This window comes from Nycticebus coucang, chromosome 1, assembly GCF_027406575.1.
Source record: "Nycticebus coucang isolate mNycCou1 chromosome 1, mNycCou1.pri, whole genome shotgun sequence".
NCBI classification, from domain to species: domain Eukaryota; kingdom Metazoa; phylum Chordata; class Mammalia; order Primates; family Lorisidae; genus Nycticebus; species Nycticebus coucang.
Genome location: NC_069780.1, coordinates 136,590,444 through 136,734,622, shown reverse-complemented (window position 1 = coordinate 136,734,622; position 144,179 = coordinate 136,590,444). Strand labels below are relative to the sequence as shown.

The window sequence follows — 144,179 nt, the reverse complement described above, 5'->3', positions numbered from 1 at the left end:
TGTGAGGGCTGTCCAGAAAGTATCTAGCCATATACTATGAAAAATAGTATTAGGGCGGCGCCTGTGGCTCAGTGAGTAGGGCGCCGGCCCCATATGCCGAGGGTGGCGGGTTCAAGCCCAGCCCCAGCCAAACTGCAACAACAAAAAAAATAGCCGGGCGTTGTGGCGGGCGCCTGTAGTCCCAGCTGCTGGGGAGGCTGAGGCAAGAGAATCACGTAAGCCCAAGAGTAGAGGTTGCTGTGAGCTGTGTGACGCCACGGCACTCTACCTGAGGGCGGTACAGTGAGACTCTGTCTCTACAAAAAAAAAAGAAAAATAGTATTAACAATGGCTGAATACTTTCCAGACAGCCCTTGTGTGTATATATGCACATTTCTTTTAGGGGGTTGTAATACTCTATACATGCTACTTAGTAGCTTCATTTTTTGATCTTAACAATGGATTGAGAAAATAATAAAAAAAACTTAAATATTAAACTATTTGCCTGCTGCTTCTCATTCTGTTCTATGGGTATAAAATAAAATTTTAACCTGTCTCCTGTTACCGAACTTTCAGGTTGTTTAAAATTATGAAAATGCAGATCATTTCAGACAGTAAGAAATGCTGCAAAAATCAAATATGGTACTTGGGGAAAAAGGGTGACTACTATAGAATGAGTGTTCAGGAGGGCCCGAGAATGGTGATGTTTGAAGCTTTACATGCATTAGCTCATTGGAGCCGCTCAACAGTTATTAGATCTGTTGTACAGATGAAGAAACTGAGGCACAGATACTGTTGTTACTTGTCTAAAGGCAGGTGGTTTGAGTGGTGAAGCCAAGATTTGAAGGCAGGCCACCCGGCTCCAGAGTGGCACTCTTTACCGCACTCTGTCCCCATTCCTGGCAGCTGTGTGTGCCCCAGCCAGCCCGGCTGCAGGACACCTGGGTGGGGGTGCTTCACCCAGTTCATCACGGCAGCCCCTGAGCTGTGCAGGCCTTACACCCACTGTTTTGTGTCAGGGCTGTTCAAAACTGCAGTGTCAACATCTATTTGAAACACCTATTTTATGCAAGGTTTTGAAGAAAATATTATTTCATATTACTACAGACTCTGATACATTACTGGGCAGAAACAAAAGTTAACATGAATATTTACGACAAAACCCAGCAGACAGAAGTGTCCTGATTGCAGCAGGCATTACCCACTAAGACTATCAGTCCCTAAATCTGTAGGACTCCCAGTCATTCCCCAGTCACGCCCCTGTGCCTGTAGAGCACATCCCTGGGGAAGTTTGAGCCATGGGACAGCACTGCCAATGCATCACCCATATCAGCGAGTACTCACTAAATATTCTAGAGTCTGAAGGGAGTTGTGTGTTAATTGCCCTATTACATGCAAAGTGAGAGTTGCCGTTCACAAGCTGTCCCTTTTATTTGTGAATGTCAGCATTCCTCTTCAACTTGGTGTTTGCTCTCCCAAACTCTTGAACATGCATCATTAATATATCTAGTGTGATGCAGCTCCAAAATCCAGCAGCAACTCCCACAGGCTCTGCCTGTGGATCTCCCAACTTAGCGAGTCTGCCTGCTGGATGGCAAAGGACACTTTGCTTTATATTCCCAAGTCTAGCTCCTACCTCATAGTAGGTGTTCCACATGTATATGTGTGTTTTAATGATGGGGCAATGAATACATGATGTATTCATGAAATCAATTATATCAATGTAAGCCTTTCTCTGGCTCTGATGGGGCTGGACATTGATTAAGCAAAGAATAGAACTCTCTTTACTTTTCTGGTTCTGTTAAGACATTCCTTCCAGGTTACAGAAGATTTCCAGCATATAACACTTCCACCTTTCCAGGGACCCCTCACCCTAACTCGGTGCCGTGGCTATTTTTCATGTTCGATGGCAGCCTATCTGCTAGCATTATGCTACGTTAATTATCTTAATAAATCTCTGCTGTTATCTCTACGTGGCCTGGTTCTTGGAGGCACCTTTCCACCCTTCAACCTCTAACAGTAACACTCAACACTAAGATCAGAATAATTTTCTCACAGGATAATATAATGAAATCACTATCCTTGGTAATGTTCACAGAAATGAAGGAGACTTGTCTCTAGCTCTGAAAGTCTCCACAAGTGCTAGAGTTTACACTTCCTAGGGTGAGGCTGCTCCCCTAGGTCTGTGTCTAAACAGATTTCAAAGAAAGCAATCCATTCGCACATCCAGTATTCAGACCGGCAGACAACATCACAGAAAGGGAATACAAACCTCCAGGAGCCTGCGGAGAGGAAGCAGAAGAAGCAGCTTGCTTGCATCCATCTGCTGCCCAGTCAGCTGCTTGCCCCCAGCCCGCCTAAGGACTTACTCAGGTGCAGTATCAGAGGCGCAGGCAAATCAAAGGCTCAGACTGCCTGTATGTTCCTGTCGTGGTACTCCTGGTTTGTATTTTACTTCCCCACATTATTAAAGTGGTGGCAGAAAGGGTCCATGGTCCCTATACGGGGTATGAGGCATTTTGTAACTTTGTTGAGTTTTTGAAATACTTACCAGACGCTTGTTTTCTGAAAGAGACAGGCATAGTCCCCATGATGCTGGCTGTCAGGGTCAGGTGAGGCTGTGAATTATGAAGGAAGGTGGGAGTGGGATGGTTTCTACTATTAGGTCTAAAGCAGATATTTCACAGGGGATCTAGGGGCACACAGCTGGGTGAAGGTGCTAGAATCATGACGCAGTGGCTGCAGATGTGTGGCTGCCCCTAAGTAGACGTGGAGGAGAAAGAGCCATTCCTACCTCAACCGTGGCTCTTCTTGGTTCTTGGGTAGATGGGATTGGAGACATCTTCCTTAAGTGGTCTGGGGCCAGCTGTTCAAGAGGGTTTTTTCCCTCCTTCTATTTTTGAGCTGACCATTCAATCAGAAACCTCAGGCTTGGAGGCCCCCAGCCCAGAGGCAGGAGGAGCTGGGACTTGTCCCTGCTGGCATCCACTGTGCCCTGCTGCTCCCGTCACTCTGATATCTCTGCAGTTGACTGAGCCTTCCAGAAGGAGGGCACACGGCACCTTTCCTCACTCTGCCCCACTTGGACATCACTATTAACCCCATCCCACCACCCCAAGATTTTAAGAATTCAGAAAGTATAAGTAAAAAAAAAGAATGTTAGCTAATGCAAAGTATAAGTAAAGAAAAAAGAATGTTAGCTAAAGCAAACCATGTGATCCACAGGTATTTACTGAGCGCTTATCCTGTCCCAGGTTTTATTCTAAGTGCTGATGGTGCCGCAGCAAAAAAAAAGAGAGAGAGAAAAATTCTCGGTACCCACGGGGCTTATATTTTAGTGGGGGAGAAATAGGCAATAAGCAAATACGTGTCTATAATTTTAGGTGGCAGTGAGTGCTGTGGATAAACTAAGGTAGGGTAAGGCAAGACAAGGGCTGGAGGTGGGGTGGACTACAATATTTTAAATAGTACAGGAAATATATGAAATATATCAGTAAAGACGGCCTCTCTGCTAAATGACATTTGAGCAGACACCAAAAGAAAGAGAACAAGTCATGGACTAGCTGGAGAAAGAATATTCTAGGCCGAGGAAATAGAAGCACAAAGGCCTGCATCTAGAGAGATGGTGGCCTGTTCAAGGAGCAGCAAGGAGGCCACGGTGGCTGGACACCAGGAACCTGGGGCTTTCTCACAGTTCTCCCTGGGATGGCTGGTGCTGGCTTGGACCCAGGTAGCAGTGGTAGAGGTGGCTGAGACATTGCCAGACTGATGATATGTTTTGAGGGTAGAGCTTCCAGTATATTCTAAAGGATATGAAAGGAGTAGGTTGGAGAAGATGGAAGAAAATCAAGAGTTTTGGTTGGGGAGATATATTAGTTTGGGATATTTTTTACATATTCGATTGGAAACGTCAAGAAGGCAGTTGGCCACTGAGATTTGGAATTCAGAGGAGGTGACTAATTTGAGTGTGGTTGGTTGGTGTATGTGCTGATGGCACTGAGGTCAGGGAGCTGGGAAGGGGACGACAGAGGAGGCTGAGAAGGTGTTGTCAGTGATGGAGGGAGAAAGAGGAGACAGAGGTGTCCCAAAGCAGGGCCAGGAAGTGTTTCAGGAAGGCTGTGGTCCACTCTGTCCAGTGCTGAGGAGCGAGTAGGAAGAGGCCAGAGGGTGAGCAACGTGGAAGCGAATGGTACCATCACCAGCAGTAGCTTTGATGCATGCTGAAAGGTGGCTGGCAGAAAGGGGGCAGAGGACGGAAGCAGAGGGTGGGATTTGCTTCAAGCAGCAGAGAAAATGGGGCAGAAGCTAGAAGACGTGGGGTCAAGGAAGTGTTTCTTCTCCATGGGCAGTAAAAGTGAAATTTGTTTCTCTTATGTAGTATTCATTCATGTATTTATCACATATGGAAGACAGGTATGTTGTAGCTACGTTAGAAAATACACATAAGAAAACAAGAAGGTACTAATTGAAGAAACCTTTGCAATTACCATGAAGGCATACAACCTCTGAACATTTTGGTGGGTAACCCTCTGGACTTTTTTCCATGCAGTGCAAAGTGCTTAGTTACCTCCCTTTAAACTTGAACAGTATAATATTAACATCTTTTCATGTCAATATACACTTCAGTCATCTTTCTTAAATGGTTGCATAATACTCCATTTATTTGAATATATCTAGATTTGCTTAGCCAATCTCTTATCATTAAATATTTAAATTGTTTTCTTCTTTTAACTATTAAAAAATACTTCCTTGTACTGATATTTTTGTGTACTTGTCCAATGATTTCCTTAGGGCAAATTTAAGTAGAATTGTTGCATCTATGTACATTTTAAAATGATGTTTACCATCTGATGGATAAATCTAATGTCCTGTATCTGATTTTCTAAGGACATAAACAGCAGTGTGATATGTTCTCCATGGCCACTGTAGAACTGAAAATTAAAAGTCTCCAAGTTATTAGTAAGTCAGAAATTAATGTGAAACCAAAGGTCTTTAAATATCAGAAACTCTGAGGAAGGGAGAAACTTTGTTGGCAAAAGGTCTTGAGAATAGATCTTTTGAACAAATAAAGGTAAAAGACTATATTTAAGTTAGATATTATGAAGTCAGAGAAAATAAAATTTAGATTGAGTAAAGTTTTCTTTTAAATATATAAATATAAATATATTTAAAAGAAAATATATATAAAATATTTATATATATAAATATACAAAAGTATATACAAAGATATATACTTTGTATCTTACCATAAAATTCAGTCTGGGCTGCCTTGTTTGCAAGAAGCTTTTCTAGGACATGCTAACTGCCATTGCTTATTGTCCAAACTTGTCTTGAGAAGATCTTTATTTGTTTTTAAGAAATTGTGTTGACTTGTTGCATTTCTGTTAAAGGAAATTGAATTTCAATTTATTCACTGACTTTTGTAACTTTTAAACCATTGACTGTATCTTCACATAATTGATCCTGTTTTTTTTTTTTTTTTTTTTTTTTTGTTTGTTTGTTTGAGACAGAATCTCACTGTGTTACTCTTGGTAGAGTGTCATGGTGGCACAGCTCACAGCAACCTCAAACTCTTGGGCTTGAGAGATTCTCTTCCTTTAGCCTCCCAAGTAGCTGAGACTACAGATGCCCACCACAACACCCAGCTATTTTTTGGTTGCAGTTGTCATTGTTGTTTAGCAGGCCCGGGCCAGGGTGGAACCTGCCAGCCTGGGCCTATGTGGTCGGCGCCCTACACATTGAGCTACAGGTGCCGTCCTAATTGATCCTATTTTATTAAAACCATCCAGGTAAGACTTATTCCAATTATCCCAGAAATAAAAATTTCCCTCTTTATATCAATTACGGTAGACTCTTGGCTTTTTCCTCCTATCATAAAGGCTGACTTTTTAAAAATGACCTGACACTGACCAATGAAACATGGTATGGTAGAAATACTTCATGTCCTGGTTCAGCTAATTTGATTGTGAAATCTACAAAACGGAGATGATGCCTACCTCTGTTGTGCTCATCTTCCTTAACTTAAAAAGGTGCAGAAAGTGGGCTCCTGTGTCATCATTTCATAGGCACTCCATAAAGATCTACTGATTTATGGCTGGATATTATGTGCCTCACACCTATAATCACAGCACTTTGAGAGGGAGGCATTGGGAAGATTGCATGAGGCCAGAGGAGGCTTGAGACCAGGAGTTTGAGACTAGCCTGGGCAACATAGTGAGACACCATCTCTATAAAAAATAGAAGAATCACCCAGGCATGGTGGTGCACTTGTAGTACCAGCTTCATGGAAGGCTGAGGTGGGAGGATTGCCTCATTTCAGAAGTTCGAGGTTATAGTGAGCTATTATCGTTCCAGAGCACTCCAGCCTGGCCAACACAGCAAGACTCTCTCACAGGCACTCCAGTAAAGATGTATAGACTTATAACATGTATCAGTTGTGTCAGGCCACTCCAGCTTCAAGAAGTGACAGATGTCTTTGTTTTTCTAAAGCAAATTCTGGCTCCAAGATGCTGCTCAGGAAGGTAGGTGTCAATCCAATATCTGTCATTTCTCATCTTCTCTCTTTCTTTTGGTTTGGCCTGGACAGTGGTTCCTTATCGGTGTTTCTCCAAACGTGTGTGTGTGTGCATGCATGTGTGTTTGGAGGGGGTGAGAAAGGCATCTGGCTACTGGATCACACTGGTCACCCTCGACATCACAGCTCCTTTTGCTGCATGCTGCTGTGGTAAAGGGCTGCCCCTGTTCCTTGGCAAAACAACTCTAGATAGGTTTCAGGAAAGCTCTGCCTTTCCTACAGGCCTGCAAGTGAGGCCCCAGCTCTGTTTCAAAGGCCAGCAGTGTCATTCGGCATCTGGCCTCTGTACAGGGCAGAGCTTGCCCGTGACAAGCTCTCGAGCCCTACGTCCTTCATAGTACTGTGAAAGCCAGGGACCCCCTAAGAAACATTTCCCTCTTTTATCATCAAAACACAAAAATGTTCTCCACACAGAGGTGGAAGCTTTTCAAAATAAGGCCTCTTGGGGGCTGCCATTCTCTGTGTGTGTGTGTGTGCGCACACGTGGCATCACTAAAGCACATAAAAGCACTGTTAAGCACTTCTCTCTTGAAGCTAAGAATAAACACTGAACTATCTAGCCTTTATGTGTGGGAAAAGGCAGTAAAATCCTTTTTGTTTCCATAGAAAAGTCTAGACTGAGGAGGAACAAAACAAAAAGCCAACAGTTAATATTACAATAACTCATCTTGCTACATGTGAGTTCATTCTAGACTCAAAACCAGGTCACATCTGGATTGCAAAGTGGAAATAGATTTGAACCAAAAGAAAACAGCTGTGGTGGGAGGGGGACTGTGCCAATGGAGATGGCATTTCTGCAGGGGGGAGATGGGGCCTGCTGTTGTCCTAGATTTCAAAAAGGAAAGTGTCATGGGGACTCTAATGTCCCTTCCCACTCACTGGTCTGTTTCTGACATATCTGGCAAATGATCACCTTCCCTCAGACTCCATAAGTATGGTAAGAAGGAGCCAACTTCTTTTTTTTTTTTTTTTTTAGAGACAGAGTCTCACTTTATCACCCTTGGTAGAGTGCCATGGTATCACAGCTCATAGCAACCTCTGACATAGGCAATTCTTCTGCCTCGGTCTCCCGAGGAGCGGGGACTACAGGCGCCTGCCACCACGCCTGGCTATTTTTTGTTGCAGTTTGGCTGGGGCTGGGTTCGCACCCACCACCCTCGGTATATGGGGCCGGCACCCTACCCACTGAGCCACAGGTGCCTCCCAGGGAGTTGCTCATTCCCTTGCTGAACTGAACAGTTTTTAAAGTTCTTATCTTAGATCAAAAAACATTCTAAAGTCTATCTTTTAGCATTAGTTCTGCTTTTTAGGAGTTAGGACATCTAAGTGTTCAAACATTTAGAACCAGTTATTACTCCACCTCCTGGCTCTCTGGAGCTCCCCTGTTTCTACCAACAGGACTTATGTACCTTTCTTGGCAGGACAGTGAGGGACCCAGATAGAACGACCTTGAATTCTGTGCTCTCACCCTAAGCAGTTTCATGGGCAGTTCTCCTGCTCCCGGGCACCCCAGTTCTGATGACTACAGATCAGAGCAATCTTAGCTAATAATTACATGTGCCAGAATCACCATTCTAAGCCCCTTTGTGTATATACACATGTGTGAGCCATTTAATCTTTGCAACTACCAGTGAGGTAGGTTCCATTTTTATTCCCTGTTTTACAGATGAGGAAACTGAGTTCTCAGCTAGTTATTGGCAGGGCTGGGGTTTACACCCCGTCATTCTGGCTGTAGAGCCCATATACCTAATCACTAGGCCAGTGGTTCTTGAACTTGAACATGCATTGAAATCTCAGAGGTCGGTTCAAAACGAGACTGCCTGGTGTTTCTGATTCAGAAAGTCTTGGGGGAGGCAGAGTGAGAATTTGCAGTTCTAAATAGTTCCTAGGTGATGCTGATGCTGCTAGTCCAAATATGACATTTTTGAGAATCTTTCTCTCGAGTCCCATGTTAGATTGCTTTTTTAAAAAATTTATTTATTTATTTATTTATTGTTGGGGATTCATTGAGGGTACAATAAGCCAAGTTACACTGATTGCATTTGTTTGGCAAAGTCCCTCTTGCAATCATGTCTTGTCCCCAAAAGGTGTGGCACACACCAAGTACCCACCCCCCTCCCTCCTTTCCTCTCTGTGCTCTTCCTTTTCCCACCCCTTCCTCCTTATTTCTCTCTCTCCATTAGATTGCTTTTTGGTGCAGCTCAGCACCCTACTCCTCAGGGAACAGCTCTTTTTTCCCTCTAAGTATACCAGAATATTTCTGGGTCCCAAGAACAATCCAAGATGGCGTCCAGTAACAGCTTCTGTGCTACAGGGCAGGGTGAGTCTGGGGAGATAAGACTCCAGGCATCTCTGGCTGGTGGGATCTGCCTATAATCATCCCTTTGAGGATACAGGGAGTCAGCAAGGGACTTCTGGACCCCAAGAGGAGGACAAAAACAGTGGAAAACTGGCAAGTGGTTGCGTGTGCTCGATTGACCTAATCCCACCAGCAGCCATAAGTACAAGCAGCAGTGAGACTGCAAACCAGAAAGGCCTTACCTGTGAACTGTTTTGGTGTTTTTGGACTTGGAACTCAGTTGAACTGCCTTGGGGATAGCTTGAGCAAGAGTGCAGAGAACTTTGGGCATTGTCTAGGGCCCCAGACTGAACCACTGAGCTGCACAGAGCTAATAGTGTTTGGCTGTGGGCTGCAGAAAGCCATTGTGAGAGAACTGCCCTGGCAAGCTCCACCCTCAGGGTCGCAGATCAAGGATCATGTGGGAGATAGTAACCCAGTGACTGAGCAGTCTAAAGGCGGGGACTGATCTGCCTTACAGCCTTAACCCTCAGGGGCAAAGTGAGACGGTTTTGGCACACTGGAGCCTCGGGCTGTTGCCCTGGGTAGGGTGCCATGGCTTCACAGCTCATAGCAACCTTAAACTCTTAGGCTTGGCACCACCTCGACCTCCATAAGAGCTGCACCACGACCCGCGCCCTGTGCCCACTGGGCCTGCTCAGGCCCTGACCAGGAACTGCGGGAGCTGCGCAACCCTGCATCCTTCCTCCTGTACCCACCATGCCTCCACACCGGCCCACTCATCTGGCCAGGGACTCTGGTAGCCGCGTGCCCTCCGGAGCCCTCCCTGCCCCTGCGCAGAGCTCTTCTCCTGGCCCGAAACTGCTGGAGCCTTGGGCTCTTTGTGCCAAAGTCACTGGGTGCCAGGCACTCCCAGAACTGTGCAAACCACCTCATACGCTGTTCCTGGATCTGGGTGTGTTACCCTCCAGAGCTCATTCCACAACCAGAACTCCCTGGCTGGGGCAGCCCCAGAGGAACTACACAGGGTCATTCCCTACAAAGATCCAGCAACAATAGAGTGATCCCACTGGGGTCTAATCTTGGGGAGACACCTCCCCAACTCTGAGGATGGCCAGAGACAATGGTGAAAAACAATCATGAGGCAAAAGCAACAGAAAAACTCTGGCAATATTAGTAATCAGAGTAGATCAACTTCCTCAAAGATCAATGGGGCAGACACAGCACAAGATCCCATGCACAAACAAATAGTTGAGATGTCAGAAATTGAATTCAGAATCTGGATAGCAAATAAGATCGAATTAGAATTCCAAGCAGTAACCCAAAAGATATCTCAAGAATTCAACGGATTCAAAGACCAAATGACCGAAGATTTAACACATTGAGACAAGAAGTTGCATCCCTCAAAGATCTGAGAAACAGTAGAATCCCTCAGTAACAGAATGGAGCAAGAGGAAGAAAGGATTTCTGACGTTGAAGACAAAGCTTTTGAACACTCCCAAACTCTCAAAGAGGAAGAGAAATGGAGGGCAAAAACAGATCACTCTCTCAGAGAACTCTGGCATAATTAGAAGAAAACAATATTCATATTATAGGGATCCCCGAAAGTGATGAAGTGGCTTCAAAAGGCACAGAGTCTCTTCTCCATGAGATTATGAAGGAGAACTTTCCAGACATGCCAAGAGATTCTGAAATTCAGATAGCAGATAGTTTCAGAACTCCAGCATGACTCAACCTAAATAAGACATCCCCCAGACACATCATACTCAATTTCACTAAAGTTAATATGAAGGAGAAAATTCTGAAAGCAGCCAGACGAAAGAAAACCATCACCTACAAGGGCAAGAATATTAGAATAACTGAAGATCTCTCTGCTGAAATCTTTCAAGCTGGAAGAGGATGGTCATCGACCTTTAATCTCCTAAAACAAAATAACTTTTAACCCAGGATCCTGTACCCAGCTAAACTGAGTTTCATTTATGATGGAGGAATTAAATACTTCAATGACATTCACATGTTGAAGAAATTTGCCATAACTAAACCAGCTCTCCAGGATATTCTCAGACCTATCCTCCATAAAGACCAGTGTAATCCTCTACAACAAAAGTAAACCCACCCAGAAAATTTTGATCAAATTCCGAATTCCGCAGTCACAAAAGGATTAAAAATGTCCACTAGACTCTCAAAAGGCTTATCAATATTCTCAATTAATGTGAATGGTTAAAATTGTCCTCTAAAGAGGCACAGGTTTGCTGACTGGATACAAAAACTCAAGCCAGATATCTGCTGCATACAAGAATCGCATCTTACATTAAAAGACAAATACAGACTCAAGGTGAAGGGATGGTTATCTATACTCCAGGCAAATGGAAAGCAGAAAAAAGCAGGCGTTGCAATCTTATTCGCAGATGCAATAGGCTTTAAACCAACCAAAATAAGGAAGGATAAGGATGGACACTTCATATTTGTTAAAGGTAATATTCAATATGATGAGATTTCAATTATTAATATTTATGCACCCAACAAGAATGCACCTCAATTTATAAGAGAAACTCTAACAGACATGATCAACTCGATTTCCTCCACTTCCATAGTAGTTGGAGATTTTAACACCCTTTTAGCAGTGCTGGATAGATCCTCCAAAAAGAAGCTAAGCAAAGAAATCTTAGATTTAAACTTAAGCATTCAACATCAGGACTTAATAGACATCTACAGAAAATTTCAACCTAACAAAATTGAATACACATTCTTCTCATCAGCCCACGGAACATACTCCAAAATCGACCACATCCTAGCCATATATATAACCTCAGCAAATTTTTAAAAATAGAAATTATTCCTTGCATCTTCTCAGACCATCCTGAAATAAAAGTTGAACTCAATAACAACAGGAACCTTCATACCCATACAAAAACATGGAAGCTAAACAACCAAAGGATAGATGGGTTATAGACGAGATTAAGAAGGAAATCACCAAATTTTTGGAACAAAACAACAATCAAGACATGAATTATCAGAACCTCTGGGATACTGCAAAGGCAGTCCTAAGAGGGAAATTTATAGCACTGCAAGCCTTCCTCAAGAAAATGAAAAGACAGGAAGTTAATAACTTAATGGGACATCTCAAGCAACTGGAGAAGGAAGAACACTCCAACCCCAAACCCAGCAGAAGAAAAGAAATAACCATAATCAGAGTGGAATTAAATGAAATTGAAAACAAAAGAATTATACAATAGATCAATAAATCCAAAAATTGGTTTTTTGAAAAGACCAATAAAATAGATAAACCTTTGGCCAACCTAACCAGGAAAAAAAGAGTAAAATCTCTAATTTTATCAATCAGAAATTGTAACAATGAAATAACAACAGACTCCTCAGAAATTCAAAAAATCCTTAATGAATACTACAAGAAACTCTACTCTCAGAAATATGAAAATTCTGAAAGAAATCGATCAATACCTGGAAGTACACCACCTACCAAGACTTAGCCAGAATGAAGTGGAAATGTTGAACAGGCCTATATCAAGTTCTGAATTAGCATCAACTATACAAAATCTCCCTAAAAAGAAAAGCCCAGGACCAGATGGCTTTATGTCAGAATTCTACCAAACTTTTAAAGAAGAACTAGTACCTGTATTACTAACCCTCTTCCAAAATATAGAAAAAGAAGGAATATTACCCAACACATTCTATGAAGCAAACATCACCTTGATCCCCAAACCAGGGAAAGACCCAACAAGAAAAGAAAATTATAGACCAATATCACTAATGAATATTGATGCTAAAATACTTAATAAGATCCTAACAAACAGAATCCAACAACACATCAAAAAAAATTATACACCACGACCAAGTGGGATTTATCCCATGGTCTCAAGACTGGTTCAATATATGTAAATCTATAAATGTAATTCAGCACATAAACAAACTAAAAAATAAGGACCATATGATTCTTTCAATTGATGCAGAAAAAGCTTTTGATAATATCCAGCATCCCTTCATGATCAGAACACTTAAGAAAATTGGTATAGAAGGGACATTTCTTAAACTAATAGAGGCCATCTACAGCAAACCCACAGCCAATATCATATTGAACGGAGTTAAATTGAAATCATTTCCACTTAGATCAGGAACCAGGCAAGGTTGCCCATTGTCTCCATTGCTCTTTAACATTGTCATGGAAGTTTTAGCCATTGTAGTTAGGGAAGAAAAGGTGATCAAGGGTATCCACATAGGGGCAGAAGAGATCAAACTTTCACTCTTCGCAGATAATATGATTGTATATCTGGAAAACACTAGGGATTCTACTGCAAAACTTTTAGAAGTGATCAAGGAATACAGCAATGTCTCAGGCTACAAAATCAACACCCATAAATCTGTAGCCTTTATATATACCAACAATAACCAAGTGGAAGAAATAGTCAAGGACTCTATTCCTTTCACAGTAGTGCCAAAGAAGATGAAATATTTGGGAGTATACCTAACAAAGGACATGAAAGATCTCTACAAAGAGAACTATGAAATAAAAGAAATAGCTGAAGATGTTAACAAATAGAAAAACATACCATGCTCACGGCTGGGAAGAATCAACATTGTTAAAATGTCTATACTACCCAAAGCAATATATAATTTCAATGCAATTCCTATTAAAGCTCCATTGTCATATTTTAAAGATCTTGAAAAAATAATACTTAGTTTTATATGGAATCAGAAAAAACCTCGAATAGCCAAAACATTACTTAGCAATAAAAACACAGCAGGAGGAATCATGCTACCAGACCTAAGATTGTACTATAAATCGATAGTGATCAAAACAGCATGGTATTGGCACAAAAACAGAGAAGTAGATGTCTGGAACAGAATAGAGAGCCAAGAGATGAATCCAGCTACTTACTGTTATTTGATCTTTGACAAGCCAATTAAAAACATTCAGTGGGGAAAAGATTCCCTATTTAATAAATGGTGCTGGGTGAACTGGCTGGCAACCTGTAGAAAATTGAAATGACCCACACCTTTCACCATTAACTAAGATAGACTCTCACTGGATAAAAGATTTAAACTTAAGACATGAAACTATAAAAATACTTGAAGAAAGTGCAGGGAAAACTCTTGATGGAATCGGCTTGGGTGAATATTTCATGAGGAGGACTCCCCAGGCAATTGAAGCTGTATCAAATGTACACTACTGGGACCTGATCAAACTAAAAAGCTTCTGCACAGCCAAGAACACAGTAAGTAAAGCAAGCATACAGACCTTAGAATGGGAGAAAATATTTGCAGGTTATACCTCCGATAAAGGTCTAATAACCAGAATCCACAGAGAACTCAAACGTATTAGCAAGAAAAGAACACGTGATCCCATCTCAGGGTGGGCAAGGGACTTGAAGAGAAACTTCTCTAAAGAAGACAGACGCATGACCTACAAACACATGAAAAAAAGCTCATCATCCTTAATCATCAGAGAAATGCAAATCAAAACTACTTTGAGATATCACCTAACCCCAGTAAGAGTAGCCCACATAAAAAAAATCCCCAAACCAGAGATGTTGGCGTGGATGTGGGGAAAAGGGCATACTTCCACACTGCTGGTGGGAATGCACACTAATATGTTCCTTCTGGAAGGAGGTTTGGAGAATACTTAGAGACCTAAAAATAGACCTGCCATTCGATCCTATAATTCCTTTACTAGGTTTATACGCAGAAGACCAAAAGTCACAATATAACAAAGACATCTGTACCAGAATGTTTACTGCAGCCCAATTCATAATTGCTAAGTCATGGAAGAAGCCCAAGTGCCCATCGACCCGTGAATGGACCAGCAAATTGTGGTACATGTATACCATGGAATATTATGCAGCCTTAAAGAAAGATGGAGACTTTACCTCTTTCATGTTTACATGGATGGAGCAAAGTATCTCAGGAATGGAAGAAAAAGTATCCAACGTACTTGGCCCTACTGTGAAGCTAAATTATAGCTTTCACATGAAGGCTATAACCCAACTATAGCACAAGACTATGATGAAAGGGCCAAGGAAGGGTAGGGGAGAGGGGAGGTTAGGGTGGAGGTAGGGTGATGGGTGGGGCCACACCTAGGGTGCATCTTAGAATGGGTACAGGCGAAACTTACTGAAGGCAGAATACAAATGTCTCCATACAATAACTAAGAAAATGCCATGAAGGCTACGTTGAACAGTTTGATGAGAATATTTCAGATTGTATATGAAACCAGCACATTGTACCCCTTGATTGCACTAATGTACACAGCTATGATTTAACAATAAAAAAAATAAAAATAACATTCTCTAAAAAAAAAAAAAAAAGGAAAGAATATTGCTGGGTCCCCAGCGTGTGCTCTAGGATGTCTCTGATACTACTTGCTTCCCCGGACCTCTATCTACTGCTATCTACAAGATGTTCCTGTTCTGCCTTCCTGGGCTTCAAGATCCTAGAAACTTCCCTAATCATAGCCACACCATCTGGGCTGCGGATTCTATTCTGTCCCTCCACTGACTGTGCTTTGGCTATGACAGTTGTCACATGTACCTTAAGTCTTCTCTGACCTAAAATAATGTACCTAGGTCACATGTTCCAAGGTGACATAGTTTTCAACCTTTCTCTGTTCAGAAGATCCTCCTCTCACCTTTCCCCAGGCTGCTAAGAACTGGACACTCCGTTCTATATAAGATCTGCCCAGTTCATAGGACCATCACGTCTCTTCACTCAGACTTCGATACTCTACTAATACTGCCTGGAATTCATTTGTTTACCCTTTTAGAAGGTATTGACTTTGTGTCCAAGACTTGCAAACATTTTTCAAATAAACTGTTCTTGGACCCATCTTTCCTCCATTATACATTGATGTCAGTACTTTCATTTTTGACCTTGACACAGTGCTTCATAGTTATCCATGCTAACTTTCATCTGGTTTGTTTTCATATTGTTTCAGCCACTGGAATTTTTTTCTTTTTGAAATAAATATCTTTTATTATTTCTGTTCATTACAAAAATATTATGAAGTATAGCTAAATTAAAAAAAAAAGAGCATTAAAAATTTTATTATGCTACTCACCCAGAGTTGATCATTATACTTTGGTGTCTATCTTTCCAGAATTTTAATAAATATCTTTCCAAATTGTTCATAAATAAATAAATTTCTGTACATAAATGACCCACAGAGGAAATGTTTAGATCATTCTTATATTCATTGTATTTGCTGTTTCTTCTCTTTGTGGCTTAGCCACAGAGTGGCTTCTGTGTTTGGGTGGCTGTTGGTAAATATCATATAGTACAAGCAACAGCTGAATCCTACGACGTAGCCCTCCAGAGCTGTCGACTGATCAGTCAGCATTTATTGGGGAGTATTTTTCAACCAGTTAGAAATTCATTCTTTGTCCAGTTTTCTGGGTTATTCTGAGGGATAGCGTGACGGTCCTTACCCATTCAAGTGGTGACAGTGTGTATTATGGAGCCTGCAGATACGGTGATCAGAAGTCTTGTGATTCCCCATTAATCAAGATTCACCTTAAATTGACTCTTTCTAGAGTCTAACCCCCAATATTGTATGACCTTACTTTCTTTCAGAAATAAAGCCATTTGTCCATTTCCAATAGTCAGGCACTTTTTCCTTTCTTTTTGGATTTTTCAAAAATTAATGGTAGCAGTTCTGCAATTATTTTGGTCAGCTCCCTCAGCACCTTGCATTAGAATTCATCTGGCTCTGAAGAACTGACTTTTACAGAGTCTTCTATGGAGGCTTCCTGTTTTCTTACTATCTTGGCCCCTATCTTAGACTTCAGTTACCTCGTAACCACGTTTGTTCTGCACTTTCAGGTCTGAAGATCTTTCGCTTTCATAGAGAAGACAGAAGCAAATTGAGAGTTGTGAAGAAGTTCCACTTCCCCCTGCCTCTGTGAGCTTTAGAACCTGAGCCTCAGAGCACAGTTCTGGTCTCTTTTACTCTGTGGCATCCAACAAAAGACCGTTTTGATGCCTCTAGATTTTTTCACAAGCTTTGATTCTTTTTTTTTTTTTTCCTTGGTTTTAGCCTTTCTGCTAGATTCTGACTCTTCTACACCAATCTTCCTTTCCCCCTTGCTCGGGCTCTGTTGTGTGTGTGTGTGTGTGTGTGTGTGTGTGAGAGAGAGAGAGAGAGAGAGAGAGAGAGATTTTGCCCTATCAGCCACCCATTTGCTTCCTTCCATTCCTTTACACCAAGATCATTTTTTAAAAAAGAATATATTCGGATTTTTTGCAGGGGGTAGAGTCTTAAACCACTTCTCCTTTTGTACAAAGGCTCTAGAGCTATATTAACACACATCTCTCTTCCTCAAGTATTTGGAATCTCGGCTAGATGCCTCATTATACCTGCTGTTTTCCTCTGGGCTATCACAAAGTGGAGAATGTACAGATGGCACAGTCAATAAGGTTATCAGCTTAGAAGCAGCAGAAACAGACTATGGCTAAGTTAAACACAATAGGATTTGGCGGGAGGGTTTTCAGGAAGCTCACAGACTGCTGAGAAGTCAGAACCAGGCTCTGCAACAGACAGAACCAGGGTGGCTCCCCAAGTCTGCTCAGCAGGAATTAACCTGTACTGTGCCCAAATTCTTCAGATTAGATCTTAAGACAGACATCGAGTCTGACTGGTGCAGCTCAGGTCAGATGCCTATCCCTCGGCTAGGGGAGGGCAAGGAGCCCTGACTTATATGCCCAATAAGCCTACATGCCATGGGGAATAGGTGATGCTCGCAGAGGGGCTTAGGGTGCAGCTCCCTGCAGTGCGGGAGGAATGACACGTGTCCACCATGGCTACCATTTCCCAAGGCTTATCTTATTTTAATAATAAGATCAGAAATTAGAATTGGTCATATTGCTTTTATTGACTCATCAGCTTCTGAGAAAAGATGTTATTAGCAAGGGACATTAGGAATTTATGAGATGTTCTGCTCTTAGCAGACCCTTTTAGCAGCATGAGACTGCCTGCAGGTATCTGGATAGTGGAAGTCCCAGGAATACCAGTAACCTCTGTGAAGGGTTTTTTTGTTTGTTTGTTTGTTTGTTTTTTGAGACAGAGTTTCACTTTATCACCCTCAGTAGAGTGTCACGGCATCATAGCTCACAGCAACCTCAAATTCTTGGACTCAAGCAATTCTCTTGCCTCAGCCTCCCAGAATAGCTGAGACAATAGGTACCCGCCATAATGCCCAGCTATTTTTAGAGATGGGGTCTCACTCTTGCTTAGGCTGGTCTCGAGCTCCTGAACTCAAGCAATTCACCTGCTTCAGCCTCCCAGAGTGCTGGAATTACAGGTGTGAGCCACCGCGCCTGTACCAGTTTTAATAAAACCTCTTGAAATTCTATTACTTGTTCCAAATCTTTTAAAAAGGAGTATCAATAAATGCATTTATCTCCTATTAAAATATTGAATTACTTTAACAATCATATTTTGGCTTATATATGGCCATTAAGAATCATGAATATTATTCCCGAAACTTTGCCATTATTTCTTCCTGAAAAGTACTATTTCTTCCCTCAACAACATTAATAACCCCTCTCATGTGGGTGGTGACTATGTACCACCTCATACTCTGTTTGATCTTCCTTCCGTATCTGGCATCCTTCATAATATTTGATTTTATAATTTTTCTAAGACTTTTTCTTCTTCCTTATCATTTCTGGGTTGTCATCTATCCTTTTAAAATATATTCCTTCAAGTTTTCGCAAGTGGGCCTTGATCTTTACCAGGAACTTATCCTAAACATGGTGTGCCAGCCATGGAGTCAGCCACCCACGTCTCATGTTCATCTTCTTCTGAAAACAGAATCCTCAACAAGAAGGCTAAAAATATTCTTTTGTGCCTAGGTCTTAAATTTTCCACCTAGAATCAGAAAAATATATAAGTTTCTCCTGATATATCATTTGTTCCCGTGTGAGCACACAGGTGGCGGTTGATGTAGGCTGGGATCTCCTTTTAAATTTCTCCAGACAACACAGTTTGGATTGACCAGGTCGGGTTAGCTAGAGTTCTCTCCTTTATCCTCACTATGATTAAGCTTCACAAAACACTTCCACCTGAAAGTTAGTGGGTATATAGCTATTGAAGAAATAAAATTCTTAGACTCATTGATTCAAAGACAAATCAGGAGGTAGGAATCATGTTGGAAGGATGAGATTAAAAGAATAGCATGGAAATAGGAAAGAACAAAATTCCTTGATACGTTTTCCTATAAATGAGGTTTTTTTTCAAACCATCCTGGAGATCTCCCCTGCCTACAAATTGGAATTACACTTGAATTGGAAGTTTATTTTTTAAAAACCTTCTGACTTCTAGGCACTGTGTTTAAAACTGAGGCAGGCAACCCCCCAAATCCCAAATGTCCTACCCTGGTGTCATCAACTTCAGAAAGGCTTGGACTTTATTAGAGAAATTGGTGACTCTTGATAAACCACAGCTGCCAAAATGGGTTAAGGTCCCCATTAGGAGTCCGCATTGGAGGCTTGGCGCCTGTAGCTCAAGTGAGTAGGGTGTCAGCCACATACACTGAGGCTGGCAGGTTCAAGCCCGGCCCAGGCCTGCTAAACAACAATGACAACTGCAACAAGAAAATAGTTGGGTGTTGTGGTGGGGGCCTGTAGTCCCAGCTACTTGGGAGGCTGAGGCAAGAGAATTGCTTAAGCCCAGAGAGTTTGAGGTTGCTGTGAGCTGTGACGCCATGGTGCTCTACCCAGGGTGATAGCTTAAGACTCTGTCTCAAAAAAAAAAAAAAAAGGAGTCTGCTTTGGCACCTGTCACTGGGATGCCCTTCAGTTTTAGAGACTCTAATCTGGAAATTTGAAACTTGCTCTTGACTCAGTTTTCCTTTCCTCTCAACTGTATTTTAATGAAGTCATGAGGTCTGACAATGACCAAGCAAGAGACCACAGGATGGATCCCAGGCTTGGGCACTTAATGGGCAAAGTAGTTTTCAGGGTACTTAGACCTGAAGGAAACTGAAGACAAAATGTCTAAGGGCGTCACTAAGAATCTAAGTTCGGGGAGCCAAATCCACACTCCAGGGACTCCAGAACAACTCAAGAAGAGAGTAGGAAAGGAAAGAATAACAAAAGACTCTTTTTACTGTGAGCAGGGCTAGGTGATGAGAGCATTCTCTTTTATGTAACTGACTCTCTGATATGTGGCTTATGGGCAGCCAGGGCTAAAGGCACTGGGAAGACTCAATAAGGACCATTGTTTCCAAAGAAAGAAACATCTTTCATTCTCTTAACCTGCAGCAAAGTATAAATCAAGAACTCTAGAATCCTAACATCAGGAGCTGCTCCACTCAGTAAGCAGAAGCTGGGAAGTCAAAGGTTTGTCACGCAGCACAGAAAGAACAGTTAGATCACCCCTGAACATCTACATAGGATGGTCTCTGGGATGACACTGTTGGAAGAAGGGACTGAGGGCTTCATCGAAGGCAGATTTAGTTAGAGTGTGTATTTATTTGGGGGTAGTTTTAAGGTTGATGGAGATGGGGTCTAATGGCTTTGGAGAGGTTAAGAGTCCTCCACACACCTCCTGGCACTAATCTCTTTCACAATCAATTGGTTTACTCTCCTGACGATGGATGAAGGTAAGGTGCAGAGACCTAGAGAAAAGCTGTGAGAGGAATGTCTGTGGGAGCTGTGAAGGTGGTGGAGGACAGGATGCACTAAGATACTGCCTGACCCCCAAAATATAATATATATAAACCATTCCAATGGGATACAGTTCAGATTTCCAGGCTGTACTTTCATTTTTAATCCATGCAAGTAAGAATATAATGGAAAGAATGGTTAAGGAAAGATATATACTAGGAAGGAGATTATTTCTCCTTATTAGGGAAAAGGGAGAGGAGCCAATCACTGAGTCTAAAACGGATGTTGGAGAGGTGACAATGAGCACACGTTTCATTGGGGGGCAGACATAAAAAAAGAAGCAAGCCAAAGTCCCAGCCGGAGGAGAGATTGTTCCGGAGAAAAGCATTTTCTCCTCTGGAAGTTGTTTGGAACAGAAGAGATGCTCTTCTTCTAATACAGCTCAGTTGTGCCCCTGCCCACAGCACATTCACCCCTGAGGCATGGTAAGCCTTGTCAGTCACTTTCACCCCAGTTTCTGCCTGGGGTGGAGGAGACAGACCCAACCGACATATTGACTAAAACCCTAGGAGAGACCATCACAGGTCAAACCAGGTAAGCCACTCAAATCTTTGACCTCTGGGATAATAATGTTTACTGTTGTCTTAATTTGGGCGGTTCACTACACGGCAATAAACAAACTTTACAGCATGTGTGGAACAGAAGAGAAAGAACTGGGTTTGAGCAGAGGGAGAAGCTGAGTTGTGACAGTTTCAGTGAGGGTCTCTGCTGACCCCATGAGAACTTCAGAAGCTGGGACGGTGCTTTGGAGTCATAGTTAACCTCTCTCTTTTTCTTTCTTTCTTTCTTTTTTTTTTTTTTTTTTAACTATTAGAGACCATTCTTTAGCAGTGCATAAAGAGCTTCCTTATTTCTTTCCACAGATGCATAATATTCCACTGCACGGAGACAGGTACCATAATTTATTTAGACAGTCCCCTATGGATGACATCGAGATTATTTTGGTAGTTTAAAATATGCTTCAAGGAATATATGTGTATCTTCATGTTCAAGTGTGTACAAGGGCATCAGACCAGACCCAGGAATTGGGATTGTTGATATCCAGGCTCATCATCTGCAGGCGGGGCCTATCCTTCTTGCGTCATCTCCTGGCCCTGGTTCTCACCCACTATCAGGCCCTCCCTCTGCTGGGAACTGCCTGGGGACCCCACTGGACTCATCAAACAAGAGCACTTTATGTAAGCTCAGAGAAAACAGCTGAAAACTAAAACAGACTATTTCAACAAGTCTATCACTGTGTCCTGCATAGATTTTCAGGTCAATAAAAAGTTCTCTAACATCTGCTGTGATAGACACAGTGACAGAGCCAAAAGAAATGGAAGACTTTATTCTTAGGAGCTGAAAATTAACTCAGCCTTTCCGTTGGGACCCAGAAGAGCTGAATCCAATTAGCTGTTTCTTCTCTCTCACGGGTGCAGCTCCAATTAACTGGGGGGAACTTCCCTGAGGTCTCTGGGGATGGAAACACATTCTCTGGTGGGCTCTTTCTCTCTCTCACACATACACAAGACACACTTTTTGTGAAGAAGTAAAACTATACCATTGTGAACAAAAGCCATGGGCTGAATGATTCTGGTTTCCCATTATTTTCATACAGTTCTTTAACCCAGAGTGGGGGCTTTGATCATGTTGGTTATATATGTACATATGGTTTTTTTTTAATTTCCTTGCTTGTTTTTTATTTTTATTTCTTTGATTTGTTGTTGTTGTTGTTGTTGAGACAGAGTCCCACCCTATACCCTGAGCAGAGTGTGGTGGCATCATAGTTCACTGCAACCTCAGACCCGGCTGTGGGCATCCCGCTGCCTCAGCCTCTGGAGCCACTAAAATTATAGGCGCTTGCTGCAGCGCCTGGCTGGGGTTTTCATTTTTTTACGAGTCGGGTTCTCACTCTCTCTCAGGCAAGTCTTGAACTCCTGAGCTCAAGCAATTCTCCCTTCTCAGCCTCCCACAATATTTCAGTGGCTTTCCAACTATTTTGACCATGACCAACAGTAAGAAAGACATTGACAATGAAATCCATTCAACTCTCCACCCATCTATATACACTAAAAACAAAGCATCACCGAAAGCACTTACCCTTATTGTGATACTCACTGATCGTTTTTATTCTAGACTATTCCATTTGGTAAAAAACACTGGTCTCAACCCACTTGTCTTCATGACGTACTAATGGGTAGTGACCCACAGTTTCAAAAACACCACGGTCTAGGCTGCACCACAGGCCTGAGGTAAAATTCAGGTGTTTGCGCCATGTCATGAAAACCTTAAAAGCCTTTGCTGTCTGCTCACTAAATTTGTTCTCCCTTTGAGAGTTAAAAGTTATCCCTGCTAAATGCACTGGGAGCAATATAAATCCAAGACTTTCTCAGAAGTTGACATTAATGTGCTATAATTTGGGGCTGGCACTGGGATATCAGTAAGTGCACCTGGCTCTGTCATTCTGCCTGATTGTCTGTCACAGCCGGAGAGGTCCTTTCCCTCCAATGCCCTTTATGCGGCTCATAGGGAGCGAATGCAAATGCCAGTCAGCCCTGGCCAAGAATCTGTCTCCCTGCAGCTGACTGGGTTCCACGGCAGGGAGAGGCATGTGTGTGTCTCTGTCGGGAGGAAGAGTGATCCGACGTGCGAGGAAGCCTGGGGAACGGAGGAAAACGGAGGCAAGGACAGGGGTCAGATGTGCGAGAGTTCTCCCTGACTTTATGCCATCACCCCCAAAGCAATATTAATGATCTCACCTTTGTGTTAGGCCAGCCCAGGGACCCGGGAGGTAAATTCACACCACGGGCTGTGTGTCACCTGTGTGTCAGGCCCTCTAGGCACATGCCTGTGTGGCCACTACAGGAAGTATAATAAGAGTTAATGTGGATTGAGTGCTTAGTTCATTCTAGTTATTTGCCAGCGTTATCCCACTTAAATCTTACAGTTTTGTGGGGTAGATGCTAAAGGACTCCCAATTTTGCAGATGAGGAAACTGAAGCTTGGGTGGGGAGACTAATTTCTACAGGGTAACATAGTGTACAGTGGAAGGCAGAGCAAGGACCACAGCCCAGGTCTCTCCAGGCTGGCCACAGCCTGTGATTGACCCCACCTCCCTGAATTTGATCTGTTATAGGTGGGAAACTGGTTCAGAAAAGTGAAGTAGTTTGTTCAAGTCTCCCTGGCTAACAGGTGGCATAGCCAGGAATCATGAGGAGTCTGTCTTGACACCACAGCCATGTTCTTTCACGAGGACGATTCCACTCTGCGGCTTCCCAGGGCCATCGCCACCTGCAGTAATTTAAGGGGAAACGTGGTTCTTCAGGAATGCATGTGTGAGTACAGTGGGGTGGAAAGACTGCAGGGCTGCAGTTGAGAAGTAGGAATTCTAGTGTTGACTATCCACCTTTCATCCCTAGCTCACTGGGGGTGAAGGGTGAGGGGAGGGCGTCTTAGATAAATCATTCTGTGTCTTCAGACCAGAAACTATGCAAGTTAATGGACTTTTCTGGAGCTCTCGAAAGATTGAAACTAAAGGTGTGAGAGATTGGAAATTTTAAAGCTGAAAACAAATTTAAGACTTGACTCTTAATATTTCCTCTTAAACCATGTACCTTATGCTGAAAGAAATGTTATACTTTATTGCTTGGTTAAATAGAAATAAACTGCTTGTGGGCAGGAGCCATGTTTCATGGTTCTTAGAATACTTATCACTCAAATCCTTCTCACTATTACCTTAGAAAGATCCAGTGCCAAGGAAGACATTTAAAATTTGAGGGAGAGAAGTATTTAGATTGACCACTCAATCAATACTACTGAAGGCAAATTTAAGTAATAATTATAATTTTTATAAATATTATACCTAGTTAATTTACATAAGTAGCATTCTAGAATCATTGTCTCAGTGGGCACTTAATTATTCAGCTTATAATTTGGGAACTTTCTATGTAGCTGATGTATTGTTGTTCATTAGTGTAGTCTCATCGATGGCTTTTTCATAGAATGGCCTTATAAAACCCTCACAAAACTATAAGTTCATTTAGACGGTGGCTGTGCCTGTAATGTTCATTCCAGTATCTCCAGACCCTCCCTAGTACAATGGCTGCCACATAGCAGGTGCTCACTAAATATTTGTGGGATGAGTAAATGAAGTTGTGGATCCTTTTGTTTTGATTTCAGATGGAAAAGTCATGGTTGGCAAATACTACGGATAGATTTTTTGCTTTGAGACAAAGTGTTAAGGTTTTAGTAATAGTAAATGGTAATAGTAATCATTGCTATTTTATATTTTTAGCAGCTCAGTATATAGGCTTTGATCATTAAATGCCTCATCTGAGTACTAAAATTAGCCACATTGTTTCTTTCTCTGTAAACAAACAAAAGCACCATATAAGTTGTTTAGGGTTTTACTTATTTTCTTGCTTTTTGAAATTTTTCCAGTTTAAAATGTGCTTACACGAGGGGCTAGAAGGTTCCTAGCGAAGTGAATCCTGGTTGGATATGTGTTCAATTGCTTCTCTGTGCAAGCATGTCACTGTCACCACCTCCACCACCCGAGTGGAAGAGGCAGTGCTGGCCTCACATTCAGATAAGTCCCAGGAAAGGCTAATCCTCCATCATTTTGATACACGTTTTCCAGAGGCCAACCAAGGGCACAGTCAGCTTGCCATAGCTATTGAGTCACCTTACAAGGCAGAGTAAATGGAAAATAGAGTCAAAGGTCAAAAAAGAAAATGGAAAGACAGAAGAAAAGGTCTTCACTAGAACAAAGGCTGGCTTCTGTTCAAAACCCAAGCAGAATGCTTGTCTTCTGGAAGGTAGTAGGAAAAAAACCCACATAAATCACTGGGGCATCCAGTTTCTACTTACAAGGAAAAGAACTCCAGTTTATTTTTTATTTTCTATTTTTATATTCATGAGAAAAAAAGAGAGATTATAAAAGTAACCAGCATTAACAGCTGAACAGATAAAGGAATTTAAATGCCTTAATTAAAAAAGATCATAATCACAGTGAAATACCACTTCACACCCATTAGGATGACTATTATTTAGAAAAATGGAAAATAACAAGTGTTGATGAGGATGTGGAGAAAAGGGAACCCTTGTGTATTGCTGATGGCAATGTATTATAAAATGGTGCAGTTTCTGTGGAACAGTTTGGGAGTGCCACGGGAAGTTAAACATAGATTTACCATATGAGCAGGGTTTCCACTTCTAGATATATGCTGTGGTTTTCATGTGTCTTCCAAAATTCATATATTGAAAACTTAACCCCCAGGGCAACATTTTTGAGAAGTGGGACCTTGACAAAGTGATTAGGTCATGGGGGCTCTGCCCTCCTGAATGGATTAGTGCCCTTCCCTTGGGAATGAGTCAGTTATCATGGGAGTGGGTTCCTGATTAAAGGATGAGTTTGCCCCCATCCAAGTGATGCAGCCAGAAGCCCTCACAAATATCACAGACTGCCCACCCCCAGAGTCATGAGCCAGATGTACTGCTCATATACCAGTCTATGGTCTTCTATTATAGCAGCAGACAGTGCATACTCTGAATTAAAATGGAAAGAATTGAAATTTGGGACTCAAACAGATATTTACGCACCAAGGAAATTCTGAAATGTGCTATAACATGGATGAAATTTGAGAGCATTATGCTAAACAAAATAAGTTATATGTAAAATAGTACAAGATTCCACTTATATGAGCTACCTAGAGTAGTCAAATTTAGAGACAGAAGGAAAGAGAGCGATCACCCAGGGCTGGGGGAAGGGAGCGTGAGAGCTGTTGTTTAATGGGTCAGAGTTTCTGTTTGGGATGATGGACAGTTCCTGGAAGTAGAGAGTGGTGATGGTAGCACACCATTGAAAATTACTTACCACCACTGAATTGTACAGTTACAAATAGCTGAAATGAGGCTCGGCGCCTGTAGCTCAGCAGCTAGGGTGCTGGCCGCATACTCTAGGACTGGTGGGTTCAAACCAGCCCAGGCCTGCCAAACAACAATGACAACTACAACAACAACAACAACAACAAAAAAAAACAGCTGGGCATTATAGCGGACACCTGTAGTCCCAGCTACCTGGGAGGCTGAGGCAAGAGATCTCTTAAGCCCAAGAGTTTGAGGTTGCTGTGAGCTGTGACTCCACAGCACTCTACCAAGGGTGACATAGTGAGACTCTGTCTTAAAAAAAGTGGTAAATTTTTTCTTATATATATGTTACTACAATAAAAAAGAATCTATTGTAAAACCTATGAATATACACTGTGTTATGCAACCATCAGCACCAGCTTTTTAAGCTCCCCAGTGTAGGTCTTCCACAGCACAGAGCCAGGGAGGTGGGACTTGCTGAAGCTCAGTGGATGCTGAGTTGGTTGGCCAGGAATAGCTTTTCTATGCCAGGAAACCAGGGGATGGCAGCGGCCACTTGGCTGCCGAGCCCACTAGCACAGGGGCTTCTGAACACAGAGCTGTGGGGAATGAAGGCCTCTCTAGCAGTGCTCCCCTCAGCTCCTCCCGGTTGGCACCATTGCTTGACCACCTACCTAGGATGGATCTGCATGAAGCCAGGGAGGTGGGCACTGCCATGTGGCTGCCAAGCCCAGGAGAATCACCATTCACCATCTGGAGCTGGGAGAGGGGGAGAGGATAGTCCCCAGCTTGGGCCATGGCCTCCTATTGTTCCTTCTGAGTTTCTGTAGATTTGCTGAAATACACAATTCTTAAGTTGTTGTCAGTCCTTTCATCACCAGAGATTTTGAGCGATTGTCTTTGCTGAGTTTTACCAGTTTACTAGATGTTGTCCCTGAGTGAGTGGCTGCCCTGGGATCTTCACACTATTATTCTGGAAGGTCCCTTCTTCCCCATAGAGTTTTAATTAATCACAGTCAAAATGTTTTTTTTTTTTCTTTTTTTTTTGAAAGAGAGTCTCACTTTGTTATGCTGATGGAGTGCTGTGGCATCAGCCAAGGTCACAGCAACTTCAAACTCCCAGCCTCAAGTGATCCTGTTGCCTCAACCTCCCAAATAGCTGGGACTACAGGTGCCCACCACAATACCTGGCTAGGTTTTCTATTTTTCGTAGAGATGGGGTCTTGCTCTGGCTCGGGCTGGTCTTGAATTCCTGAGTCAAGCAATTTACCTGCCTCCACCTCCCAGAGTGCTGGGATTACAGGCATGAGCCACCTGGCCCAGCCAAATGATACCTATTTTTGAGCAGCAGCATTTTGTACAGGTCCTCCTAAAGGCCCTTCCTGGAAAGTGCTGGCATCCAGCTTACACCTTTCTGGCAGCATGCCAAGGAGAAGCTGCGCTAGCAACTATACATCCAATCTCAGTCTGTCCTAGACCTTGCTGAAAATGGTGTAGTGGAAGCCAAGGCCTTTGCTCAGAGAGCTAATAGTTTGAAGAAGGCAAAGGATTTGAGTAGATAAACCTGAGCTCAAAAGTAAAGTGTTCCTGCAGGAAGGTAAGGAGATTAACAGCGTGGAGGCATAGGGAGATTGAGGAAATACAAGCCTTTTGAAATTCACAAAATCACCTGTGTCTTCAGATAGGGGCTTAGAGTGACTTCGAAGGGGATTAGACCCTGTCTGCAGTGCCTGCTTCAGAAAGAGGCATCACTGTACTCTCTGAATGTTTATCGAATGTCCCTGTGGAGCTGACACTGTAATTATTTGTTTCTAAGGCTCTGCATAACCTTGCTTTGATTTTTTTTGCTTTCTCTTCCTGTTGGACTTTGTCCGTTGCTGGGGATTTCATATTTATTTTATTTTCAATTAGTTTTTAAGGAGTGAGAAGAGGCAGTTGACTCAATGCTGTATGTATACAGTCTTACAAAACCAGAGATGAAGATTTTAAATATTATTCTGGCTTGAATGACCTGCCACTCTAAGTGAGGCTGTTTTCTTCGCTAGACTTGCCACAGTTTGGAAGGGAGGCTGTCCTTCAACAATGATAAATGACACAGCGATTGTCTCCACAGGTCCAGAATGAGGAATAGATTTTATCTCATCCATCTCCTCATTTGACACAAGGTTGAGACCAGTTTTATTGTTACTACTTTTTATAAGAAGAAACAAAATTATTTGGGAGAGTGCTTAATGTGATGAATTGCTAAACCAAAAGCAGTATCCTTGTAATACTTTTAGATGTCTCTTAACGTTTCTTTCCATTTTCATTCCAAAGACCATTTGTTTATTAAGATCCACTCCCCAAGAAGCTTTGCACTGCATATGTCAAACATCAGTTTAAAATGATTCTTCCGGTGTAATGCCAAGGATTTTAATAGCCCTCCCCCCTCACAGCGCCTCTGTGGTCTCTGGCAGGTCCTGCCTGCCAAGTACCCTCACCCTCTCACCCTCCTCACTCCAAGTTCATTCTGCGTAGCAAGGACTTCTGCTTGGACTTAATTGTTTGGGTCAAGCTCAGAGTGGTCTTGTGTTTCTTTCATGATCTAATAAAGATGAGGGGTGGAGGTCAGGGGAAACGCGTCTTAGAGATAAAGGGCAAAGTGAAATCTTTGATTCAAAGACTCTGGCTCCATCACTTTCTCTTACATAAAAATTCTATTCATCCCGCACTTCCTACTGCAAATCGCTTTGGTACAACATGACAATGCGGCAGATACACAAGGACTTTTCCCACATCATACTACAAACACAGCCACCCTCTCTAGGGAGCGTAAAAGAAACTTTGGGGTTTCCACTTCCCCTCCATTTGTTTGAAGGATCAAGAGAACACAGTTCCATTTTCAACAAAAATTAAAAGGGAAAATCATGAAAAGAGCCAAACTCTTCTTTTTTTTTTTCCTCCCTTAATATATTGTTGCATCCAGGGAAGAGGAAACAGTGAGCGCCACTGATACTGAGTCCCCAGGGACCCTATAAGGGTCACTCCCCAGCCATCAAATGAGCATGTCTTCCTCCACTTGCAGAACAAGTTTGTGAGGGAGTGGAAGTTACTCTTGGCTCAGCAAAATAGAATGCAAAAAAAAGAAGGCACAGTGCTTCAGCCAACCAGCCTGTGTTCACACCTAGGTTTTCACAGGGCAGAGAGTTTTTTGCTTTAATAACACTTTGGAGGTTGGAGAAAGGAGATTTGAAAAATCATTAGCCATATTCCTGCCAGCCTCTGCAGGCAGGCTAAGAACTTTGTGTTCCTTAAGGGCAGGGACAAATTCTTTTGTTTTTGGAGTTTTGTTGTTGTTTCTTCTTAAGGTGCTATCAGTGGTGCCATGGGCCAGTTGACTTCAGGACTTAAAATATGACAACATCTCATTTATTCTGGATTGTTGCTAAATGAGGCATGCCCTGGATAAAATTTTCCAGATAACTAGACTGTCACCCTTGGTGTGGGGGAAATGGGGAAAGGGAAGAGGGAAAGGAATTGGTAAGCTCTCACCTATGTGCACAATGTGAAGCTGTGCAGCACACTCCCTGGAGGGGGGCTCAACTGTAACTTGAACTTCATCTTAAAAATGCAAACAATGTAACCTAATCATTTGTACCCTCATATTAATATGAAATTAAAAAAATGGAAATGTATTTAGATTGCATTTTAGTTAATAAATATGGTAGAGATGATTCACTCTTCTACCAAGGAAGTTCATTATCATGAACGTATGATTTTACTAGCTGGCTCAGAGATGCCCTCGGGGATTATGAAGATGAAAAGGACTCTTTGTAGCCTCCTGCTGTAGTCTTGGAATTCTAGCCTCTTTCCTTTGGGTTCTGATTTTCTAACTCTGCGTCTTTTATCTTTCCTTCTGCCATTTCTTCCCAGGATCTACAGCTGAGCAGCTGGCCTTCCTCAGTCTGGACTATTCTTCACTAGTTGTCACCTTGAACTGAACTGAGAGACACCAGATGGACTTAGTTTTATATACATTACTTAGTAAATATGCTCTCCTGCTAACAAGAGGAGAATTTTTATGATAGCTATAAAAATCTAATTGATTCTTTCAGTTGTTGTATGAGGTTATGGACTTTATATCAAGTGGCATTTTATTTTGAACTTAGAAAAATATACATCTTATAATTAAAATTTGCCTTCAGTATAACAAATCAATTTGGACTCTCCCCACAAATGGATTTTGAATCACCCATTTTTAAGTTCTCTGCTACCTCCTTAGTCCAGCCCAATGTCCTCTCTCACAGACTGTTGTGACTGCCTCTTGGTTTCCCAGCATCGATTTGGCTTCCTTCCAGCTCACTCCCCACACTATAGTATGAATGAGCTTTCAAAACCAAAACCGTGAATCTCATTGTTTCACCTCCCTGCTCAGTGCCTTTACATGGTAGCCTCACCATACATCACTGTCCCCCAGCTATGCCACAGTGGCTTAAGGAGTGAGGAGAGGCAGTTGACTCTGTGCTATATGTATACAATCTTGCAAAACCAGAGCTAAGGGTTTTAAATATTATCCTGACGTGGATGACCTGCCACTCTAAGTGAGGTTGTTTGCTTTGCTAGACTTGTCACCATTTGGAATGGAAGCTGTCCTTCAACAAAGATAAATGACACAGTGATTGTCTCTACAAGATCACAATGATTAGTAGATTTTACCTCTTCCATCCCATCATTTGACATGAGATTGAGACAGTTTTATTGTCACTACTTTCTAGCAGAAAAAACAAAATTACTTGCCAGCATGCTTAATATGAGTAACTGTTAAACTTGCCATGTTCTCTTTGGCCACACCTTTAATACTGCAGGACCTTTGCATATGCTTTCTGCTTTGCCTGCAATGCTCTTCTTGCTTTCTATGGCTGTCTCCTTCTATCCATCAGTTCTCAAATTAAATGTCTCTTCTTCAGAGAGGCCATTCTTGATCATTCCTATTCACCTAATAGGCGTTCACAACTATTATCTGTCGAGGGTAGGGCTAGGTAGATAGACATATGGAAATGAACACAAAATATGAAATCTTTATATCACATATTAATACTCATAAAATAGCACCTACGTTGAAAGAGATATTAAATAACCTGGCAGACAAAATGACCTGACTGGTTGACTTCTACCACCCCAGTGCTGGAACAGGAACCACATGAACTCAGTTACCACAGTAGAGATCACACATGGGCCCAACAGCATGAATTACATTGACCAAGGTTTATCTAGCTGCTCACTCCTGAATAGCCAGCACACCAACAGTGAAGACAAGCTGAGCTTCAGCAGGATACCATTGCTCAAGAAGACCAATCAATTACTTGGCAAGAAGTTGACTACATTGAGCTCCTTCCATCCTGAATGGCCAGTAGTTTATCGACACAGGCATAGACCGTACTCTGGGTATAAGTTTGCCTTTTTTGCTCATAGGAACTTGGCCACAACTACTATGCAAGGAGTAGGCAGATGGAGTATTTGTCCAACAGGCACAGAATCCCATATAAAAGCACATCAGACCATGAACTTCATTTTACACTAAATGAGCTGTAGAGATGAGCCATGGAATCCACTGCTCATATTGCATATGTACCACCCAGAAGTGCCTACCTCCCTAGAGTGCTTCTTGGAGGACATACTTTACCTGGATGGGATGCCATCCTCCAGTATATGTGTTGGATCAAAGACTTATATGGTGGCTATGTCCTCAATAGGAAGACTGAATCAGTCCAGGGACCAAGGGAGGCCATCACTCCCGGTAACACACTAGGGGGCTTCATACCTCTTATCCTGTAACTCTGTGCACTTCAGGGTTAAGAAGGCTGAGAAGCTCTCAGCCTTAAAGTTGGCACAGTTTCACCTGGCAGTGAAGGCCATTGAATTATAAGTTATGGCTGCCACCTGGGCACTTTTGCTCCCTGGAGACAGGGGACAGGGGACCAGAGGACAAGGGGACTCATCATCTTGGTAGAGGTAATTGAACTAATCACCAGGACAAAGTAGGGCTGTTGATACACAATGGGTCAGGGAGGAATAGTATAGAACCCAGGTGACCCACTTGGGCTTCTTTCGTCCTTTCTTGCCCATTTATGATGGTAAAAGAAGAGGTATAACAATGCTATTCTGCAAAAGGCACATGTCTTAGTCAGTTTGGGCTGCTATAGCAAAATACCATGACTGGGTGGCTAAAATGGCTAACATCTCTTTCTCAAGATTCTAGAGGCTGGGAAGTGCAAGATCAAAGTGCAGAGAGATTTGGCATCCAATGAGGACTCTCTTCCTGGTTTACAGACAGCTGCCTTCTTGCTGTACCCTCTTATTCTAAGGGCACTAATCACATCATGAGGGCCCCATCCTTTATACCCTTATATAAATGAATTATTTCCCAAAGACCCCCACCTCCAAACACCATCACATTGAGGACTGTGGTTTCAACATATGTATTTCAGAAGGACATAAACAATCAGTTCATAGCAGCATGGTGATCAGGACTCAGACCCCTTAAGGTTGAGGATTTAGATGAAATCACCAGGAAAGCCATTGAGGCTGACACAGGTAGTATCTGATGATAAGAAGAATCAAGAATGGGTGATGAAGGGAGAGAAAATGAGTATCAGTTTTGGTCCGTAGATTCAGTGCAGCTGTGGTGGCTGAAGTTTTTCCTCCTCCTCTTCTAATTTTTCCATCAGGAAGACAAAGGTCTGGAACCTGCAGGAGATGTGCCATGAATTCTCATGAACAAGTGGACTGTGGTGATGCAGAGATGAGTCAGCTGGTCTCTTTTCAAGGAAGCACTTGCACCTGAGCTAGGACAGTGCAGTCAGTAGACAGCCTCCAACTGCCAGCCCCTTCAGGGTCTTCCCCAGCGACAGAGAGTCATGTCCTTCCCAGGGGAGTCCACATCTGGTGACTGGACATTTCTAGGACAAGCTTTGATCCAGAGCTGCTGGGAAGGCCAGCTGAGGCTTTGTGGGGGCTGCACTACAGGTTTGTTTTCTCCCTCTGCTCAGTCTTCTTTTCCTCTCCCTTCTTTTCACAGGTGTTAATCCTTAATATACGTCCTGCATCCAAATATGTTTCAGCATCTGCTTCCAGAGAACTCCACCTGCTACAGGCTATATACTTTGGAAATCAAAGAGAAACTCACTTAACTTGGTAATTTGGGGCAAGTTGTTTCACTCTCCTGAACTTCCATTTCTTCATTTGTAAAATAGGGTTAATATTTGTCTCCCAGGGTTGTGTGAGGCTTCAAAGAGATGGAGTGTATGAATCAGCTGGCACAGTGCTTGGCATGTAACAGGGCTCAATGTGTGCTGCAGTTTGACTGTTGTTGAAAAGGGAGGAGCCTCAGAAACGGACCACCTCCCATGCTGACACAGCCTTCGGAGTTTTTTGTGGCTGATAATAATAATGCTTTATTCTTACATAGCATAAACTGTGAGCCAGGCCCATTCTGAGTGCTTTGCATCTAGTAAATCATTTCACCCACCCAACAACCAAGTTAGGCAGGCATAGTTTCTAGTCTCTTCTTACAGATAAGGACATGAGGCCCAAAGCAGTTCATGAGCTGCTCTCAGGTCCCAAACATCAGAAGGGGGAGAGCAAGGCTCTCATCTCATGCAGGCATGGACCAGAATCTATGCTCTTGCTTGAGAGTCTATTGTCCCTAGGTTGAAATTTATTTTACAAAGAACTTAAGGCAGAATGAGATAATCCTGCCTCTCACCTCCCACTTGCCTATGACACTCTTCCAGAATCAACTTTTCTAAATAGAAAAGAGGAACAGATGGGCTGAAGTTGATTAGTCTTTTGAGGGAGGGAGAATCCAACATCTTTGTATCCTTGGGGCTGAGGACCCCTGACCACTGGGAATCATGGCAGAGTGAGATACTGACAATGGCCGCTTCCTTGCATAAATCCAGGTATCTATAAATGATTGACTCAACTTTTCAACGTCTTTATTTGCCTAAATTAACAAAATAGGGGTTAAATGCTATTTTCAGGTAAACTGCTTTTCCATTGAAGCAGAAAGCAATATTCACAACATGGGGCGCTATACACTTGGAGTTTTAGTTTTTAAATAGCAAACCAGAGTTCTGTACAAAATTAACATTTGTTGTAACATTGTCCAAATACGCAAAGGATTTTCAATGTTAGCTCTGTTACATTTTGTTCCAGAAAATCAGACAAAGATCATAATTCAAAACACAATGTTAATATTTTATTAAATGCCTTCAGGGCTTAATAAATACAATGTGCACACTGAGCTTTCTCATGCAACCACTCATATACAAATACACTGGTTACTCTTGGGGGTTTGTGAAAGGTCAGCCTCAGTCTTATGGCCAATGCAGAGTCAAATTTTTAAAAAGAAAGAATAAGAGAGGAATTGAAAGGCAACAAGAATGATAATCATAGGAGTGAATAAATAGGATAAAAGAAAAATATGCCACTTGGCTGGTCCATTGGTTGTTTAAAGTGACAGTGTTCAAAAGCCTAGAAAGCATTACAGTGACCTATTTTCAGAGTGTTATAGTGTGATCAGTGTCGTGCAGTCCTAGCCTTGGTGTGCTTGGTTTTCTGAGATGGCCCCATGGCTCTCCTTCAGGTTAATCCGTTTGTTGGGCAAGGCTGGCCAATGCCTTCCTCAGCTCTGTGCTCATGCATGGGGTGTACATATAATTTCTCACCCAACCTCGGATACTTTTGAGAATAAAAGTGACATTATTAGTAATGACCCCTGGGACAAGATGTCTTAACCAGGATTATCCCAGGAAAACTAGGATGTTGGTCACTCTACAAAATCAAGACTTTAGGTTAGGTTTTCAGAAGATCAGTGTTATATTAACCATCATGTTAGAGCTAATTAAGTCTCTCATACCCAGAGTCAAAAACAAAAAACAGGCTTTGGAATGCACTCTATAATGAATTTTTGTTACGGGTCCTAGACCCTACCCTTTTCCCCCAGCCAAATAAACTTTTATTTGGAATGCTAGCATTCCAAACAGATGAAACTTGAGCCACTCTGAGTGAAACGAGCATGGTCACTAAGGGTTTCTCCTCCCCAGCAGTTCTTCAGTGACCTACGGTCGACCTCTGGCTCTTCAGAACACAGTTGAAAAGCCACTATTCTAGACCACACTCTCTTCATCTCAACATTAACTGGTTCCTCATAAATTCTCCTGCGATTTGATTTGATTGGAAAGGACTAGAGCCTGCTACCCCGTTTCCCCGAAAATAAGACATCCTCCGAAAATAAGACCTACTTACAGGAAAGATAAGACGTCCCCTGAAAATAAGACCTAGCACATCTTTGGGAGCACACCTTAAAATAAGACAGTCTTATTTTCGGGGAAACAGGGTACTCTAGATTTTCCTGGTTCCCCTTCCAGCTGGGCACACTCAGTCCCAACTGGCAATCTATAGCACGTGTGGTCAGGCCCAGCACGCAGTAGGCCCACAGCATGCAGCTGCCGTATGATGTAAGTGGATCCTGAGAGCTGGAGGCCTCGCAGACCACTCTGCCAGCCTCCTAGGCAACTTCAGCAGAGGCACCAATGAGCTAAGTTAATCACGAATGGAAGGGAACTTGACCTTCTGAGGAATTGGAACTCTTGGCCCCAAGTTGTGCTTGTAACCACAGAAACCCACATCTTCTCTACTCCACCCCCTTCACAGGTGTGCTGACCTCAGGACGTGGCAGCTTTAGCTGCTGATGGTGGTGAGGCTGAAGGAAGGGGTTTGAGGCAAGGTGGCAGGAAAAATGGGTCAGGGACTGACAAGAACGTGGTAATGATAAGGCCCATGGGGGAGCACCTGAGCCCATGGAAAAGGCTGGCACTGCAGCTCGACAGGGACGTGTTAGAGAAATGTACTGGGACATTTCTGGGAGAAAAGAAAAGCAAAATGGGAGAAAAGAAACAATAACAAACAATACCTAGCTCTACTACAGGAGCTGCAAGTACCAACCAAGAGGCAGTTTTTACAGAAACCCAGGCATAGTACCAAAGGGTCACTTCTTATGGCCAATCACATTCACAACACCCTCCCAGTGTCACTCTCCTCAGTGTCAGTGCTAGTAAGGCCTCCTGGATTGGCCCAGCACACCCTTTTAGCTGTCGTCACTCCCTGGAATCATGGTGCAAGCATCTCGGAGGAAGTAATAGTCATCATAGGCCAGCCGTGCATTTTTCAAAATACAAGGTGACCATAAACATCACAGGCATCATCTTCCAGTACAAAAAGTGTGCATCTATCATGTGTGCGCGCCCCCTCATGAGGCTCTTGGGAACAGGTCAGAAGGCCTGGGTCAGCAGTATGATTGTGTGGTCTCCTGCTCTTTCCTTAATGAGTCTGAAGCCAGGAGCAGAAATATTTACAGATTCCCTGGGAAGAGTCCTGGAAGCCCCAGGACCTGGTGAGTGCTATTTTGGCACAGCCAATCTTTCTCAGTCTTGGCTGCACACAAGAATCACCTGGGGCAATTTGGAAACTGCAACTCTTGGGGCTCCGCTCCAAACCAATTAAATCAGACTCTAATTCGGGGATTGGGGGGCGAAGCCTTGGGTGTGGTATTTTTTAAAAGGCTTTCCCAGATGATTGTAACATACAGTCTGTACTGAGAATGCAGCCGGCTCAGAGGCTTCCTTACTAGTGATGAGCTGGTGATTATTTTAATACCCCCAATAAGTCAGAGCTTAGATTTCAGAAGAATTCCTCAAGATCACCCCCTGAGGTCCAACACGGAGCAGTGATGCCCTGCTCACTGGTGACGACACTTCCTGCAGCTGTCTCATGGAACATGAAGCTTCAGAGGCAGCTGGTGATGGTTCGCATGAGGGAACTCTACTGGGGACACGGGGTGGTCTGGAGACCCAGGATCCCTGAGCAGTCTCAGGTCATCTGAAAATACGCTCCAAACGCCCTGACCCATGCAGTCAGCAAAAGCAGAACAAGAGACTCCAAGCATCCCAAGCAGAATCTAAGTATTGCTGGTTTTCCAGGAGTCACAATTACTCGCCTTCTCCTAAAATTTTATCTTCTATCTGTGGCAACAACTTGAAAACATCCCCTTTAATAGCTCATCCTCCTGGGTCATTTCTTGTCTTTTTGGTTATTTAATAAAGGCTATTTTTTATATATACAACTACTAATATGTTCATCTATCTGGAAAAATATAACTTTCACTCACTGAACTAAATAGTTAATAAGGTAACACATCAAGCACCGTTTTTGGTAACTAGAAATTTACCAGGTATTGCCTATTAGTCAAAGGAAAAATAAGAGAATTTCTAAGCACCTCAGCACCAGCTTACAGTGAGATATGTGGCGTATGTGCAGCTCTTTATGCTACAAAGAATATCGCTGCAGAAGCCCCTGCACCGTGGCAGCCCTCTCAGGGTCCTGGAGAACCACCTGAGAAGCTTTTGCGTTACCTAGGATGGTGCCCGCTCATTAGGTCTGAACCATTTGTGAAGACTGGCACTGCCCGCCAGCCCCCAGCAAGTGGCAGTTCACGCAGAAAGCTATATTCCAACTGCCCACTTCCCCGAATGTAATCTTAAAGCTGTCCACTTAGATACCTAAAAGCACTGCTTGTTTTTCCATTTTCCTCTCCAGTAATTCTTTTAAACTCCCATCTCTGTGCTTGAAGTATAAGTAATCAGAAAAAGAAGGGCCCCGCCGGGTGCTCTGAAGAGCCCTGAGGCTGAGACTCTCGTCCCTGCGGGCACAATCTCTCTCCGGGCCGCCCTCCGCCCCGCAGTCGCCAGCGCTCCTCTCCTCCCGCTCTTCTCGGGGCACGTCCTCCTCCTCCTCCACGGGGCGCGCTTCCCCTTGCGCCTCGGGGCCCTGGTCGGGCTTGATGGACAGATCCTGGGGCGCGCAGAGCTGCTGGCTCTGGGGGCGCAGGCCGGGCCTGTAGGGCTCCGCCTCACAGCCTTTGTCTTCCTCGTCCTCCTCGGGACAGGGGCTGCCTCGGGCGCTCTCCCCATCCGACTGGAAAGCAGTCTCCTTGGCCTCGCGCTTCTGGGACAGGTCGAAGGGTTCCTCTTGCTCCAAACTCCGCAGGACGCCGGCTGTCTGCGCCAGGGCGATGCGCCCCCTTCCCAAACCTAGGGGAGCAGAGCGAGAATTTATGGGCCGCCCCATGAGTGCAGACCCAGTGCCGCTGTATGTATTCTGACTGCACATTTCAAAAACAGCCTTCCCAGTAAGGGTGCAGACGCGGCAGGCTGGTCACAGACAGCGTCTGAATCGGTGTAACCCCTTTCAGGTGAATTTGGCAACGTACACCAAAAACTTTAAAAATAAGCCTTGACTTCAAAGCAATTACATTACTGAGAATTTAAACTGTAAAAATAGGCAGGCAGGTGCACAAAACGTTAAGTGTGAAGATGGTTATCATCACATTTCTTTATTATAGTGAAACTGTGAAGACTAGTTTTGTATTTAACAATAGAGGTTCTGTTAAATAAATAATGATATACCCATAGGATGAACCATGTGTAAGTGATGCAGAAACCTACTAAGGATTATAAAAAGGTAGGCTCTATATATTTAGATAAAAAACATGTGTGTGTGTGTGTGTGTGTGTGTGTGTGTGAATGTGAATGTATAATGCAGACCCGATTTTATCTGTCTAGCTAGCTAATTCCATCAAAACATGTCTGGAAGGACATGATGAAAAATTGATAAAAATTGTCTTCTAACTTCTAATGTGTTTCTTATTTTATTTCTCATAGTGAGGATATATTTTACCATAAGAAAAAGGTAAAGCAATCATAAAGGTATTTTCATCTTGAATAAATAAAAGAGATTCCGTCTGGGGCTGTGGAGGCGGCCCATGACTGTGGTCCCTGTGCAGACAGAGCAGAGTGGGCAGAGAGAGGTTCTCAGAGGCACTCACAAAGGCCCTGCTCTCAGTGATTTGGGGGGGCTCACTGTTAGTTTCAGTGTGAGGACCTGTAGGTATGGGCTTTGCTGCATGGTAGTGTTTCACTGGATCAGGTCTTTAAGGCCCTGAGCAACAGTCAGGATGCCGAAGGAAACATCAGAGGGGAGGGGTCCCCGGGTGTAGCCTGACAAAGCTTCTAGGGTGAGAGTGTAAAAAGGAAACATAGAGGAGCTGTTGCCTAACTTTACAGACTTTGTGTTATTGTCAGGCAACAAAGCTGTTTATATCTTTAATCTTGTCCGGGAAGAGGGAGGACCTTTTAAAGATTTTTGAGTCATTTTGAAAACTAGAGTGAAAAAAATGGTAGATGAGAACATCAAAATTGTTGAAAGTCTATTCAAAAATTTTAAAGCAACTCTCCGAAATATGATGCTTTTTATCTTTCCAGAACGACAGAGCCATTTGGTGCCTTTTAGGATTTGAGGGTCAGCATGGGGCACAGCCCAGTGGCCAGGTCAGGCTTCCAGAGGGAGCATTTTCTCCTCATGGCCTTGTCTGTCTCCTGTCCTGAGGATTGAGCACACTTCGCCTCTTCTGGAAAAAATCCAGGCCTTGCTTGGGAAGTGGCTCAGGCAACTAGAGAGTCAGTGAATACAATTCAAGAGAAAAACATTCTCAGGATTTGTTTCAGGGCTTTTGCATAAACTCCAGCCCTTGTTTTGTGATGATCCAGGAGTCACCATAAACTCAGTGAGTGCTGGGAAAACTTGAAAGCTACAACTATTTTGTTTCATTCTGTGTGTGTGTCTGTGAACTTGAATTCTGAACATGTGTGCCCATTTGACTACCCCCTTCTATAAGATGGGCAAGAAGTAGCAAACGCAAACATAGCACCCCACATTGTCGCCTAGGGTAGGGAACACTAGTTCAGTTTAGAAATTCTTGAGTTGGAGTCCCAGTTCTGCCTTCAGACTTGCCATCTAACCACAAGCAGTTTATGTGACACCTCTAGGCCTTGGTCTCCTCTTACATGAAATGAGAATGACACAGTCTCTTTCCCAGATGAGCAAAAATTGTCCCTCAGGCATTTCACCCTGTGATTTGATCCTCCTAGTGATCAAAAGCAGTTCATAAGATTTTGTAAATTACATGTAAAACTGTTTTCTCTCTTCCCCAGCAGACCTCCTGGAGCAGTGATTTTCAACAGGTGTGCCTTGAGAGGATCTTAAGTGTGGCGCGAAATTTTTTAAAGATTATTCATTAAATTATTTTTGAAAGAAGTTGAAAGCACAGTATTTTTTTTTTACTCTTTTTTTGATCAACATAATTTAAGCATGCCATTGAAGTTTAGCTATGGGCTCAAGTGTGCTGTGAGATAAAAAAGGTTGAAAAACACTGGCCTAGGGAGAAAGGTCATCTCATTCCCCTCATATCTGCCACTGCGTGTGGCTCACTGTGTGGGACAGAGGCTCGTCTACTGCCTGTTTATTGCTGGACTGGTTGGTGAGGCAACTAAGAAGCAGCCCACTGAGTCCAGGAGATCTGGAACAAACTCTCTCCACTACTAAGGGCCCTGGACTGAGAAGGAAAAAGGGGTGAGACCTTTTCACTGGTTCAGTTGGGACTTAGTTGGGAGACGTAAGCCCTTGCTCTGCTTACGTCAGCCCTCCCTGCCATAGCAGGAAAATTATCCTAGAGTGTGTCTGGGCATGAATGGGTAGGGGAGACCTCATTGGCTACAATTATCCTTGAGTGTGTCTGGGCGTGGATGGGTAGGGGAGACCTCATTGGCTACAACACACTTCTGCCAATAGCAGAGCTTACAGACCTGGCTTCTAAAAGGGAAAGAAAAAAATCACATGCCTGTTCAGAAAGGTCTGGATTCAAATCCCGACCCTGCCACTTTTAAGTTGAGCAACTTTGGGAAAATTAATCTGTAAAACAGAGATAACAGAACCCCCCCACCCCCACCAGTCATGAAGATTAAGGGAAACAAGGCATCTGGGGCAGTGTCTGGAACAAAGGAACAATAATGGTACCGACTGACATGAACGTTGCATTCCAACCTCCTCTAATTCACTTTTACTTCCTTCCTTCAGATATTAGCATTATAAATCTCTTCCTGGTATTCTGCTATGGTCTTGAAAATTTTGCTCCCCTTTTTGATAAGACTAACCTCTCCCTCAAAGTGATGACCCATAAAAACAAATTCAGGTCCCGCTGGTTACCCACCAGACTGATGAGGAGCAGTTCGTTTTGGCAGAGTGATTACCTTGAGAATGAAGGCCCCGTTCCATGACGCCGTGCTTGACCTTCATGTGGCGTGTCAGGTTCCCCTTCAGGGTGAATTTGCTTGGGCAGTAGAGGCACTTGAAGGGCTTGCTGTCTGAGTGCAGGTGCATGTGGCCCATCAGGTTGTGCATCCGGTTAAATTCCTTCCCACAGAGCTGTCGAAGACAGTGATGAGAAGACAGGTTACTCTGCCAGGGTAACCCCCATCCAGGCCCCAGGAAGACAGAGTGGTGAGACCAGCCAGGTGTGGTGGCTCATGCCTGTAATCCTAGCGCTCTAGGAAGCCAAGGCGGGTGGATTGCTTGAGCTCAGGAGTTTGAGACCAGCCTGAGCAAGAGTGACACCCCATGTCTACTAAAAATAGACACACTAGCTGGGTGTTGTGGTGTAGCACCTGTAGTCCCAGCTACCTGGGAGGCTAAGGCAAGAGGATCAGTTGAGCCCAAGAGATTGAGGTTGCTGTGAGCTATGATGATGCCATGGCACTTTACCCAGGGCAACAGAGCGAGACTGTATCTGAAGGAAAAAAAAAAAAAAAGAAAGAAAAGAAAAGAAAAATGCTGCAGCCTATGCCACTTTTATTTAGTTTGGACCTTGGCATTTTGGCATTTTAAACTGCTTAAAAAAAAAAAATGTTCCCAGGGAGGTCAGGAAGGGGCAAGATCTTCCCAGCCTCAGAGGTGGAACAAGTAGGGATGGATTCATAGGATTTGTTCCCAGAGTACAGGGATTTTTTAAACTCCAGATAACCATCTCAAAGTTTGTAAAGCTTCTTTTGAATGAAACCTTTGGAAAATGAGGAGAGTTGATCTAAAAAGTAGTAGTTAAAGTATGCTGCCGTTAGGAATGAGGATACAATGTTTAGTATTTAGAACATGGAAGGCATTATTCAGAGTCTATCATGGAATCTCCTATTTAATGCTCATACCAATCCAATGACACAGGTGCTTTTATCATCCCTGTTTCACAGATGGCCAAGCTGAGGACTTAGATCACTTCGCCAAGGTATACAACTAGTAGGTCTGAGCCTAGGACAATGAGCTCAGGCCACTGGACACCAGAGGCCATGGGTCAACCATCATACCACACTGTCTCCCCCCAATATAATTCTTCTGTTAGACTGTATCAACTAATGCTTTTCCAGTTTTTAAATTTGCTAATTATTAGGATGGATTTCAAAGTCACCAAGAACAAAAAGACATCTACAGACAGTGTGTCTTTTCTCTGGGTAGAAATTTGAATTGGGGAGAGTATTAACTCAGGTATACAAAAAGTAAACATGTTTTCGTTATCTCTTTCTTTTTCATCATTTGTATTTCCATCAAAGTACAAAGGCATGATGGACCACAACAGGGGTCCTCTAAGTTCTTTTGGAAAAACAGAACCTTCTTTTCACAGGCACTGATGCAGATGTGGAAAGCGTTAAGCAGCTGCTTGGATGATGGTTTGTTGTCCCCAAGCCTTAGTACAGTGTGATTTGGAAACTCTAGCCCTTCCTTGGCTGTGCTGGGAAGAACACGAAGAAGGATTTGGGGTTTGTGCTTGGAGTGTTATTTGAGGAGCATTCTTCTTCCCTTCCCAGAGGCCAGTGGAGCTGGGACAGCAATATGCCATGGGGAGAGGATTCGAGGTGTGGAGTCCGCTGAAGCTTACTCCAGTTTTCCTTTCTCACTGAGATAGCAGGACCAATGTTGGAAACTTTGGACTGAATTTTTATAAATGAAGGCAATATTTTCTTCAGGTGGCTGGGGAGGTGAGAATTGAACTGGCCTCGGAAGAACAGGTCAACCTAATAAATGATGATTCAGGAAATTAGCCTAAGAGAATCGTGGGTGATAAGAATAAACCAGCCTGGATTATGCATTAGCCACAGAAAATCCACGTATGGATAATGAATGGTCAGTTCTGTATTTTTGAATGATTCATCTTCGGGGATTTTAAGTACTGTTCCCTTTTTTGCTTCCTTACTGGTAAGAAGGAATTTGGCATAGTGGATAGGGTTCTGGTGCTCACATTTAGAATACCTGTGTGCCACATTTGTTGAAAATGGCAACCCAAGAGAGGAAAAGGTGAGAGAGTTGATCTAACTCCGATTTCCTCTAGAGCAATATGTGGCGTAGATACTTGTTTTCTTTTAGTCACAATGGAGGTAATTTATTAAGCTATATCAATCTGTGGCTCAGTTTTACACGTGTGTAAAAGTTATGGTAGAGGTGTTTATTAATTTAGTTTACCCACTTCTCCCTCAGGACAAAGGAAAAAAGAAAGCTTTGAATCCAGACATTAGACATTAGGTATTTCTATCCATGCATCATTTTTTGAAAAAGTATACTGCATTGGGTTTGTGGGATGGTTCCTGATTACTCCGAGTGATGTTTCTGGTGTAATTGCTGAGTCTGACCAATAGTTTATTTCAGGTATGTTCTTGCCCAGTAGGCTGAAACATTCATGAAGGCTTTGCTGACCTTTTTATAGTATTCCCTGCCTAGTATCAACCTGACCGACACATGATAGGTCCTCAGTAAGCATCTGCTGAGTGAGGAAAGGGATATTGCAGCAGCAGAACTGATGAAAGAAAAAGCCATGAATGGTTAGCACAAGGCATGTAGGGTCAGAGAAGCTGAAGGCTGGAAGATCGGTTAGGCTACTGCACTAGGCCAGGCATGAATGGGGTCTCATGGTCCTATAGGCCAGAGAGAGGTCATTGAAAGGAAGTCTTGGGTGCCTTCTGCAGTTGGCTCTCATAATGGGAGGAACTTCTCTTTCAGTAATTATCTGTGGTTCCTGAGGTATCAGAAAGCTGGATTGGTCTGAAAGAGTTTTATAAAAGAGATGGAATTTGAGCCTAACCTTGAAGAATGTGAGAGTGCCCTTTGTTTTTATTTTGACATAAAGATAAAGTCTCTTCATTAGCTATTTTCAGACACTTCAGTCAACCCTACCCTATAGGCAAGGTAATTACAACCTTTGTGGTAAGGATCAACTGTTTGTTGCTGCCACACTTGTTTGGGACTTTGGGTGCAATGCAGGTCCCATCCACCCCCGAACTCCACACATAGAGGCATGTGTTCACCATAATGGCGTTTGGGGCTCGAAACAGCATCACAAGTAGTCTCTGACACAAGGGATGCCTTCCTTTTCTTTCTTTCTTTCCTTTTTTTTTTTTTTTTTTGAGACAGAATCTCACTATGTCACCCTCGGTAGAGTACTGTGGCATCACAGCTCACAGCAACCTCAAACTCTTGAGCTTAAGCTATTCTCTTGCCTCAGCCTCTCAAGTAGCTGGGACTACAGGTGCCCACCACAATACCTGGCTATTTTTTGGTTGTAGTTGTTATTATTTAGCAGGCCCAGGACGGGCTCAAACCCGCCACCCTCGGTATATGTGGCTGGCACCCTACTCACTGAGCTACGGACACTGAGCCTGATGCAAGGGGTGCCTTCCTTTCCTTTATGGCCAACCTCTGAATCAAGCACAGGGCTACCCACAGTGTGCTTAATGAGAATGAGTATCAAAGTATTTGACTGGGGCAATAAACAAGTCAGGAAAATATCGTGACCTCTTTGCAAAGTTCTAAAAAGCAGGTTTCTTCCTTCCCACGCCACTCCTATGGAGATTAATTTGCAAGCTAAAATCCTCAGTGGGAGAAGGTTAGAGCCAATTCACTCTGGACCTGAGATGCCTTTTATAGTAGGTACCAGCTCCTTCCTCTCAGTCTCTGAGCCTGCACAAAGCCCTTTGGTCCCTTCTTTAGGACATTTGGCCTCTTCATCTTTCTCAGAAGATTGTCCTCACATGACAACACATAAGCATATACAGAGATTTCACGTCTGTGGAACTCAGACACTGTTGGTGAAAAGAGGCCAAAGGGGATGGGGTCCATGGATGCCGGCACCCTGGTGGGATTTGAGATAGGAGGTCCAAGCAGAATCACTGTAGGAGGGGAGAGGGGTTAGGCTGGAGGGATGAGGGCTGTAGCCCTGTAAGCCAAAGCTTCTGCGTCAGGACTTGCTGAATCATCTCCTGCCAAGGTCTGCAGAGATTAAAACACGAGTGGGTGTTGGTGCAGGAAGCCATTGCAATGGCGAGAACTGCGATTCTGTCTTACAGGTGTCATCCCAACCAGTGTGCCCCATGCTTGAACTCTCACCTGTGCTAACAAGCATCATTGGTGCGGCTCTGACATCAAATCCCAGCTTTTCCAGCCACCAACGTTCTAAGAGGAAGGTGGCTTTCACAACTGAATAAAACACTGAAACAAATATTCTGCACGGCCCTTTAAAGATGGGTCAAATGGATCATTAGGCTCTGAGATGTCGGAGCAGAAAGATGAGGTAAGAACACGTAAGGACAGAGAATTTGCTCCCTTTTCTTTAGTGTAAACTGTAGAAGACGATCATTGTTTGTTAGGATTGTTGTTGTGAAGATCAAACGAGATAATTCATGTAAAGAGCTTGGTAAATGATCAAAGCACAATAAAGAGTAGCTCTCATTACAATCATTATCGTGTCCGTAGCAGACATTTCAGAAACATGAAGATCTTTGTCGATGAGGAGAATATTAAAGGACCAGTGAGGGGTCCTCTGAGTAAATACCTGCCAGGTCACTTGAGGTGTAATAGCAAAGCAAGCAGCTGAGCCTCACCGGCACCAGGTAACATGGGCAAAAGGGGAAGATTCATTCTAGATGGCAGGTTTGGGGAGGGCCCCTTATCTGGCTCTTCCAGTCCTCATTCTGCTCTTTGAACAGCTGGCAGATGTCCCGTTTGCTCCAGGCCACCTCATCCTGACTTCCTGGTGCCCTTTTCTTTCCTGGTCCATGGCTGGGAGGGCCCCCTGGCATTTGCTACCAGCCACCGTGACTATGCTGACAGCCAGCAGCCAAGGAGAGTTGGGCTGTGGCCAGAGCCAGGGGGATGGCAGAGTGCAGCCACTGGGCTGGGGCCAGAGGCCTCAAAGCCAGAGCAGCGCACGGCCTCGGCCTCTCTCCAGGCAGCCTAGAGCAAACCGAGATGCCCCAGGAAACCTGCGCTTTCCTGCTCTGGGAGAAAAGGTCAGCGCACTGTGCCCTCCTGCTCAGCTGCCTTCCCTCACATTCTTCTCCCTCTCTCTTTTCATAAGAAGGGTGTTCCTTTCCTCAAAGGGAGAGAGAGGGAGGGAGGGAGAGAGAGGGACTGTAAACTGTCCAAAAGGACCGTGAGAAAACAGGAAGCTTTGAGAAGTACAAGAGAAAGCAAGATGAAATCTATTTGCAGGCGGGCCCCTGGGGACATGTGAGGCATTGTTAAGCAGGCAGTTCATGAAGCTATATCCTTCCTTCTCCTAAGGAGGGCTTTGCTGCCAAAAGGCTGCTATCTGGTCACTGCCTTAACCCCCTCAATGCCAGCCTGAAAACCTTGACCCCTCAGCATAGGGCCCCTCGAGGTCCCCCATCTGGTTTCTCCCCTCCTGGAGAATCAAAGAACATGAGGGGGAAAACTGAGCCAGTTTGGCAGCAGTGGTGAAGACCTTTGGAGCAAGACCTCATCCTTCTTTTAACAGCTCTGCTCTCCAGCCTTCAGCCCTCCGCTGCGGACAAGGCTGCAGATGACCTGGTGATTCATAACTCAGGCAGCTCCCGGCTTCACCCATCTCAAAAGAGAATTTGTCCCGGAAATTCTGGATGGCTGCTTTTCCTGGACAGGTTTCCCAAAGATGGAAGCTGGTTCTTTGCTATTATGGAGTGTGGCCCCTACAAGGAGAGTATCCCAATCAACCCATGTGTGCTTACCCAGAATCTGGGAAAGCACATATTTCTGAAAAGTGGCTTAAGTCTACAGGCACAGGTCTCTGGAAAAATTCCTGCTGGCTCCAAGAAGCAATGAATCCAGAATTTGAGCCAATAGTAAAAGAGCCCAGGAGGGCAGTAACTGTTTTATAATGAGGGAAAAAAAAGAAATATGGAATGGAAACCTTTCTTCTCCTCTAATTTTCCACCCTATTGTGAACGCCTAATCCCACAGTGAGTGAACATTTCTGCTTGGTAGGGACAGTTATTTCTGCCGTGCACAGGGCTGGAGTTCATGTTGCAGCAGGAGGAGGGACTCATGTTAGGAAGAAATTTTAATGGTGAGAATCCCAAGAAATTAGAATCTGTTACTGAAAGAATCTTGCTTATTGCACGTTTGGGGGTAAAGGAAATAGAGTTAACTCTTGGAGTATGGCTGGAGTGAGGCCTGCCTCTTCTGCTCAGCCATTTCAATCATGGAAGTGAATAGCTTTTCCCTGTTACCCCTATAAAGCTCAAGTTCAGCCATCTGGGCCAGTTCTCTAACATCATGGAGTGGCCAGCAAGCCATTTATCTCAGATGGCTATGAACTGCCCAGCAAAAAGCACACAGCCCTGCATCCATCTTCTGAATCCCATAGCCCCAGCAACTGCCCCTGGGGCCAGATGTCCAAGAACTCAGAGTGGTTTGATGGGAAGCAAGGCCCACAGGCATCCATCTCAAGATGGCCCACCCCACAGTGGGATCTGGAGCTAATTTACAAATACAAAGAGCCTTGTTACATAATCTGCAAACTCAGACATGCTCTGAAAGTCTTTTGAAATGAAGGAGGGTGACGGTACAAAGAGGACACCAAGCAGGATGACACTTTTAGGAAGAAAGGGACAGGCAGTAGGAAGAGCCTGGCAGTATGCTTGTGGCACGTTCTAGGAGACAGAGGGCTCTGGGTCAAGGTGCTTGACACCTATTCTTGTTTCAGAAATGTCTAAGAACAGAGAAGGGCCAGCTAAGTCTGATAAGAATGCCCTTTCATATCCAATTCTTTTTGTGTGATGGTAGATAACACTCTCTAGGAAGCCTCCTGACCTATGGTATGGTCTCCTGAGAGGATTTGCCTGCTAGGAAGAAATGACCTTTGCAAAAATGACCAGTCCAATTCCTGTGCTGGCCCATCTCCCATTGTAACATATAAACTGTCCATTGTTTCAAAACTGGCATTCTGCTTTATAAACTACTATAAACCACTCTCTTATAAGTTCTGATGGTGTGGACCAGACTTCCAGAAACTAACTGACTCTCAAAGAATAGGTGAAATGGAGTTTCTGAACCGTAGAGCTGACCCAGACAACCTTTGGACCGTGTCTGGCGCCCCAGCATCAGGATGGAGGCGTGGGGTGTGGTGTTCATGAAGGGAGGCCTGAGCATCACTCAGGATGCTCACTGCATCTTAGTGCCCAGGCTGCATCACACCACACAGTATTCTGTGCCCTGGTACTAGCAGAGACCATCTAGAACCTCATATACTACCTGGCCAAGAAATCCTCCAGGCCCCCTAAAGGTAGAGAAGCAGAACTGCCTCTAGGGCCCCAAATCACAAACATCCTGCGCCAGCTCTGCCCCTGATAAATCCCTGCACTTCAGGGGCATTTTCTGCCTGGTTGTACCAGTTACCGCTGGACCAGAATTGGTGAAGTGGAGGTGGAGATGGCCGGATAGGACAGGTGACTATAAACCATGCTAAAGGCTCCTTTCATGTTTTAACAACTTTACTCCATCACCAGTCCATAAGATTAAAAAATACACTTTGTGCTTAAAGCCCAAGAATAAACTTGACATAAGGACTGAAGAATAACAGAGACCTGATTGCACCTCCACTGTAGAGGACAGTAAACACTTTACAGGGAGGAATAGGTCTGTTAAATGAGAAGCACTCTGGGGACTCAGTGAAGTGGGAAAGAAATCAAAGAAGTGCCCAGAGAAAGAATTGGTGGTCTGGGAAGTCTAGCCAGGGCTGGATGTGTGGGTACGCAGCCAAGGGTTGCCTTCCAGAGGGCCCTGAGTTTGGTTTAATGCTCCACTTTCATCATCTTGAAATTCCTAATCATGTTATAACAAGGGGTCTTGCATTTCCATTTTTCAGGGGCCCTGAAAATTACACAGCCCATCCTGCATCCAGCAGCTTACTCCCCCTTTAGATGGACATAAATTGACTTTCAAACCACTGGGAACTTGAAGGAAAGGAGGGGAAACAGAAGTGGGTGTCAGGAAAAGGGCCGGAGGGGGAAGCCTCCCTGTCTCTCCTCCGGACAATGCCCACGCAAGTCTAGGGAAGCTCTGCTTGCTGACCCCTCACCCCATCCAACAACTGCCAACACAGGAAAGAAGTCAGCTTCACAGGGGATTCCTCCAGTGGGGACGCATTGCAGAGGTTACTGAAGGACCAGCCCCTGGAAGCAGGGGCCTCAGCTTCAGGAACATGGATCAACAGAGAGTAGCCTCTGGGCCCGGTCAGACATGCAGTGAGAGAGAAGGAACTCTTCCGGTCCAAGCAGATGGGTCCTAATGCTCTCTAAACGGTGTTCTCCCTGTCCTTCCCCCTGGGCCGTCCCCATGAGTAGGACGTCCCTTGCCAGTATATTGCTTGAATAAAACCCAATCATGAGCAAGATTCTTTCCCATTTTAGAAGTGGAGAAGGGAAGCAATGTTGGGCTGGGGGGCAGCTCTGGGAAGCCCAAGCATTTCTGAGACACGCTCAGTAACGCCCAGGTGGTGCCTGGGGCTTTGCACATCTCCAGCTCATGTTTTCTCAGCTGATGAAACAGAAACCCAAGCAAGTTGGTCTGACACAGGGAATTTAACAAAGACGCTCAATCCTGTGCTACTTGGTACTTAGGAACAAATGAAAAACATTTCAAATGACTGTGCCTGTGTTATTCCCGCCTCATGCAAGTGTTTCTGAGAGCCTTCAAGTCTATCGTCCTCTCTGGGCAGCCTGCCCTCACATATACCCATGGTTCCCCCAAGTGGCAGGAGGGAAGGAGGGGGGAAGAGAAAGGGCCATGCTGGAAGCTCTTTTTTTTATTTTTAGACAGAATCTGATTCTGTTGCCCTCGGTAGACTCCCGTGGTGTCATCACTCACAGCAACCTCAAACTCTTGGGCTGAAGTGATTCTCTTGCCTCCAAGTAGCTGGCACTACAGGAGTCCGCCACAACACCTGGCTGTTTTTAGAGGCAGGGTCTTGCTCTGGCTCAGGCTGGTCTTGAACCCCGATTAACCACCACTTTCCTGGGCAATCCACCTGCCTTGGCCTCCCAGAGCGCTGGATTACAGGCATGAGCCACCAAGTTCAGAGCTTCTCTAGCTCTTTTCTGTGTTTAACTCACTAATGTGCAAGAGGAAGAGGGCTGCACCTGGTTTGTCCTCTGTAGAACAAGAGATTTCCACATCACTTTTATCCTTTAACAACCTCATCTCCGAATAGGTCTTTCCACTCTTAGGCCTTCCCCTACTGCCTGCCTCCACCCCTGGGTACTCAGGGTCCAGTGGCCAGAGGGACAAATTGGTAGATGGGACCTGGGGCCAGCCATGGAACCAGTCTGAGCCCCAGGAACCCTCACTGATGAAACTGAGTGGAAGGTTCCCTGGGGATCCTCCCCTATCAGGCATTTGCACAACCCTCTGGGTCCTCCCCCAGCCACTGCCCACCTTGCATTTGAAAGGCTTCACATCCGAGTGGACGATCATGTGTGCCTTGAGGGTCTGTTTCTGCACAAAGCTCTTGTAGCAGAGGTGACACTGGTAGGCACGGATGTTGGTGTGGATCAGCACGTGTCGCTTCATGTTGGCCAGCAGGGTGAACTCCCGCCCGCAGATCCCACACTTGTGCTCCTTCACACCCTGCAGGAGACACAAATCAAAACACGGGGTCTGACAGGAAACATACTTTCACTGGGGTTACAGGATTCGTTTTTCTCTACGCCACATAAATCCACAGAAGGCTTGGTGATAGATGGGGAGCTTCAAATGGAAAAGCTTTAGCATTTAACTTTAAATAGTTAAATTGCTATTTTTTGAAAACTATTGATAACATAATCTTTTCTGTTTTTAATCTGAAAACCATAAACTAGCCAGACCACTAGAGGAAAAGAAAGCTATTGGTTTTCTTGCTTCTACGCCTATTGGGGTTAATTCTGCGATAATAGTTCTCAGGGATTAGTAGGATTTTGGTAAGAGCATTGTAAAATGATATGCAAAATGAGTCTGTAATCCAGCTGTCATCATAATGAAAAAATAAAATCTTCTAAACTGATATTATCATTTATCTCATGAAAACTAATGTCCTCTTGAGTTCTCATTAATGGGCTTGAAAATCCCAGAAGAACAACGCATATCCACACTTCAGTAAGATGTAACTTGATAATCACTCTCTTGAGTTGGTCCCTTGGGGTCCCATAGGCCATTCTGACCTGTATGTGACATGGTTATGGAGCTTTGACTAAGCCAGCCACTTCTTATAGAGAAATTTGGCAGGAGATAGCTTTCTGAATTAGAAAACAGGACGGTGGGTTTTCTAGTTTCCTTGCCGCGTGTGGAGGTGTGTTTGAATATTTAAGCATCAGTGAGAATACTTCCGGGACTCAGCTTGAGTAGCAGGGCATTTGCTAACCCCGATTAACCACCACTTTCCTGAAAAGGCCTTTGCAACAGATCTTCACCCAGAATGACTTTGGGGGAGAAAAACAACCAAGGCACTAAAATGAAGGTTATTATAAGATTAAATTATTTAGTGAACAACTATACCTTATAAAGCCTATATTGCCTGGTATCCATAGTGTGTGAGGAGGGAAGGGTTCCAAGCTCAACTCTGATTCTCTCTGCCTGTATGTCCATTTCTTTAATTTGGAGCATGGTAAGAAAGCACCACGCTTCAGTTGCTGATCCATGGCACTAAAGGGTGGACTGGGGTCTCTGCCCTGCCATTTACTAAATCAGTCCCATGGCCTTTTCTGGTGAAGGCTTTTCATTTCAAGATGGATGTGGTGGATCATGGTGACTTTGGGGTTCTCTCCAGGCCAAACACTCTCTAGCCTAGATGACTACAGATAAGTGTGGATTTGTGCTAAGAAAGAGATTTAGAAATCAACCTCCTTCAAAAATTAAAATTTAATGCCTAACCCCAAGAAGATGAATTTTTAAAATGCAGTGCATATTTGAACAGTTTAACATTGTAAAACTAATGAAATAGGTTTTCTTAATGGGTTTCAGAATTTCTTCTCTCAAGATTTCCTCTGGGTTTGGCCTTGATCCAGGTGTCCTGAAAACCAAGGAGAAGTCTCTACTTATCACTGTTCAGGGTATTCTTTAAAGAGACTTCCTTGCCCAAAGTAGGATTCACGTGTGGGCTGGCCTAGAATACAAGTGAACAGGAGCTTGGATACAACTTTGGGGCAACAAAGGAAGCTGTGTTTCTCTGATAGTATCACTGAAATTACAGAGAGCCTGTGGGGGTGGAAAAAGGGACACTTCAATTGTAGAGTGTTCAAGACCCAGGTACTGGTATCAGAGACCCCTGACTGACCTCTCCATGTCTCGGTATTCTCATCTGCAAATCAGGAGTAGCTCTTAAGAGATTTTAAGAAGCAAATGAAGATTAAATGAAAAATAAAACACCTGCCATAAAGACGACGTTCAATACTATTTTTCAGGATGACACCGCTAGTTAACATGCATTTTTGTTTCTTAATTCGAATGAAACTCATTTCAGACAACAGGCTGTTTCTCCTATTTTGACTTCATTTTCTTTCTTTTTTTTTTGCAGTTTTTGGCCGGGGCTGGGTTTGAACCCGCCACCTCCAGCATATGGGGCCAGCACCCTACTCCTCTGAGCCACAGGCGCTGCCCATTGACTTCATTTTCTACTATCTCACAGAATCTCTGTATGTTCTAAAATGCACCTTTGATTCCTTTTCCACATAGCTAGTAAAATAAGCGAATGATCCTCTTTATGGCTGAATCTCAGGCACTCTAGATCCTTTGTTAATGGTTCGTGCCCTCAGCAAGCACTACCCCTCTGGATGGTACCTACAGGAGCCTGTCCTAGGGCAGGGTACACATTTCATCTCTGCTGCAGAGGCAGAAAATGCTCCGTCTTTTGTCCTAACCTAACAAATGAAACCCATTATGGCAGAGAAGAACCATTATCTTGGTTGGGCAAAGTCCTCTTCTGACTTTTCAGAATTAAAGAATGTTTTAGAAACTCTGGCTCGCTAAAATTCTCTCCTGCCAAGAAAGTCACTTGAGGTCAAGGGTGTGAAGGTAGGAGTTAGTGGGGCACAACTCTCATCTTGGAAACTCAAAGCAGACCCAAGTCAGTTTAGCTGAGACTAAGATTTCAGGTACGCCACTACAACCTTGTTTCATGTCAGGGTTTTGGTTGCAAAAGTTTGAACTCAGGCTCTTGGGCCTGTATTTCTCCTAGAAGATCTGAGCATGGGGAAGATGAAACCACACCAAAAACAGAGAAGGATGCCTTCTCCTGCCTCCTACAATACAAACCACAGGACACTGAACTCAACCTGGGATGCCCTCAACCTGGGGATAGGCAGGCCTTCCAAAACTCTGCCAACTCTGCTCCCCTTAGAGACCCTGCCCATGAAGCAGGTCTCACAGCTGAGGGAGAATACAAACCAAAGAAAGGTAGCCACAGCTTCAACAGCAAAAGACCAAGAGAAGAAGCCTTCTAGAGGAAGGCTCTCACTAGTACATCCCAGGGACAGAGGTGATCTAGGATCTGATAACACACTCCTACTAGTGCCCTGGCTGAGGTTTCTGGAAACATTGTAGAGATTCCTGGGGGCTGGGCAGCAACAGCCCTGCAAGCAGCTGCTCCTTCACCCTTCCTCGCCCCCTCCCCAGATGTCTTCTCCAGGCTGCCTTAGACTCTGGAAGGCCGGTTGGGGAAAGGGTCTGATGGATGGTCTGTGGACTCATCATCCCCTCGTAAAGGAGAGGAAGGACCTCGGGCTGGGGTCAGGGCAGCCGGGCGGCCGGGGTGACTGCTCCTCGGGGTCAGAGGTGGGGAGCAGGGCTGTCCCTGGGCCCGGGGCCCGCTCCAGCTCCTCGGCGGCCCGCAGTACCTTGTGGGTGAGGGAGTGCTGCTTGAGGTGGTGGGGCTGCACGAACTCCATGCCGCACTCGGAGCAGATGTAGGGCCGGATGTCCTTGTGCTTCATCATGTGGTTCTGCAGCTGGCTCGGGTACTGGAAGGTCTTGTCGCACTCGGAGCAGTTGTACTGGATGGGGCCGCGGTGCGTGGTCAGGTGCCTCTTCAGCTGGGCCAGGGTGGGGAAGTCGAGGCCGCACTCCACGCAGATGTTCTCCCGCCCGCTGGCGTGCTTGGCCTCGTGGGCCTTGAGCTCGCTGGGGTAGGCGAAGCCCCGGCCGCACACGCGGCAGTTGTGCGGTTTCACCTCGCTGTGCTGCATCATGTGACGCTTCAGGTGGCTGGTCTGCGTGAAGGCCTTGTAGCATACCTGGCACTTGTGCGGCCGCGTGCCCTGGTGGGTCAGCATGTGGGTGTGCAGATGGCTGAGCTGCTTGAAGAGCTTCCCGCAGCGGGTGCAGGCGTGCGGCTTGATGCCGCTGTGGCCCAGGATGTGGGTCACCAGGTTGTACTTGGAGGTGTACGACTTCTCGCAGGTGGGGCACTGCCAGCGCTTCTGCGCGCCACCCACGTCCACGTAGTAGCTGTCGTCCACCTGCACGTTCACGTCCACCCTCTCCACCTTCGGCGTGGCCTCCGCGCTCTCCTGGGGCTCGGCCTTCCGGGGCAGCAGGGGCTCTGGCGGCTGCTTGGGCAGGAAGGCGTGCCGGCTGAAGGGGAAGGGCGAGGCCGAGGGCACGAAGAAGGGGAGCACCAGGCCCGGGTGGACCTTGGGGTAGCAGGGGAAGGGCGCGGGCAGGAACGGAGGCGGGGTGGGCTGCGGCCACAGGGCGCTGGGCTTGAGCGGCTCCTGCTTGACGGGCCTGGCCCCCGGGGGCTCCGGGCCGCGGCAGAACTGGAAGCCCACGTGGCACAGGTCAATCATCTGCGAGTCGTACTTGGGGCGCGGTGGCGGCGGCGGTGGCGGCGGGAACAGCAGGGGCAGGCTGGGGAGGCCGTGGCTTTTGCTCTCCGGGTGGAGGCCCATGGTGGCTTCCTCTGCAGGGTGGCTGTAGGGCACCTTCGTGGGCATGCTTTTCCGTTTCCGAGACCCCCCTCCTTCGAAGACCCCAGGGAATCCGTCTAGATCTCCCGGGGGAGGTTCGTACCGGAACTGGGAGAAGGGTCCCCGGAGGGCCTCGGGGAAGGGGTGCCTGGGGGGCGCCTTCCCTCGGGAAGCCCCTGGCTGCAGGTAGTGGGGAAGGGCGGGGATCCTCTTCATGCCCAGGCTGAAACGCCCATCCTCATCTTTGATCACCTTCATCTCCTTCTGCATCCTGGGCGATTTTCCTTTAAAGAGAAAGAAACTTATTGTGTATTGTTTATTTTCAATGCTCTTTACCATTAAGGGTTTTGGCTAACGTATCAGTATTAATATATGACGAGTAGTACTTGTTTGATGTTGATACTTATTTATTCCAGGGCTGTTCAAAAGATCATTTCTCTTTCTCCTTGTAAACCCAGTTACTAAGGGAAAGCCCTGGCCTTCTGGAATGGGACTGGAGGACAGAATCAAACGGCACTCCAGTGCAAACCCAGCTCCAAAACCGCAGGGTAGGAGGGGAGTGGGAGTGGACTTGTTTGGGAAGAAACCTGAGAGCTTTTCTGATAGTGTCCCCTGGAAGAGGAGGGCACCAAGGCGGAGAGAGGGGAAGTGACATGCTGAAGTCACAAGCCACTCAGTGGAGGAGTCAGGGCTGGACACATTCTGTGGCAGCCTTTCTGTCTGAGGTGTAATTCTATCTGCTCATGGTGATTTAAATGCGTCTTTTTGGTCATTTCTTCGGTAAGGAAAACCATTTTCACTGCTGTACCTTTGCTGCTGGAGGATAAGGCTATTCAAGGCCGCACAGGAGAAGGAGTGTTAATGTTCAACTCAGCTCTAATATTTCCTGAGGATCCTCTCTGAGTCTCACGTGCTGCTGAGGTTTATTGAGTGAATGAGATCAATGTGATTAAGAACAGCATTTTGGGCAATCCAGTATTAAAAAGTCATCTTGGCAATGTATGCATCCTAATCTTCAACCTGAAGCAACTTCAGATAAAAAAATTCTAAGATTCTAACGCTGCACCTGAGCTCGCTTTCCCCAGGTGTCACAGTAAAGGGTAGCCTAGGTGACCTCTCTGGTGGCTGAGATATACCCCACTGAGCCAGTTACTGCACCCTGGTAACCTCATTGGGCATGTCTGAATGAGCCAGCAGGGCTGGAGTCTGAAAGAGGGGCCATGTTTCATTACCCAGGCCTTCTCACCCTGTTTCTAGCTTCCTCACATAGATATTGACAGAATGAAGCATGTAGCTGATTCCACATTTCTACTCAAGTGCTCTGAGTTTGAATGGGATCACTACCTTTCCTCATCAGAGTCTCCCATGGAACCAGTTGGCCTGGTCAGGTGTAGAGACTGACCTAGAGCCACAGGAGACAAGGTGGGCACAGATCTTGATCAAACTCAGCGTTTGGGCCCCCGGGAATGGCTACAAGCCAGCCAGTGTGGGGTGAGGGGCCCCGGGGTGGGAGGGCCAGCAGCTTAGAATCATTTTCTACAGTGCTTGGTGAGGCAGATGCAGTTTTTACAAATATCCAGATATTCCAAACTTGCGTGCATGTCTTTTGGAGTGGTTTGAGAACTGCAGTATAATTAAAACAAAAATGAGCCTTTTGAAATTTAGTTACCAAGTCCATACACAGACTGTTCAATGAGGGAAAAATATATATCCTTATTATATGAGTATTTGGGCATTTTTAGAGATTATTATGTGAAAATGGACAGAAGACTAAAAAATAACGTCTGTTAGTATTTGCTTTGTGTTCATGTGAGTAGGAAGACAGCTCCAGCTTGTCTTCTTACCACGGGTTTGGGGCTTAGAAATTAAGAGCCAGAGCTCACGATCCAGCAGATGGGAGGCCCAGCTTGCGTCCCAGTCTTGCATCTGAAGTGTGAGGTCTTCTTCCACTGCTGCCTCAAGGACCAGGCAATTGTAGGAAGTGATGAGGCCAGTAAGAGAAAGGAATTCGTACTTTATGGGACTCAGAGGGGTGTGGACGGGTATTAAAATGAGAGTCCTAGTATTGCTGCTATCAGAAAGGACCAGCAGGAGCATCGGGAAGCAGAAGCTCTTTGATGGCTTTTCATGTTTACTAGATTGTCTCTTGGCTTGCAATTCAGCACGTCCTGATCCCTAGATTCACATAGAGTTAGAGAGGGTGTGGCCCTGGTCCAAGAATTTGTTGCACCTATAAAAATAGGTGGCTTTCAACAGGATAAATGTGTCCCATTGAATTGGAAGGGAAAATGACAGATCTTTTCTCTGTAGTTTCATTTTGGCTGAGGTTGGTTTTGTAACCCCTTTGGAGATAAGTTCCTTTTTGCAAAAAGGCTTCTCACACTGTAAAAGACTCTTCCAGGCAGTAAGTGCCTGTAATGAACCACAGCAGAGTCCACGTGAAAGCAACTGGTTCTCTTTGTTTTATTTTTGCTCTGAATCAAAGGAAAAATAATACCTGGTTCATATTAGAGAGCCTTGTGTGAGAACTAGTTAAAAAGACACATGTCTGAACGTGGGTCCAACCTTACCTAGTTTCTTGTGTATTTTGTTGTAGAGAAGGCATTTGAAAATGTATGGCTAATGGCGGGTGGCGTCGTTACCCTATGTGCTGTAGCTACCCACTTGGAAAGGAATGTTATTACTCATTTTGAAACTGAAGATATTTTCATTTATGCACACTGGTAGTGTCATTTTTAATATTTGATTTTAGTTGTGACACAATCAACTAATTGATTCATTTTGCCATATTTTACCATATTGATTCATTTTACCACATTTTACCATATACCAATATTTCTTTGCTTTACTAGGTTAAAGGCGATCAAATAAAAATGCAAACGCTGAAAATAAATATGCATTTGAGATTATCATTTTATTAGGAGTATTAGTGATAATAAAATGATAATCTCAAATGCATATTTATTTTCAGCGTTTGCATTTTTATTTGATCGCCTTTAACCTAGTAAAGCAAAGAAATATTGTTGAACAGAGATAGTATGTTTTCTTAAACATAAATGCCACAATTATGTCCCCAAATGCAAAGACTTTACACATGTGCATTTTCGCTTCTTATCCATTTTAATGTCATGAAATTATTTTCCCCTGGTTTCTCTTTTGTGTATGCCTTCCAAATAGTAGTCTGTGTGCTCTAGAATAAAATCAGTAACTCAGGAGGTTTAAAAAAACGTGAGGGTCTATTCATGGAAATGTTTGCAACCCTTTTGAACATTGGTCTCTTTCTACCTAAAGATCTTAAGGAGCATCACCAGTCTCTACAGAGGCAAAAGTGAATTAGATCTGCTTTCCCCTTGGTCTTCTCTAAGAGAATCAATGATGCTGCTGCTAGTTATTAATATCTCCGACTTGGGGAACCAGGCGATAAGAAAGGAGAAGCCCCAGGGGATAAAACAACAACAACAAAACCCAGAAAACAAACCTATATTGCAGATGGAGAGTGTTAAAGGGATGAGTAGTGAAGGGATATCTTCCTTAAGAGGTAATTTATCTTGAAATAAGTGAAGTTAAAACTCTGAGTGTAAAAATATTAATAGACTCCTAGAAAACCTCAATGTGCACCTCCCACATGTTCCCTTCTATTGCTAAAAATAGATCCTCAGGCATCCATGACAGCTACAGGATTCTTATTCAGGAGGCAGGAAAGGCTTGGAGACAGCAGTCTGTTTAGGAGACCCAAAACATGGGCGGTGGGGCCTGCAGGTGGGAGGGGAAGTCGCCAGTGCCTCCATGAGTTACTAATCTATGACTGCTTCCAGAGCCTCACCAGGATGAATTGAAACAATTCACAGAAAGAAAGAATAACTGAAATGGTCAAAGTAGACAGCTATGGGGAAGTGGAAAGAGCATTAGGTTGGAGCCTAAAGATCTGGGTTTGAATGTTGGCTTTGTGTTAGCAGCTGTGGGGGACTGAGCAAGGTAATTGTGAGGTTTGATTTTCTCATCTGTGAAATGGGAGTCAGGATGTCTCCAATAGGGTTGTTAGAGTATCTATGAGGAAGTGTGGTAAACCGTAGGCAATGGAGTGCCCTTGAGGGGTATAAGAAAGAGTGGGTAGCAGAGAAGAACTGGCTTCTGATCGGTGGGTTAATGTTGGCTGACATAGCATCTGTTTTCCAGGCTGAAGCTCTTGGCTACCACTAACTGGCATCTGGACCTCTGCTTTACATGATCAAAACCAAGACTTTACTCATTTACCTAGAGTTGGTCCTGTCACAGCAGTGAATGTGCACCACACTCAAAGAGGCCAATGGGTATAGCCAGGATGAGTTTGCTCATTCAGTGTGAAGGTAGACCTTGCCATTTAAGCATATGTCCCCCCTTCCTACCTATGGCTCTTTCCCATTTTGGAGATATCTTCCAGCTCACACTCACAGCAGATTGCTCTGGAGCGTGGGGAATTGAAGCAAGGGGATCTGCTGGTCTTGTGAGCACTTGCAGCCAGAGTGTGAGAAGCTGAAGACTTGCCCCTGTGCTGATATCAGTGACGTTCCTCCGGACAGGAGGACCTGTTTGTCAAACCCAAAGCCTCAGATCTCGGGATGGTGCTAGGTCAACATGAGCAAAGCAGGTCTTGCAATTCCTGCTGGTCTGTGAGAACAGGGACTGGGCTTGTTTTAGGCACTGCTCTACCTCCAGCCTCATGCCTGGCTCAAAGTAGACCCTCAATAAACTGCTTTGGGATGAGAGAAGAAATGAATGGTTCTTGTTTTTGAAGTCTCCACGCCAACTTAAAAATATATAATTTTATCTCACATCATTTAGACCGTGGGTGACTTTTGGTATGTCCCTCAGCAGATCAGCACTCTCATAAGCTTTCAGATGGTTATTTGGAAGAACTCAATACATATCCCTTGTGTGAACTGTTGCTTCAAGGGCACCATTCTCTGAACTTACTCTCAGATTCAGGGTAAGCCCTAAATCCTGGCTACATCAATGCTGGGGAACCATTCTCAAAGGGCCACAGATTCTGCAGGCCAGCCAGGAAACAGATTCCCAAATGTGTCCAAAACAGATTTCTTTTGGACAAGAAAAAGTCCAAAAGGCAGTCAGTGATAGAAAGATAAATAGAAAGACTGACTCCCGGATTGAGAATGGGAATTGGAAATGAAGAGTAGATGGTCACCTGCTACTAATGGAAATTAGTAGCAGTCTGCCCTTTGTACTAATGAGAGAGGGAGAAGACTAATGTAATTGTACCTTCTCTTATAATGGTCAGAGAATGTACTGAAGTCCTAGACTTTCTATGATGTATCACTCAAATCCTACACGCTATAAATCAAGAAACAAATAGTTTGACAAAGAAAATATTGGGTCAATCTTTGTAAAAGGAATCTGGGATTGCAGAATATCATCTTTGTCTGGCACTATCTATGAGAGGTAGTTATGAGGAAAGAGGGAATCAACGAATTTTAAAACCAAAACAAAAAACACCTCTTTGAACCATAAGGACCAATTAGAAATTTAAGGCTTAACCAAGATGAAACCATATTTAGTTTTGGGGGGAAATGCTGCTAATAATGCTCCGAAATTGGGAATTCACCTACTATACCAAAATATAAGTATTCCCCAGATAAAATTACTGGTATTTTGTAGTTCTCATTCAAATTGAAGGTCATTCCAGTAAATGCTATCAGAAGAGTCACAGTGAGTCAGCATGCCAGGGGCAGATCTGTTATATCTACTCCAGGACACTGATTTGTGTTTGTTCTGAAACTCATGAAAGAATATTCATTCTCACACGAAAGACAGAAAATATGTTCTTTATTCCTTGAAGATGTCCCACGTTTCACTGGAAAATGTTTCATTTTATTATTGGAGGGCCTGGCTTCCTCACATGAGATAGTGACAGTTTACTTATGTGGGAGCTCACCTGGGAGCTCTGCTCTCAACAGAGATGGGAACAGGGACCAGGTGAGAGTCAAAGGAAAGGACAAGAATAAGAAGCAGACTTGAGAAGAGAAACAAGCAGGAAAGCAAGAAGATGGGGTAGGGTATGTTAATACAGTAAAACCTCCATAGTTGACCATCTCCTTAAGTTGACCTAGGTTTCATAGACTGACATGCACCACATGTACGTATCAGTACAGGAGCCTATTGCTTGTGTTGATCACCTCCTCCGCATTTAGCCAGTCTGTTACAGTCTTCTGGGTGTAACTTACAGAGTCCTACTGTATATGGACTGGCCATCATCCTGTTTCTGTTCATGCCAACATCTCTCATTTTAAGGCTTCCCACTTTAGAGTGGGATTTTTATTGGCTCAGCCAGTTCTTTCTGAATTTATATTAATGGCTGGAAACTTTGAATCTTAAAATTAAATATTCTAATGTTTCAACATAATTTTCTTAATATATATGGGATTGTACTATTGCATTTTTCACCTGTGGGTATTTGGCAAGTAATTCAGTCTTGTATTCCTTCGATGGGCAGGAATAAAGGAGTCTCTATACCTGTCTAGCAAGTGGAGCAATGTGTTGTCAAAGGAGTTAATGCTCTGCCTCGTCACTCTCTGGGCCAGTGCTAGAGCCAAAAAGAGGTGAGCAGATGCCTGGTGGCCAAACCGCAAGGCCCTTCCAATATTCCCCTGGGCCCCATTTAATTTATAAAATCATTTGTCTCATTTCATTATACGAAGTAATTATGGGCCAAATCCTCCAAGTGGTCAGAAAGTATTAATTAGTGATGAGACTTGTTCACACATGAAATAGTCAATTGAACTAACATAAATGAAACATTCCTAAAGACCACTAAGACATAACATAAAGTCAAATTCAGTTTTTGTGTTACTTAAATTTTCCATTATGACTGTCCACATATACCATTTTTATGCATTTTTAAGAAGTCTTAATATAAAAATTAACAACAAATTCAGCTATCAATTTGCATAGGTTAAAATGAATGCTGGTTTCATTTGGGAAAGGTAAGTTTTTAAGTGCTGAATACCTAGGGCTACTTTCTGGAAAGTAGGAGTGAGTGTAATTATTTGAGTGCTGGAACAATCCTAGCATGTTGGGGTTGTCTCTGTCCCCGTGACCCATTTAAAGGAAGGAAACCCATTGGAGACAGTACTTAGCAGTTCTCCTCCCCAACTCTCAGAGCTAATAAATCTCTTGTGGATGGAGCAGCAAATGTGAAAAATTTTCTCCAACTTTTTTGGGGGAAATGTCCTTCGGATATATGTTGGATTTTTTGTTTTACATTCTTAGATCAAATAAACTTGATAAACTTAGTCCTATCTAAGCAAAAACACACATGCATGTTGGAAAGCTTCTTTTTGCCCAACTCTGAAAATGGCAGCATAGGCAATCTCATAGGCCCTAGAATTGGTAGATATTCCAGAAAATATACCACTTTTACTTGTAGTTAAGAATCAATTAAGAATCTTTTCAGTAATTGATGAGATTAGGCATCTATGGAAGGAATCTATTTTAAAAGTGTAACTCAAGGTAATATTTGGGTGGAAGGTGATGAAAATACTTTTCATTTTGATTGGGGTTCTCATTACTCAACTCCGTATTTGTCAAAAATCATAGAACTAAAAAAATGAATTTTACTGAGTATAAATGAAAAATTCGCTTTAAAATATATAAGAAATATACCCCCCAATGCTATTCAGAACATCACTATGAAAAGAGTAATTGAAGGTGTTTGGGAAATCTCCAGCAACAGTCAAGGTGAACAGATCCCATCCCCCAATCAATTCGTATTTAGGGAACATCCCCAATAATATGCATATGGCATATAAAGATGGGGAACTTCGTTATATGCATTTAGTGATATTAATTCCTGCACTATCTCTAGGGAAGATTTTAAATATGGCAAACACCAGCATTTTTTTTGCTTGTATTCTATTCAGCAAGAATATTGTGGGGCAGGGAAAGTACATTAAGTCACCCTTCAAGGTTACCTTTGGCCCTGACTGCATGTTCAGTAAACCATCTTCTGTAATTGCTCCAACATTCTTTGAAATGTAAAATAGTCTGCCATCAGTGGACAACATCAGTCTGGTCATTAGAAAATATACTCCTACCTCTTGTAAATAAATAAATTGGTATTGATATTCAGGTCCAAACATCACTCTTAGGCATCATTTCCCCTACACTTAACTGATTTCTCTGACAAAACGGGACTCATGCTTAATCTCATCCCTACCAGGCCCAGTCCTGAGTCATCGCAGCCCCACCAAGTGCTGCTCACCCATGCAGCCAGCTTCTTTCTTTCTTTGACACATTTCATTGGATATATCAGCCAAATTCCAGCAAGTCTCTGCAGAGCAGAAGGTGGAGAGAACCTCCCTTCGTGGAGTCTTTATGGAGCCTTAGAGGTGAAACCATCCTTTCCATAAGAGCTGGAAGCAAACTCTGCACTTCTCTGAAATCTATCATAATTGCTTTATGCTCCGCTCATTGGTGGGGTTCTGTGCTCCCTGCCACCTTTCTGCATAGTGGATGCCTTGTATTTCCAGCATAATCGGATCAGAACTTTAGAAGCTTGTCTGGTGCCTTACATATGGCTGAGATCCAATGACTACTTGGGAAGATACTTAACCAATAACTCTACTTTCAAGCTTGCTATTGCTCCCTGATCTCAAGGAAATTTGGAGTGTTACCTAAAGGCAGGAATAACTGGTGATTGTCCTGTCCCAGTTTAGCCCAAGCCAACCTCACATAAATTATCTGCCAAGACCATCTCCAGTGAGGAAGGTGGATTAGTCAGGGCGTGGCAGTGATTGGGACAGTGCCCCTCAGAAGGTTCATCCCTGCTTCCTCCCCACTCAAGCTCCTGGGCCAGTGTCTGCTCTGTTTTTTTGACATGAAAGATGTAATGTCCTTTTCCACTGAAATAATATAAATGAATGTGGGATAATGCTGGAAATGCCCAAGGTGACCATAGTTAAATGCCACCAAGCCTCAGAGAGAGTGTGTCACCACAGACTAGAACATGCCCACATTCCAGCAAACAGTGTCCTGGGAGGACAGGCGGCTGCGATTTCTCACCTACTCAGCAGCTTCAGGTCCTCACTCCTCAATGCAATGCCATTCACTCTCCATGAAATGCCCATTCACTTAGTGGAAATGCCCATCCTGGTGGGACCCCATCCTCTCTTTTTGTTTTACATGGACAGAATTCCTGGTGGATTTCTACTTTGGATGAGTGATTGCTCTTCATGTGGAGATCTTTTCTCCTCCCTTAAATTTTTAGTTCAAGGTCTTCTTATTCAACTGCTTCATTGTTGATTTTTTCCTATTGATTCTGCTTACTAAAATCATTCTTATAAAATACAAATACTAATAAAACATGCATCCTATCTCCTCATGTCCATGTTCTGATAGCCTACTCTGGAAGGAAATACAAGAATCTGGCAATATCAGCTGTCTCTGGGGAAAGGGACTGTGGAGCTGGAGGAGGAAGGCTTGGGAGTTACTGACTCAATGGGGGCCATTCCCACCACCCCCCATAGGATGAGGCCTATAGTTGTGCAGTATCCTGGGTGGAAAAAAGAAAGGTGTATACTTTTTCAGCTCAGAGTATTTTCATACTCTGCAAATGACTTAGCTATTCAAATGCTTGCATTTAAAAAAAATTAAAATTCAGGCTCTGCGCCTGTAGCTCAGTAGTTAGAGTGCCAGCCCATACACCGGGGCTGGCAGATTGGAATCCGGCCCAGGCCGGCTAAACAACAATGACAACTACAACAAAAAATAGCCTGGTGTTGTGGCAGGAGTCTGAAGTCCCAGCTACTTGGGAGGCTGAGGCAAGAGAAGTGCTGAAGCCCATGAGTTTGAGGTTGCTGTGAACTGTGACGCCATGGCACTCTACCGAGGGCAATATAGTCAGACTATCTCCAAGAAAAAAAAAAATAAATAAAAATTCATATTGGCTTTCAAATAGCAAACATTCAGACAGAATTAGACTTGGGATCCCCTTCCTTTTGGGCTCTGAAGGATTCCCTTCAATGCATTTCACTGAATGCCTGGATTTTGTCTGTGTCAGGTGTTTTGCTGCCCCTGGCAGATTTTGCCCTGGCTTATAGTCTGGCGTGCAGTTTCATCACTCAGGCTTACATCATCGGGGAAATAAGTATGAGCAACAGCAAAGAGTCGGAGTCGCCAAAGGTGCTCACTCAACAAAGCGCTTCAGGTGCCTCTTCTGTGCTGTGCTGGATGTCAGGACCGCACCAAACACTAGGCTCAGGGAACTCACCATCTGGCCGAAGAAACAGACAACCAGATGTGGAGTAAAATGCTCAGGAGCTAAAGTGGGAGGATCTGGAACTGGTAGGTTGATTGACTGAACACGCAAGAACAAGAAGAAGAGCTACATTCTGGCGAAACTAATGAAGTATTTTCTTTCAAAATATTCCTTTTTTTATCATCAAAACATCAGGTAGAACAATATGAAAAGAATGAAGACTCTGTGGATGTGAGGGAAGAGAGAAAAACTTCCCCCACCCCAACCATTGTCCCAGCCTTCCGTGCTGGAGTGTTCCGTAAACCAGAATTTGGGGCCTCGCAAAATTAGGCTGACCTTCGAGTAACTACGCCAAGAAAGCCAGGTGCCTATAAGTAAAAAAAAATAAATAACTGCATTCGGCCTCCAAAGTTCAGAGAAAGAGGGCTCTGACGTGAACATTCCCAGTGGTGAATTACACGCTGCAAACGTGGCTGCTACCATTTCCCCCATTCCACCTGTTCCTCGGTCGCTCCTGGGGTTCTCCCCCAGTGCTGATGGGGAACTCTGCGATGCCAGGGGTGAGACCCTTAGAGCTTTCTCATGTCAGGTCCTTCCCCAGCGCCCTAATGTGGTTGAGTTGCTTAAGTTTTCCTTTCAGACTAAAATAAAAGTCCAATCCCAATTGTGCCCCTATAGAACCAAGTCAGAAGGCAGTGTGCCCCAGCCCTCAGACAAAATTAGTCTCCCCTTCCTCTCAGCCCGGGCCCACACCCTTGCGGTAGCTTCCTCATGGGGTACTGTGAGACTCTGCCTCTCACAACACTGGGCTCTTCTTGAGATCAGGGACCGTTTTCTAAACCTTTCTGCATCTTCACAGTCTTGTACAATGACTGGTACTTAATAACAATTTTAAGTCATACATTTTCAAATTGCAATACCTTTCTATTCTAAAAAGGATTATTGTGTGTGTGTGTGTGTGTTTTTTTTTTTTTACAAATACCTAGTAGATGGAACTACCAATTTAAAAAAAGTCTGTGGAATTCCCTCCTTTTTACTCCTCCCTGTCTACTCTCATTCTCACAAATGAGAATGAGAAGGCCGGATGCCTCCTTTATTAGTCATTGAAGGGATGTGATTTGTTTTCACATCTTGGTTCATTTGCTTTCTAAGTACAGCTGTATTCTAGAGGGTATTCCCATGTTCTGCTGTCTGTTACTCTTAGAGAATGTCCCTAGAAAGTGAAGTTCATGTTCTGAAGAAGGACATGTTCACCTTAGATCTCCTAACTTCAACCTGACTGCTCCCTTTTGTATGTCAACATGCAGGAATAGTCCAGGACTTGTTATTGCCTCAACATGTCTCTGATTCTTGGATTCTTCTGTATCAACTTCTCTTTTCTACAAGTTCTCTCCCATCCACCCCAAATGTTAACTTTATGCCTAGAAGAAAAAGATATAAAGACCCAGAGGCCAATTTACCAGCACTCTCACCTTGTCTGTTCTTTGTTCTGTGGCTGTTGCAACCTCTTGCTCAATGCTCTGTGGCAATGAATTCTCACTTCCCTCTTTCTTGCCATTGCCAGGTATAGGGGTCTTGTCCAGGTGCCCACCATCACTCCTAGATGACTCGCAACAGCTTCCACCCACCCTCACAGACTCTTCTTTTGCCTGCCATAGCTCTTGCATACCAATGCCAAGTCCATCTAAAAAAGTCATCACTTTTTCTGAGATGATGCTCTGTTCAGGAACCTACAACAATCGTGTATAGAGACTGCTATTTGCCACTTCAATATCCATTTCTCCTTTTTCCTTAAGAACAAAACTTTGATTTTGCTGGTGGTGACAATGTGTCCAACAAAAATACTAGTTCTCCCAGAAATCCTTTCAGTTAGCATCACCATAATTTGGATTAATGGGATATAATAGAAGACTGCTACGGATTTCTGAGGAAACTTTTGTGTTCCTCATGCAGACACCACCTACGTTATCTTTTCTTGTCTTTCTCCTTTATGTCTGGAATGTGCATGTGAAACTGGACGTGGGCAGCCATATTGGGACCATGATGCAACAGGAGTAACAGCAGTGCGCTTCCCAGGAATGACAGGGGGTGGAGGGAAGGCCACTGTGGAACTCCTGCACCCGCGCGGTGCTGGTCTTCTTGCTATTTGAGAGAACGAATCCTGTATGTGGGTAAGCAAATACATCCAGAGTTCTGTGGCTTGTGGCTAAACACAATTCCTACCTGCTACACAGAGTAAATCAAGTATAAACTCTACCTGATTTTTAAAGTTCTTTATATTCAAGTCCAATTCTCTTGCCCCTTCTCTTTCAAATCCTATCAACTGTAGTCTGAACAGGTTTTGCTATTCTGTACATGTGGCAAACTAATTCCTCCCTCGTTGCCTTGGTGTAGACTGGTTGGCCATCCAGGAATGATCCATTTCATTGATCCATTTCATTCTTCCAGGTTGAAGTTAAGTTCAGCTTCTTTCCCAAAACCTTTGCTCCGTATGTGTATGCCCAATTCTCTCTCCCTTCCTTCACATCCTATTACGTTATCCTTGCTGAGCCATGGATTTGCTTTCCATATATTGTACTCTGATTATTTCATGTTTACTTTTTTTCCTAACTAGTGCGTAAGCTTCCTGCAGCCTGGGATTCACAGTCTTCGGTCTCCCATTGCACCTTGCACTGTACTTCTCACCATAAAGATGCTCCATGGATATCCCTCGCTTGTTTGTGATTCCCTTATTATGCTTTTCTGTATCTGCTTTTTAAAATAGATTTGTCTGTGGCTTTGACAACCTCTTGCTCAATGCTCTGTGGCTTTGAGTGAACATGTGAATTTAGGTTGTATCTCCATCTGGTAAATTAATATTGCCATTGGTTGCCAATTCAGCATCAGAATGGATTAATTTGCCATGTGGAGAAATTTTCAGCAGCAAACATCACTGTGGGTTAAGTCTAGGTTTTTGGCGTCAAGAGGGTGTGAGATCAGGACTCTTTGGTGCTCTGAGAAGCTTGGAGCTCTCAGGCTCCTGTCTCAGCTGGGGCACAATGACCATGGGGAGTCGAGCCATCCTGGAGGGATGTGGTCGTCCACTGGACACAAGGGAAGAAAGGAGAGGAATGGGGGGAAACACCACCATTGATTAAAACTCTGAAGGTTTAATTACTCTTCAATTAAACTGAGATAATCACAGAACTTTCATTTTGGACAATTTTGTGTCTCTCCTTAGATACTTAATCTGTGAAAAAAAATTAGAATGGAGGAGAAGGAGCCCAAATTCATTTTCTACATTAATTTTTTTAATGAGATGTCACTACATTCACACCCTCACTTTCTTCCTCTGCCTGAAACATACACAAACACGCACATACACACACACACGCAAACACCATGTACAGTCTTCTTTTATTGAAATTGCTGTGTTCTTATTTGTGTTACTTTATCAAAATAGGGTGTTCCCTTCAAAGGTGTAGTTCCCTTAGAGACCTTACCTGAACTTCTTTCTCTGTATGGAATCCTCCACCTCCTTAACTATAAGATCCACTTATCACTTGGAATTCAAAGCCAGCCTTATTGAATAAAGATCCCTAGTCTAGGAATTGCAATGACTCTTTATTTGGTGTTTTAATCTCAGTTTTTAAAATTTTAAGAAAAGGAGGGAAAGGAGCATAAAATAAAATTGTTTCTCTTGAATTTTCTTTCTGGGAAACATAGGGTGTAGCAAACACCCACAGAACCTATTTAGAGATGCTTTGAGTGCTTTGAGGCTCCCTTGAGAAGCCTCAATGCTGTTTGCTGAGGACCCCAGCCCAGAGACTAGAGGAGAAAGGCCAGAATTACCACCCTTGCCCTGAGGATTGTCAGGAGGTTATCAGCAGCAATCCTGCAGGCCTTTGCAGTGACTTTCAGGCTGCCTTCTCAGACTGGTGTATTTATTGCCCACTACAAGAATGGCACATAGCAGGTTGGAGATACAGAAGTCTTCTGCAAAGATGTATAAGGTGAAATGCCTTTCTTCAGGAAGCTTGCTACCTAGTTGGGGAAACTAGCTAGAAATCAAAGGATCACAGATTCTCTGAGCTGGAAGGGACCTAAAAAGGTAAGCCATATTCTGAATTCTCTTAGCCTTTCAGATTCAGGGGCTTAGTTTCCAAATTTATGAAATGGGGGCTAATAGTGTCTACCTTAGCAGTGGATTAAATGAGATCATTATCTTGCAGAGTGCCTGCCCTGAGTAAATGTGGCTCAATCTGCTTTCGGTATTATCAATATTAATGATTCAGAAAGTTATATTTAATAAATAATGATGAGAATAGGATATTACTTCACAGTGGAGTAGTCAAAGAAGTGCACATAATGGAGAAAACACACAGTAACAAAATTTTTAACAAACAAGATTGCTCAAGATTTGCTATTTATTTCATACTAGGTGAATGGGAATGAGGGCTGGAGCATTGATTCTGGAACCAAACCACTGAGGGTAAGGCATGCTGTCTGAGATGGCTTCCAGTTACAGTGGTTGATCTGAGCTGTCCTGTCCAATCAGGGTCCCCATTGTCCATCAGCCAGTAGAAACTGAGCTCAGGGGACTCAGTGACTCTAGCCATCCTGAACCAGGAGCAGGCCCTTTCACTGGCCTGAGCACTAACAGAGCTTACCACATACAAAGAAGCAAAACGGGACCCCAAGCAATGATGCCCTGACCACCCTGAAGTTATAATTCTCCATTTCCCCCAGTGCTCTCTGTCATAGCCCCAGGTTTTATTTCCTTGGAAGCCCTATTAGAAAATATCTTGGCCATTCCTTTATTTATTATCTTTCTGGCCCTACTAGACCATAAGTTCCAGGAGACCAAGTACCTAGGCTGTGTTCACTGTTGTGTCCCTCTAAAAGAGTGTCAGTGCATGGAATCATTTGGTAAGTTTTTAACGTAGAATGTCCTTCTCCACCTAAAAATTCAATGCCTAGCCCTCTCCCCAGACCTAAATAGCCACAGGATCTCTGGGGTGGGGCTCAGGCATTGATGTTGTTAAGAGCTCAGTGGGTAATTCTTCTGGTCACCCAAGGCTGAAAACTACTGTAGGGAGAGCTCAGTGAGCCTGTGTTGAATGAGAATGAGGGAACTGTGGATGGGGATGGAGAGGCAGTCTGGGAGAATCTCCAGGACTTTCAGTCATCCCTCCCCGCCACCCCCTCACCCCCAATCCAGGCTACTGATAATAGGGAGAATACTTTTCTGTATGTCAAGGCTGTGTTGATGAAGCACAACCTATAGCAGTGGCCTTTTGGGGGTCCAAGAAATCATGAAGGACAGCATGCTGGACAGGTCATGCTGTAGCCTCAAGAGGGTGGTGGGGTGCTCACAAGCATACTACTTATAAGCACGTGTGTGTCTTGAGCTGAGACTTTGCCCATCCCTTTTTCTCCTCCCATGCTTTCACCAAGGCTCTGCCCAGCCACCTGGTAAGAAGCTGGGTTGGAGACCTGCCACCCACCCCCTACCCAGTGATGGGTGGGCCATGAGGAAGAGGGAAGGAGAAGGTTTTCTCTCTGCATGACTATGATACTGCTGAAAGGTTGGGCTGTGGGATTTTTATTTTTTCACTTCTCTCTTGGAAATCACCTCTATATGCTGATTGGACTGCAGGATAAGACTTCTTCTTTACATTGAGAAAGCATTTCCCACCATATATAGGAGGCAAAATGGGACTAATGGGATTTCAGCTGCCTCAATAGCTTTCAAAGCCATTTGTCAAAAGGTTAGTTTTCTTTATATCAATTAGAAAACAATTTCTAACAACAAACAACTATATGAAAATCGTCTCATACTTTGATTGATGGTTCACACCTTTTAGAAGATCTAGCTCATATTTTTAGAAAGAAGCAGCTGGTACTCTTGACATTTAATTCCAACAGAATGCTTCACTCAGCTCTCCCTCTCCCAGCTAGGTTACACAAACTATTGGAAAATACTCGTTGCCACTGATCCAAATGTCTACGTTAAGCGTAGAGGAACAGTGGAGTATGCTTTTAATGTCCTGAAGGTTGAACTAATGCCATTGAAATGGCTGATCTTAAGAAAACATGACTATGGCAGGGAAGGGGGACTATTTTAGCTGCTATTGACCTCTGAGGATGAATAAACAGGTTTTAATTCCTGGCTCAGGATGAATGTTTTAGCCTAAGAGCTTTACTGGACATCAATAATATTAGTAATAATAATAATAGCTATTGGTAACTGAGGGTTTAACCTCATGTAAGAATTTTACATGGATTATCTCATTTAATCAGTACCATTATTATTCCCATTTTGTAGATAAAGAATTTAAGACACCATGAGTATACATAATTTGCCTAAGATTACATAGCCTGGAAATAGCCACTCTTACTACAGGTTGGCAAACTTTTATTGCAAGGGATCAGATAGGTTAGCTTTGTGAGGTACATAATCTCTATTGCAATGACTCAATCCTGCCAGTTTTAATGAAAATAGTCGACAAATGGGAGTGGCTGTGTTTTAATAAAACTTTATTTACAAAAAGAGATGGTGGGCTAGATTTAACCTGGAGGCTATGGTTCACCAACTTCTGCTCTTAATCACAACTCTAAGCTTACTCTTGAAACCTGCCGCTGGAATCTTTTAATTCAATAAGTGATCTTTTCCATTTATATACACTGAGCCTGCTTACATAATGGCCTCCTGGGTAAATAATTGAGGTTTTTTCCCCTTTAAATGAGTCATATTTCTTAATGCCAGTAGCAGTCTAAATGTTTCGATGGGAAAAGGCATTTGAATGAGTGGGATTGTAAAACCACACAAGGAACCTTCAGGGGAAAGCCTCCAAGGTCACCCTAGCTCCTACGAGTTTGTGAATTGGAGGGGTGGAAGAGGAGTAAGGTTTATGCAGTGTCTGCTGTTCCAGGCCTGTGCAGAGGCCTTTTGTGCTCTCCCATTTCTTCAGTGTCTCCCACTCCTATGCAAGTGTCAAGGTAGCGCTCAAGAGTACATAATACCAAAAAGATAAAAGAATTAAAGGAAATGAAGCATTATATTATTTAATTCCCATATCAATCCTGTAAGATGGGATTCCATTTTACAGATGAGAAATAAAAGCACAGAGGGGAAATTACTTGCCTGAGGTCAGAGAGCAAGCAAGCGGCTGAGCTGGCATTCCATCCCTACGTGCCCGGTCTCTTTGCCTGCACATCTTCTGTTAGGCCACACTGCCCCTGTGTAGTGGACAGCATACTGCACCTTGCTTCCTTCAATCACTAAGTTAAGTTTTGAAAGTAAGTTTAATTTGAGATTCAATTTATTTCTACCCTGTAAAAAGAATAGAAAACCCAGGTAGACCCTACTCATTTGACATGGTTGCTAATAATGATCAAAGAAAATAGAGTATGTAAAAGATCTTTGCAAAGTGAGGAAACATTTTGCAAATGTAAAGTGGTAACATCCACTGGGCAACGGGCCCCCATGAACCCTGTCCACTAAATCATTTAGATTGGTCAAGTCTGGGGAGAAATTGGCCCCCCAATTCTGCTAAATCAGCTTAGAGGTCAGGAACTTGGAAAAAGTGACAGAATAATTATCCAACTTCTAATTATACAAATGACTCTTATATACACATACATTTTATTACCATTCCCGTCCCCCTCCCTATTTTCCTCCAAGAGACTTTTTTCTTTTCTATTCTCCTAGTTTCAAAATGGGCTCTTCTTCTTCAGGATGAATATAAGTTCTACCATTTCTCCCAGACCCAACCCCTGCCAAAAAAAAATAGCAATATAGCAGGGGCCGTTGTACCGCCTTCATTCAAAGTCCAAAGTTCCAACTCTTTGGTAGAGAGGGCTTTTGTGAGTCTGTGTCTTAAGCCTATGAGCTTTTAAAATCTGTGGCTAAAAGTTAGAAATTAGAAAAGTTTGAATAGCATGATTACAGAAGATCAGATGCTATTTAAAAGGATATGGCAACCTGAAAAAAAAATACAACATATGATAAAGAATACTGTTCAGTATCAAAGAACATCTACAAATCAATCAAAAAGTGACTACTTACAAAGTAGAAAACTTGGCAAAAGCCATCAAAAGGCAATGAGTAGGAACAATACTAATGACAAGTTAAAGAAAAGCAGAACTGTTTGGGACTAGTTTCAAGTAACTTAAATGACTGGAGGGTAGAAAACTGGAGACAGAGATTAAACTTGACTTTCAGATTTAAAAACTATGTGAAAATAGCACATTCAAATGTAACCAACATTTCACTTCTGAGAATGTGAACAAAGGGAGAAAAACAATATATAAGAAAGAAGATGCAAGCAGCCTCACAAACTCCTATTTTGCAACAATATCTGAAATGTGGTATACAAGGCCCAAGGCTCATCTAAGGCCAAAGTCACATTCATGAAATTAAATCACCCTAATGAAAATGACATTTCATGAGTAGAGACTAAAACCAAAGTGTGAAGAACACTTTCCAAATCAATGTAAAAGTGTGCAGAAATAGCTGGATTGAATAAGATTGTGTGACAAATGGATGAGGTTGTGAGCAAAAGGCAAGTAAGATACTAAGGGGCCTATTCTGAGAGCCTGGATTCCATAGATCAAATCTAGAAGATGATTCTGGGTAAAAAATATTTTCTTGGAAGTTTCAGCCAAAAGAGTTCTTTTAAGTGCTTTCTCATAACCTATTTTCTGCTCCTTGGAGCCTTTTGACTTCGAGTGGAATGGCTTGGTTCTGGTTGATTTCAATCAATACATCTCCCCCCCTTCCCGTCTTGGTTATGAGGAACAGGCTGACTCTGTTAGATCATTAACTTTCTTAGGCTTTCTTATAAAAATGGTACATTTGATAACATCATTTAATGAGGTGTTGGGAAATAGTTCCATCAAGTTGCCTATTGAAAAAAATACTGACTGAGACTAACCTAAGACAAAACTAAACTAAATGAGTGAAAAATGGAGTGAATAAATAACAAAACACCTTTCTACTGAGGAGCTCACCTGGAAAGAGGTAACTCATGTGGGTCTATTTATTAAGCACAATATGTGGGTGAATTCAGTCCAGGTTTTGCAGAACTACCTATAATTTCTAAAAGCTTTGGGCTTTTAGAGTAAATAGCTATTCTGTAGCAATTAATGAGAAACTCAGCATGAATGAAGAATGCTCAAAAAGCTTCTGCACAGCCAAGAACACAGTAAGTAAAGCAAGCAGACAGCACTCAGAATGGGAGAAGATATTTGCAGGTTATGTCTCCGACAAAGGTTTAATAACCAGAATCCACAGAGAACTCAAACGCATTAGCAAGAAAAGAACAAGGGATCCCATCGCAGGCTGGGCAAGGGATTTGAAGAGAAACTTCTCTGAAGAAGACAGGCGGGCGGTCTTCAGACATATGAAAAAATGCTCATCATCTTTAATCATCAGAGAAATGCAAATCAAAACTACTTTGAGATATCATCTAACTCCAGTGAGACTAACCTATATCACAAAATCTCAAGACCAGAGATGTTGGCGCGGATGTGGAGAAAAGGGAACACTTTGGCACTGCTGGTAGGAATGCAAATTAATACATTCCTTTTGGAAAGAGATATGGAGAACACTTAGAGATCTAAAAATAGAACTACCATTCAATCCTGTAATCCCTCTACTGGGCATATACCGAGAAGACCAAAAATCACATTATAACAAAGATATTTGTACCAGAATGTTTATTGCAGCCCAATTCATAATTACTAAGTCATGGAAGAAGCCCAAGTGCCCATCGATCCACAAATGGATTAATAAATTGTGGTATATTTACACCATAGAATATTATGCAGCCTTAAAGAAAGATGGAGACTTTACCTCTTTCATGTTTACATGGATGGAGCTGGAACATATTCTTCTTAGTAAAGTATCTCAAGAATGAAAGAAAAAGTACCCAATGTACTCAGCCCTGCTATAAAACTAATTTAGGTTTTTCACATGAAAGCTATAACCCAGTTATAACCTAAGAATAGGGGGAAGGGGGAAAGAGAGGGGAGGGAGGGGAGAGGTGGGTAGAGGGAAGGGGATTGGTGGGATTACACCAGTGGTGCTTCTTACAAGGGTATATGTGAAACTTGGTAAATGTGGAATGTAAGTGTCTTGGCGCAGTAACTGAGAGAATGCCAGGAAGGCTATGTTAACCAGTGTGATGAAAGTGTGTCAAATGGTCTGTGAAGCTAGTGAATGATGCCCCATGATCATATCAATATACACAGCTATGATTTAATAAAAAAAAATATACGAAAAAAAAAAGAATGCTCTTGCCTTAGAACTTTTTTGGGAGGACTAAGCAAGGTACACTTACAGAGTGACCTTGGTGTATCTTATTCCAGAAGAAAAGAGCCTTGGGTGATTCATGTCTGTGAACTTCATGTAAACAAAGAGTGTGGAGGATATACAAAAAGGGATCAGCAGCCTGTGCAGACACCCTGACACTGAAGGTGACTCAGCTCACAGGGCTGTTGGCAAATAGCTTTAATATAAAGCCCACACAGCTACATGGTGAGCAAAAGAACAAGAAAAAAGTCCTGAAAGCAATTGTGACAAGCTGGCTATTGTTCAAGACTTATTAAAAGACAAATATGTTGCCACCAGAATTAGATTAAGGTGAACAGATCTATGTAATTTATTTTTAATGACCTTCTAATAATAAAAATTCATTACCATTATAAAATTTAAGACTGAAACATCTAAGGAAGAAAATTAAAATAATCAATAATAGCACCAAGAGTAATAATTCATATTTTGATTTGTTTCTTCCAGTCTTTTACTATATATGATTGTTTTCTTTTACAACACTATTTACTATATATTTCTATGCAATACACAAATAACACATTTCCTTAGATTAGATTCTCTAGCAGCAGAATTATGGACAGTGAAAGTATATGAATTTTCGGGTCTTAATGCATATCGCTAAATTGTTTCCCCAAAAGGTCAACGTAATTTATACTTAAATGTATCTTTTATTTAAATGTATTTAAATGTATCTTTTTACCCTATACGACTCCTTTCATTTTCTTCTCCTTTAGGTTTTATTAATATTTCCGTATGATAGAGGCATGGGGAAAATAAGTGAGTTTTGAAGTTCTAGAGCCCCAGGGTCTGGAATTTCAGCTCATGTGTCACCTTCCTGCTAGAACTATCCTGGTCCCCATAAGGCTCTGTGTCAGTCCCAGTTCCCTCTTCCCCCACACCGTTTCATCAATCCATTAGGAAGTGCACTATTAGAGCTCTCCCTCTTATAGGGGTATGAAAATAACTAGAAATGCAGACTCTGACTCATAAGCAGACTCATCTTGACACGAGCATTTTATCTATGATGTGGATGATGATCTAGAAAAGATCCCCCGAGAGCGTGTGGATGGTAATGAGCCACAGGAGTTAAGAGAGTCAGATCTGTACTTAACGTGAACTTCATAAACTGAAATGGTCAAGGGAAACTTAGTAAGACTAAGTATAGAGTGCCAGGCCCTTCGTATTTCAGCACCAGACTATTCTGATCGTGAGAACAACCAAATGCTAGAGTTTGCAGAGACTTTTCCTCTGAATAACTTTTTTTCTTAATCCAGAAGAGGAATTTTTTTCCTGTGAATAACTCTCACCTGCTCATCTGATTTTAGGTAGCATCATTGAGTTCTTACAACAGACGGGGAATCTCCAAGGGAAACCACCTCTACTTCCACTCAAAGATCTTACATCGCAGATTATCATCTGATTAATGTTCCATAGGATTACAACATACTGTCCAGACAGCTCTTGGCCGATGTGTGACAGTCAACTCGTGGTCCACCATGAACCCCTGTCAGTTGTGGCCTTGTCTTCCCTTGAGGGTCAAATTCCTTTTATTTAGAAACATCACAGTAGCATTTCCATTTTTTCTGTGCGTGTAATTTTTAATTCTGAGAAATTATTTCTTAAAATGCCTGACATTTAAGAAAATCTGGCACTATATTGCCACCACTGAAGTCAAGAATCACATGTGTAGAAAGTAGCACAGTTTAGCATGCTGAGTGTGCCAGATTTTCCTTAAAATTAACATTTGTGCCGTATGTTGGTACCCTAAACTCAATACTTTTTTTGGCTGATGAAAATGCAAAAGGAAAACATTCCCAGACTAAGTTCTGTTCTTTCTCTCTCTCTTTTTCTTTTTTCTTTTCTTCCTTCCTTCCTTTCTTTCTTTTTTCTTTTCTTTTTTTTTTTTTTTGTAGACACTGTTTTAAAGAAATTAACAATAGTTTTCCCTTGGAAGTAAAAAATGAATGCACACTCTTCAATTCTTGGTGAGGGGTCAAGCAACTAGTGGTGCCAAAACCAGAAGATCCCAGCTCATTAGGCAAAAGTACCTGAAGGTATCAGCCCTACAAGGTTGTCTCATGTTCTTAACACACCATTCAGCAACTCACAGTGTCTGCAGGAATGACTTGGAGGTGGAGTCCAGTTCCTCCTCATCCCTTATTACGATGTTTGAGAGGGCAAGGTAGAGGGGAGGAGGCCAGACATCTCTCTCTGAATACAGAGAGAGCATTATCCTAGAAATTGAGACAGTGTCCAGGCAACTCAGGATGACAAGTGACCTACAGACCTCATCCTTGTGGGTCCAAGATGCTGGGTCTCCTGGCCTATCTGACTTCCTTCCTCATATAGCTCCTGCCTATCTCCGTAACATGTAGCCTCCGAAATGCCGGGAAGAAGTACCATTGGTTCTGCCAGTGAGCCAGCTTCTGCACCTTTCTATGTGTGCAACGTGCCCTGTCTGAGATGAGATATATTGCCACACTCCCTGGGCACCTGTGAAGCTCTGGCAGAGTTTGAGGGTCTTTTTGAATCAGAGGAAGCACAGCTTTCTGCTTATAAATATTGACCAAGGGGAAGGACAAGAGGCAAAGTCATGTTACCACTAAAACCACCAGAAATATTTAAAGTACGATGGGAGTTATGTGCCTGGGGCTTCTTCCTACTATAATATTAAGAATCGTGCTTTCTTGGCCCTCAAGCAGGTTTTTCTATCTGTACTGTGAGGCAAACACAGGCTTTAAGAGGGACATTTGAAATCTGACCAGTAGTAGAACCTTTGGAAGTCTGAAGAACTACTTTGAAAAGAAAAAAAGCAACTTTTTATCATGGACAAGTTCAAACTGCAAAAGTAGAGAGAATCACAGAACGAATCCCCATATGTCACATCCAATTTCAATTAATGATCAATCTCATTTCATCTATACCCCAACCCATTCTCCCACCTCCCAATTAGGATGATTTCGAAGTAAGTCTACAATATCATATTATTTTATCTATAAATATTTCAGAATGTATCTCTTAAACACAAGGATTTTTTCCTTAAAACTTAGCCACAATACTATATTGTACCTAAAAAAATCATTAGTTTCATTAACATTTAAATATCTAGTCAGTATATAGATTCCTCTGAAAATTTAACTTCTTTGCTTTGGAATAAAAGCCATTCTTGGAGTTTTATCAGTTTACTATTGAACTAGTCAATTTCCCACCTTGTTCAGAGGTCATAGAAGACTTCGAGAAAGGTCTCTTCAGTAGTGATAATAAGATAGAGAGAAGGAAAGACTATTTGGTCTTTCTGAACTGGGAGTCAATGGTTGTTAAGACTGAAAAGGTAGTTATGCATTATCTGGTCCCACCACACTTCCTTGTTGTAAACTGAGGCAGAGAGTGGTAGATGGATGTCTTTAAATATCCATTGCCAATTAATGACAAAGTTTTCACTTTTAGCATTTAAGAGGCTCTATTTAAGGCATTACTATTTTGTTGACTCTTTTTTTTTATCTCACATTAATATAAGGGTACATACCATTGAATTACACTGTTTGCATGTGTTAGGAAAATTCAAGTTGCATTGGAGTCCTTCACCCAGGAGGTGTGTCATATACTCTACATTGTACCCATTAGGTGGACACCTACTGAGTCCCTTGCTCCCCTTCCTTGCCCTTCTTGATTTTAATTGTGTTTATCCTCTCTTGCGGGCCTGTGGTTATTCATCTACTAGATCAGCGCTTCTCAACCTGTGGGTCACAAACCCTTTGGGGGTCGAACAACCGTTTCACAGGGGTTGCCTAAGACCATCCTGCATATCACATACTTACATTACAACTCATAACAGTAGAAAAAGTATAGTTATGAAGTAGCAACGAAAATGATTTTATGGTTGGGGGTCACCACAACACGAGGAACTGTATTAAAGGGTTGCGGCATTAGGAAGGCTGAGAACCACTGCACTAGATTCAAATTAGTATTGAGTACATGAGATGCTTGCTTTTCCGTTCTCGAAATACTTGACTAAGGAGAATGTTCATCAACTCCATCCAGGTAAATACAAAAGACATAAAGACTATTAGTTACTTTCAAATGCCCATAGAAGGACCTGTATTCCCAGAGCCTCATGCATGGCAGCCTGCTGTGCTGTCCCCTTCAGCACTCACTAGCCATATGTGGTTTTGAGCACTTTGAATGTGGCCAATCTGAACTGAAACAGCTTTACATGTAAAATGCACTCTGGATTTCAAATAGTAAAAAATAAGAAATAAAATATCTCAATAATCTATTGCATGCATCCTGAAATACTATTTTTTATTTACTATAGTAAATAAAGTAGATTATTCAAATTAAACCCATCTGTTTCTTTTTACTTTTTAAGTAAAGTAGCTGATAGAAAATATTAAATTACCTTTGTGGCTTGAATTATATTACATGTCTACTAGACAGCCCTAGCTTGTGTTTTAGATAACAAGATTACATCAGTTCATTTTACGACCAGGCCATGGGGCTGGAGAGGGCTGGGGGAAGTCATCTGTCACACCAATATCTTGCAGGTAAGGCAAGACACTAAATTTCCTACAGTACTTTTTATTTTTAAAGATTCACAGGAAAAGTAAATCTTCTAACTTTCCCTGTGTGTTAGTCCAACACAGGTAGGTGAGGTCGACAAGTAATTGAGTCTTACATCCACTGATACAATTTTAAACAAAACGTAAGGAATTATTCTTGGGCTTTCCCTCTCCATCAGCCTTCATGGGCAATCCAAAGCCAGTTCTACTTCCTAAATGCCTTTCAGATCTCTGCCTGTATCCTCCTCCTCACGACACAACCTACTCCCTGGTATAAGCACCACAATTGCACCTGAGCTGCTGCAACGGCTTCACAGAAGGCCTCCCCTGTCTCTCTGACCCTCCACATGGCAGCCATAGTGAACTTGTCAATGGGCAGACATGAGCCTGCTTCAGGCCTCCGGTAGTTTCTCATTGATCTTAGGAGAAAGTTCCAACTCGGGACTTGTGGCCTGCACATCCTCTGTAGTACACCCCCTATCTGTCCCTCTAGCTGTGTCTTACCCCATCCCAGCCTCCTTCTCTCGGTCGCTCCCACACACTGTCCCCCCAGCCCCTGCAGAACCTCTGTGGATGCCACCCATGGCCCACAGTACTGTTTTTCTACCCCTCACCCAGCCTCCCTTTGCCTGGCTGGTGTATATTTATTCAGTTGCCGGCTCAGGCATCCCCTGCCCTCTGCAGGACCTCCTGACCAGGGTGGGTAGACCCATTTTGACACTCAGCACATGGCAGAGTGGTCATCTGACATTTATTTGTGTGATCATTCATTTAATGTCTGACTCTCTCAGTAGACTGCTTGTTCCATGACGGCAAGGATCCTGTTAGTTCAGGGTCACGACCGTGCCTGACCCTTAATAGACCCGAGATTAACAGAAAGGAACAAAGGCAGAACAATGGGTACATGGTCTACTTTAGCTGTGTCTCTTTTTTCCTTTATTACCTCTTGGATGTGGAGGGAACACGGCCATCACCTTCACAGGTATCTGTCCAGAATCCAACCACTTCTCACCACCTCCATTGCCCTTACCCAGGTCAAGCCACAGCAGCTTCCTTCCAGTGTCATTGTAATAGCTTCCTATCGCTTCTCTTTCCTTCCACCTTGGGCTTCTGGGGGCCTCCACACTGGTTCTACGAAAATGTAAACCAGATCTTGTCACTCCCCTGCTCAGAACTTTCCAGTGATCTTCCATCTATTACAGAGTAATAGCCACAGTCTGCCCAGTGTCCTACAAGGCCCCACATGATGTCACTCCCTGTCCCCCTCACAGCCGTCCCCACTCTCCCTTGCTTACTCCACTCACGCCCTTCAGCCCTTTGCATGGGGAGTTCTTTCTGCCCAGACAGCATTCCTCCCAGACACCTACATGGCTTCTTCCCTTAGAGTATCACCTTTGCTGTGAGGACCTAACCCTGCCCCCCAAGTTCTCCCCTCTCTCTCTCCTTCCCTGCCTCATTTTTCTCCCTATCCTCTATCACACCACACAGATTATTTTACTCATTATTCACAACCCTCCACTAGAATGCAGACTCCAGGCACAGAGGGATGTTTGTCTTTTTTTTCCTGACATGTCCTAAAACAGTGTCTGGCAGGAGGCTGCTGCCCAGTAGCTGTCTGTTGAATGGAAAACTCAAGTTCAGCGTATGCACCTGAAAAATAAGCAGACTTGGGCAGAGCCAGTCATGCAGAGCTGGCCCGGGAACTCTGAGCTAGGTCAGGATATTTGGTGGCTCCCTGAGCTCAGGTAGACTACCCAGTCTGCCAGCTCGGTTCTGACAACCGTCTGTGAGGCTCAAGGAAACAGTCTGGATTCAGAGAGCATCTAACTGGCTCCTCCCAACATGCTCCCCACCCCACCATACACAAATGCAACACACAACTCTCTCCCTTTCCAAGGACACGACTCGGGCTATTTCTAAAACTGAGATTCTGATCCAAAACAGTAGCCAACACACAGTGCATCGCCATGTGTACAGGAAAAGACGGGAGCTCTCTGAGCAATTTCCTGGCCCTCTATTTTTCCATTCCAGTAAATGAGGCCTTCTTTAGCTCAGGAATCTCTCTTTGAACCAAGTCAATGCCTTAATGGTGCATGCCATTTTTTACTGCCTGGCTTCTTTCTTTGTTCTTTTATTTTCCATTTTAAGTGGCCAACAACTGGGGCTTTTCTGTTGTGAATTTTTTTTTTTTTTGAAGTTTTGGCCAGGGCTGGGTTTGAACCCACCACCTCTGGCATACGGGGCCAGCACCCTACTCCTCTGAGCCACAGGCACTGCCCTCTGTTGTGAAATTTTGACCTAGCTTTACTAGGTGTTGACTACTAGCTGAGCCACATAGAATAATACTGGAAGGGTTTCCTTTCTAAATAGGCATTTTATTCAATAATACACGATACCTAAATTGTACTCTTGGTGCCTTCTAAGACTTTTGCAAGCTTTGCTCTCTATTAAGTTGAGCCACACTAGAGTTCATGCTTTATGTACCAGAGACCAGCAAGGTTAAGTAAATTGCCTAAGGCTACAACTTACTTGGCTTCAGATAAAGTACTTTGTCCTTTAATGGATACAAATATATAATGAATTAAAATATATAGCTTTTTAACATCTGTGTTAATCAGTAAATCAGTCCTGAGCTATTTCCGTGTGCTCTTGGGGGCCATATTTGCAGTTCTTCCTTGCCTTCTGGTATCATTTCACCGTCCTCTTCACGTCCCCCACAACCCCTCTTCACCCTTGTCCTCTCTGGCTCCTGGGGAACTCTAACTGCCAAGGGCACCCCACATACCCTCATCCTGACAGCAACCCTTGGCCCTCTCCCTCAGGAACCCACATTCAGATAATAAGATTTTGTTGTTAAAGGATGGGGAAGGCTCAAGGTCTGGGCATGGTGGAAATCGTGGACTAAGTTAATCTTCTGGCCTATTATTTTTATGTAGTGGTGAGTAACTTAAGATGTTTTAAGCACAAACACATGGTTAGAGATGGAACAGAATTCAAAAAACTGGAACAAGTTAGAGTCTGAAATTCTGTCTGAGGCAGTCCACTTAAGATTTCTTCTTCAGATTTTTCTATCCCATGAAGGGCACTGGAATAGAAAAGTATGAGGAGGACTCACATCAGAGAAGACTTTCTCTTGGCTCCAGGAAGATGAAATATTGTGATTGGGTTCCTCGGGGCTAGTGCAATTAGTCTTGTGATTCTGTTGTTTATTTGAGCAAAAAAATTTTTCATTAGAGACTGGATTGGCTGAAAGTAATAGAGGGAATTTTGGACATCCTTTTCCTGGGACCATAAACATCCTCCAGGTTGCAGCCTTACCAAGCTAAGGACAGACTGGCCCTTTCCTCATTATTTAACAAACTAAAGCAATAAGCAAGGAAGACTATGACACTTGATATAAAGATTAGAAAGAAAAAAATCTGGCATAGTGTTCAAAGATAAAACTTCTGTTACATATGATTTCATACTGAATGTGCTAAAGTCCTTAATGGAGGGAGAATTGAAATGGGTAAAAGGAAAGAACACTGAGTCATGATAATTTTGATATGGGTTTAACCTGGGCAAGTTCATCGAAGTGTACATACTTACCCCGTTAACCCCCAAGAACACTGAGGCCAGCCCTATACATGCATACCCCCTTAACTCCCAAGACCACTGAGCCCAGCAGTGCACATGCAAACCCCCTTAACCCCCAAGAACACTGAGTCCAGCAGTGCACATGCATACCCCCTTAATCCCCAAGACCACTGAGCCCAGTAGTACACATGCATACCCCCTTAATCCCCAAGACCACTGAGCCCAGCAGTGCACACGCATACCCCCTTAATCCCCAAGACCACTGAGCCCAGCAGCCCACATGCATACCCCATTAATCCCCAAGAACTCTGAGCCCAGCAGTGCACATGCATACCCCCTTAATCCCCAAGACCACTGAGCCCAGCAGTACACATGCATACCCCCTTAATCCCCAAGACCACTGAGCCCAGCAGTACACACGCATACCCCCTTAATCCCCAAGACCACTGAGCCCAGCAGCCCACATGCATACCCCATTAATCCCCAAGAACTCTGAGCCCAGCAGTGCACATGCATACCCCCTTAACCCCCCAAGAACTCTGAGCCCAGCAGTGCACATGCAAACCGCCTTAACCCCCAAAACCACTGAGCCCAGCAGCCCACATGCATACCCCATTAATCCCCAAGAACTCTGAGCCCAGCAGTGCACATGTATACCCCCTTAACCCTGAAGAACACTGAGCCCAGCAACAGTGTGGGAATGGGAGGCCAGGCCCCACCATGTGGTAAGCTTGTGGGATGTATTCACTGCAGGAGAGCAAAGATCTCAGGACACAACCTCACGAAACCCGCCTTTCAAAATCATTTCCCCAGTTGCTGACTTTTCCTAGGCTCAGTTTCCTCAGCTATAAAGGAAAAGTAATAACACTTTATTCATTAAATATTTCTAGCTGTTCTACTGGGCCTTTGGCTGGATTGTATTTCTCTGTCCCCTTAATAGGCGGGCATCGCCATATGACTTGATTTCAATAATAAAATGTGAGCGTAAGTGACATGTGATAATCTTTGTGGAATCTTTGACAAGCCACCATGATTCCATAGAATTTTCTTTCCTTCTGCAATAGCAAACTGGAACATTTCAGATAATAGTTGTTCTGTTAGTCTGGGAGCTAAAGTTAAGATGACCTGGGTCAAAGCCACCATTGATCTGTGCAATACATATGTAATGAAAGTGAGGCATAATCCTTGGCTTTATTTTTCTATTTATGTTTAGGCCATGGAAATTTGAGGGTTGTTTATTGTTGGAGCATAACGAGTCTATCAGATATTCTCCTTCATGGACCTGGAGGAGGAGTCAGATAAGGTACCTAGCAGGTAGCTGCGCATGATGAGTGCTGAGAGCATGTTAGTGCTTTCCTCCTTTTCCAAACTTCTCTGCTTCCTGGTTCTTCCCAGCCCATCCTTCCCAGCCCCGAGCTTTGCTACTCTTCAGATAGTTGTTTTCCATTTGAGAAGAATGAGAATGCACTTTGTTTTGAATTATTTCTAATACCAGTTAAGAAAATGGGAGAGCCCCTGAGGGGAGCAGGGTTGGGAATTTCCATGATGGGAAGAGAATGTTCTCTCTGAAATTTTCAAAAGGGAAAGGAGGTAAGGGTCTTCTCAAGGGGACTGGCCAGAAAGTAAAACTCATGAACTCTGAAAATTTCTAACCACAGAGAACACTTCACACTTTGGCATCATGTTAGGACTGCAGAGCTGGGGTCAGGTCATCTCCTGGGGACTCTGTGCTGGCTGTCCTCTAGCAGGCCTTCTATCCTGGAGGGAGCAGGAGGCCGTGATCGACTCAGGACCAGGATTCCTGACATTTCAGCAGGAATGTGAAGATGGTCAGACTTTGAGCCTTAGGTTTTTCCTCACTGGCTCCTTAAGAGTTCCCTGCTTTCTTCTGCCCATTCCAGGCTCGAGCTTCAAGGGTCTGGGAAGGGAAGCTGTCAGGGCCACTGTTGCTCCTTTGGCTAACTCAGAGTTAATCACTTAACAACCTAATCCATTAGACCATGGAACTAATACCTTTTTAGAATGTTTAATTCCACTTTGGAGATAAAAGTTCTTACCTAAAATTACTCTTCTAGAGAGTTATGTCTGTGAGTTTTATTCAAAGGGTAAATCATAACTGATCAATTTAGAAGGCAATCATTGGGCCGTGGGCCTTCATATTGTTGAAAATTTTGAGAAGAGTTGGAGGAAAGAGGAAAAGACGACACATGAGACAAAGCTGAATGAGTCCTCCACCTCTGAAGCCAGTTCCCAAAGTGAAAGGCAAGGACAGGTGTCTCTCAGAATCTCAGATTCTGAGAGATTCAACAGGAGATGGCAAGGTGACAAGGAGAGCTTCATTCACGAGATTCACGTGAGCGTCTGTGGAGGGCAGGTACTGGAGGGAATAGTGAAAAGACGGTCAAGGCCCTGACCTTCTCAAGGAGGGTGACAGACAGCATTGCTATTTGGGGTTCATTTTCACCATGCCAGACTGCTGTGTATATCACAGACCTTTAACATCCCTGCCCACTACAAATGACTGGATGCCAACAGTCACTGTGATAAACTAAAAGCACCCTCCCTGTTTCCAAAAGCCTCCAGGAGGACTGGATTGCCCCCGGTTAAGAACTGTTGAATTTGAATGTGGTAGTTGTTGTAGGAAATAAAGCAAACAATTCTCAGTGGTGCTTGGAGGATCCCAGTGTGGGTAGCAGAATTCAGAGAGAAGCCACAGAGAAGCCTGCTCTGAGACCTCCTTCCCGCCCTGAAACGGCACTCTCTGTCTGCATCTTGTCCTGGCCTATGGGCTCAGTGTTGAAGGGAGGCAGGACTGGGTCTGAGGTGCTATGGAGCCCTCAAAAGACACTGAATTTAGTTGGTTTGGGGAGTGAGTAAAATTATTTGAAGAAATAAGAAAAAGCTATATGGGGGTGGGGATTGGTTAGAAAGAACACCACCCCCAGGCTTGGTGCGTGCAACTCAAGCAGCTAAGGTGCCAGCCACATACACCAGAACTGGCGGGTTCGAATCCAGCCCAGGCCTGCTAAACAACAGTGACAACTACGACCAAAAAATAGCCCGGTGTTGTGGCAGGCGCCTGTAGTCCCAAGTACTTGGGAGGCTGAGGCAAGAAAATCACTTAAGTCTGGCAGTTGGAGGTTGCTGTGAGCTATGATGCCACAGTACTCTACCCAGGGTGACAGCTTGAGGCTCTGTCTCAAAAAAAAAAAAAAGAAAGGAAAGAAAGAACCTCTTGACATTCTTTGATAGTAAACTAGTTGGTCTAGTAAACATTAACAGATACAGAGCTGACCCACAGCCCCATGGAAGGGGCTTAGATGGCTAAAGGTATACCATTTCAGAATTCATGTCATCTGACTGCCTCAGGGATCTGGTACATACTTTTGTCAACTTGAAGCGCTCTTCCTCATTTTGGGGTTGCATGTGATGATTTGGGAGAAGAGGAAGCACAATGAGAGCAAGGGAAACTAACATTCATTGAGCACCTAGAATGGCCAGGCCAAATACTAAGCGTGTTCAAGAGACTTCTGTCACAGACAGGCTGATCAGTGTAGGAGGACCATAAACCTGAGGTCAGGCAGCCCAGGGTCTGAACTCTAGGTTTTCCCCCCTTACAACTGTGGCAAGTTACTTTATCTCTGAGCTTCAGTTTCTTCACGTGGAAAATGAGGATAAAAAAACAATAGCCCAATATGCAGTGTTATTGTTAAGATTTCATAAAATAGGAAATTTAAAGCACCCGGTACCAGAAAAAGACATTCAATAAATGGTAATTACATTCGTATTTGGTTTTCCCAGTAAGTACTTCAAACTGACACTTAAAAAGAATTAGATTGGTTTCATTTGTTAGAAACAAGGCCAGTGGATGGAAGTAACCAGGAAATGTATTAATCCCCTTAGTGTAACCATTACTGGAAAGTTCTAGAAGGCTCAAATTGTGTCTTATTCACTTTAGTGTCTGTAGCATCAGCTCAGAGCCTCCCCTACATATGAGCACCAAGGAACACTAGCTGCTGTCCTTCTTACTGCCTGGTCTTAGAAAAAGCAGGGGATTCTGAGAAGCCGATTATATTTTTCCTTGGCCCATTTATGTGAAACCTTCGTTAAGAAAAGCATCAGCTGGTGCTAAAAACTAGGGGCCATCTATTAAAGTCTAGCAATAGGTTCTTTTTTCGTACCCTCAAAATATCACTTTGCAAACACACACACACACACTCAAAATCAAAACAACTGTTTCTATTAGGCTAGAAGGTTGTTTATGTAATAAAGCTAAATCACTATCCATGGGATGATCTGAAAGTGAAATTTTAAGCTAACATTGAGCCTGCTATGAAAGGTCATTCTTACTTCCTTCAACCGTCTTATAACTGTGGTCCTCAGCATTCGGGTTTATGGCAAGAAGGCTTCTCTCCTCCTATTTAGAGGGTCTATGAGCTTGTTTCCTCTCTGGTTTTCAATGAGGAACAAAGCCTGTAAATATCAGTTCCGGGCCCAAACTCTTCTCACCCTGATACCTTAAAGGCATGTTTTTTTTTTTTTTTGTATTTCTTTTTCTTTCTTTTATTTATTTATTTTTATTGTTAAATCATAGCTGTGTACATTAGTGCAATCAAGGGGTACAATGTGCGGGTTTCATATACAATCTGAAATAAACTGTTCAATGTGGCTTAAAGGCATGTTTTGATGCATTTAATATATGAAGTTGATAGACTGGTAAAGTCTATGGGGCCAGAAAACACAGCAACATCGTTAGCTCTTACTTGAATTACTTGAATTCACTGAAGTGCATACTCCCAAAATGTGCCATCTAAATAAAAGCAGTCCAAACTGCCTGCATGTGACTAAGGAAATGGAGGTGAGGAATCACATCTCTACAACTACCCTTAATTCCTGCACTTATTCATTCCAAAAATGTCTATTGAGCTCCAATTGCGTTAAAAACAATCTCAAAAAAAAAAAATCCTTTTACCATAAGGACAATTGCACTAGACTGTTTATCGCAGCTCAATTTACAATTGCCAAAATGTGGAAACAGCCTAAATGCCCACCAACCCAGGAATGGATTAACAAGCTCCGTGGAGTGGAATACTATTCAGCCATTAAAAAAGATGGAGACTTTACATCTTTTGCGTTAACCTGGATGGAAGTGGAACTCATTATTCTTAGTAAAGCATCACAAGAATGGAGAAGCAAGAATCCTATGTACTCAATTCTGATATGAGGATGATTAATGACCTAGTGCAAGGTGGGAGGTGGGGGAAGGGAGAGCAGAGAGAGGGAAGTGGGGAGGGGGAAGGAAATAAGAGAGAGAGGGAATAAGGGAGGGGGTGGGGGAAGGAAAGAGCAGAGAGAGGGAAGAAGGGAGGGTGGTGGTGGGGTCACTGTGTGTGACGTGCCTTTTGGGGGCAGGACACAATTACAGGAGGGACTTAACCTAGCAAATGCAATCAAGGTAACCTGGTTCAAAAAACTAAAAAAGAAAATCTATTAGATCTTAATTTATAGCCTAACATAGGGTCTACCCTGGAAAATGTCCCAGGAACACTGAGAGGAATGTGTTTGTTGTTGTTTGGGAGAGTGGTCTGTATATGTCTGTCAGGTCTAGTCGGTTTATTGTATTATTGAAGTCCTTTGTTTTCTCACTTATCTATCCACTATTGAAAGTGAGATATTTAACTATCAATAATTATTGTAGAAATGTATTTCTCTGTTCAAATATATAATTTTTTGCTTCATAAAAAAATAAGAAAAAAATAAAAAAATAGCTTGCTTGCTAGATGAACCTGTTAGGCATCAAATCTCTTATTCACAATATTAAAATGGATATGCTTGTTCAAAAACAAGAAACAGTCTCAAGTAGTGCTCACCAACCTTCACATTTGCTGAGGATTTCATGCATTAACCCAGGTGACTGTCACAGCAGTGTCTGTGGTAGGTACCACTCTTTCCCCCACTTTGTCAATGAGGAAACTAGGACACAAAGAGGTTAAGCAAATTGTCCAAGGCCACACAGTTAGTAAAGGAAAAAACAAGGAGTTTGGAGGAAGAGAGTTGTTAGATGAAGGCAGAAATTAAACATCAGTGATGAATACTTCCAGGCACTTCCTAATCAATCAAATTTATTACAGGTAGCAATTTAAGAATGGAAATATTCTTTGCCAGAAGACCTAGATTATTCAAAATAGCCCTTGCAATTTGTTGATGAACCTTAGCTTTGGTCTACTTCAGTGAACTGCAGACTTTTCAGTTTGAGGACCTCTTTTGTAAATTTCAAAAACAAACTCATTTTGAAAATCCCTAATAAATTAGGAAAAAAATAATCAAAAGTTAATTTGAATTAAATAATATCTTTACATTAATTTATGTTGAATGAATGAATGAACTACTATAACATAACCAAATGGGAAAAACAGAGATACATATACCTCTAAACCATCAGTCAATTGGAAAACGTTAAGTGCCTGACATCTATGCACAGACTCTTTGTATCAAAAATAACTCCCCATCCCCCCAAGGATCCACAGAGCTATATGACTTCACCTGAATTATTTATCCTCTCTGAGCCTCAGTTTCCTCACCTTTAATGGGAGGATAACAAGAGATGTTATTTCAAAGGATCTAAGAGAATTAATGTGAGACTAACAAGAATTTGGAGGGCTCTGTCCTAGACAGTACAAAAATAGTCTAAAACAAATGTAGTCCTAATGCAATTAAGGAGAGCGGACACTCTCCTAAACTGTGCCTTCTGGTTCTAGAATGTGATCTGAAAATACATAAGGCGGAGTGTATGAAAAAGAGTCTACTGTCATAATACACAGAGGAAATTCGTTCTTCCAAAGTTGTCAAGTTTTACTGTTGTGTTTGTTTTGGTTTTGGGTGGCGAGAGGGCTGCTATCTATGGCTGAGACTTTTGAAGGTAGAGGGACCCACAGAGAATTGTCTGGATTTAGACAACCCCTGCCGTGCTACATAAGACTGAGAATGGGAAATAGAGGTAAGCACATATCATGGTGACAATTTTTCTTATTTGGTTTGGTTTGATCTGAAGCAGCAACTCATATTTATTGAATGATTACCATGGAAAGGAGGTTATGCAATGGTGCTAATATTTAATAATATTTTGATCCAAATGTAATTTAAGGCCACATTTATCACATAAATTGAAACTCACAGTAACTTAATAGTTCCAACCTCTTGTATAATGTCACAATCTTGTAATTTTGCAGCCCACATCCATTGCATGTTAAGGGTAAAACTGACTCCAGTCAGTTTTGATGGAATCTTGGTATTGACTTGGGGGCAGCAGAATTTATTCCAGCCTTTTCCTTTGGGTTGTTAGGTTGAAAAAACAAGCTATTCTAGCTATGGGCTGTGGTTCATTACAACTGTGAGCAGGGAATCCACAGCCTATTAGCTTAAATGCCTCTCTATCCACTCAGCCTCAGAGAAGCTTCTGGTCCTATGAGCAGGGCTGTTGAGATGGATAAATAAAAGAGCTAACAGTGTATTGAGTATTACTATGAGGCACAAACTGTGCTAAGCAATGTCATGAATTATCACTCTTAATCCCCACCCAAAGAGGGTGATGCTACCTTACACCTATCAGGTAGATGGAAAAAAGAGGGGTGAACTACCTGAGTCACACTGCCAGCAGGTAAGGTGGTTGTGGGTGTCATAACCACTCCTGTACACAATCTTGCCATGTGTCCCCCGGGCTTCTGGAATGCCATCTCACCCTGGCTGACACTCACATTTTACACGTTGCCAAGAGGATGGGCATTCAGTAAACAGAGAGGCAAGGGAGCAAGAAAGAATAAAGCCCTAGCTTGTGGCTTTATATGTGGCATTTAGTGGCATACTGTCAGGTAAAGGCAAGAGGAATACCAATCATCATCCTTAAAGAAATTCTCAGAGCATGGAACTTGAAATCAGAAGTAGACTTAGAGATCAACTGGTCCAACTCTTTCATTTTACAGGTGAGGAAACAGAGGCTCAGACCTTTGTCCACTGTCTCAGAACTGGTATGGCTCAAAAGACTCCTCAAAAGACTCCACCCTCTCTCTCCTTCTCCACCCTCTTGTACCTGCCCGTGCACATGTGTGTGCAATTAACCAAAATCTGTTATTAATAATAATTAATAAATATGCCTATTGTATCCTTCCGGAGCTATTCTATACATATCAAAAAGACACTTTTTTTTTTTTTAAGACAAAAATGACAGCTCTCTATACAATGAGAGCGCCTTGGCTTTTTTACTTTACAGGCTGGAGATTGGCCCCTTATCAGCCCCTTTACGTTTTTCCAAATTATTTTAAGTAGCGTTATTGAGGTCGTAGATAATATAAAATCCATGCCTTTCAACATAAGCATTGTGATGAGATTTTTAGAAAATATATACATTCGTGTAACTATTATCAAAATTTAATTCTGGAATAAGTTCATCACTCCAGAAAGTTTCTTTAAGCCCAGAGCAGTCTATCCTTGCTCCCACCCTGAGCCCCAGAAAACCACTTACCTGCTTTCTGTCTCTATAGTTTTGTACTTCTGGAAATCTCATATAAATGAAATAATTCAATACTTATTGCGTGTCTGATTCCCCTGATAATTTTGTGTCCAACGATTTCATTTAGCATGACGATTTTGATGCATCCATGCCGTTGCATTTCCTGTATCATTGTTGAGTAGTTATCCCATTGCTGAGTTACGCCAGCTTTGTTTATGTGCTTACCAACTTAGGAAACTTTGGATTGTTTCCAAAGTTTGGGGTTATTACGAATAATGCTGTGGTGAACGTTTGTGTTCAAGTCTTCATGTAGACTTATGATTTCAATTTTTAAGCATAGCTATCCAGAAGTAAAATTGCCTCGAGGTATGGTAAATATACACTTAACTATCTAAGGAACTACCGACCTGTTTGCCAAGGTAGCAGTAGCCTTCTACATTCCTAGCAGCAATGTAAGAGCTTCAGTTTCTCCACATCCTTACCAACATGTAGTTTTCTTTGTATTTTTGGTTTCCATCCTTTTACTAGGTGAATCATGGTATTTCATGGTGGTATTTAGTTTGCATTTTCACAGGCTAATGGTATTGTGCAACTTTCTGTGTGCTTATTTTGCCATCTTTGTATCTTCTTTTGTGTGTAAGTATTCAAAACTTTTGCTCATTTTAAAATTGGGTTGTTCACCCAATTGTTGATTTTAAGAGTTATGTATTCTAGAAACAAGTCCTTTATTAGATATATGTTTTGCAAATATGTTCTCCTAACTGGTGGCTTGTCTTTCTCTTTTCATAATGGTGTCCTTTTATTGAAGAGCAAATTTTTTAATTTTGTTGGAGTCTAACTTATTAATGTTTTCACTAATTATTTGTGTATTTTGTGTAATAACTAAGTCATTGCTTAACCAAAGTTATAAAGATTTGCCGGGCGTGGTGGCTCACACCTGTAATCCTAGCACCCTGGGAGACCAAGATGGGTGGATTGCTTGAGCTCGGGAGTTTGAGACCAGCCTGAGTGAGATCCTGTTTCTACTAAAAATGAAAAATGAGGCAAGAAGATCACTTGAGCCCAAGAGCTCGAGGTTGCTGTGAGCTGTGACACGATAGCACTCTACCAAGGGTGACAAAGTAAGCCTACTTTTTTTTTTTTTTTTTTTTTGGTTTTTGGCCAGGGCTGGGTTTGAACCCACTACCTCTGGCATATGGGACCGGCGCCCTACTCCTTGAGCCACAGGCGCTGCCCAGTAAGCCTACTTTTAAAAGAGGTTTGGTGCCCATAGCTCAGTGGTTAGGGTACCGGCCACACACACTGAGGCAGGAAGGTTCGAACCCAGCCCGGGCCTGCTAAACAACAATGACAACTGCAACAAAAAATAAGCTGGGCATTGTGGCGGGTGCCTGTATTTCCAGCTACTTGGGAGGCTGAGGCAAGAGAATCACTTAAGCCCAAGCATTAGAGGCTGCTGTGAGCTGTGATGCCACAGCACTCTACTGAGGGCAACATAGTGAGACTCTGCCTCAAAAAAAAAAAAAAATTAGAAGAACAAAGTTACAAAAATTTCTCCTTTGTTTCCCTTTAGAAATGTTCTAGTTCTAACTCTGTTAGGTCTATGATCTACTTTGAGTTAAGGTATGTGTATAGTGTGAGGTAAGAGCCAACCATCATTTTCTTTTTTGTATATAGACATTTTTTTCTTTTGTACATAGACATTTAATTATTTCGGTACTACTTTGTTGAAAAGACTGCCCTACCTTTGCACCTTTGTCAAATCAACTGGACATACACCTGGAATTCATTTATAGATGCTATTCTGTTCCCTCCTTTTTTTAGGACTGCATAATATTCCATTGTGCGTATGCACTGGACTTAATGTAACCAATATGTTATTGGTGGAAAATTGTTCTATTTATAATTTTTTTTTTCTGTTCCAAACAATGCTGTGGCAGATGCATGTATCATAGGTATGTCTTTTTGCCTCTCCTATTTGTAGGATACATGTCAAGAGGAGTCGATGTTACACTTTGATAGACATCCACAAAATGCTCTCTGTAGAAATTTTTGCTAACTCACAATCACCCCAGAAATGCCTGAGAGCACCCTCCAGAGCCCTTGAAATGAGCATGCTAAGGAATGTTTCACCTTTGCCAATCAAGTAGATAAAAATTGGCATCTCGTCTTTTTAATTTGCATTTTCTTATTATGAATTAGGATGAGTATCTGTTATTTTCTACATGTTTAAGAGCCAACTATATTTCATTCTGTGTTTGCGTGTGTGCGTGTGACGTGCTCACCTTTCTGTTTCTAGTAAGCTCTTTGTGATGCTCATAGCCAATGCTTTGCCCTAGTTTTTTGCATGTCTTTTGATTTTGTTTATTGAGTTTTGACCCTGCAGAGGCTTTTTGTTTTAATGTGATAAAATGTACAATAAATGTTAAGTCTTCTGGATAAAACTAGGAAGACACTTCCTACTTTGAGATTAAAAAAAAAAAATCTCTTTTTTTCTAGTATTTTTATGTTTTTATTTTTTGAGACAATTTTTTTTACTAGAATTTCATTCACAGGGTGTTTTTATTTTTAACACTTTAAGTCTTTGATCTACCTAGAATTTATTTTAAGTTAAGAAATTAAGTTGTGGTAGAAGTTCTTTTTTCTCCCAAATAGCTACCGGGTTGTCCCAACATTCTTAATTACATAATCCAACTTTCCCCTCTTCTATGCAATGCAATTGTTTATCATATACTAAATTCCCATGCGCATTTGGGCTCACCCACCTGTGAATCCGTTCATGTGTCCGTAAGCACATTTGGCCCTGTTCTCTTTCTCCAAGTGGAGCATTCTTTCCTGTCTTACTTGCATTCTCAGAACGACACACAGTAAGTGCAAGAAATCCTTTATGAATTATTTCAGTGTACTTAAATTTTCTCTCATTTTCTCCCTGCTGCCACTAGCTAACAATATAAACTCTTTTTAACGTCTCTAAGAAAAATACAACTGCGACAGTTAATCCGTTTGGAAGTGAAAGGGGCTGATAATCAGATACTACATTCTTCAGTCAAAGAAAATTTGGAGCGAACTCACGGACTCTTACTCTAAGAGCCAATAATTTTGGATAGTGTATGAGTTGGATACAAGTAGAAGGCACATGTACCATATACATAATAGATAGCACTTTGTTAGGTATACCAACTCCTCTCCCAAACTATCCATCTTGGTTGAACAACAAATACATTTTATGCCCAAATCCTACAGAGGTGGGATTAGTTCACCACTAAATGTCCTTCCCAACTACATGTATTAAAGATGTGATGCTGAAATTCTTCTTGTAGGAGACTCAAAAGGGGGAAAGGAGCCAATGTAAGTCATAGTAAATGGTGGGATGTGTCTGAGCACATGGAGGTTGTGAAGACAAGCTGAATGGAATTGCCTTCTTCAAAACGCTTCAGAATTGAGCTGCACCTTCCTTCCCTAATTCTGGGCTCTCTGTCCTTCTCCATATCCCTGTTCAGATCTGCAGCCCATGCTGCAGATAAGAACTCCTCTGTCCCTGGGGACCCTGACCTAAACTGAGCCAGGTGAGGATGCTGTGCCTCCACTGCAGTGCCAGGAGGGCTGTGGGCCATGCTGGAGGCTCCCACTTGCTGGCTGCATCACTGGACATCTCCTGAGTGTCGAGAGATGATGTTCTGATGCTCAGAAAAGTCTTTCCTTGTCCAGCTCTCTGAAAACCAAGTAAGAGGCAGCGAGATCCTGGATATACCTACTAGTTACCTCTTAAAACTTTTTGCATGGTCTAAACTCTAAGAATCAAGTTCTAGCACCCCAGGAACTCCAACTTGATTAAAGATAGTGTTCCTTAGCACTTTGGAAGTGCTCAATAAATACCTCTCTTACAATAATGCTGGAAGACCCCCGTTCATACTTTTTTTTAACTGAAAAAGTTCTTTGGGAGTGGAGAGGAGGGAAGCTCACTCCACTTACCATACAGGGGGAAGAAAATACCTGGACCAGAAAAGCAGTCAACAAGAAATGAGTGGTGGACACTACTGCGGGGGCCGTTCCACAAGACTGTCGAAAACATAAAGCTCCTCATCTCCCTGGGTGTCCGACGGAAGCAGGCCGGAGAGCCTCGGTGACAGGGTGACAGGCAAGAAGCTGCTGGCTCTATCCAGGCCAAGGCCTGCTGTGCACAGCCACACACACCAGAGGCTATTCCAGTCCTCTCCCTCACTCCCTTCCTGCCCTGCTTCCTTCCCCCACCCCTCCAACAATAGTCCCCTCTTGATTTCTGTTCTCAGTGAGAACGGTGAGTCCCCAGTGCAAAGGAAACTTCTAACTGGGAAGAGTGAGGTGTGTGCGTTGGCATCTCCTCCTTGGCTGCTGGGCTGGAGAACAGGGTCCTCCCACTCTTCCCTGAGGGAGACACAGGGCAGACAGCAGGGTTTCTCGCCTGGTTCTCAACCACTGCAGGGAAGAAGCTGGCAGAGAACCCAGCTTCCTGGCAGAACTCCGGTGCTCTCTTTCTCTTGCACGTGTGCACTGTTGTTTTTAAATACTTTCAATCTATTAAAAGAAGTTAATTTTTTTGTACACAAACTACTCATCACTGTTGTCCCCAGAGGCTTCTTTATCCTGACCCAGTATCTTGGGTAATAGGCAGTATCATGGTCCCTTCTCCAGATTTGTTAAATGTGGGGAAAGGCCTAGAAATATGCTCCAGGTAACTCTGCTGATTGGTGCTCAGAACACGCCTGAAGACTAGTACCCTGGCCCTTTCCTCTCTGAGAGTGTCAGGATTTCATGGTATGGAGTTAACTTGCTGGGGAGACCATGGAAGTCATGCCAAATGTTGCTGAGTGCTGAATAGAATTGAGACTTGTCTAACGATGCCACTGTCTAATAGGGAACTATGTTGTCACGGGCAAAGTCAAAGTTAACAAATGGCTTTGTAACTCCTTGGAATAGGGCCCTGCAGTCTGGGATCAATCTGTGTGCAGCAGGTCAAAATGCAAAGGCAGTGCTGCTCAAACCCAAACGTGCAACTGAATCCCTCGGAGGGCTTGTTAAAATGTCATTCTGACCTAGAGCGTCTGGGCCAGGGCCTGGGAATCTGCATTTCTAGCAAGCTTCTGGGTGATGTCATGCTGCTGGTCCTCAGGGCACTGCCTTAAATGGACACTGCCTTAAAGGACACTTAATTATTAGCTACAGATGACACTTCTTCCCTTTAATACAAAAACCTGAAAATAAGCAACATCAATTTAATGACCATGAGCAAATCATTTACTTTAGTCAATCTGTTCAGCAAGATGGTTGTCTTTCTTCACCTCCCACATGAGGAGAATGAAGCACTTCTTCAAATGCGAGGATTAAGTGAAATGATGTATATACAGTTCTTAGTAGGCCCCAAACCTGGCAGTGACTTCTCCCTGCACATGTCATTGGTGGTGGTGGTAAATCATTCTCCCATTTAGTATTGGTGGCCATCATAAAATGGGGTCCAAGGGAAGCCATAATATATCAAAGGAAAATGAGAGAATGGTCCAGAATTGCCTCTGTGTGCCCCTGGGACTTGATGCTGAAGAGATCAACTTTCTCAAGGTGAACAGAAAGAAGCTTTTTCAGTTTCCACTATTAACAACAGAAACCTTGGACCCCAACATAATCGGCATCATCCAAAATCCCAATTTGTTATTAGGCATCTATATTTACCACTTTAAATTTGCCAAATAAATGTAAAACTGCCTCAATCTGGTATTTGGCTGTCTCCCTCGCTTTTAATTAAATAAAGGAAAGGGTGTTGTGCTCAACAAGGATATCACATTTCTCTCCCTGAATTCACCCCGTGGTGTTTTGTAAACTCAGTCTAAGTGGCATTCCTTTAACTTGGATTTACGGCTGTTGCCTATAACAAACCAGAGAGCACTGAGCATTTCCTGCAAGGCTAAATCCTGGCTCACAGATCTTTTCGTCAAGGAAAAACAAATGATCTCTCTCTCCAAGAACCATTTGCTAACCCATCATCTGCCCAGAAAATAAATGGAATGTATAATGCAACCAACAGTCTTTTCTGTTTGTCTATCTTATGAATGCTAATCTCCTATGAACAAGTGGGCGGGGAGTACTGACCAGGATGACAGCTTAACACGCATGCACCAGCCCCAGGCACACAGCGGCAAAACAAGCTGCGTAATTTCAGTCAGCTCAGGTGAGGAATAAATCTGTCAAGCTGGCAATTTGGCATCATCTACATTCCAAAAGAGTTTGACTAACTTCTTAGTCATTAGCTACTTTATTTGGCATTATATAAAGGTAGCATCTTTCACTCTGCAGCCCACTTATTCATTAATTCATCTATTCAGCAAATATTTCTTATGCAGCTATCACCTGCTGTTTGCTGTTATAGTCTCCGGGCGTATAGCAGTGAACGAACAAAATCCCCGTCCTCAGGGAGCTCACTTTCTGGGGAACTTACATTCTGCACACAGCACCTAAGAAAGACATGTCCCTATTCTTTCATCTAAATATCACTGCTTTATAGAAATGCATTTGTTATTGGAATAGTCAAAAAGACCAGCATTATTGGGCTAGCCTTTTCCAAGAGTACACATCAAAATATTTGTTGTCTTTACACTCCTGTCACACCAAGACCTGTTCCCAGAATATATACTCATTATAAGATGCAAATAATATAGAGATGCATACATTAGAAATACTATTTATATTTAATTGCAATATATGTTGATCTATAATCAATCTTTTTACGATTTATATGTGGTTATAGAGAACATCGATCATATCAACAGATTGCTAAGACATTCCTTATTCCATAATACTGATAGCTTCTAGGATAACAGCTGATACATTCCAAGCTAACTTTTAAAGAGAACATCCATTACTGAGTAGGAATTCCACTTAAAAGCCTGGCTCTGGGCTCGGCACCTGTAGCCTAGTGGTTAGGGCGCCAGCCACATACACTGGAGCTGGTGGGTTCAAATCCAGCCCGAGCCTGCCAAATGACAACTACAACCAAAAAATAGCCAGGCGTTGTGGCAGGCACCTGTAGTCCCAGCTACTTGGGAGGCTGAGGCAAGAGAATCACTTAAACCCAAGAGTTTGAGGTTGCTGTGAGCAGTGATACCACAGCACTCTGCCCAGGGTGACAGCTTGAGACTCTGTCTCAAAATAATAATAATAATAATAACAATAATAAATAAATAAATAAAAATAAATAAAAGCCTGGCTCTGAGGACATGTATTTACAGTTAGCATCAGTGTCATCCTGAAGAAGGCAGAGGGGACACACACTGACCATCCATTTCAGAGAACGACAGGATGTCCGCAGCAGGACTCTTCACTCATCCATGTAAACAAGCCCCCGCAGGTGAACCCCATCGACACTCTCACATGGAGACTACCTTGAAAATCACATCCCGTTGTTTCATAAACCAGAAAGGCCCAAACAAGTAAAGAAACCCTTCAAATCCTGCATACAGGAGTACAGAGGCTGCATCAGCACAGAAGGCTCTGACTCCCCATCTCGTCTTGTCTCTACCGCAGGCATCAGCTCACATGAGAAGGCACTGATTTGCTCTCCTAAGGTTGAGTGTCCAAAAAAGACTCTGTTGCATGACAGCCTCTTCTGCTAACAAACACACCTCAGCGGTTATAAAGACAAAAGGTTATTAGGGGTGGATTTGTGGTTATTTTTTGCTTTCAGAAAGTGAAGGAATGTTTAACTAAGACCTAAATGAAATTATCACTATTACTTGACAAACTAATGGACACATAAGTTTTAAAGTTTAGAGTAAGAGAAAAATAGCAGTTGGGTTGATGAGGTACCCCCCCCCACACACACACACACGGTGATATGGTCTCCTGTTTATCTGTGTGAAGGGGAAGGGCTCACTGCCAGAATGTTTGAGGAGACAGAACTCCAAGTATGCTCAGCCCTGGGTGTGGGGAGAATATGTCACTTCAAGTCTTTTCTCTCTGACTGAGTCATGGCACAGTCACCGTGGTCTCCAAAAGAAGTTTCTATAGCCCTCCACAGCCAAGGGAAAAGGTCACCAGTGACACAGAGCTTGAGAGCTTGGGGAAGTAGGTGAAAGGGAGAAAAGTCTGCAATGTAATTAAGATCTGTTCACACATTCCTTTAAATTGTAAACTTTCATCCCAGGCAAATATTCCCCTGCATAGAGCTCTATTGACTATACTGGCATTCGATAAAGCTAAATCTAGCATTTCTGCCGCAAAGATGACTATCAATGCATTGGACTCTCTTTTATTTTATAAGAACTCAGAGTTCATAATGTCTTCACTTACTATGTGCCTAACTCTAAAGCTATGAGAAATAAGTTTAGTTCTGATCAACTTTTGGTATACTATTAAGCAAGAATAATGACACGAATTATACGAGCCTCATTCTAGTCACTGTATTAAAAAATATAGTACTCTCAATTATTAACATATGACTTTAAAAATTACAACTGACATCAATTCACTCCTATTATTTGCCAAGAATTGTGTGAACTATTTTCTATCAATAGTCATATTTAATCCTCACAACAACTCTATTGTATTGATGCAATTTTACATTTGGGGACACTGAGACTCAGTGTACACACCACCTGAGCTAAGTAAGGCCGGTGATCAGTAAGCAACAAAGCTAGAATTGAAACCCAAATCTGCACGACAACAGAGCCTGTGCCATCTTCTCGGATCCCGGCACACAGAACTCCAGGACTCACATTCTAACATTTTTAAAAATTAAATTTGTAATGTAGTTAATGTGTACAGTTTCGGCAGAAATTAATTAATGAAATCGTGTGTGTGTGTGTCAAATTCTGGATCATTCCAAACTGGAATTCCCCCAGTGATAACACAAAAGAGCCTCTGATGACTCCAAAGAAGAATCATCCACTGGAAGTTTCCACAAATGTCAACTCACTCCTTGGAGTTGAGTAAAGATAGATTGAGCAGAAGCAACTTACACTAGGCGATGGCTTTTTCTTCCAGTAGCTAAAGTTTCTCCCCCCACCAGTATCTAACAAATATACTTATGGCAATGACTTAACTTGAATGGAAACTTTGAATATATGTGTTTTTTTTCTTTTAAAGAAAACAGCCTAGTCCCAGCTCCTTCCCCACCCCCCAGCCACAGTGAGGATCAGGCAGCAGGGGGCTGTTTTCTGAGTCATGGGGCCTACCGGCATTTTGCCTTGCTTGCCTTTAGTTCAAAGACTCTGCTATCATTTGTTTCTTATTGCATTTGATGCTTTTATTCAATAACCAGAACTAGAGAGCATTCCTAGATGTTTTAATTGGGCACCAAATTAAAACACAATATCAAGAGAAATGAAACTGAAAGAAGCAAATCAAGATCGCAGCCCTGAGTTTTCTACTGGGGTCATGATCGCTGATAAGTGATGCAATAATGCCTGAGACGATCGGCCCCGGCCACCTTTTGACCTGAAGATCTATCAAGATGGGGCGGCAAGGGTAGATGATAGGGAAGCTGGAAAGCATTTTCAGCTGTTATTAGAATCATTTTGCATCCTCAAGCTGGCAAACGCTAGTCACATCTCTTACATTTTATGGCGCTCTTAAGGAAAGTCTCTTGCAAAAAGGAGAAGAGAAAGGAGGTCTGACTAACGGAACCAAACCCGCCCAGCACTCCAGTAGTGCTATAATATTTCCTCGTCTGTATTAAGATGATGGCTCAGTGGTGAATAACGATTAATTACTTGGTTGTGGCTAAAGCAAAGTCTGGCCAAATTAATATAAAAATAAGTCCAGTTACTTTTATACTTGTCACATCCCAGTCATTTCAATCAGCAAACTTAATAGAAATGAATATTTTTTAAAAATATGCATGGCCATTGCCTTTCACAAATTATTCACGTTAGTAAACACACGTAGTCTTTCAGAGTCATCTTGCTGGCCAATTTTTGACAGTGTAATCTTAGCTCCCTTCTGGCTTGAGGTCTTGGTAACATTATCTTTTCTGACAAAGTTAATTGCTTTAATAGACTTATAAAAATTAATTGGGTGTATGAATTTGCCTAAATTGCAGCACTCTATTTGGTGCTGGGAAAACCAGGCACTGGGTGGATTATTTTTCAATTGCATCTATAGCTTAGTTTTTCCTTCCTAATGACACAAGCGATTAATCTTTATCTTCCCCTTCTAGTCATATGTTGTTTTCCAAAAATAAAGCTATATGCCCCCAAATCTCTGCCTTCTTTGGTAGATGATGTCTTTCACTGACAGCAAAATAATAAATTTACACTGAACCACCTGTGGAACCTGAACACCCAACCCTCCCACCACCTCCACCCCACAACACAGTATTATTCCAAAGTGGCATTCCCTTTTTTCCAGTGAGGCAGAACAACAGTCACAAATTCACAATTCTTTTTTAGAGGAGATGCTAAATGGATAAAAAAGAACAAGAGAAGGGCATCTCCATTCAGACAACATGTAACAAAACCTCCAGAGCAAACCACAGTTCTTAACAGACCCCCTGGTAAGGTTCCCGGACACAGGGCTGAGGAAGAGTGAACTCTCCAGTGGAACGCATCATGCACTCCCGTGGCTCCTGGTTAACCTGGCCACATTATCTGTGCCAAAATTCAGGTTTAACACAGTGTCCTCCTTAGCCCCAGTGCAATTCTATTTCCAGTTCTGGCAGCCTCAGCTCTGCAAAGCATCATTATTCTCTTTAAAAAAAAAAAAAAAGTATAAGCTTAAATTCTGGGCCATCCATCAGTCAGAGCCTTGGATTAAAGACTTCACCCAGCAAGGCATTTTCTGTTGAAGATGCCCACATCGGTACCATCCCAGGGACGTTGAAATGGAAGCAGAAATCATTGCATGGGTAACTTACCAGCTCCTGAGGTCTGAATGGCTGAAGCAGCCCCAATCCTTTACCTGAGCCCTGCTTTCTTTGTTTCTCTCCCTCTCTCTCTCTCCCTCTTTCTCTTGTGTACAGATTACAAGGAACTTAAAGAACTCGCAGGGACAGTGTTTCAAATGACTTAAGAAAGAGAACAGGAACAATACTTCGTTCTCTTTTTCTCCGATGAGTACCTTCGGGAAGAAGGAAGGAAGGGAGGGGAGAGGAGGAAGTCAACAACCCTTTGCTTTCCTGAAAAAAAATAAGGAAACAGAAGATAGACATCTCATTTTCTCTTAAACAAAATGTTGGAAGAGGAAAAAAAAAAAATCTTTGAAAAAAGGAATTCCTCAAATATGCTCTCTGCCCTGGGAGCTTTAAAGAGATGAAAATGCCTTAGTGGCCTGTCCTGTCCAAACAAATGGTGTTCCAGAAAGGCAGGCTCTCCTGAGCTTGCAGACTCTGGTATCTGGTTTGCAGAACTGACACAGCCAAAAGGGAACAAATCATGTCCTGTCGACTCTGAGTGAGGGAAAGTTTAGCTTGCTGTGCTAACGGAGGCAAACCCAAAGCCTGTAAGACGAGGCACCAGGGCCGGGCAGTCAGGACTTTTGGCTTTTCTAGGCCCTTTGAAATACCAGCGTTGCTACAATCCTTCAGCTGATGCTAGATCCTAGAGTTTTTCTGAGACTGAATAGCAGATGTATGTACTGGTCACTGGGCTTTATGCAACGGACCAAACCCAGCTTCCACCTGTGTTGATGGACAAAAAAGGAAAAGAAATAACTTACCATACTTCTCCCAGACATACTCATCTCAGAACTGTGGCTTACATTGTCCTACCTTGACATTCCTAAGGCTTCTTGGATTTAATTACCTCTGGAAAACTGGAAGGAGATTTCTGTTTTGTTTTTAAAATACTGTGAAGCAGCATAGGTCTTAGATAAATCAGCCAAGTTTTCAGGAAGGGATAGGTACAGGAGCAGAGAAAATGGGAGGCCAGGGACGGGCATGGCTTAATTGCACTTAGGAATAAGCTTGGTTTAAAATTCTCTGATTTGTGTTGGGTGTCTCATGCCCTTTATTCATCTGGCTAAAACCATTTTCACTATGAATAGGAGCCAGCAGCTACATGGACTTTTGTGGCAGAAAAACAAAAACAGCCTTGGGTTACTTCCTTACTTCACCCAATTGTGGAGAGATATACACCTCATTGCAGAAGCCGTGAATGGGAAAAATGATTCTGCTTCAGTGTCCAGGTAAGACTTTATTGGGTACTGTGGCCTATAAGATTAATTTTTTATTACAATGGTTTTCTCTCCCCTTGTCTATCTAGATGTCTATCTAGTTTTCTGAATGTGTGTGCAAGTATCAGAGGAACGTAAAGACATGGTTGCACAGTAGGCCGTACAGGCCTGGGCAGAGTCCCCTTCTTGGCATCTGCCCTGGCACCAACACTGGCACAGCCCAGGCACGGAGGTTCTGGCACAGGTGACCCAGCCCCGCCACAGGGGGAACACCGATGTCTGCCCTTTGCCCAAAGTCCTGGTTCCAGCTCTACCGCCCTTTGCCCTCCCCTGGCCTTCCTCTGTGCCCGGCCTCTGTGGAATGGGGAGGGAAACGCAAACAAAATCCAAGAAAGCCAGGGAAGAGCAAGGGAGGACGGAGCAGGGACGGCACGGGGGTGGCGTCTGTCACAGGGGCAGCAAGGCCGGGCAGACCTCTGAGCCACTGTGGGCTGAGCAGGCAGCAGCGGAGACCCACAGTAGAGAAGAGGCATCCACGGGAGGGGTGAGTGGGGCAGGGAGGGCTCAGCAGGGACGAGGTCATGTGAGGGGACAAAGCAGCTCCGATGACGACTGAGTCCTCACAGGCAGGACAGCGGCTCTGATCACACAAAGAAACCCTCCCAGCAACATGCAGCCCTTTCCAGGTTTTTCTTCCTCACTGCAGCCTCAGGGCATGGCCAGGGCTGAGCCCCAGGAGTCCAGTCAGAGTCCAAAGAATTTCCCTTTTAAGTCTGCAGAATGCGGGGACTGTCACGTTGAAGCCGTGTTGTTTTCTCCAGGCCAGCTGACCCACCCACAGGCCGCCTGGACCAGGGACAAGTCCCATTTCAGTCTGCATGGCTTTGATGTCCTGTAGGGCACATCCCGCTGGGACCTGACAACTTCAGCTCTGCCTCGTGCCAAGCTGCTCCATTCAGATCCCTCGTTGTCACCCTGTCTGGGAGACTCACAGAAAGGGCTTTTCCCTGTTTCCCTGCACTGCCAATCCCATGAAAGTCACCCTCTAACACGGTGAAATCACCCACAGGGCCTCAGAGCGGAAGTCCTTCCCACTAGTTTTGGCAGGAGAGATTTCTGGCCAGGCCCCTCCAGCCCCAGCGCTCTCCAGGCTCACCTGGATCTGACTGACAGTGGCGGAACAGGTGTTTATGCTCAGCCAACCAAGGAGATGTGTTCGCAGGAGAGGAACATGGCCTGCCTGTGACCCCTTAGGAGAGTCCCACATTGCATGGCATATTATAGAGATTGAGAACCCAAAATAAGCAACTAAGGCAAAGATCTCAGTCCATGGCAATTTATTAACCAAAGTTTGAGAGCACTCCCAGAAACAGCACAAACCATAGAAGCATCTGTGCCCTGCTCTCTGAAGAGGGATTTGGGAACTCAGTATTGAAGGCAAGACAGCATACAGAAAGAAAAAGGGAGAATGGGGTGGGCAGTGGGGCAAATGTCTTCATTTTTACGTTCTTGTAAGACACTAGTTAGTGCCCAGAAAAATCAACATTTTATATGAGAGAAGGTGAATATTTGAAGGGAAAAAGAGAGTTAAGGTAGAATCACTTCTGTAGATGTCCCTGGACAGGTGGAAGAATGATTGATCTTGTCAGATTTCTGTTCTGCACCTGGGAAGATAAAATCATAATCAACATTATTAGTGTGGAATTGAATAGCCTTTGATTTTAGGCGCTGGACTTAGCCTACAGACCTAAAGTCATAATTTGCATGTCCTTGTTTATGAAAGGCCAGGGACAGAATTGCTTATGAATAATCTATGGGGGCAGTCTTTGGAGATGCCCCGGGGCCTTTTCTCTTTCCTTGGTGTCTGCCTGATAAATAGTGTTAATCGGGCAGCACCTGTGGCTCAGTTGGTAAGGCACTGGCCCCATATATGGAGGGTGACGGGTTCAAACCTGGCCCTGGCCAAACTGCAACCAAAAAATAGCCGGGTGTTGTGGCGGGCGCCTGTAGTCCCAGCTACTCGGGAGGCTGAGGCAAGAGAATTACTTTTGCCCAGGAGTTGGAGGTTACTGTGAGCTGTGTGAGGCCACGGCACTCTACCGAGGGCCATAAAGTGAGACTCTGTCTCTACAAAATAAAAAAAAAATAGTGTTAGTTATGTCAGTAACAACTATTCATTTGGATGGGGTGTTGCATGACTCAGCCTCCAGGCCTGAGTTTCCTTTTACATAAGGAGTTGAGGAGGTTGTCCTGAAATTTTTAGTCTCCTTTATACTTCTCCCCTGTTCTTAAATATCTTTGTAGCATTGTAGAAGACAATGAGTTTTTGGTTGTATGACTCATCCAATCCCACATTGCTAGGAAGACTCATTCTTAGGAGACTACATCCCCCAGAGAGAAGGGAAATTAAATCAGAGAAGTACCAATGACAAATTATAGGCAAATAATAAAAACCCCAAAATAATGAACAAGGCCAGACTCTAAAAACAGTTCTACTACGGTTTCTTCTGAAATATAATTTTTTTCTCTCTCCATTTTCTCATTTTTACCAAAGATATATCATAATAGGACCAATTTATTTGTAAAATAATTTTTCATCTTATCATACTTGGCTTGGTGAGTTACATAAAGTGTGATAAGAATAATTATTGACGCATAGGATCCTTTTAAATTAACTTTGCTGGAACTTTTCCATAAGGAATCTCAGATTAGACTTTTGAGGCTAGAAAGTCAGACTGTCTATAATATTTATATGAATTAGGAAAATTCCTTTTTTTTCAAGGTCTCAGAATAACTTGGGGCTTCTAGGCCTGTCAGAAACTGACATTCTTTACTTATCTAGAGGCCGGGAAATCTTGTAAAGGACAAAGTGCCAGACCAGTCTTTCAAATGTGCTTTTTATCATCTCTATGCAGTCCACCTTAATTCCTCAAAGCAATCTGGGCAGATGTGAAAATATGCCATTCCAGTCAAAACCTTGGTAAAGTAACCAGTGTCTTTAATTATGTCCTGTTATAAACAAAATCAGATTCGCATTGAACTTATGGAGATGACTATATCGTCATAAATTAAGAATACTCACAAATAGTTTTTAAACTCAGGAGAAATCAAGTACAGAGAAAAACAAAATGCTTCAAATTTTCCTCACAAAAATATATTTTATTAGAAATCCCTCTATCAGCGGTCTCAACCTGTGGGTGGCGACTCACAGGAACTGTATTAAAAGGCCACAGCATTAGGAAGGTTGCGAACCACTGGGAGTCTAAATTAAGGCCCTAGATGCCAGAACATGTGCCCTTAGCTTTTGCAGTGTACTTCATTATCAAGATATTATCCTAAAGGTTTAAACAGCACCCTGTCTCACTTAACATGCAAAAAAAACAAGAAGCTCCCTGAGGGAGGCCAGCCTTCTCTCACACTGTGGTTCTTGGCTAGCCATTACCCACACCATGGTCAAGTTTTCTCTTGATATAATTTCTGGTACCCCCCAAAGCCAAAGAGATAATATAAGCAAAGTGTTACAACAAAAGTTACAAGAGTTATGAAAGCAAGCAGAGTTTATACCTGAGGGAAATCTGACTCTTCAGACTCCGTGGGAAAAACAGAAGACCCCACAAGGGGATGAGCGGTGCCTTTCTCTGAGTTTCTTAAGGGGTCTGAGTCATTCAGAAGTTCCATCTAGGTCCTTTCATGGGGTACTGAAGACAGCAAAGAGGGAGGAGGAGTAAAAGTAAGCAGGAGCAGATTTTAGCAGAGACAAAGAGCTGATGTAATACTTCTGACTTTTGAACTTTTTTGAAATCAAAGGTGCATTTTACAATAACCTTAACCAAGGTTGTGACTTAACCAAGGAGGCAGCCGGTGTCTCCAAAGAGATGGAAAGCAGTTTTCACATGATCCAGAAGTGCCACAAAGACACTATAAACAGGAAAAGCTCCACTGCAGACCAGTACGGCCCACATTTGTGTGTGACCATGTTCTCTGGGGTCTTAGCTTCTCAGCTGGCGTCTGCACACAAAGGCCTGAAGCCTCACGTGCCTTTCGCAGACAGAAGAAGACAGGAGGTGAAGGGCTATCTCAGGAAGGGGAAAGGATCAACGGTGAGCAAGGACCCAGAAAGTGGAAATACATATTTATAAAAACAGAGCAGACCCATCCACCACCCGGGCCGCTGGGGTGACAACACAGAAGTGCCACCACGCGGCCTCAAGGAAGGCTGGCCTTGGTTGTTTCTGTGGGGCAGCTGTTCCCACAGGTGCAGCCTGTAAAAAATTGTATATTTTACCTCAGGAATCTGCTCTTTAATTTTGTCAAGAGATTTTGTAAGGCTAGCTATGATGCTATTATGCGTCACTTTTCCAATTTGCTCCTCCCACAAATACAAATAAGGCAATTCTTTAGAATAAGGCATCTCCCAAATTCATTTTTTTAAATTTAGGAGTCTGATTTAAAGGATCCATCTTTTGGCTATTAACTTTAAATGATGTATTTATTCCCAAGGGACCCAATCCCATAGCCTCTTCAGAGAAGAAGCAATGCCAAAGAGCCCCCTTAGCCCAGAAATAGGCTAAGGTAACAAAAGACGACTCATCAACACAATTAAGGATAAAGAGTGGTGACCCACAAATTTGTGCCTGTTGAAGCACCAATCCCAGACTTGTTAATCTGTGACACTTGGTAGGCCCTCCTGGGATTAAAATTCCTTAGCACTAACCAGGCAATGAGGCAATAAGACGTGTTTTTCAACCTTTTTTATCTCATGGCACCCTTGAACCTATAGTTAAACTTCATGGCACACTTAAATTATGTTGATCCACAAAAAGAAAAAAATAAAATAAAATGCTTACTGTACTTTGAACTTCTTTCAAAAATAATTTAATTAACGGTCTTTAAAATTTTTTAGGGACCACCTAAGTTCCTCTCGCGGCACCCCAGTGTGCCATGGCACACCTGTTGAAAATCACTACAATAAGAGGATAACCACTCTTTATAGATGGGCTTTCTTATGCCAAACTCTCCTAAGAGCTTGACATGTTCAGAACCAAAAAACTCAGGTTCCCAGCCATTTCCATGCTGGCCACCTGACATAACCCCAAATTATGCCCGCCAGATGGTGGAAGCCAAGAGGGAGTGAACCCACGTGGTCACAGGACACCAAGTAAGATGAGAGGGAGCTCTGTCGGGTGCCCCTCTTTACGACAGAGCACAGAAAGAGCAAAGACAAGACTCTGGGAGGAGAAGGATCAAACGATATGAGTTCATGTCACAAAGTATCAAAAGTATAAAAAGAACACAAGAGTCATTAAAACGCAGGACTAGCCACACGAATCCTTTTTCTCCTGTTAATCTCCTCCTAACCTTGCAGTGACAGTGCTCTTTACCATTTGCTCAATCAGATTGTACAGAGAGAGAAGCCAGGAGCCTGACTGGTGAGAAATTCTCACCATTTTTGCTGGCGGAGCAGGTTTCTCGCTTCACGGCACTTCCAGAAGAACTGAGTGGCTTTGGTGACCTTACTCACTGCCCCAAACTGTAAAGAGCAAGGCTCTTGACCTCCTAAACATTGACTAAAAAATCATTAACAAGACACAGATTGATTAATAGGAAAAAAGGCACAACTATTTTATTTAAAGTGTATACAAGGAAAGCTCAGAACCCAACTCCTCAATGAGGTACAGAAGTTTTTTTTTTTTGAATAGAAGTTTTTATTTATTTATTTATTTTTACATGTACATGTGTTTATTAGGTTTCCATTTTTTGCCTTCACAAAATTAAAAAGGCTTAAAATTTAATAACAATAACAATGTTTAAGATAAGGACTAAAACAAAAACCTCATAAAGGACGAACGAACATAAATACATTCAGAAAAGACATCAGACGATTGCTGCATCGAAATGTTAAGCAACAATAATAATAATAATAATGCAAAGAAAGTAACATTCACATTGTCAAATAAGAGTATGTCTATTATAGAATGCTTCGACTCTGAGATTTAGTATGGAGTTATCAGTTAACAACTTCTTTTTTTTAAAGTCTCAAAAAATAGACAACTAATATTTATAAATAAAAGTAAAAGATAATTTCAAAAAACAGATCATGCCAAATCTTATAGACAATAGAAAAAGAAGAAATAGTTCAAAATCATTCTACTTGATCTGGGTACACCTGATATTAAAATTGGAGAAAATATATTATTATAAAGGGGAAGTTACAAACATATTTTACTTATAAATGAGGATGCAATATCCTAAATAACATATTAACAAGTTGAATTAAAAATTAATGTTTAAGTAATTCACTTTGGTCAAAATTAAATCTAATTTATGTGAGAATTAGTTACTCTTTTCTTTTCAGACGTTTTTAAAGAATGGGAGCTTGGATTGTGGCAAAACAGGATTGTGGTGGCAAGACAGGTTATGGGAGGGAAAAAAGAAGCTTGGCTAGGGAAGGTGGAAGGTGGTCTTATTATGCAAATAAAGTGTACAGATAGCAGTCGTCGGAGAGAAATAAACAAATGTGGTTACAGAGCCAGCCACATACACCGAGGCTGGCGCGTTTGAACCTGGCCGGGCCAGCTAAACAACCGCAACAAAAAATAAGCTGGCATCATGGGAGGCGCCTGTAGTCCCAGCTACTTGGGAGGCTGAGGCAAGAGAATCGCTTAAGCCCAAGAGTTTGAGGTTGCTGTGACCTGTGACGCCACCGCACTCTACCGAGGGCAACATAGTAAGATTCTGTCTCAAAAAAAAAAAAAGAAAAGAAAAGAAAGAAAGAAAAGAAATAAACAAATGTTTCTTTTCAGACTTTCATTTAATTTTTTCCTAGATCAGATAAGTTAAAGACCTGAGTATATTAATGGTTATTTTCTGCAGATGTAAATTTTCCCCCACAAAAGACAACCTTCAAAATACACCAAAGAAATATATATTTGAGGGTAAAATGTTTTTATTTCTTTTAAAGGGCTAGTGTTTCTGGAGCTTGACTTTCTGCAGCTGTAGGGGTTTTAGTCAGTTCTAAAGGCCTTGTTTCCCATAATTTAGAGTTTCTACAGTTAGACAGACTGAAACCAAAAACAGAGAAAACCATCACAATTTATATGTTGAGATCTCTAAGTATAAGGAGAAGTGATAGCCAACGGAAAATAAACCTTAACCTCCAGCGATTACATTCCAAAACAAAACCTTCAACCAGTTCCTTATCTGAAGAAGGGACGGAGCTGAAGACTGCTCTCTGTCATCACAGAAGCAGGAAGCTTGCTTTCCTTATCAGAAGAAACCAAAACGCCTGACAGGCCAAAATAAGTGACTGAGGCAGAGATCTCAATCCATGGAGGCTTATTAACCAAAGTTTGAGAATTCGCCTGGGAAAAGCACAAACCACAGAAACATGTGTGACGCGTCCCTTCTAGAGAGGGAGCTGGGAACCAAGCACTGAAGGGGAGAGGCCGTATGGAAAGCAAAAGGAAGAACAGGGGGGCAGTGAGGCGGATGGTTACATTCTTTTGAGACACAAGTTCAGGAAATCTACTGAAGGAACACAGGAAATTTCACCCCAAAATGTGACTCCCTAGTATAAAGAGTAATTTGAATAGAAGGTCATTCAAAGTCAAGAAGCACTGGAAGAGGCTTTCTCTCCATCTGCATAAGCCAGAATGACTTGATCAGAAGATCAAAAGTAACAACTGACTTCCCTTCCTGCTTCTTGTTATCTCAATATATTGTAGGAATGAAGGTAAAGAATGTAAGCTGACCTGGTCCAAATAATGAAGTCATAAATACCTGTCTCCCAGGTTAATCCACAAGCCCATCTATTTCCTCCCATCCATCGGTCCTCCCTAGCAACACCCCTTCCCAATCTTTTATCATCCCATATTCCTCAATTGCTCCCCTCCTCTCTGAAAGGTGTGTATAAAAATATCTGAACTCCACTGGAAAATTGGGTTGTCACTCTGTGATTCTCCCTGTGTGCATGGTAAATAAATCCTTTCTCTTATTAACCTGCCTTAATTGTGAGTTGATCTTTAAGTGAACTTTCCATTTGTAATGGCAAATGGGGAAAACAGCAAGCTTCCCCTCATCCCTATACTATATTTTATATATGATAAGGTGAATGTTTGGAGAGAAAAAGACAGTTAGGGAAGAATCAATTACGTAGATGTCCCTGGGCAGGTGGAAGAATGATTGATCTTGTCTCATCTCTGTACCGCACCTGGGAAGAGAAAGTTGTAATCAACATTATTAGTGTGGAATTGAACAGCCTTGCTTTCAGCAGCTAGACTTAGCCTATAGGCCTGAAATCACAATTTGCATGTCCTTGTTTATGGGAGGCCAGCAAAGGATTTCCTTATGAACAATCTGTGGGGCCAGACTTCGGAGATGCTTGAAGCCATTACCTTTCTGGGGGTCTGGCATAATGTCAGTAACAGCTATTCATTTAGAAGGGGGTTTGTATGACCTGGCTTCAAGGTCTGGCTTTTCCTTTTGCATAGAAGTTGGGGTAATTGGGGGTGGGGAGTAGTCCTGATTTTTTATTTTCCTTTACAAGATCACCTAAGAATATGGGGAAGAGGGAGAGGGATGAGAGGGAGGGGGAGGATGGATGGAGGGAGGGTAATTGGTGGTATCACACCTATGGTACAGTTTCACAAGAGTACATGTGAAACTTAGTAAATGTAGAATATAAATGTCTTAACACAATAACTAAGAAAATGCCAGGAAGGCTATGTTAACCAGTGTGATGAAAATATGTCAAATGGTCTATAAAACCAGTGTATGGTGCCCCATGATCGCATTAATGTACACAGCTATGTTTTAATTTAAAAATATATATATACCAAAAAAAAAGGGGGGGGCTACATGCCCCTGGAATTGGATAGAAGGACAAGGATCAAAGCCACAGTAAGGCCAAAGCAATGATCTCCAAGGCTCAGAACCAGCACGGCAGAAATAAGAGCTCTACTGAAAACGGCTTCACAGCTCTGAAGCATCCTCACTGGTTTAGCTATAGCTTCCAGCAATACAGCTCACTTTAGGGCTATCTGTTGATCCTAGGACTAACTTGACCTCAGATCATGGGGTAGGGGGGATAGAGGGAGGGTTGAAATACAGGGTGTCCATAAGGTTTACTATTCTAAATTGCACACAAACTTTATGAACACCCAGTATACTTTCAGAAAAGTACACCAAAAAAAAAAAAAAAAAGCATACAGGTCAGTAAACTTCACAAAATGCACTCATCTGAGTACCCAGCATCTAGAATAAGAAACGGGAGAGAAGACCCCTGGTGACCCTTCTGTCATGACCTCCCCTCAGACGTCCTGACTTCTGACACGGATGAGTGTTGCCAGTTTGAATTTACATAATAGTGCATTGGTTTTTACTTTTTTGTTTGAGTGCTTTTGCCTTGATATTGTAATTGTGAGATTCATCCCTATTGTTGAGTGTACTTGTGGCTCATCCATCCCCCGTGGCTGTGTAGGATTTCATTCGATGAGTACACCACAATTTATATGCTTGGACAAATTACACGTTTCTGGTTTAGGGCCATTACAAATGGGCTGCTAGGACTCTTCCTCTCTCTGCCAGGCTTTTCGAAAGCCTGATGCAGGACTCATCTCTCTCTAGAAAGATTGTCCTCTCCAGTGGTTCACAATCTTCCTTTTTTTGAGGCAGAATCTCACTATGTTGCCTTCGGTAGAGTGCTGTGGCATCACAGCTCACAGCAACCTCAAACTCTTGGGCTTAATTGATTCTCTTGCCTCAGCTTTCCAAGTAGCTGAGACTACAGGCGCCCGCCACAATGCCTGGCTATTTTTTTGTTGTAGTTGTCATTGCTTAGCTGGCCCAGGCCAGGTTCAAACCCGCCAGCCTTAGTGTACTTGGCCAGCACCCTACCCACTGAGCTACAGGCGCCACCCAGATTTGCAATCTTTTTGTGTGATGTCCTTTGCCACCCACTTCCTCTCATATGGGATGCCTGGCATAGACACTTGTTTTAATTCAAATGAATTTGATTTGAGGGCAAGGTGCTGCCCTTGGAGATGCTGGCAGAGTTCCTGCAGGGTTTCGGAGTGGGTTGGGAGCCACTGTTCTCACTTCCTGCAGCACCCTGGAGGTGCTGGCTCTGGCTGCTCTGACTTACGCTCCAAGGGCTCTCCATTGCCCCTGCCATTCTGTGGGAAGTGTGTCCCTGCGCTCCCTCTGGGCTTCTCACGGACATGCTAAGTTCCATTACACTGAAGTGCAGGAGGGATGGCCAAGTTGCTGGCCTGAAATTGCTCTGAAACTTCCTTTGTTTCTTTGATTTATTGCCTTCATCTTGGCCAAGCCCCAATATCCTCCAAGCCCTGACTCTCGCAAACGTGAGAACGTGCATTTCTTTCTTCCTTTTTAGTTTTATTTTTAGCATGAAAAGATGATATGAAGGACTCATTTAAACAAGTTATTGAAGAAACTTATGCATCCAGTTTCCTCATTTGACAAGTGGGGATAATAACATATACTTATTTTGCACAATATTGGAAGTGGATAAGAATAATAGGAATCGTCTTTTATATCCTGACCACGTGGCAGACACTGCTCTAAACATTTCATGTGTCGTAACTTATATAGTCAACACAACCGCTCTGTGAAGTAGGTGTTATTATTGTCTGCCTTCCTTTTTCTACAGATGAGGAAACTGAGTCATGGAGGCATTAGACTAATACTTCCTCAAGATCTTACAACTGTTAAGATTCCAAACCCAGGGACATCTGACTCAGAGCCTTAATTTTTAACCACAAAGCTAACTTGCCTTGCACTTTACACTAACACCTCCTGTCACACAGTAAAATCCCAGTGAACTATCCCTACCACTGGAGAACGTGTTTTATAATATAAAAGGCACAGAGCTTGTTAAGCAACCACTTAAGGAGCACATCTTATGGACCAGGAAGCCCTGTAGTAGATGTAGGTGCTTCTGAATTTTATCACCTGGTGGAGGAGAGACACATTAAACAAATCAAACAAATCATACTTGAATACTCCACCAGTTCCGTGGCAATCAGAGCTCTGAGGACAAAGCCTGGGAGTTCGGAGAGCGTTCAGCAGAGCACCAAATGTGGACAAGGTAGGGAAGGTTCTTCCTGAAAATAAGGCTGAGACCTGCAGAATGAGCACAAGCCAGGCAAAGGCCGGTAAGGGCCAGCCTGGGCATCTGAGTTCAGGTTCTAACCTTGGTCCTAAGAAGGATGGGAAGTTATTAAAGATTTAAATAACTTAGGGGTGGGAAAGACCAGATTTGCATTTTGGAAAGACCACTTTGGTCACTGTGCAAAGGATGGATTGTAGAAGGGCGAGAGTGGAACTGAGGAGCAGTTTTCGAGTCTAGGCCAAATGTGATCAGGCCAGGAGGGACAGTCAGAAGACACAGGGGACAGGTTAATGCCTGGGGTGGTCATACAACGACATGGTTTGAGAGCTGTGTGCATATGTCATCTGACAAGAGTCTGTTGGAGAATGAATATAAGCAATACTTGCCTAAAAATAGCTGGCTTACGAAAGAGCTATACTTTTGCACAGTAACATCTTCTACCATGTCCCTGTCTCCACCCCCAATTTCCAGAGCCCTGAAGCTGCGTCCCACCCCAACCTCCTTGTTTCTGGCCTTGCTGGTATCGTCCCAACGTGTGTCCCCCTGCCTTTATTTCTCCATTCTCACCCAGCAGACTCTTCCCATTCCTCTAGCACACACTTGAGGAAGCTAGTGTCATCCTTCCAGCTGGCCCAGGAGTGGCAAATTTCAGGGCTGGAGTAGAACTCAGTGTTTGAATACCACGGTTGGGGAAAATGTACTCTAGAATTCCATGGAGAGCTCAATTGAAATTTTCTAAGAACACCATTATGCTTGATAGATTGGTAGTGTTAGAACCGAGTCCAGCACACTGGGGTTGTTAGGCTGAGTTTATCCTTTTGTACTCTCACAACACAGAACACATGTGCCATTTTATCCCACACACCAAGCAACCAACCATTTCTGCAGCAGACACCAGCTGAGTGTCCTCGAATTCAATTCAATTTCAACACCATCTCCCAGGAGAGAAGCAGCATCAGGGGAGGGTCCAGTCCCACAAGACTGTCCCCCACATCAGGTGCCAATTGAAAGCTTCAGCTTGTTTCACTTGTGCTTCAGCAGTAAGTTAGAGCTCGCATGACCCCCTTCCTGGGTCCAATTAGTTTGCTAGAGTGGTTCACAGAACTCAAGGAAACACTTATGGTTTTTGGCTTATTATAAAGGCTATTACAAAAAAACCTCCCAATGAACAGATAAAGAGATGGACAGGGCCCAGTTAGGGGGCGGGGGTGGGGGGCAGGGCTTCCATGCCCTCATGCCATCCACAAGCTCTGGAACCCAGTCCTTTTGGCTTTTATGAAAGCTTTATTATATAAGCATGATTCATTAAATCACTGGCCAGTGGTGATCAACTTAACCTTCCCCTCTCTCCTTCCCTGGAGGTTGGAGGTGGGGCTGAAAGTTCCAATGCTCTAATCTGCCTTGGTCTTTCCTGTGACCACCCCTCCTTCCCCAAGCTACCCAGAGCCACCAGCCACCAGTCATCTCATCACCATACCAAAATACACTTATCACTCTGCAGATTCCAAGCATTTTAGGAACTGTATGCCAGCAAACCAGGATGAAAACCAAATAGCTATTTCGCAACATCACAACTGACTTATGAACCAAACCACCAAGAAACACGTAGTTTCTACAAGGAAAATGCACTAATATTGAGATACACAGACATTGGGCTCCAAACATCTGGTATAAGCAAACAAGCGTTTTTGAGTTGGCTGTAGTTATATTAAAAGGCAATGGTGGGCTCATCATTAGGCCAGGGTGAGAGCTCCTTCTCCTCTGGCATTCACTTTGGTGATTCAGTGAAGCCCATCTTTTCAGTCTTTTTCTGAGAGGTAATACAGCCTTTTCTTCTTGCTTCACAGGTCCCAAGTGCTATGTGTCTGTGCCGGTGGCACCCACGGACAAGAGATAGCTTTCTTTAGCTTCGTACATTAAATTAGATATGATTAGAGCTCCCCCTCCTTGCTAAAGTTGGTGAACACTTCCACATCATTATTCTGCATGGACCCACACCCTTCCTGAGGTTGTCCCCATTCTGGGACTCACCATCCTAGGAAGACAGTGCTCATCCTTGATCCACCGTGAGTGACTCATGGTCCTCTCAGAGGTGGCCGGTCCTGATAGTGGCCCTACACCCTTCTGCCAAGTTCTGTCACACGAGCACCCATCAAATCTCCCAAGACTGATTGCCTCATGTCCAGATCGCCACAGTCAGCCCTGTCATCTCTACAGCCTTAACAGGTGAGATCCAAGGTTCCTGCTACTCCAAGAAAACCAGTGACCTGTTTCCCAGTCTTCTAGGATCTGACTCACACCAGGGATCAGGCTTCTCCCTTCTTCAACCCCATCGCCATTTTTTCCTGCCTCGTTAGCTCTAGACCAGTATTTAAATCTATACTCAAATACATAAATGAGCTAAGCAGGTAACACAAGTTTGTTAAATAAGTAACAAGAGAGGGTTTGGGGGAGGCATGGGAAGCAGAAGGGTTCGTGTTCCATCTAAAGTGGTTTGTGACCAGGGGAGCACAGAGGCCTAATGTGACCCATTCCTTTTTTCTCTTCCCCCTCCCTTTCTTCCTCCTCCTCTTGTTTCTTCTTTCTCTTTCCTCTCTTTCTCCTTCCTCTTTTTTTGAAACAAAGCGTCACTCTGTCACCCTGGGTAAAGTGCAGTGGCGTCATCATAGTTCACAGCCACCTTAAACTCCTGGGTTCAAGAGATCCTCCTGCCTCAGCCTCCCAAGTACCTGGGACTAAGGCACCCACCAACGTGCCTGGCTAATTTTTCTACTTTTTGCAGAGTAAGTATCTCACTCTTGCTTAGGTTAGTCTCAAATTTCTGGCCTCAAGGATCCTCCCACCTCAGCTGCATAAATGCTAAAATTACAAGTATTAGCCATGGCACCCAGCCCAGATCTTATTTTTAAAAAATAACACAGAAATCTGAATGTTGATGTGGAATCTCTTAATCTAAAAATTTTAGAATTTTAAACAGCCTAGTTAAAAAAAGACACTGAGAAATCATTAGTTGTATTGGCTGTGATAATGACTGGTAGCTTCCCTTTAAAAATATAGGGTTGAGGCCAGGGATAGGGGCTCACCCCTGTAATCCTAGAATTCTGGGAGGCTGAGGTGGGTGGATTGTTTGAGCTCAGGAGTTTGAGACCAGCCTGCAAGAGCGAGACCTCATCTATAAAAAATAGCCAGGTATTGTGGTAGGCACCTATAGTCCCAGCTACTAGGGAGGCTGAGGCAAGAGAATCACTTTATCCCAAGAGTTTGAGGTTGCTGTGAGCTATGATGCCATGGCACTCTACCAAGAATGGCAAAGTGAGATTGTCTCAAAAAAAGAAAACAAAACAAAAATATATAAATATACACACATATGTACAGTGAAGTATTAACAGATGAGATGATACTGTGTCTATGATTTGTTTCTAACTTCTCCAAGAAAAAATAAATTATACATGTAGAAGGAACCTAGTTTGCTGGTTTTAAAATATATCCCTATACTCTTTGATATTTCTGTCTTGGAGAGATGTTGCCTAATTCCCCATCCTTTCCCCTGCAGGCTGGGCTTGGTGGTTTGCTCCTGAGAAACAGAATGAAGAAGTGACAGTAAGGGACTGAGGAGACACGGAGGCTCCCTCCTCATTCACTTTCGTGGGTTACTTGCTCTGGGAGAAATGATCCACCATGTCACAAGGACGCCCAAGTAACCTACGGAGGGGGCCACAGGAAGAGAAACCGAGGCCTCCTGCGGACAGCCCTTTGAGCGCACCATCTTGGCAATGGCTCTTCCAGCCCATTCAAGCCCTCAGATGACTGCAGCCCCTGCCACATTCTCACGGCAGCCTTGTCATAGATCCTGAACCAAACCACAAAGCTAAGCTGCTCCCGAGTTCCTGATCCTCAGAAACTATCACATAATACGGTTTTTTGTTTTTTTTTTACCACTAAGTTTTGGTATAATTTGTTATACAGCAAGAGAGAGCTAATATGCGTAGCACTTGAGAGGCTGCTAGTTGACAATTTTTGGCTTTAACTTTTCTAGCCAAAAAGCCCAGGTGGGAATATTCACAGGTGGGTGGCTCTCAGAGTCTGACTCTAAAACTAACCAAGTTTGTCAACTGCTACACCCACCTTCACCCCACCACCAACCAAAGGAGTCAGTTGTAAAGTAGAAGTATTCACATATTTTTCCACCATGCTATTATATGTGGGGCAACAAGGAGGCCAGTGTAACCGAGTACAGATTACAGGGGTTTAGCTCACCCTCTGTACCATCAACTTGTTTCTTTATTCCTTCCCAAGCTTGTGAGTGGAGGTGATGTTGTCCAAGCAATTTTCTTATCTTTTCTTTTTTTTGAAATAGACTCCTACTATGTCACCCTGGGTAGAGTGCCATGGCATCATCATCGCTCACAGCAACCTCAAACTCCTGGGCCCCAGCAGTTCTCTTGCCTCAGCCTCCCAAGTGACTGGGTCTACAGGTGCCCACCACAACCCCCGACTATTTTTTCCATTTTTAGTAGAGATGATGGTCTTGCTCTTGATTAGGCTTGCTCACCTAGGCCTGCCAGAGTGCTAGGATTACAGGCATGAGCCACTGCTCCTGGCCTGAAGGGTCTTTTCTTGGCAACTTTTAAATTGCCATGGGTTGGAGAATCCGCCATTAATTTGCTTGGTGTACCTTTATGTCAAAGGCTATACTGTTGCAAGTGCTCAGTGAATACCAGTTAATGCTCTGAAAGCCTATTTTCTTCGAATGAAAAAAATATTAACAGAACTCTTTCACCAAAAAATAATCTTTCTTGGAAACTAATACAAGTAACAGAATTTATGTTTTACGAGAATTGGACTTTTCTGGTTTGTATTTCCTGTGTCTGGGAGTGAGCTGGCACATGAATGGCGCTCCATCAGCATTTGCTGAGTAAATGCATGAGGGACTAGACCACAGAGGAGAGATTCTGTTTGGAGGAGGAGGATGGAGCTGCGTCCACTGGGCATTCTCCTGGCCTCTCTTCTTCCCCTCTCTCTGAATGCCATCATCACTGAGGCATATTTGAAGCAGGCTAAGACTTCTTGAGAAAGGCAGTTTAAACCTAAAGAGCGGGAAGAACCCCTTCATACCAGACCTGGGCAGATCTGGCGTCCACTCCCTGGTCCCTTCCACGTACAGACCACAGGCTTGGGCAGCAGGCCTTCACCATTCCTCTTTGATCCTGATTTCTTGTTCTGCAAAATGAGATGGAAGCTTCCAGCTTTGACACTAGAGGTTCCTAGTGTCTATCCCAGGCTTCCCCTTCTTTTAACATTCTCCCCAAGGAGGCAAGTCACCACGTGTGAGGTACTTTGAAGCTGAAAAGCTGGAGGCCTCAGGGCGATGTGACCAGAGGCGCACAGTTTGGCAGATGACCTGATATGACTGATGTTCAAAGCCGCTGCCAATGAATAGAAGGCAGTCTGAACAAAGGAGCCAGCCAAAAATAATGAAAGAGGTGAAAAGAAAAAAAAAGAAAAGAAAAGAAAAGGAACACAGCAGGGCAGGGCTCTGGGGTCACTTCTGTTTCCTCTGGTCTAAGCCCCCTCCTTCTCCTCCACCCAGTCCTCAAACAACCCTCTCCTGCCTCCTCCAAAAGAAAAGTTAAAAGCTTCCTTTTGGGAACAGAGCCGTTTGCTCAGACTGCTGCTGTTTACCTTTGGTAGGACAGTTATTGGTAGTGAGCTCAAACACAGGAAAAGGCTTCTGATACAGGAAGAGCTGCAGCCGGGCCTGGAAGACTCGCCGTCGTGCTGCTGGGTGGTGCTTTTCCCCACTGGGGCTCAGTCCGTCCTGGGATAGGACACCAGCCTCGGCCTCAACCTCAGGCAACCAGCCTTCAGCTATTTCTTGGACTTTTTCCTGCCCTAGGCTACATTGGGGTGCGGGATGGAGTGATGAGGAAGTAGGGGAGGGGAGACAAAAAGAGAAAAAGAGATGTGTTCCTAAAAACAATTCAATAACCTATTATTTCCTGTCTAGTACGGAAAATAGAATTACAACAAGCAGCAAACTTTGGGTTGACATTGAAGGTTTGGTTATTTACTTGTTTTCATTCATTGAAATAATCCTTCATGAGCTAAGGAGGTCACTTCTGTGTCAAAACAGGTCCACCAGTGTGCCCAGGGATCTCCAGCGACCTTCAGCCCTCTATACCCTATTGATGAAAAGTCCTGGCCTCCTTACAACGTTTCAAAGCACTTGCTTGTGAAACCTTCCCACCCTAGAAGGGTTAGACCAAATTCTGGGAGAATGAAGGGAAAGCATATTGAGGAAACAGATGCTGTTCAAAAATCAAAATCTTCTGGGCCTTCCCCATTTCCCCCAAATTTCTTTCTTCCAATTCCATTTCAAAAATTCCCCTGGCTCCAAGGTACTGGACTTCCTGGTCAGGTCATTCTCAAGTTTACCATAAGGATTTCACTTCTCTGTTTCCTTGATTTGGGGGGTTATTTAGGTCAAAATCTTTCTGTCTTCCAGAAAGTGAGCACACAGCATCCCATCTCCTCCAAAAGATCTTCCTTAACTAGCATGGAAACAAAAAGTTTCCAGTCTGCGCTCCAACCTCCCACCTCCGTGGTACCTGCCTGACACTGGATATCAGTGAGCTCCTTACACACAGGATTTGTCTTTCTACAAGCAGCAATTTGTTCTCCACTGAACATTTAAAAAAAAAAAAATTATGAAACTCTGAATGCAGTGTTTTACTTGGTGTGTAATGATTTGTAATAAAAACCTTTGTATTCTCTTAAAATTTTTCTTCTTAACTTTGGTTTTTAGCAGTTTGAGTCTGATATTGCTGGGTGTGTATGCATCTGTGAGTTTGTGTGTGAGTATGTAAGTGGGTTTGTTAAACCTATTCTGCTTGAAGTTTGCTCTCTTTCCTATATCTATGTCTTTCTCCAAATTTTGAAAATTTTCCCCTATTCTTTTTTTCAAAAATTTTTCTGCCCCATTTTCTCTCTTCTTCACTGACTCCAACTAGATATATTAGAAGTTTTGATATTATTTATAGTTCCCAATCTGCTCATTTTTTCATCTCTCCTCTCATTATTTTTCATGTCAGATAATTTCTTTTTTTATTGTTGGGGACTCATTGAGGGTACAAGGGTGTCATGTCAGACAATTTCTATTAAACTATTTTAAATTTCACTTATTTTACTGTTAAGCCCAAGCAGTCATTTTTCCCCCTTAGATCAGGCATCTTCAAACTTTTAAACAGGGGGCCAATTCACTGTCCCACAGACCGTTGGAGGGCCCGACTACAGTTTTTTTTAAAAAAGACAAAACTATGAATAAATTCCTATGCACACTGCACATATCTTATTTTGAAGTAAAAAAACAAAACGGGAACAAATACAATCACAGTGCTGCATGTGGCCCGCAGGCCGCAGTTTGAGGACCCCTGCCTTAGATATTGTAATTTCCAGTTTTAAAAAATAGTTTTTATTTTTTAACTGAGATTTCCATCTTCTCATTTATTAAGAATATGTTTTCCTTTATGTCCTTGAGTATAGTTACAATAACCATTTAAAATCTAATCTGCTAATTAGATCACCTGTATCATCTCCACATTGCTCTCAATTGACTGTCTTTTCTCTGGAGAATGGGTTATATTTTGCTTTCTTCAAATGTTAAGTAATTTTGGAATGTATCCTGGCTACTGTCAATAACACATTGTGAAGACTCTATTCTGTTACACTATTCTGAAGACTTTTGTATTTTGTCTCCAGGCAAGCAGTTGTCTTGGCAAGCAGTTGTGTTGGCTGAATTCCAATTACAAACTCTGCATGCCCTGGGGAAGACAGCAGCTCAAATCTAAATTCAGCTTTTTTAGACTTAGCTAGAATGCTTGAGATCTGCCCCACACATGTGAGATACAGGCAGCAACCAGGAATTTACAGGCAGCACTTGGGCTCTCTCTCTGTGATTCTCTTTTTGTGGGATTTCTCTCTCACTTTCAAGAAGCTGTGGTTCCCTTGAACTTTAACATCTGGTTCTTGAAGCCAGGAAGACTGTGGGTTTCTAGCTAAGTTTTAGTCACCTCCACGTGGTTCCAACGATAGCCTTCTCTTAGGATAAAAGTCATACAAACCGTAAAACTTAACTCATGCTATTCCCTTCTTGAAGCATAGCCTCTCCTCTGATATCTGCCTGATTTTATTTGCCCTCCAAAGCTGTCAGATAGTTTTTCATATTTTTCTCAAGTTGTAAATTATTATCTGCAGCACAGTCGGCTTGATAGTTTATTGCTGTGACAGGAAGTATAATTCCTATTATTTTGCTTCTTGAACAAATAATTATTCAAATGCTTTCTAAGATGTTATCAATTATGCTCTTTAGCAAATGATTTTTGTCTCAGTTTCCCATTCCACCCCAAAAGTTTGTGGTTTAAAACAGTAACTTGTGTTATTTGCTTATGGCTGCATGGGTCAGTAATTTGGGCTGGGCTCAACTTGGCAGTTCTTCTGCAGGCCTTGTGTATTGCTGTTCATCTAGTGGCTTGACTAGAGCTCTATGGTCTAAAATGTCCTCACTGGCAACTGGTGCAAGCAGTTGGCTTGGCCTCTCTTTCTATGGGGGCTCTCATCCTCACAGAGGCTATCCCAGGCTTCTGCACATAATTATCTCCGGGTTCCAAGAAGGTAAAAATGGAAGCTGCAAAGGATTCTTGAGCCTACCCTTGATACATATATAGTGTAATTTCCACATAATCTATGGGTCAAAGCAAGCCATAACGTTAGCCCAAATTTAAAAGGATGTGTAAATACATAGATAAGAGGGCTTGGCACCTGTAGTTCAGTGGCTAGGGTACGGGCCATGTACACCGGCACTGATGGGTTAGAACCCAGCCCGGGCCTGCCAACAACAATGACAACTACAACAACAAAAAAATAGCCAGGCATTGTGGTGGTCACCTGTAGTCCCAGCTATTTGGGAGGCTGAGGCAAGAAAATCCCTTAAGCCCAAGAGTTTGAGGTTGCTATGAGTTGTGATACCACTGCACTCTGCCAAGGGCGAAAAAGTGAGACTCTGTCTCAAAAAAAAAAAATACATAGATAGATAGATAGATGAAATTTGTGGTCATTTCTTGTAATCCACTACATTATTATTTTAAAATGTTATTGTACAATAATAGCAATGGTAGCCATCTTATTAAAATGTGTCCTGCTTTATGATCTATCACTATACTCGTCGTGAAACGTCCATACAAAAAAGGGTGATATATTTTTTTTGCTCCTATTTTATATTTCAGGAAAATGAGGAACTGAGAGGTTAAGCAGAGTTAGCAAGTTGGAGAGGCGGTGATAGCTAAAGCCAGGATATATAATGTAGAGTGTGTAAGTCTGTGTGATGGAGAAAAGCAAAGGACAGGAGGAGATTAAGAAATACAAGAATGATGGGATGTCTGTGTGCAATTTTAAATAGGATACAGAAGGAAGGCCCCATTAAGAAAGTGAGGGTTAAAAAAAAAAAACCCGAAAGAGGCCAGGGAAGGGGAATAGGCTTCCATTCTGTGGGAAGTGTAAGTGTTCTGGTGAGATATGATATTATGTGTGTATGTTATATATGGATCACTTGAGCTGCCATTATATTTTTATGGGTTGGTGGGGTACATACTGAATACCAAAGGCCAGAAGTAGTCATGACTTAAAATTATCTTATAAACAACTTCATATCATACCAGAGTGGCTTCTGTAAGGCGACTGTATCAATGTTACATAACAATTTTGGTTCTGTAGGATATATTACGTTCTTGGAATATATAAAATGCTGTATAGTAACCAACAAATGCATAATCAGAAATAGAAAACTGAAAAATTTCCTTTTCTCTGAGGAATACATAAACTGAAACTTCTACTCCCAGTAATTGATTACTAGGAAATTTGGACCACCTTCCCACAAGGAAATCTACAGAGCTAGACGATCTATTAAAAAATAAAAGTATTTACAAGGTATTGAGGAATTACAAAACCAAAATCCAGGCAAGAACCCAGAGAACAAGACCAACATCCAAATCTGATTTTGCCCTAAGAGTATTTGCCAGTCCAAAAGAAACAGATGCAAACTTGAGTTTTACTTTTGACAAACTCCCAGGGACGCGGGGGGTGGGGGTGGGGGGGTGGAGCAAGACCTGCAGTATACCACATGTGGGATTCTGATAAACCACCCTGATTTATTTTTATTGTTCATTTATTTATTTTCCAATTATTACAGATACACAATGATTGTATACCTTTATAGGGGATGTGTGATGTTTTAATACAAGTATGTAATGTGCATTAATTAAATCAGGATCATTGGGGTATCCATCACCTCAACCATTTATCATTGCTTCATGCTAGGTATCTTTTTTTCCTCCATTTTTTATAATTAGATTCATTATTTTAAAATATACCCTAACTTACTATTGATTATAATCACGTTCTTCTACTATCAAATATTATAATCCTATCTAACTATATTTTCACACCCATTAACCATCTCCACTTTATCTTCCTCTCCCTGCAGCCTTCCCAGCCTCTGGTAATCATCATTCTACTCTGTGTCTCCATGGGATCAACTGTTTTTAATTTTTAGTTCCCACATATGAGTAACAATATGTGAGATTTGTCTTCCTTTGCTTGGCTTATTTCACTTAACATTGTTCTCCAGTTCCATCTATGTTGTTGCAAATGAAAGGATTTCATTCTTTTTGTGACTGTATGGTATTCCATCGTGTGTATTAGCCAGTTTTTGTTCATCTGTTCATCCATTGATGGACATTTAGGTTGATTCCATATGTTCACTATTGTGAATGGTGCTGCAATAAACATGAGAGTGCACATGTCTTTTTAATATACTGAATTTCCATCCTTTGGATATATGCACAGCAGAGGGATTGCTGAGTCATATGGTAGTTCTAATTTTAATTTTTTGAGGAACCTTCATACTGTTCTCCGTAGTGGTTGCACTAATTTACATTCCCACTAACAGTGTGCAAGGGTTCCCCTTTCTCCACACCCTCATCAGCATTCCTGTCCTTTTGATAAAAGCTGTTTTAACCAGGGTGAGATGATATTTCATTGTAATTTTGATTTGCATTTCTCTGATAACTAATGATGTTGAATATTTTCTCATATACCTGTTGGCCATTTATATGTATCTTTTGGAGAAATGTCTATTCAGATCTTTTGCCTATTTTTCAATTTAAATCATTTGGTTTTTTTTTTCTATTGAGATGTTGGACCACTTTATATATTTTTAGTTATTAATCCCTTGTCAAATGGGTAGTTTGAAAATATTTTCTCCCATCCTGTGTGTTGTCTCTTCACTTTGTTGATTGTTTCCTTTGCTATGCAGAAGCTGTTTAGCGTGATGTAACCTTATTTGTCCAATTTTAGGGGGTATTGCTCAAGAAGTCGTGGCCAAGACCAATGTCCTAAAGTGTTTCCATAATGTTTTATTTTAGTAGTTCCATGTCTTACATTTAAGTCTTTAATCCATTTTTATTTTATTCTTGTATATAAAGAGAGATAAGGGTCAGCCAGGCACGGTGGCTCATGTCTGTAATCCTAGCACTCTGAGGGGCAAAGACAAGTGAATTGCTTGCACTGTGAGTTCAGGACCAGCCTGGAAGAGTGAGACCATGTCTCTAAAAAAAATAATAATACAAAAACTAGCCAGGCACCATGGTGAATGCCTGTAGTACTAACTACTTGGGAGGGTAACATAAGAGGATTGCTTGAACCCAAGAGTTTGAGATTGCTGTGAGCTATGATGATGCCACAGCACTCTACCCAGGGTAACAGAAACAGACTCTGTCTCAAAAAAGTAAAAGAAGAGAGAGAGAGAGGGAGAGATAAGGATCTAATTTTATTCTTCTGCATATAGATACCAAGTTTTACCAGCACTATTTATTGGAGAGACTTTCCCAGCACCATTTATTGAAGAGACTGTCCTTTCCCACAATGTATGTTCTTGGCACCTTTGTGGAAGATAAGTTCATTATAGATGTGTGGATTTATTTCTTGGTTCTCTGTTCTGTTTCTTAGGTCTATATGTTATTATGCCAGAACCATGCGGTTTTGATTACTATAGCTCTGTAGTATTATTTGAAGTCAGATAATGTTAACCCTCCAGTTTTGTTATTTTTGCTCAGAATAACTTTGGCTATTCTGGGTCTGTTGTGGTTCTATATAAATTTTAGAATTATTTTTTCTATTTCTGTGAAGAATGTCATTGGTATTTCAATGGGAATTGTATTGAATCTGCTGATTGCTTTGGACAGTATGGATAACTCAACAATGATTCTTTCAGTCCATGAGCATGGAATATCTTTCCAGTTTCTTATGTCCTTTTCATTTCTTTCATCAATATTTTACATTTTTCACTATAGATATCTTTCATTTCTTTAGTTGAATTTATTCCTATATCTTTTATTTTATTTGTAGCTATTATAAGGGGATTACTTTCTTGGTTTCTTTTTCAGACTATTTCCTATTGACATATAGAAATGCCACTAATATATATTTTTTGTTTTGTAGACAGAGTGTCACTCTGTCACCCTGGGTAGAGTGCTGTGGCTTCATCATAGCTCACAGGAACCTCAAACTCTTGGGCTCAAGCAGTTTTTATGCCTCAGCTTCCCAAGTAACTGAGACTGTAAGTGCCCACCACAACGCCCAGCTAATTTTTCTAATTTTAGTAGAGATGGGGTCTGGCTCTTGCACAGGCTGGTCTCAAACTCCTGAGTTCAAGCAATTCACCAGCACTGGCCTCCCCGTGTGCTAGGATTACAAGGGTGAGCCACTGTGCATGGCCAATGCTACTGATTTTTGTATATTTATTTTGCATCCTGAAACTTTACTGAATTTGTTTATCAGTTCTAATCATCCCCACTTTAAAGTGGGATCCCAAAGAGTTGCAGCTTCAGGTAAGGTAAATCATCTAATCTCTGCAAATTAATTTTAATTTGGCTTTTTGTCATCTCCGTGGTTCAGGAAACTGAAAGCCTGTAACTTACTTTGGGATAGACTCAGATTGGTAGCACCTCAGATATCTGGCATAGGCAAAAGAAACTCCTCTTTGGAAGAAGACACTAGTATGCTAGGCCTTAGTTTATTCTCACAAATAACTTTTAAAACACAATGTCAAACACACTGTCAAAAAAGGCCAGTCATACATGGGTTTAAAAAAAAACCCACTTTAAGAAGAACCAGCAGAAACAATGGACAACACAAATCGATCCATAAGCACTGGAAATAATGCCTTTTGGGACTGTCAGTGACAAAGTATAAAACAACCCTGCTATATTTGAAGGAGAAAGAAAAAGAATAAGCCAAAGGCAATGTTTTAGGATGTAATAGCCACAAATATTTAGAATTAATGAAAGACCTAAATCCATATATTTAAAAAGTCTAATATCCTGCACAGTATAAATTTTTAAAAAAATACTCCCGGGTGCATTGTAATGAAACCATAGGAAACCAAAGAAACGGAACTATGTATATTAAAGCAGCCACAGGGGGAGGTATATATTACCTTGAAACAAATAAAGTTAAATTGACAACTAACCTTTAAAAATCAATTATGAAATTCTGAAGACAGTAAAATAATATTGTCATCATACTGAAAGAATGCGATTAGCCATTTAAATTTCTATTCCCAGCAATTACACACACACACACATAACATATGCACACACACCTATATATATAATAAAGGTAAATAAAGACCTTTTTTAATGAGAGAGTTTGGTAAATTTTAAAAGATGTGTTTAAGGGACAAGTAAAGTGACCCAGATGGAAAGTCAAAAATACAGGATGAAATAAAGGCCAAAAAAAACCCCAAAAACCAACAAAAACAGAAAACAATGAAATTATATTACGGAATTAAAAACTATATGGAATTTTAAATTGTGACAATAGTAAATTAGTTGGGATGTAGGTTAATGGAGCTAAAGTGCTTTAATGTTGCTAAATTGTATGGGCCAAGGATAAAGGTCAATATTTATATTATGTTTGGGCAAGTTAACAATGCCAAGTTTAAAATAAAATATCATAATATATAGTAAATAAAAATAAGTTTTAGGCCAGCCACTAGAAGAATAGATAACTAGCGTAAATCTTCCAAAGTAGTAAAGGTGAAAAGTAATGATAAAAAATAATCTTAGTCAACCCAAAGAGTCTGGAAAAAGAGAGAAAGAGTCACAAAAGAGGTAAAACATATAAAAATCATGAAATCAGATGATAGAGTAAAACCAAAATGTTATTATTAATTACGTTAAATGTAAATGGGCTAACCTTACTATTCCTGATAAATATTTCATAACATATGCATATTAAAGATCTGTGGGGACTATCAGGGAAGGCTCTGGGCTGAGGATAGGAGGCCTGAATTCTAGTCATGGTTTGGTCATCAGCCAAAATGGAATTTTGAGCAGTTCTGGGGGCTCCACGGAGGTGGAGCATAAATGAGCTTTATTGAGTTCTTTCAGATTTAGAGACTTCTCTCATGACCTCTTTTCTTGGGTCCCAGGTCTTTTTTTTTTAATGTATTTTTTGTTGTTGTTGTTGTTGCAGTTCGGCCAGGGCCGGGTTCAAACCGCCACCCTTGGTATATGGGGCCAGTGCCCTACTCACTGAGCCACAGGCGCCACCAAGGGTCCCAGGTCTTAAAACAGCCTGCTGCTTCTAAGAGTTTGTCACATTCCTGGAAGGAAGGGATGCCCTCTGCTGAGATAAAACTGAATTCTCTTAAGCTTCAGATTGCTTGGTGGGCAAGATCTCTAAGGTAGCTTAAGAAAATAATATACACTAACTGTGACAAAAATAGGGCCCCAAGCAGCATGAATACTGCCTTTAAATGACTGTTCATATAGATGCCAGAATCTTCAATATTGATTTATTTGGATTAGCAAGCAAAAAAATCCAACTCACTGGTTTCTGAAGAAGAGTATGCAGAACTTTTAAAGTTATTTTTATTCATCCTCCTCATAAGATTTAGTTTGATTAATATTTAATATAACTGATGCCACTGGGACCTTCACTGGGTCCATATGTGACTCCCACATGGCTCACAAATAGAACTTGAGTTATCCTGAGGGGACAATGGAAACTCTACATCATGAAGTTGGTGACCATTACACGATCACTCCTCCACTGGGTTTCAATGTATTGTGACATAATTCTATGTTGGCAACTAATAATTTTTAAAAATATTTCTGCCTCAAAAACATTATAAATTATATTGAATTATAAATTGCATACATTTACAAATTAAATAGAATAGTACAATTAATAATGGCATAAGTTCAAAGAATAAGAAAATGGCAGAGCTGACATTGTTCCTAGTCCTTCAGTCATATTACAAAGTGAAAAAACAAATTAGATCTATAAAACATCCTGAAAAGAGGCCAAGACTACTGGCCCCTATCAAGAAGGCTATTTGAAGTATAGATTTATCCTATAGCATTAATGAAAACCTCAACTAACATCAGCCCATGATAGAAGAGAGCCATTATAAACAGCAGGAAACTTTAAAGTATGGTTCATTACAATTTTCCACTCTTTAAAAAGTTCTTTTGTGTGTTTTATAATGAACTAATATAATTGATAGCTGGTGTGTAAAAGTAGTAAACAATCAAGCAGACAGGCAAACAGACATTCTGGAGATGTGTGCTCAAACTGAGAGAGGGGGCACAAAAAGAAATCTGGAGACCCCAGGCCTACTTTCAAAAGCAGAGCCCTGGGGTGAACCTGCAGAGTGACTTGAATTGTAGGGCCGCTGGGGAACTGAGCGGCCTCAGGTCCTTGGGCAGGAGGGCTGGATACTGGGATGTAGCAACTGTGAAGTTAGAGATGCTTGGCCCAGTGTGTGCTCTGTCACTGTAGGACCTTGAGGGTGTACCCTTCCTGTGTGTGTTTCAGTGTGTTTTCAAAATATTAACAGAGTACAAATGTTTTTGGTTGCACAGATCACTTTTGTAATGCTTAAGTCACAGCTATAAGTGAGCCTATCACCCAAGTTGTGTTTGCTGAACCTGTTAGGTAGGGTTTTGCCCCCTCGATCTGCCTCCCCCCTGCCTGATTTCCACTGAGTTTTACCTCCATCTTTGCACATGTGTGCTCATTGGTTAGTTCCAATTTAATAGCGAGTACGTGTGGTGTTTGATTCCATTCTTTAGATACTTCGCTTAGGATAATCATCTCTAGCTCCCTTCAAATTGCTGCAAAAGGCATTCATTTATCCTTTTTGTGGCTGAGTAGTAGTCTGTGGTCTACCTATACTACATCATGTTAATCTACTCATCAATTGATGGGCACGTGAGTTGATTCTACATCTTTGTAACTGTGAATTGTGCTGCAATAAATATTCAAGTGCAAGTGTCTTTCAAGGCTATGGTAACCAAAACAGAACGGTATTGATACAAAAATAGAAACATAGACCAATGGGACAGAACAGAGAACCCACATATATTAATAAAACCATCCACATACAGCCCATTGATCTTTGACAAAGCAAAACAATATACACTGGGGAAAGAAAGCCTTATTTAGTAAATGATGCTGGGAAAATTGGATAGCCAAATGCAGAAGAATGAAAAAGGATCCATATCTCTCATGACTCATAAAAGTTAAATCAAAATGGATAAAAGACTTAAATGTAAGGCATGAAATCATCAGAATTCTAGGAAAAATATATAGGAAAAACTCTTCCAAATACTGGCCTAAGCAAGGAATTTATGACTAAGACCCTTTTGGCAATTATAGCTACAACAAAAATAAAGAAATGAGACTTGATTCAATTAAAATACGTCTGCACAGCTGGGGAAATAATCAACAGAGCAAATAGACAACCTACTAGATGGGAGAAAATATTCACAAGCTACACATCCAATAAGGGCTAATAACCAGAATCTACAGAGAACTCAAGAAAATCATCAAGAAAAAACAAACAATCCCATAAAAAGTGGGCAAAAGACATCAACAGAAGCTTTCCAAAAGAAGATAGACAAATGACTAATAAAAATATGAAAAAATGCTCAACGTACAACCGCTACGGAAAACAGTATGAAAAGTAGACCTACCATTTGATCCAGCAATCCTACTGCTGGGTACCTACCCTTTCTATATTTTTGAAAATACAGTGCTTAGAACCTTGCACAGGCATTGATGCACTTGCTAAAAATCCAGATTCCTATGCAGCTGTCTGATTTTCCTTACCCTCTCCTTGGGCCAGAAAATGACAAATTTAGCATTATTGAGCATCTTCTCTATTTCAGGAACTTTCTCATATTGCTATTTTGTTTCATACTCACAACAACCTTTTGTAATACTATCCCCATTTTATAGATTAAGTCAACGAGCATGGCGGGCAGACTGGTAACTGGCAATAATTCCTGCCACCTCGTGTTCACACCCTGTGTGGTCCACTCCGGGTCTGTGTGGACGGGCCTGTGACTTGCTTCTAAACAGTGGAACATGGCAAAGGTGATGAGCTACAACTCTTTTGAGTAGGCACCAGGCTACACCTCATGATTACGTTGTAAAATTGATTTTAGCAGGTTGGAGCAAGACTGTCCTGTGGGCCTTGAAGAAACAAGCTGCTATCATGTCCCTGCATACACTGAGGGCCACATGGCACAGAATCATGGAAAATCTGTAGACCCCTCCAGGCTTGGTCCTGTATTCTCAAGGGACTGAACTCTGCCAACACCCACCAGGGCTAAGACAAGGACCCTGAGCTCCAGGAAGGAGTGATTCCTGGCCAGTTCCTTGTTTGCAATCTTGAGAGACCCTGAGCCTAAGCTCCAGCTAGGCAGTATCCAGATTCCTGACCCACAGGAACATGAGATAATAAATGGGTGTTGTTTTAAGCTGCTAAATTTTTAAAAATTGTTATGCAGCAATAGTAAATGAACACAGAAAGTGATTCCTAAATATTATTGCAGATCAGAATGATTTGTTTGAAGATGGATGTTCTTCAGCCCAGATTTATCCATAATAAACCTGATATTTTTATTTTCATTCTACATCTTTTGAGGCTGCTTCTCTAGTGGTTCCAAATTCAGAGGCTGGTGTGGGGAGAATGATCAATGATCACCGCTCACCCCCACCTCCACCCCCAGTGTATTGTGGTTCTATGCGCTGTGCTCAGCAGGGCCCCTTCCCACCATTATTCATTGGGCCTCCAAATAATTTTATAAAGTCAGGACAACCATTTTTTTTTTTTGTGTGGTTTTTGGCCGGGGCTGGGTTTGAACCCGCCACCTCTGGCATATGGGACCGGCGCTCTCCTCCTTGAGCCACAGGCGCTGCCCAGGACAACCATTTTAACGTTCATTTTAACGTTCATTTTAATTTTAGAACACTCTGTCTAAATGTAGATTTTATTTGTATCTGTTTTTGTTTTTCTCAGCACTCAGGACAGTATTTCAATCTGAAAATTCACATATTTTTTCAATAAAAATTTTTTCAGTTATTATATTTTTGATTTTTTTTTTTTTGCCCAATTCTCATTACTCATTCCTGTCGGAACTCCAGCTAGGTGTGTGAATCCATCTCCTCCATCTGCTTTTCTTTCCATTTAACTTCTTTGTGCTTCTCTCTCCTCTTGCCAGTCTGTTTTCTGTGTGATTCCACAGCTCTGTCTTCCCGTTCCTTAATTCTATTCTCAGGTCTGCCCAGTCTCCTGGTTAGCCCAAGTATTAAGGTTTGGTTTGGTTTTCTTTTTCTTTTTTTTTTTTTTTTTGTAGAGACAGAGTCTCACTGTACCGCCCTTGGTAGAGTGCCGTGGCGTCACACGGCTCACAGCAACCTCTTAACTCTTGGGCTTACGCGATTCTCTTGCCTCAGCCTCCCGAGCAGCTGGGACTACAGGCGCCCGCCACAACGCCCGGCTATTTTTTGGTTGCAGTTTGGCCGGGGCTGGGTTTGAACCCGCCACCCTTGGCATACGGGGCTGGCGCCCTACTCACTGAGCCACAGGCGCCGCCCTGGTTTTATTTTTCTTAAATCAATGAATAAAATTTAATTTCCAGCATTTCCAAAAAGCTTATTGTCATACCCTCTCGTCCTTGTTATATAACTTCCCAGTTAGTATTGAGAGAGTGCTATTCCTCCTTAATCTCTAAGGATTCTAAGCATATTAAGTTTAAAGTTATTTGAAGATTTGCATGCCATCCCAATTTCTTTGGGATTGAATTTTCATTTGTTGAGTCTCATAATGGATTCATGTGGTGATAGATTTCTTTGTGTGATTTGTGAAGTTTGAGATTTCATCTTGTGTGAAGCTTTTTGTGAATGCCTGCTCCTCCCCATGGCTACGGCAGCCTGGCCTTCTAAACATTAAAGTTCCAGAATAATCTTACCTTAAAGTTTCAGAGCATTCAGCTCCAGCAGGTAGTGTATCACACCTGAGCCTGGTGCAGGCCTGGTTGCCTTTATTGTATGGGTGACTGTCTAGGCAAGTAAAACATTTCTAGCCACACCTGAATTATTAAAGCAGTTATTTCAGTCCCAGTTCCCTGGTTGGAGAAGCCGTCCCAGTCTCCTGCTTAACCCAAAGAACTCGGTTGCCCATGGTACAAAGTTCTCTTGGCTCTCATTTCCAAAGGGACTTTGATGGAACCTACTTCCCACGTGCCCCATGACTTCAACCTTACAAATGCTTGCTATTTTTTATTTTTAAAATACATTTTCCCTAAGACACACGTTTTTCGAACATGTTATATCACCTTTCCTGTGTGTTTGTATTAGAATAGGGAGAAGAATTCACGTGATTACTCGAATCTTTGGGCATTCATTTTGAAGGTTAAGCAGCTGAAGCCCAGAAAGGTCAGCTAAGCTTCACAGGTGCCATAGCAAGTCAGAAGTGAACACGTTATTAAAGCCAAGTCCCCTCACTGCTGGCTTTGGATACAGTGCTCTAATTTGCCACCCTGAGCTGTGGGATTTTATTTGCTTTGTGTTTTGTTTGTCTAGTTCTATAAAATTATTTATTAATCTTCAGTAGCCTAGGAATACATATATGATAACATTTTGCGTAACAAAATCAATCAGCCTGGTCATGACAGCGAAATGCGAGTAGCCCTTGTGAAGCCTGTGCCCTCTCCCTAAATTGTCCATGAACATGAGGAGTATGTTCGTTTCTCCTATTATGGACCCAATTCTTTTCTCCCCAACAGATGCTCACTCCAGATTACTCAAAGCCATTCTGCATCTGATTACTTTCCCAGCAAGTGACCCAGAAAGGGCTAGGCAACCCAATTCTGGCCAATTAGACATGATAGTGAGTGTGCGTGCATGTGTGTGTGTGTGCAAGTGGTGGGGGGCCTTTTGAAAGGACATCTTCACTCCTATTAAGAGAGACAAGGAAAGGCAACTTGCCTTTTGTCTTATCTGGATGATGAAAATATCTGAATGTGATTCTTGGGACTTCTGGCCTTGAATGAGCCAGGTGAGAGCAAAGTGGTAGAGTGAGAAGCACCAGGTGCAGTGAAGCTGTCCAGCCTCTGTGTTAATGACTCTGGTGCTTCCCAGCCTCACTGCAGCTCTGTGAGATAATACATTTCTTTATTATTTATACCTCTTTGAGTTGCTATTCCTTGAACGCTGAAGCATCTTAATAACATACCTGCTTCCAAATGAGTCTGGCAGTGACAATGGGGTCATCTAGACCAGCACTGTTCAATAGAAGTACAACAAGAGCCACAAATACAGGCTATGTGTGTGATCTTAAATTTGTTAGTAACCACATGCAAACAAACTTATTTTAATAATATATTTTATTTAGCCCAGTGTATGAAAAATGTTGTCCTTTTGACATGTAGTCAACATAAAAATTATTGAGATATTCTACAATTCTTTTATAAGAAAGGATTAAGTCCTCAAAATCTAATGTGCTTTTGATAATTAGGGCAAGTCTGCAGACTAACCACATTTCAGGTGCTCGGAAGCCACACGTGGCCAGAGACTGCCCATCTAGACCGAGCCCCAGCAGGTTGCATGTGGCAGTGTGGTGGCAGCTCCCTCTCTCTGCTGTTTCAGAGTTGGAAATGGACTGGGCAAGGCCCTCTGCTTGGGTTCCCAAGGTAAGCGTTTTGGCTGTTAGCTAGGCTCAGCCACACCTGGAGCTGAGCCAACTCTCCTCCTAGGAACACCTGAGCCTCGGGGTGAGTCCAGTCAGGAGCAGACCCCGAGAAGGCCTCCAGGCCTTGTCCTGCTAGTAAAGGTCAGTCAGGACCATACCTAATACCAAAAGAGAAGAGATATTATCTATTCCCAGAAGACTTCTTTACCTTCCTGCCTACAAAATTTTTAACTCCTGATGGACCAATTCTGCATAACGAGAGACACTGGGACATGAAGTCAACTGTTTCTTTTTAGGCTGTAAATACCATCCTACCTTCCAGGGTAGTAAATGGCTCTGTTTAGATAATGAATAGGGGACACTTAAGTCCCAGGCAGAAAAGAAGTCAGTAGCAATTTTTAAAAGGAAGCTTTTCTGCCCTGATTTCAGTTTCATCTAAGCAGCTAACAAAAGCAAACTGAAACTTTTTTCTTTGAGTTAAGAACTTGGAAGAGGAGATCATTTTAAGTCAATTCTGTTGATCATTGTTTTGTGTATTTAACTCAGCCTGCTTTAATAAATAAGCCACGAAAAAGTATTCGATGTCAAATACTTTTGAGAAATACTGAGTTGAATAGAAATTTTGTTCCTGCAGGGCCTTTCAGAGCCTTCAGCATGGGAAGGTGAGCTGTGAACCACCTGGCAATTGCACATGGAGCAGGGGCTCAGGCTATGGCAAGGACCGTGAGGTTCCCCAAGAGGAGGAAGCTCGTTTATACATTCAACAAATATTAATTGAGCACCTACTATGTTCTAACCTAGGCACTTATAAATGTCTAGTTGACAGGACTGTTCCCGTTGAACTTACTATTTAGCTAGGGAAATAGAAAAACCAAGAAAATAAATATATAATAATATAATTATAAGTAGTAATAGATGCTACATAGAAAAGAAACAATAAGGAATAATAAGGAGGGGTCACCTAGAGAGAGTGGTTAGGAAAGACTCTGGAGGAAATAATACACAACCTGAAAACTGAACAGCAAGAAAGCTATAGCCTGGGAAAAAGCCAAAGGAAGAGGGTTCAAGGTGGAGGAAGCAACTTGCATGGAGGCAGGAAGTTGTTTTTTGTGTGTAAGCCCCTGACAGGGACAGGTGGCTGGAGCAGAGTGGGTCATCTAAAGGCGGAATATGTTAAAAACAAAAAAAAAAATGATCACTCCAGAAAGCACCATTGTGAGACCTGAGCCTACTTGCAGCTTTTCTTACTTAATACTTACTTACGTGTGAAGAAACACTGAGTTTTCTGCTAGTGGCAATGCTGAATAATACAATTATTTGTATACTTCAAGTATACTTTCTTAGAAAGGTACCCATATACCTGTAATTTGATCCAGCCATTCTATTCCTTGATATTTACCAAAGAGAAATTAAATCACATGTCCACACAAAAAGATGTAAAAAAAAAAAAAAAAGTTCCTAGTATTTGTAATATCTCACAACTAAAAACAACCCAAATACCAATCAACAGGTGGATGGATTAAAAAAGATAGGGACAACACTCAACAATTTTTAAAAAAGCACACTAATATACATACATATAAAAAATAAAATACATTTGGGGCGGCGCCTGTGGTTCAGTCGGTAAGGCACCGGCCCCATATACCGAGGGTGGTGGGTTCAAACCCAGCCCCGGCCAAAATGCAACCAAAAAAAACCCAAAAAAAATAGCCGGGCATTGTGGCGGGCGCCTGTAGTCCCAGCTACTCGAGAGGCTGAGGCAAGAGACTCGCTTAAGCCCAGGAGTTGGAAGTTGCTGTGAGCTGTGTGAGGCCACGGCACTCTACCGAGGGCCATAAAGTGAGACTCTGTTTCTACAAAAATAAATAAATAAATAAATAAAATGCATTGCAGAAAAAATAGGTGTGTACATAGAAAACCCTAAGAACTCTACAAATTAATAAGTGAATTTAGCAAGGTCACATGATTTGAGGCAAACAAATTATTTATATCATAATAAAGAAATGGATAATTAAATTTTTAAAATTCCATTTAGAATAGCTTCTAAAACGATTTAATATTTTAGGATAAATTTAATGAAATATGCACATCTGTTCTGAAATCTAGAAATATTGCCAAGAAAATGTACAGAAGACCTAAATAAACTAATGATATGCCGTACTCAAAACTGGAAGACTCAATATTGTTAAGAAGTAAATTCTTCCCAGATGGATATATTGATTCAATACCATTCCAATCAAATTCCCAGTAGGCTCCCTATGTATGTTATGTAGTAAAAATCAGTAAGTTGATTGTATACTTATATGGGAAGACAAAATACCTAAATAAATCAAAACAATTTGAAAAAGAAGAACACCATTGAAAGATTTATATTGCCTTGCATCAAGACTTAAAGAAATTGGCTTGGTGCCTGTAGCTCAGAGGCTAGGGCACCAGACACATACACCAGGGCTAGCGGGTTCAAACCACCCGGGCCTACCAAACAACAATGACAATGCAACAAAAAAATAGCTGGGCATTGTGGCAGAAGCCTGTAGTCCCAGCTACTTGGGAGGCTGAGGCAAGAGAATCGCTTAAGCCCAATGAGGTTGCTGTGAGCTGTGAGACTCCGGCACTCTACTGAGGGCGACATAGTGAGATTGTCTCAAAAAAAAAAAAAAAAGTACTTAAAGAAATTAAAAGAGTCTGGGATTGGTGGGACAACAGGCATTTAGATTAATATAGAGTCCAGAATAGGCCCACACATAAATGATAAATAGATTTTTTATTAATAAAATATTGCAAAGTAATTCAGTGGGGAAAACGATAATCTTTTCAGCAAATGGTGTTAAAACAATTTATTGCTGGGCAAAAGATGAACCTTGACCCTTATCTCACATGATGAAAATTAACTCAAAATAGATCATAGATTTAAATATAAGAACTAACCCTATCCAACTAGGATAAAACACGAGAGTCTTTGCAACCCTAGAGTAAGAAAAGATTTCGTAGAACACACACAAAAAACAAACTTATAAAGGAAAAAGTTGATAAATTGGACTTCATCAAATCAAAATTTTATGTTCTTTGGCCAGGTGCAGTGGCTCACGCCTGTAATCCTAGCACTGTAGGAGGCTGAGGCAGGTGGATTGCTTGAGCTCATGGGTTCAAGACCAGCCTGAGCAAGAGCAAGACCCTGCTCCTAAAAATAGCCGGGCATTGTGGCGGTTGCCTGTAGTCCCAGCTACTCTGGAGGCTGAGGCAAGAGAATCACTTGAGCCCAAGAGTTTGAGGTTGCTGTGAGCTGTGATGCCACGGTCGAGGGTGACAAAGTGAGATTCCATCTCAAAAAACAAAACAAATAAAAAAAATTCTATGTTCTTTGAAAAATAACGTTAAGAAAATGAAAAGACAAATCATAGACTGAGAGAAAATATTCACCATACATATATTTGATAAAGGATCAATATATATTTAGAACTTGTACAGCTCAGTCATAAGACATAATCAATGAAAAATAAGTAGATATGAACAGCCACTTCACTAAAGAAAACATAAGAATGGCAAATAAGCACACAGAAGGATGTTCAGTATCTTTGATCATTAGGGAAATGCAAATTAAAATCAAAACGGGTCACAACCGCATACTCACTGGAATGGCTAAACCAAAGAAAACTGCAATACTATGCATGGGTAAGAATGTGAAGCAGCTGAAACTCTGACACATTGCTGGTGGGCACATCTTATTATATATAAACTATACCTTAGTAAAACTTAAAAAAAAAAAAGAGTTAAACCAATGAAGTTTCAAAATAATACTATGATTTACAAGACAAGGGGGGAAAAGCCTCAAAGATTACAACGGAGTAATGAAATAATTGTTAATGTTTGTAGAGGCACTTTGCTAAATCTTTGCTATATTTTTCCTGGCTCAATCTTAACAGTCTCATGAAGTAAGTATATTTATCATCTGCATTTTAAAGCTGTGCAAACTGATAGCGATTAAGTGATGTGGTCTGAGCAGGCTGACTACAGTACCTAAGCTCTTAAGCATTAAGCAAAAGAAGCTGAAATTGCCACCTTACAGGGTGTCTTTAAGGCAGGTCATAAAATTGGGTGGACACGGGGCTCAGGAATATATACTAAATTTTCTTTGAATCTAGCTCCAGTTTTGTACATAGCACTGTAGGCAATAAGATCTTTATGGAATTAAATTGATTTGAAAAGGCTCGGGCTTTAGTTCTGGCGCCACAATACACCAGCCTTTATCCTTGATTGCCTCAACTGTGAAATGGAGATCTAATCTCTGCCTACCCTACCTCAAAAGTCTACTGTGAAAATGAAATAAAGATAGAATTCGAAAGTGCTTCATAAACTGCACAGACTTAAACAGTTGCAAAATCATTTGGATAGGAACAAAAGCCATGGTGGATGTGCCATTCTATATGTGATGTCCCTATGTGAATTTGCAATTAGGTTTAAAAAGCCTGCAGGCACCATATTTATTGTTACAGGCTGCTTGAGTAAACCTACTAGCCAGTATTTCTTGACTCTTACTATGCATTCAGGGCTTGTTCAGGGTAATTTCAAGAAGATGCTTCAGTTCCTGTCTTCAAGGGCTTACAGTTTAGCTTCAGGAAAAAAACAACTAGACCATATGAGGCAGTTGGGCTACAATTTACAGCTGAGCAGAGACTTGAAGGTTCCATTGGGATGTGTATCCTGGGGATAATGAAATCCTCTTTAACCATCATTTTTAGAAAAGTGTAAAGAAAATACCAAAGAGAAAGAGAACTTGGCGAAGTTGCAGGAACTAGAGAAAATACAGGCAAAACTAATATGAAGGAAAGAAGCCTTTTTGATGTGGTCTACAAGGAAATCCAATTACTTAAAACTAAAATAGCCCAGCAGAAGGAACGTGTGGAAGAAGAGAATCTTACATTTCTCTGGGAACATGAGCTATGAGCTGGGACCGGTTGTCTTCCTGGTCTCCAATTCTCCAATCCCATTCCTCCTGGAGATCTGGACATCTAGGCTTCAAACAGAAGTGACCATGTCCTCAGCAGACAGGGACACAACCTGTTTTCCAGAACATAGAATACTTTATCTGCAGCAAATCTAGTTTTGAGTACTGTGGGCAAATAATGGTAATTAATCAAGTAGATGTGAAGATTATGCCGTTCATATTCTTGCACATCTCAAAGCAAGAAATTACAGGTTACAGGGGAGTTTAAAGATTCTTTGATTTATAATTGGTTAAAGAAATGAAGTTTTGTCTAAAGACTTGAGTGTTCTAAGTTAAGGAACTCTGTCACTCAGAGACAAGCTATTGAACAAACATACCAGACACATACCAAGACTCAAGTGATCCAGTAAATAAATTGATGACCTGCAGGTATGGTATAAGCTTTGTCTTACACGGTGGTAGGCTTGTTAATGACTTAGTATCTTACCGTTGTGAAGAATAACTCCAAGAAGGACAGGATGGACTAGAAGTGTCTAACCTCCCTTTTTCTTATAGCAGGTAACTCAGCTTTCAGGCTTTTGGGGGAGGAGTTCTCTTGGCCAAAGGGGGCCCATTCAATCAGCTGAGAGGCTTAAGATTTTGTTTTGGTTCACACTCACCAGGAATGATATGAACAATAACTACAGCAAACATGCATTTTAAGCTGGTACTTAACATCAATGGGCAAACTAAAATCTCTATCGTAGAATAGTGTGCAGGAGCAAGGTAAGCAATTGAGGGGGTGTCTCTTAATTAGCGGCTTCATTATTTTCTTTGAAATTCAGAAAATTCTCGTCACCAGTTGTTCTGGTAACAAATGAAAATACAAAGCATCTTTCAAAGCTAACCAGGAAAAAATTTTTTAATTACTTGAAATTTCGAGTTTATTATGCCAATATAACCCACATTCAGTACAAGTACCTTGATTAATGCTGTATATAGAAAATATAATTTATTCATCAATATATATGTTATTTTCTTTCTTTTTTTCTTTCTTTCTTTCTTTTTTTTGGATACAGAGTCTCACTCTATCACCCTGGGCAGAGCGCTGTGGCAGCATCATAGCTCACAGCAACCTCAAAAACTCCTGGGCTCCAGCAATCCTCTTGCCTCAGCTTCCTAAGTAGCTGGGACTCCAGGTGTCCAACATGATGCCTGGCTAGTTTTTCTATTTTTAATAGAAACAGGGTCTCACTCCTACTCAGGTTGGTCTTCAACTTGTGAGCTCAAGCAATCTCCGGCCTTGACCTTCCTTTTATTTTTTAACTTCTGAGTATAGGTCTTTTTATATATGGTAGTACCTATATAGTTGACAACCTCCCTACACTGACCACCTCCTTAAGTTGACCTAATTTTTATAGACTGGACATGTATCGCTGTACGCATCAGTACAGTCGGCCTAGTTTCTCTGTTTGTTGACCAGTTTGTTATCATCCCTAGGGAGGTCAACTTACAGAGGTTCTACTGTCTTAGTTTGGGCTCTCCCAGAAACAGAATCAGAGGCAAGGCCTGAAATGCCAGTGGTTTATTTGGGAGGTAAAGGGATTGCTGGAAAGGGGGTGGGCAAGTGGAATAAGACTGTGACATAGGGAAAATGACTGAGGGTGCATTGTCAAGCCAGCTGCTACTGTGGAGACTCAAGTGAACTTCCACGGAGGATACGCTGGGACCCATCACAAAACCCCCGCGTCAGAGTCATTGCACCTGAGAGGTGAAAAAGTGATGATTTTTATACCCCTGTTAATTATTGGTGCAAATTCCAAACAATACAGATAAAAAAGAATGTGGTTGAGGCTTGGAGGAATCAAACAGGCAATTCTGGAAACAGAAGAGTGCAGGCCCTCTTGAGGGAGAACCCCTCCTTGCTTAGTTTTACATGAGCAGAAAAGAAAGAAGAAAAACTCTCTATAGGAAAGGCAGAATTTTAAAAGGATATAGAAAAAGAAAATAAGGACCAGAATAATAAAGGGAACATTCATAGTTTTTCAGCAAATTCAGATAAAATTTGAAATCTCTTTATTCCCGACTAAAATGGAAATGAATGGATTGGTGTCAACCACTGC

The 144,179-nt window shown here is 42.5% G+C and overlaps 1 protein-coding gene and 1 long non-coding RNA gene across 2 annotated transcripts; both read right to left on the bottom strand.

Moving 5' to 3' along the window:
• Positions 1–34,339: 34,339 nt before the first annotated feature.
• On the bottom strand, positions 34,340–103,785 carry ZNF366 (zinc finger protein 366). The gene is made up of 6 exons (XM_053589001.1): positions 103,646–103,785; positions 81,628–81,815; positions 54,488–55,842; positions 51,057–51,248; positions 41,561–41,735; positions 34,340–38,506 (listed from the first exon to the last, which is right to left on the bottom strand). The coding sequence occupies exons 2-6, from the start codon at positions 81,653–81,655 to the stop codon at positions 37,968–37,970; spliced, it is 2,289 nt and encodes a 762-aa protein (XP_053444976.1). The 5' UTR covers positions 81,656–81,815; positions 103,646–103,785; the 3' UTR covers positions 34,340–37,967.
• Positions 103,786–134,383: 30,598 nt separating this feature from the next.
• On the bottom strand, positions 134,384–135,471 carry LOC128584122 (uncharacterized). The gene is made up of 2 exons (XR_008379634.1): positions 135,412–135,471; positions 134,384–134,732 (listed from the first exon to the last, which is right to left on the bottom strand). It is a non-coding gene; the product is annotated as an uncharacterized LOC128584122 (long non-coding RNA).
• Between the last annotated feature and the right edge of the window lie 8,708 nt (positions 135,472–144,179).

What these genes read in the sequence shown, in the direction of transcription:
- ZNF366 (XM_053589001.1), bottom strand. Translation starts at nt 81,655, where the DNA reads ATGGCCGTGTTCCCTCCACATCCAAGAG. An exon ending in AGCACTCCCTCACCCACAAG is followed by an intron (nt 51,249 to 54,487) that starts GTACTGCGGGCC and finishes TGTCTCCTGCAG; the next exon opens with GGTGTGAAGGAGCACAAGTG. An exon ending in TGAAGCCTTTCAAATGCAAG is followed by an intron (nt 41,736 to 51,056) that starts GTGGGCAGTGGC and finishes TGTCTTCGACAG; the next exon opens with CTCTGTGGGAAGGAATTTAA.